Source organism: Anser brachyrhynchus, assembly GCF_964034855.1.
Source record: "Anser brachyrhynchus genome assembly, chromosome: 25".
Lineage (NCBI taxonomy): Eukaryota > Metazoa > Chordata > Aves > Anseriformes > Anatidae > Anser > Anser brachyrhynchus.
The window spans coordinates 7,545,834-7,667,729 of NC_137718.1; the positions used below are offsets into that span (position 1 = coordinate 7,545,834).

The 121,896-nt window shown below is 52.3% G+C and overlaps 7 protein-coding genes and 1 long non-coding RNA gene across 18 annotated transcripts in view; 6 read left to right on the forward strand and 2 right to left on the reverse strand.

Moving 5' to 3' along the window:
* Nucleotides 1–3,385, reverse strand: part of SRPRA (SRP receptor subunit alpha) — an 8,987-nt gene extending 5,602 nt beyond the window's left edge. Inside the window, exons 1-4 of the mRNA XM_080567552.1 lie at nt 3,173–3,385; nt 2,663–2,746; nt 1,154–1,317; nt 703–863 (exon numbers count right to left, since the gene is read on the reverse strand). Coding sequence (XP_080423678.1) covers nt 703–863; nt 1,154–1,317; nt 2,663–2,746; nt 3,173–3,298 — 535 coding nt within the window. The 5' untranslated portion in view covers nt 3,299–3,385. The remainder of the gene's footprint in view (nt 1–702; nt 864–1,153; nt 1,318–2,662; nt 2,747–3,172) is intronic.
* A 220-nt stretch (nt 3,386–3,605) lies between these two features.
* FOXRED1 (FAD dependent oxidoreductase domain containing 1) lies at nt 3,606–6,458 on the forward strand. Its single transcript, XM_080567558.1, is given in 12 exon segments — nt 3,606–3,746; nt 4,165–4,289; nt 4,291–4,392; nt 4,474–4,584; nt 4,666–4,784; nt 4,865–4,959; nt 5,058–5,159; nt 5,284–5,348; nt 5,443–5,594; nt 5,696–5,825; nt 5,912–6,016; nt 6,096–6,458. Coding segments are annotated over 12 exon segments (1,485 nt in total). The 5' UTR covers nt 3,606–3,622; the 3' UTR covers nt 6,351–6,458.
* A 1,107-nt stretch (nt 6,459–7,565) lies between these two features.
* EI24 (EI24 autophagy associated transmembrane protein) lies at nt 7,566–18,571 on the forward strand. Its single transcript, XM_080567563.1, has 11 exons — nt 7,566–7,666; nt 9,738–9,885; nt 12,533–12,678; nt 14,440–14,500; nt 15,379–15,445; nt 16,218–16,342; nt 16,723–16,842; nt 16,981–17,092; nt 17,536–17,647; nt 17,820–17,894; nt 18,204–18,571. The coding sequence occupies exons 2-11, from the start codon at nt 9,844–9,846 to the stop codon at nt 18,361–18,363; spliced, it is 1,020 nt and encodes a 339-aa protein (XP_080423689.1). The 5' UTR covers nt 7,566–7,666; nt 9,738–9,843; the 3' UTR covers nt 18,364–18,571.
* A 1,535-nt stretch (nt 18,572–20,106) lies between these two features.
* Nucleotides 20,107–29,353, forward strand: STT3A (STT3 oligosaccharyltransferase complex catalytic subunit A). 4 transcript variants are annotated; one of them, XM_080567561.1, is made up of 19 exons: nt 20,220–20,243; nt 20,859–20,946; nt 21,260–21,383; nt 21,675–21,735; nt 22,605–22,726; nt 23,158–23,303; nt 23,531–23,621; nt 24,299–24,405; nt 24,822–24,986; nt 25,781–25,961; nt 26,509–26,664; nt 26,843–26,934; nt 27,672–27,827; nt 27,959–28,147; nt 28,222–28,338; nt 28,413–28,515; nt 28,598–28,786; nt 28,865–28,980; nt 29,066–29,353. In XM_080567561.1, exons 3-19 carry the CDS (start codon nt 21,296–21,298, stop codon nt 29,102–29,104), a joined length of 2,118 nt encoding a protein of 705 aa, XP_080423687.1. In that variant the 5' UTR covers nt 20,220–20,243; nt 20,859–20,946; nt 21,260–21,295; the 3' UTR covers nt 29,105–29,353. The 4 variants fall into 4 exon arrangements, with proteins under 4 accessions (XP_080423685.1, XP_080423687.1, XP_080423688.1 ...); XM_080567559.1 differs by lacking the exon at nt 20,859–20,946 and having other exon boundaries at nt 20,107–20,243; XM_080567562.1 differs by lacking the exons at nt 20,220–20,243; nt 20,859–20,946 and adding an exon at nt 20,527–20,600.
* Nucleotides 29,354–29,512: 159 nt separating this feature from the next.
* On the forward strand, nt 29,513–34,166 carry CHEK1 (checkpoint kinase 1). 2 transcript variants are annotated; one of them, XM_080567572.1, is made up of 12 exons: nt 29,513–29,635; nt 30,070–30,293; nt 30,410–30,474; nt 30,543–30,612; nt 30,684–30,872; nt 31,638–31,784; nt 31,861–31,956; nt 32,030–32,138; nt 32,461–32,638; nt 33,377–33,508; nt 33,587–33,688; nt 33,881–34,166. In XM_080567572.1, exons 1-12 carry the CDS (start codon nt 29,565–29,567, stop codon nt 33,974–33,976), a joined length of 1,479 nt encoding a protein of 492 aa, XP_080423698.1. In that variant the 5' UTR covers nt 29,513–29,564; the 3' UTR covers nt 33,977–34,166. The 2 variants fall into 2 exon arrangements, with proteins under 2 accessions (XP_080423698.1, XP_080423699.1); XM_080567573.1 differs by having other exon boundaries at nt 31,680–31,784.
* A 5,933-nt stretch (nt 34,167–40,099) lies between these two features.
* On the forward strand, nt 40,100–45,880 carry LOC308182624. Its single transcript, XR_013941937.1, has 3 exons — nt 40,100–42,691; nt 44,806–44,912; nt 45,753–45,880. It is a non-coding gene; the product is annotated as an uncharacterized lncRNA (long non-coding RNA).
* A 6,384-nt stretch (nt 45,881–52,264) lies between these two features.
* CDON (cell adhesion associated, oncogene regulated) lies at nt 52,265–106,866 on the forward strand. 7 transcript variants are annotated; one of them, XM_080567565.1, is made up of 20 exons: nt 52,265–52,404; nt 71,355–71,491; nt 73,816–74,088; nt 76,007–76,153; nt 76,440–76,583; nt 77,152–77,439; nt 78,274–78,543; nt 79,433–79,789; nt 83,794–84,077; nt 85,926–86,100; nt 87,233–87,361; nt 89,064–89,270; nt 89,931–90,112; nt 91,505–91,610; nt 94,810–94,932; nt 96,407–96,634; nt 97,751–98,025; nt 100,435–100,514; nt 105,499–105,752; nt 106,437–106,866. In XM_080567565.1, exons 2-20 carry the CDS (start codon nt 71,416–71,418, stop codon nt 106,601–106,603), a joined length of 3,765 nt encoding a protein of 1,254 aa, XP_080423691.1. In that variant the 5' UTR covers nt 52,265–52,404; nt 71,355–71,415; the 3' UTR covers nt 106,604–106,866. The 7 variants fall into 7 exon arrangements, with proteins under 7 accessions (XP_080423691.1, XP_080423696.1, XP_080423690.1 ...); XM_080567564.1 differs by lacking the exon at nt 52,265–52,404 and adding an exon at nt 53,155–53,318; XM_080567567.1 differs by lacking the exon at nt 52,265–52,404 and adding an exon at nt 53,518–53,770.
* A 1,196-nt stretch (nt 106,867–108,062) lies between these two features.
* Nucleotides 108,063–117,674, reverse strand: VSIG10L2 (V-set and immunoglobulin domain containing 10 like 2). Its single transcript, XM_080567571.1, is given in 11 exon segments — nt 108,063–111,477; nt 111,562–111,686; nt 111,769–111,793; nt 111,873–111,995; nt 112,380–112,682; nt 112,776–113,163; nt 113,166–113,431; nt 113,672–113,953; nt 114,095–114,370; nt 114,770–115,054; nt 115,694–117,674. Coding segments are annotated over 11 exon segments (2,712 nt in total). The 5' UTR covers nt 116,253–117,674; the 3' UTR covers nt 108,063–111,397.
* Between the last annotated feature and the right edge of the window lie 4,222 nt (nt 117,675–121,896).

Sequence of the window (121,896 nt, forward strand, 5' to 3'; positions counted from 1 at the left end):
AGACTGGCAGCTGAGCAACCGGCTCTCCCGAAACATCTTTGTGCGTACGACACGCACACGTCACTCCCCACGGAAGAGCCAAGAGCGCAGGCGACCCGACAGCGCCGTTCCACCACAACGGCCTTTGCCTGTCGCTGTCCCAGCGGAGGGGCTGCATCTCACACCGCCAGCCCTCCTCAACGTGCTCCCCGCTTCCCTTCCCGAGGGCAGAGCCGAGACGCACCCAATTAAAGTCTTGCTGGCAGTTCCGCATCGCTTCCCGGAGGGCACCGAGCCGCCTCCTCCCGCGATGGGGCAGCTCAGCAAGGCCAAGCCCACGGGAATGCTCCCGCTGCACCGCGCCCGCTCTCCCGCAGAGCGGGGCAGCACGGCATCACAGAATATCCCCAGCTGGAAGGGACCCGAGCCCAGCTCCTGGGTCCGCGCGGCACCACCCAAAGCCCAGACCCTACGCCTGAGAGCGCTGTCCAAACGCCGCTTGAACTCCAGCAGGCTCAGACACGACAAGAAGTCAGGTTTGCTAAGCAGGGCTTTCCCCTCGCGAACCCGTCTCGGCTGCGAGCAGAGGCCCCCGAGCAGCGCCCCGGGGATGCGGAAGGAGCGGCGAAGCGCAGGCTGGGACACGCGTGACCTGCATTTCGCAGCCGTGGAATATTTACACCCCACAGGTACACGCACGCTTTACCTTTCCCATCAACTCACCCTCCTTTTTGGAACCTTTATTCTTCTTGGCCTTGACTTTCTCCTTTGGCTTCTCCCCTCGGGTCTCTATCATACACTTGACGGTCTTCTGAGACTTCACAGACTGCTCAAATGTCTTCATTACGGTGGGAGCTCGGACTTTGCTGCTCTCCTCCGCTTCCCTGCGGGACAGCGCGCATCAGCCCGAATTCCAGCTCTGGGCCCCCGTCCCCACGACCACCTCTGCTCTGGACGGCAACCTCAAAGGGCTCAGCCCCTCCCAGTTAGCAGGGCATTCACCAGCGGGCAGCACGAAAGCGGAACGGATCTCCCAACCCCGGGTATCGCCCGCAGAGCTGCCTTCACTTCCAGCAGGGGAAGGAGCGAAAGCCACGCGGACACAGCCCCCGCCGCGCCGAGCAGCGCGGTACCGAGCCCGGGGAAGCTTTGCAGCGGCAGGGAAGTTCGTTACCGGAGGAGACGCAAAAAGTCATCTTTAAAATCGAAGGTGCCGTTTAGGAGGCCCAGAGTGCCTTTCTGCTGGAACTCGTTGCGGTACTTGTCTCTGAACTCCTTGTGCACGTCATCTATCAGCTTGTCGACGTAGGTTAGAGTCAGGATCTTTTGAAAGCCCACCTGCGACAAAGCACAGGGAAAAGAGGTTGCCCTACGCAAGCGGCACACGCAGAAACTCCGCGAGAAATCTTAACCGCCCTTACACCCAGCTGGCGAGGAGGAGGCCACGACCTCTCCCAGATTTAGGGCACCTGGCAGGAGGTTCTTTCACTTCAGCAACCAGATGATGCAAGCTTCAGGCTACCTTTTCTAATATAACCTCTGAAGCTTTTAACGTGCCCTCGAAGAAGCAGAAGTGGCACGACGCAGAGCTTCACGCTGAAGCGCGACACCAATAAAAATGGGTTGGATGCTCCACAGCAACAGCGACTTGCACCAAAAAACCAGGAAGCCCTGTGCTTAACGCAGGCGCCCGGGGAAGGCTGTGGGGCTTCGCTGAGGCCAGGCCGAGAGCGCTTAAAGGAGAGAGCTCAGAACGTTTCCTAAAGCGCAAGAACGAACACACGTGTTTGGCTTCCCTTCAGGAGGTGCGGTCGCAGCGGGCTCCTCAGGGGGCTGTTCTGCGCTGCAGCTCCGTTAGGACCTAACGCCCCGAGGGGCTTCCACCCCAGCCGCAGCGCTTACGTCTCACTCCTACCGCAGACACTGAAATAAACCAACGAGGACCGCAGCGCCGCGTGGCTGGAGAGACAGTCGGGTTGCACCCCGCGGGCCTCACCCAGCAAACCAAACCCTACAGCACACGGCCCTCGGGCAGGACGCCGCCAGCACCCTCGGGGAAGCCTCTCTCGTCCCAAAAACCCCAGAGCCAAAAGCAACCCCACCCGGGGAGTCGAACCGCGGTGGTGCATGCCAAAAGCATCGGTTTGCTGCGGATGATTTTTCTCCAGCCCCGTGTGCACGGGCTCTGCTGTCCCAGCGGGGAGGCGTGAGCTGCCCGTGCCCCACATGTGGCCGTTCCCGCGCCCTCCACGTCCCTCTGGGTGCCCCGCAGGGCTCATGCCGCATCCCAGGGGTGCTCCCTCCAACGCCTGGCCCAGCTGCGGCACTTCCCAACGGGTAGCACCTCCTCCACAGCGCTGTGCCACCGGCAGAGCGGGAGGAACGCCAGGGATGGGACGTCCCAGGGAAAGCTTCGACTCCGAAGCGCGAGTTGCCGCCCGTGCCGGCCTGACCAAGCTTCCTTACCCAGCGAGGGCTTCAGGAGGTTTGGGGCGGGCAGCGGAAAGCCCGGCAGGAAGGCGCCAGCTGGTATTCCAGCCCTCCCGGAGCTCCTGAGCGAGCCCCGAACCTCCCCCGAGCATCCCTGTTCCCCTCCAAGCCTGAGCACGGCCCCTTCCCGGGGGTCCCTCAGCCCCCCGGGCGGCAGGGCATGCCACGGCGCGGTGCTGCGGGGGCCGCTTACCACAAACACCAGCTCAAACTGGTTGTCCAGCTTGTACTTGAGCGTGAGGGCCTCATGGGTGAAGGAGTTGCTGCCGCCTCGCTCCTGCGGGAAGGAAGCGGCCACTTGAGTGCCTGACTGCGTGCGGGGGCCACCCCCCCCGATAACCCCCTTCCCACCCCAGCACCCGCTGCCTGGGCAGGGCCCCCCACCCCACCCGGGGGGCTGCCAGGCGGGGCCGCCCTCCCGGCGAGCCCAGCACCACCCTAGGGGGGTGCCCCGCCCCGGGCAGAGCCTCCCCCCCCCGCACACCCGGCCGTGCACAGACATGGGGGGGGGCGGAGGGGACTGGGATGGGAGGGGGCAGCGCAGGGGGGGCCCAATGGGGTTGGGGGGTCCCGGGTGGGGTGGAGGGGGTCCCGGGGGGGCCCCAGGGGGGACGGGGGGTCTGGGGGGGGTCTGGAGGGGGTCCCGGGGGTCCCGCCCCCCCCCTCAGCGGCCTGCCCAGGCCCCGCCCGGCGCCCCCCGGACCTGCAGCAGCACGGAGCGGATGAGGGCGTTGACGGGGGCGGTGGCGGCGGCGGCGGGCCCGCGGACGCCCTGGAAGCACCACAGGACGAGCCCGCCCTTGCTGAAGATGGTGAAGAAGTCCAGCATGGCGGCGGCGGGGCGCCGGGCCCGGCTGCGCGCACACGTCGCACTGCCCCCCTCGGGGTACTTCCGCCGGAAGGCACCCCTCCCCTCCCCCCTCCAGCCGGCGGGGCCGCCGATTGGCTGCGGGGCGGGAGGGGAGGCGGGCGCGGGCCGCGCGGAGAGCCAATGGCGGGGCGGGGCGGGGCGCGCGGGGATTGGCGGCGGCGGCGGCGGGGCCTGGCGGGGAGGGGCGTGGCCTGGCGGGGAGGGGCGTGGCCGGGCGGGGAGGGGGCGTGGCCGGGCGGGGAGGGGGCGTGGCCGGGCGGGGAGGGGGCGTGGCCGGGCGGCATGCTGCGGGGGGGGCGCGCGCTGCGGGCGCTGCGCGCCGGGATCGGGCCCCGGGCGCGGGGGGGGGCGGCCCCCGGGCGGCCCCTGCAGGTCGCGGCCCCGCGGAGCTCCGACGTGTTCCGCGGTGAGGGGGGGGGGGAGCTGGGGTCGTGGGGAGCCGGGGGGGGGCGGCGGGGGTCGTGGGGAGCCGGGGGGGGGGCGGCGGGGGTCGCAGGGAAGCAGGGGGGACCCAAACGGGGGCGGGAGCCGGGGCGCGGGGGGGGCCCGGAGGGGCTCCAGGGGGAGTGGGGGGGGTAGGGGGGGGGGCGGGGGGGGCGCGGGGGTGCGGAGTGGGCTCGGGGAGGGGTCTGGGGGGGGCAGGGGGTACAGAAGGGACTGGGGGGGGCCCGAGGGGGAGGGGGCCGGGTGATGGGGGGGGTGACGGGGGGGTCCCAGTGGGTGCAGGGAGGGCTGGGGGGGGGGGCAGGGGGGGCTCCGAACGGGCTGGGGGCTGGGGGGGGGGCGTCCGTGCGCTGCGCCCCCACGGCCCCCGTTCCCCGCAGAGCTGGGGCCGGCGCTGTCCCGCCTGGGCCGGACGCTGCGCGGGCAGGTGCCGGGGCCGGGGGGCTGGAACCCGCCGTGGTCCCCCCACAGCTGCCCCCCCCCGGAGCAGGCGGACGTGGTGGTGGGGGGGGGGGGGCGTGCTGGGCTGGGCGGTCGCCTACTGGCTGAAGGCGCTGGAGAACCGGCGGCACGGCATGCGGGTGCTGGTGGTGGAGCGGGACCCCACGGTGAGACCCCGGCTTTCGGGAGGGCGGGGGGGGGGGCACAGGCACCCCCCTCTCACCCCCCTGTGCCCCCCCCCCCCCCAGTACTCCCGGGCCTCCACTGTCCTGTCGGTGGGGGGCATCCGGCAGCAGTTCTCCCTGCCCGAGAACATCCGCCTGTCCCTCTTCTCCGCCGCCTTCCTCCGCAACATCAACGTGAGTCTGGGGGGGGGGGAGATACGGCGGGGGGGGCTCACCCCCACACCTCGCTCACCAGGCTGTGTCCCCCCCCCCCAGGACTACCTGTGGGTGCCCAACGAGCCCCCCATTGACCTCCAGTTCCAGCCCTCGGGGTACCTCTTCCTGGCCTCCCAGCGAGGCGCTGCCACCCTGGAGGCCGGCGTGAAGCTGCAGAGGTGAGGCCTGGCCCCCCCCGACCCCCCCCCCGTGGTGTTGTCGCTCCCCCACACACACACCCGATGCCCGTTGTCCCCAGGGAGGAAGGCGCCAAGGTGGCCCTGCTGTCCCCCAGCCAGCTGAAGGCCAAGTTCCCCTGGATCAACACGGAGGACGTGGCTGTGGCGTCCTACGGTGAGGGGGGGCCGCGCTGCGTGTCAGCCGGGGGGGGGGGGGGCTTGGGGACAGCGGTGCCACCGGCTGTGTGCCCCTGTGCGTCCCCCCACCCACAGGGCTGGAGAACGAGGGCTGGTTCGACCCCTGGTCCCTCCTCAACGCCTTCCGGAGGAAAGCCATGTCCCTGGGCGTCCTCAGCTGCGTCGGGGAGGCAAAATGTGAGCCCCCGGCGCGGTGACACCGCGGTCACCGCTGCTGCCGCCGCCGCCGCCGGGCACCGGGACGCCTGTAATCTCCTTCTCCCGCACCCCCCCCAAAAAAAAAAAACCCACACATTTCCAGCGTTCACCATGCCCTCTGAGGACGAGATGCCGCTGATGGCGCAGGACCGCGTGAAATACGTCAACGTGAGCGTGCCCCCCCCCCCCCCCAGTGCCACCACCATCCCCAGCTTGGGGGCCACCCACGTCCCCCCCCCGCCATTGTCCCCGCTGTCCCCAGGTGCGCCTGCCCGACAGCCCCGAGCAGCAGCCCGTCGCCTGCGCCATCGTCGTCGCTGCCGCCGGCGCCTGGACCGGGGAGCTGCTGGAAACGGCCACCGCCGGGCTGCCGGGGGGGTCCCCACCCCCCCTCCCCATCCAGCCTCGGAAGAGGTCGGTGCCGGCCCCAACGTTGGGATTTTTCCCCCCGCCGCCCCTATTCGGGTGCTTTTGAAGCCCCGAAACGGAGAGGGGACGCGGCGCTGCGCCCGCAGGTACGTCTACGTGTGGCACTGCCCCGACGGGCCGGGCCTGGAGTGCCCCTTCCTCATCGACACCTCGGGGGCCTATTTTCGGCGCGAGGGCATCGCCGGCAACTTCCTAGGGGGCATGAGCCCCCCCGAGGTGCGTCCCGGGGCTGGGGGGGGGCAGTGTGGGTTGGTTTTTTTGGGGGGGGGGGAGGACACCCTTCTGACGTGTCACCCGTGCAGGGGGAAGAGCCGGACACGGGGGACCTGGAGGTGGACCACGGCTTCTTCCAGGAGCAGGTCTGGCCGCGGCTGGCGCACCGCGTGCCCCCCTTCCAGACGCTGAAGGTAGGGCGCCCCCCCCCCAAAATAAACTTGGGGGCGGGAGGGGGGGCGCACCCCTCTTCACGCCCCGTTTCTGACCCAGCTGAGGAGCGCCTGGGCCGGCTACTACGACTACAACGCCTTCGACCAGAACGGGGTGCTGGGCCGGCACCCCCGCCTGCAGAACGTTTTCGTGGTGGGGGGGTTCAGCGGGCACGGGCTGCAGCAGGCCCCCGCCGCCGGCCGCGCCGCCGCCGAGCTGCTCCTGCACGGCCGCTGCGGCACCATCGACGTGGAGAGGCTGGCGCCCGGCCGCCTGCTGGGCGGGGAGCCCCTGCGGGAGGCAGCCATCGTCTGAGCCGGGAGCTCCCCCCCCCAAAAAAAAGAAAAGGGGTGTCGGGAGCCCCCCCCCACCTCAAAAAGGGGCGCTGCGGGGCCCGTGGTGGAAATAAAGAGATGCACGGTGCGGCTGCGTGGGGTGACGGGGGGGGGGCTGCGTGTCCCCTGCTGAGGCCTCCCCGCTGCCCCGAACCCCGCAGCTGCCCCCCGCCCCCCCACCGCTCCCCGTTACGCTCGCGTCACCCCGATGCCTCCGTCACCTCCCAGGGCCCTGCATCGCCCCCGGCGTCCGGCCCCACTACTGCTCGTGGCCTCCCAGTGCCCCATTGCCCCCCACCCCCCTCACTGACCCCATTCGCCATACATTACCCCCCATTACCCCCATTACCCCATTGTCCCCCAATAACCCTAATTTCCCCATTCCTGTTACTATTTGCCCCTCGTTATCCGTTGCCCCTCATTACCTCATTGCTCCGTTACCCCATTTTCCCCATCCCCCTTTTGCCCTTGTTGCCCCAATGCCCCTTTACCCCATTGCTCCTTCCCCCCCCCATTATTCCCATTACCCAGTTGCCTCCCGTTCCCTATTTGCCCCCCATTATTCCCATTGGCCCCCATTATCCTGTTACCCCATTATCCCTATAGCCCCCCTTATCCCGTTACCCCATTGCCCCCCATTATCCCACTACCCCATTATCCCATTCCCCCTTTGCCCCATTCCCTCTTTAACCCCATTTCCCACTTGCCCCCCACTGCCCCCGTTATTACCCTGTTACCCCGTTACCCCCCGTTATCCCCCGTTACCCCCCGTTATCCCCCGTTACCCCCCGTTATCCCCCATTCCCCCCCGTTATCCCCCATTACCCTGTTACCCCGTTACCCCCCGTTATCCCCCGTTACCCCCCGTTATCCCCCGTTACCCCCCATTATCCCCCATTCCCCCCCGTTATCCCCCATTACCCTGTTACCCCATTACCCCCCTTATCCCCCATTACTGCCGTTATCCCCCATTACCCTGTTACCCCATTCCCCCCCGTTATCCCCCATTCCCCCCCGTTACCCCCCGTTATCCCCCATTACCCCGCATTACCCCCCGTTACCCCCCGTTACCCCCCGTTACCCCCCGTTATCCCCCATTCCCCCCCCCCCCCCCCTTTAGCCTCCCCCCGCCTCAGGCCGGGGCAGCTGCGTTGAGGACTGCGCATGCGCCGGGTGCCACCGCCCCCCTTTCCCCCCGTGCTCCCTCCGCGGCGCATGCGCACCGCTCCCCTCCCGGCCGGGGCGGCGCGAGCTGGGCCCTGCTGCCGCCGCCGCGCGGCCCGGCCCGGCCCGGCGGTGAGTGGGGGGGGCGGGGGGCCGCGAGGGGCCCTGGGGGACTCTGAGGGGCCCTGAGGCACGGAGGCGGCCCTGAGGCACGGAGGCGGCCCTGAGGCGGGTGCGAGCCCCGTGGGGGGGGTGGGGGTAACCTGGGGCCCTGTGGCCGCGGCGCTGAGGTCCCGGCCGCCCCCGGCACGGCTCCGCTGCCTCACGGGGGGAGCGCGGCCCCTGGCGGCCCCTGGCCCGAGACTGCCCCCGGGCCGCGCTCCGGGGCCGCGGGTGGCCGCGGGTGGCCGCGTGCGGCGTTGGGCAGCGGCGGGGGGTCGCGGGGGGTGGCGACCGGGGCCGTGTCCTGGGGAGAGGCCGGGTGTGGATCCTCCGGCCGTTACCGGGGGGGGGGGGGGCTCCAGCATCGGGTTTTGTCGGCCGCGAAGGTTTTTTCTCCTCGGGCCGCAGTTCGGGTGCTTCCTGCGCTCGTGCGGCGCTTTAAAAGGAGCGCAGGGCTCGGTGCGTTTTTGGCAGGCGGCTGTTGGGGCGGGTTGTGCCTTCAGCAGGGGCTCTTGGGGCTGTTCGGGAGCAGCCCTCCTCTGTCGGGTTCGCATTGTGGACCTTGAATTCTATACCCCTGAGGAAGAGGAGGCACGGAGATGTAAGGCCTTAAATTCAAGCTTGCTGTGTCGAGTTTAGCAAGGATGCTTCTGTACCTGTCCAAAGAGACGTCCGTAGTAAAAGCCTGTGTAAGAGCATGGGGGCCGTGTGTCACGAGGCACAGAAAGGATTTCCTTAGGATCCCGCCTGGGTGCTTTTAAAAATAACCAAACAGAATCCCTAAAGGAGCCGTGCACAGGGGATGCGCTTAAGGGAAAAGAGGTGCATCTGCGGTGGTGTCGCCCTTGGGTCGGCAGCCTCGTGTCACTGGGACAGAAAGCACCGCCGTGCCCCTTGTCCCGGTGAACCTACCTGACTCCTGGGGCAGCCAGCAGTGCCGCGCGTGTTTCACAACCGTCCTCAGCCCGCACGTTCCTGCTGAGATCGCTTGTTCCGCACCAAGCTGACAACCCGAACCACCTGCAGCGTAGCTGCTCTGCTGCTGGCTCTTCCTGCCGGGCCCTGATGTCTGACACCGAGAGGCACCCGTCGCCGGCTGCGGGGCCCTTGCTCCCCGTGCGGGACGCGGTTCCCCGGTGGGCTTCACCCCCGCCTGGCCGCGGCAGCTTTCCCTTCCAGCACCCCGCGGCACGGCGTGTCGTTTTGAGGCAGGTGCTGGCGCTTAGGAGCGCGGAGTCTGTGGGACGAGTCGGGTGCTGGCGCTTAGGAGCGCGGAGTCTGCGGGACGAGTCATTAACGTGCGGTGCTGTAAAACTACCAAGGCAGATCCCCTCTGCGCCGCGCGCCTCAGGGTCCTTGCCCGCTGGGACGCTGCTGAGGGCTGGAGCCGGGCGCTCAGGAGCCGGCGTTGGGGTCGGGCGTGCGCGGGGCTGCTCGGGCGGGTGTCGTGCCCGAGGTTTTGGAGCGCTGCAGCCCGCCGAGGGGAGCTGATGGAGGTGAGACGGTGGTGGTGAGGCTGCTGCTAATCTGCCGGAGAGCTGGTTCAGGAGGCTGCGGGGCGTGAGCTGCAGGCGGGGAATTTTCTTCCTGCTTCAGACAGTGGCACGCCACTCCAGCATCGGCTGCCTCTCCTGGCCACGCGCCTTAGCTTAGGCTTGTTGATCGTTGTGTAGATCGTTCTGTAGAAGCGTAAAGCAGAGCTGCTGGGGTTGTCGTGCGACTGTCCAGCCTTTGGGAGGAAACATTCAGCTCTGTGAAGTGTTTTCAACCTTCCCGTCGCTTCCTCCCGCCGGTGCTTGTGCGGTGGCCGCAGCGTGTGGCTGTTTGGCTGTGCTTTCTAGCTCAAGTGCTTTCTCAATCAGAAAACAGCAGGCGACGTGCCGACAGGAGGGTGAAACGTCCTGCTGCTGTGGCCAAATACTTCTGTCTGTTGAGGATTGCTGGGGTGTGATCTGGCTTGTAATTACCGTGCTCAGACTGACGCGTCAGCCGAGATGCGGTGTTTGTGCCTGCCACAGTCCTGTGTTTTCTCTCTCCACAGACTCCATCCGTTTTCCACCTCTCCATGATGAGAGAGGCTTGGGTTCGGCTTTTCCCCTCTCCCTGTAGCTGATAGTTTGGGAACCAGAGGTGATGCTGGAGTCAAGATGGCAGATAGTGTGAAAACCTTCCTTCATGACCTGGTCAGGGTAAGTCTGCGTACCAGGCCCCGCGCCGCAGGGACTGTTCTTGTTTGCTGTGGGGGTGGTGGGTCCGCAGCAGGGAGCGCCTTCCCTCCCCCGTACTCGAGGGGACGTTACAGAGTTTGAAAGCAAGGGGGCTCCAGCTGTATTTTAATTGAAGACATCTTCAGTAATCTGTGCAATACCCTGGAAAATGCTGTCAGAAGAATCCTACTGATGTCATTTTGGCTTCTTGGAAGCGGTTCTCTCTCCCACGTCCCAGGAAGGATTCATTTCGTGCCAGCTTTGGGACAGTGCCAGCGTCCTAAAGGAGTGCAGCGTGGGCTTGGGGACTTACTGCCACACGTAGGTGAGCACAGCGCAGCTGACCGCTCTCGATTCCCAGCACTGGTGTGCTGTGTGCTCTCCTGATGTTCTTTTTTCCATGGCATAAGTGGGTCCTACCCAAAATCACCCGGTATGTGCAGGCCGATCGGTCCGTTCCCGATTTCATAAGGAAAGATGTACGGGGTTAGTATTTTGTAAGGCAGAGGTGCTGTGGGCGAGCTTTCTGCTCGCTGCTGACAGGTAGAGCTGGTGTGGCGCTGGGGCTGCGGGATGCTTGCTCCCTGGGCTTTATTTAGCAAGTGTTTTCTAGAATAATTTCCTCCCCCGGTGACCGCTGTGCGCCTGTTACAAAGGGCAGGCCGAGCCTGGGACAGATTTCCTTCGGGCAGAAGTCACCCTGGTAGCCCCTATGAACGGGGCGGTTGCCCTACAGCAGCAAGGCTTCGCGGGAGCCCAGCGCTCCTGCCCCGTGCCGCTGCCTCTCCCGGGTGACGTGATGCCGAGGCGCAGCCGGCTTTCAGGCACCCGTCACTGAAACGAGCGAAGGCTTTCGGTGCCCTGGCCGCCGCGTGAGGCGGCAGGGCCCGTGTCGTTTTGGGGTGCTCTCGCACCGTCCGTAGGCGGCGGGGAGAGCGGCCCGCGTAACGAGCTCCTGCCTCACCGGGTACGAGCAGCGCCTTGCTCTGCAGCTTGTCAGGCGTGTGCGTGGCTCCAAGGCCTGCGCCGTCACGTCAAGGACTGCGCAGACCGAACCGGTGCGTGAGCCACCCAGGCAGTGGCGCCCTCCTGGACCCCTGGGGTCCTCACGGTCCTGGTTTTGGTGTGAGGTTTTGGTGATGGTGGCAGTGACACCTGCTGGGGCTGGAGCCAGCTGCCTGAGGAGCACCAGAAGGTAGCGAGAGGAGCCTTTTAAATGAGGAGCGAGGCAGAGACTTACTTTGGGGCGCTTCTCTACTAACAGTTTGCTTTGTTTTGCTTGCCGTGCGGCAGCAAGGCTGTGAAAGGTGCCCGCGATGTCTGTTGGGGTGGGAGCCCTGCCGACTCGTCCCCTTCCCAGCCCTCTCCGTCCCTCCAGGCAGCTCGGCCTCAAGCCACCAGCGATGTGCGCAGGGCTCAGCCGTCGCTGCAGCAGTAAGAGTCACCCGCATGTAACAGTCACAGCGGTCACCCTGCCGGCTGTGGCAAATCTGTCGTTAAAAGAAAAAGAAATGGCATTGGAAATCTTTTCAGACGCTCCCTAGAGCCTTGCACGGATGTGGCTGATGTGAGAATGTTTCTGAGACAAAGACAGATGCTTTTATTTGTAAGGGAATAAGCATCAAGCTCGTACAGTCAGGCCGCAGGGACTTTGCACATCCTAAGTATTCTGTAATTATATTTTATTGGCCTTAGAAATGCTGGCAGGGGAAGAAGTGCAGTGTGCCAGACAGGAAACAAATGGGCTGCGAAAGCTCTGACTCTGGCTTTTGCCAGGGTTATAAATAGAGGAGATTGATGAGAAATCGCACCTTTAGACCCATAAATAAATAAATAAATAAAAGGCTTTCCAGTGCTGCTCCTAAAGCTGCTGGAACGCGTGGTGATTCAGGTCACCGGGCTGTGGGGAACAGACGGAGCTGCTGGCCTGAGCCTTGGCGCTGGCTTCCCCCTCTCGCCGGGGAGCGCGACCGGCCTTCGCCCTTCTCCCATCTGAGGGCGACGGGCGATGCAAGCGGGGGGCTGCTCCCTCACCTCTCCCCCCAGATCCCTGTCCTGCTGGCCTGAGGGCTCCCCAGCCTCGGCTGGGAGTGTGGGCTGAGGGCAGTGCTGATGCAAATCCACCTCGACCCTAAGGAGGAGCTGGGAGGAGGTTTTATTCGGTCTTCTCAAGGGTGAGAGCCCAGAGTCTTCTGCGAGGAGCGGCTGGCGTAAAACGCGGCTGCTTTTGAGCTGGAGTCTGATCCGTTTATCTTTTCTCTCTCCTGCTGTTGCTGAGCACGGCTGGCATTTCTTTGAAAGAAAAGCTTTGTTTCCGGATTGCTTTATCTGGATGCGTCACAGCACTGCTGTCCTGGGAGCGTTTTCGCTTCCGTCCTTGTGCCGTGAGCCCCCTCCCTGTCCTGTAACGAGCTCTCTTCGTTAATTCTCTGTACTGGGGCTGCCAGCCCTTCCCCGACAGAGGAGCTGCTAAAGCAGCAGCCACCCGTGCAGCGCTGTGCGCATGCCTTCGGCACGCGTTTGTGTCCCTTTCCGTAACCAGGAGGTTTGGATGGCCTGGGTCAGCCACGTCCCGCTCCTGCCCCCTCTGGGGAACGGCGAGCCTGACGCGCTTTCCTCGTGTCCCCAGGGAATCAAGGACTCCATCTGGGGCATATGCACCATCTCCAAGCTGGATGCCCGGATCCAGCAGAAGAGGGAGGAGCAGAGGCGAAGGAGAGCAAACAGCGCGCTCGCCCAGCGGAGGTTTCACATGGAAGAGAGGAAGCAAGAGAAGTGAGTATGGGGCCTGATGACACAGATCGGATAATTTGCTTGTTTCCTCTTCATCTACCAGCTACTGAGGGCGGGGAGAGAGAGCAACTGCCCAGAGCTTTGAAGAGCCCCCTGAATTGCAAAACCTCTGCAAGTCGTAGTGATTTGGCAGGGCTTCTGCTTTTTTTTCTCCAAAATGCCCATCATATCCCAGTAGGCTGGCTGAAAGGGAAGTTGAGGTAAGTGGGGTTTAAGAAATAAAGCCGTTATTTTTGCCCGCACTCGTGAAGATCTCCGTGAAAGTGTCAGAACCATTGGAGACCTGCAACCCGAGCGTCAGCAAAAGCTGAACTACTGACGGCTGCAGATGGCTCGCAGCAGAAACACGATTCATAAGCCCAGTTGTACTGAGTGCAAAACCAGTAAGTGTGAAAACCATGACGAGAAATGCCCTTGTTTCTACTCCGTGTAACAAAACTTTGGAGCTCGTACCATGAGGTAAGATGGCTCCTTATGCTGTTGGAGAATTAAGATGCCGCGGGCAGTTTGCGATAGCAGGTACGTGCTCTGCGGTGTGAAGCTGTCCAAGCCAAAAGAACGTGGATTTCTAAGCCTCCTCTTTTTCCTGAACACTGACCTCTCTTGCTGCCTCTCAAAGACGGTTGCTGTTGGTGGTACTCGGAGTTGGGAAGCAGCAGCAGCCTGCTCAGAGCACGTCTCTCATCCACGTAACGCGTTCGGGGCAGATGAAGCCTCACATTTTCCCAGCCTTGCTGTGTTCTGCAGCCACCCAGAACAGTTGCATCCACTAAGGCTGGGAATGCCAGAATTATATCCGCGTGGGAGCAAACCAGCATCTATTCTTGTGGCTGACTCCCAGACTGCACTGAGATGTTTCTCGACTGGCCTGATTACAGTTGGGCTGGCATTTGTTGCAGTCGCATTTGGGTGGTAACGTGCCGTTCAAGACTTATTTACAAATTGTTTTGCCTGGCTCAGTGGTGGTTTGACCTTGTCTAAAGATGATGGAGAAGTCTCCAATGTCTGACCAGCTTACCCCTCCTACGACCGTAGAGGTTCCTGCCTTCTTGCATAGGTGCTGCCCTTGAGGATTAATATTTATTTTAGGGGGACAGAGCAGTCCTATTCTGCTGTTTTTTCTTTGTAACAATATTCCTTTGGTAGCAGAAACTGATTGGAAAACTCCTCTGTAGGGTCCTACGGAGCTGCTCTCTCTCTTGTGTATCCGTAGACATGTGTCATATGCAGAGAGAGAAGCCAAAACCACCCTCGGCTGAAGGGGCCTCTTCCAAGAACAAAAAGCACCCCAAAATCTGTAATATTTTTGCAGTAAGGGTTTGAGGAGAACAAAGCTCGAGATCTTTAATAAATGCTTAAAATTCTGTTTCTCTAACTTGACATTCCAAGGATGCGTTAAAGAAACCCCAAATAAAAGCATGGCTCCTTCTATTTCATTTACTTGGGGGATTTTATTTAATTTGGGGAATTCTTAAAGGTTGAACGTCTGCCTGGTGCAGACCTGTAGAACTGCAGCTCACACGCTGGCTGAAACCTGCTGCAAGTCTGCGCTGGGATTTCTTGCACAATTCCAGCGTTCAGATAAAATCAGGTGTGCTGCTGGCATCGAGTTGCGTATCTTAGGAATTTCTTCAGGTGTCTGCTACGTTGGTGCCCAGAATTCAGGGCCAAAGCAGCTGCCATTTGTCCGGATCCCAGGAGCTGAGTGTCTCTCTCACTTCTCTCTGTCCTATCACTCTCCAGTGAACCCCGGATTGTGAGCCGGATATTTCAGTGTTGTGCCTGGAACGGAGGCGTGTTCTGGGTAAGTGGGTATCTTTGCTATTTTCTGTGTTCACGTGCTGTGGAATCCGGCGCCCTGCTCCAGGGCTCGTAAGCTTCCAGTGGTGCCTGGCTGCCCTGCGGCTGGAAGGCCGTAGGAGAGGCTGGACCGAGAGGAGCCGTTACGCTCCCGGGTCCCGACGCTGTATTTAAAGGGGCGCAGCATAGGGCTGAAGTGGTGGGCTCTCTTGGGAAACCTGCATATTAAACCCCAGCTGCTTTTCCAGGTCCTTGAGGCTGCTTTTTCCCTGAATATTCAACTCCTCCTCTGTTGCAGCCTGGGATATTGCTTTACCAAATTGAATACTGTTATCTCGAGTCATTTCCTCAGCTGTGACCCTGCCCTGGCTGTCAGTACGTTTCAGGAGGCTAATTCTTAACGGAGCAGACACTTTGCAACCTACTCAATCACCAGCTGCATTTTTCCATTAGGCTGTGGCAGGGTATGAGGAGTCAGTGTGGAAATGTTAAAAGGAAGGCGCTCAGTCACAGATTTTGGCTGCATTTAAACAGATTCCAGTGTATCGATGGATCACTGCCCGTATAAAGGCGTGCGTGGAGCAGGCAGAGGGTCTGCCTTCAGATCAGCAGTCACAGCCTTTGCTGTCAGGATGTGTGGACATAAAGCTTTCATTTGAGGCTGAGCCATTTAGGTGCCGAGCAGGAAGCTGTCTGCCAGGCAGGCCGCGGGGCTTTGGAGTCGTGGTGGCATCAGGAGGGGCTGCAGTGCCTTTAGGTGCGTTGCTGCCATGGGCGTAGTTGGAAGTTTTGGGGTTTCGCTGCGCCGGGTGGCAGAAAAGAGCACAAGAATGAACGTGCGAAGGCTCACCGAGAACTCTTGTTGTTTCTTTCTCCCTGTAGCTTAGTCTCTTCTTGTTCTACCGAGTATTTATACCCGTACTTCAGTCAGTCACAGCACAGATCATTGGTAAGTGCCTTTTTCGGTTTGTACGTTCAGGGGTGCTCGGCAGTCCGTGGGAGTCCCAGCGCTCATCCCAAAGCGCTGAGGCTTTGTCCTGTGAGCTGCTCCTCGTGCTTGCCTCCTTGCATTGTTTCTCTCCCCGCCGGGCACCCCGCTGATGGCACGCTCCTCGGTCGGCAGGACGGGAGAGCGCAGCTTGTCTCGAGGTTGGGCCGAGCCCTCCGTTTGCCTTCCCCTGTTCCGTTTCACATCTTGGTGAAACCTGAAGTTTTACCAAGGCCAACTTGTGGGGTGGGTTCTAGGAAGGACCCTTCCTGAGGGGACTTGGGCGCGTTGGTTTTCTTGAAACAACAAGGAAATTTTTCTTCTGTCATCAACTGCAAAAATGTATGGATGAGGCTTGAAAACCACACAGAGGCTGCGCTAAGCAGGGCTGTGCTTAATTGTTCCGTAGAAAATCGGACAGATGGGTAATTCTGCTAACAGACTGGAAGGGCTGACAACAGCCTTTGAACCCTTCTTGTGCTAGGATCTAGCCCGCTGCTTTTGCCACCCAGTACCCACAGTTGTCAGTAGATGCAGAATATTTTTGCAAACAAATAAAAAGCAAGTGGGTGGAGGAAGAAATGTTTTTTTCCTTTCCTTGAGTGCTACAGTCAGGAGTACTTCACAATGGCAGAGATGGCTGTGCCAGGAAGCTTTGACAGGGACCTGTTGGGTTTGTGATTTGCAATGAGGAGGTTCCTAATGTGCCTTTCTCCCTGTCCATCTCTCAAAGGCGACCCTTCCTTACACGGTGATGTCTGGTCTTGGCTGGAGTTCATTCTCACCTCCATTTTCAGCGCCCTCTGGGTCCTTCCCCTGTTTGTGCTCAGTAAGGTTGTCAATGCCATCTGGTTTCAGGTAGGTGACGGGAACACTGACCGCGTGTCGTGCGAGCGATGGGAACGTCCTCGTTAAAGCTTGATCAGTCAGGAGTAAATCCCCAGGGCACCCTGCAGCCCCTTTTGCTGGTGGTAGGGGGACGGCGTTTTGGCTCTAGATAAAACATTGCGCGTCAGGCCCAGAAATGGCACGAGCCAGTTGTGTGGACCACCTGCCGTCTTGGCATCTCTGCACAGAAGGGGGGCAAATTCCTGGTTTGGCCGTAAGAATCTTAGAAAATCTGAAATCCCGTCCTGAAAAGGGGCCGCGGGGGAGTTCTCAGTGGGCAACCACAGCTCACCAGCGTCGTCTGTCATCTTAACTGGTTTTCACTGAAGTCCCCTTCTCTCTTTTTGCAGGACATTGCAGATCTAGCTTTTGAAGTTTCTGGCAGAAAGCCTCATCCCTTTCCCAGCGTCAGTAAAATCATTGCTGACATGTTGTTTAACCTCTTGTTGCAGGCACTGTTCCTCATCCAGGTGAGACCAGAGTAAGGAACCAGAAAACAACCCAACGCCTGCCTGGGCCGCCCCGCACCGTGCTCTGGGGCAACGGCAGGCGCACTGCTCCCCCCGGGCCCTGAGCACCCCTCGCTCACCTGCTCTTTTCTTTCCCAGGGGATGATAGTGAGCCTCTTCCCCATCGATATCATTGGCCAGCTGATCAGCCTCCTGCACATGTCGCTGCTGTATTCTCTCTACTGCTTCGAGTACCGCTGGTTTAACAAAGGTGAGTGCTGCCCCCGCTCTCGGCACCGCCTGCGAGGCCGACGGGGCCGAAAAGTTTGCTGCTAGGCGGCCGTTTCCCCGCTCGAGCGGCACGCGGGGGGGCCGCCAGCAGGACGGGTGCAGCCGCAGGAGCCCTGCGTGTGGCAAAGAAGCGAGCAAGCTGCTTTGCAGTCCCACAGCAGCTGACAGGAGTCGCTGTTGCTGGTTATTGCTGTTCTCTGTCTTGCTGCTACGGCGTGGTTTGTTTTCTCCCTGTCCGTTTGCTCTTTTGGATAACCGTTATAAGTATTTCCGTGCTCTTTGAAGTAGACTGGAAAGAAAGGCTTGCTGTTCTGTTCGTTTTCCTTTTTTTTTTTTTTTTTACAAGGGCTGAAGCGTAATGAAGGTCTTTTCCCCTCGTGATAACTCTGTGGGTTGATTTCTGTGGGATTTTGTTCTCACCAGGAATTGAAATGCACCAACGGTTATCCAACATCGAGAGAAACTGGCCCTATTACTTTGGATTTGGCTTACCACTGGCTTTTCTCACTGCAATGCAGTCGTCCTACATCATCAGGTGAGTCTATAGGAGGGCGGTTTGCTGTTGGGGAGCCGCCTGCTCCCAACCCAGAGCCCATACGCTTCTCCCCTCCTTTCCTGCATGAGAAAACTTCACCCTCATCCACAGCACCAGAGAGGTCCTCACTGAGGCCACGAGCAACCGAGCTGCCTTTTCTCTTTTCTTCCAGTGGCTGCCTCTTTTCCATTCTTTTCCCTCTGTTCATCATCAGCGCCAACGAAGCAAAGACCCCTGGCAAAACCTAGTAAGTAGCGGCCCGGGGAAGCTCCGTGCTGGTGTTAGGTCCAGGACAGACGGATGGGAAATAGGGAGCAGCGCAGGGAGAGCAGAGACTGCCCGTGCTCGGTGGGCGAAAGCATGAAGGAACGGCGGTGCTGGGCTTCCTGTACCCACCTAAAAGCTGGGTCAATTCCCCTTATCCCCAGAGGGAGGCTGGGCGGCCGCTGCCCCGAGCAGCGCGAGGGCTGGAGGGGGCTTCCCGGCGCGGGGGTGGCATCAGGGAGAGCCCGGGCTGTCGGCAGGCGGGAGGCTCACCGGCTCCGTTCCCTTTCAGCCACTTCCAGCTCCGTCTCTTCTCCCTGGTGGTTTTCCTCAGCAACAGGCTCTTCCACAAGACCGTTTACCTTCAGTCCACCCTGAGCAGCGCCTCCGCGGACCGGCTGCTGTCCTCCCAGCCATCTCCTGCCAAACACAAGCCTGCTCTGGGGCACTGAGCCGCAGCCGGCGGGGTGACGGGGCACGGCCTTCACCTCGGCTGCTAGGAAGGCCCCCGGGGCTGGCAGGACACAGCCTGCCGTGGTGCCCGCGCGTCCCCCACTGCCCAAAGCCCTGCCCGCGTGGCGGTGCGGTGTCCCCCGTGAGCATGCAGATGGGAAATGTGGGAAAAGTCTGGATTTTTAACATCTTTGTGAGTTTGGAAAAGCCGGGCTCCCTGTGCTTGTGTTCTGGCGTCGCTGCCCTCCCCGGGCAGTTCTGTGTGCGTCCTCCCAGTGCCATCTCTCCCTTCCCCTCGACGGACGGTTCGCAAGCCCCGGTGTGCCGCGTTCCCCTGGGGCACTTGAGGAATCCGGCTGGGCGGCAGCTTGTTCGCAGCCAGGCTGGCGGCTGCTGTGAGCGGGCTCCGGGGGCGGTTTTTGGGGTGAATTCGGGGGAAATTTGACTTCTGACACCGTTTCCCACAGCATTCTCCTCATGAAACTGGCTGCTCGTGGCTTGGACTGGCGTACGCTTTGTTGGGTTAAAAACTGGCTGGGTAGCGGGGCCCAGAGAGTTGTGGTGAATGGAGACAGACCCAGCTGGAGGCCGGTCATGAGTGGTGCCCCCAGGGCTCAGTGCTGGGGCCGGTCCTCTTTAATATCTTTATTGATGATCTGGATGAGGGCGTCCAGTGCACCCTCAGTAAGTTTGCAGGTGACACCAAGCTAAGTGCGTGTGTCGATCTGCTCGAGGGAAGGAAGGCTCTGCAGGAGGATCTGGATAGGCTGGAGCGATGGGCTGAGGTCAACTGTGTGAGGTTCAACAAGGCCAAGTGCCGGGTCCTGCATCCGGGGCACAACAACCCCAAGCAGCGCTACAGGCTGGGAGATGAGTGGTTGGAAAGCTGCCTGGCAGAGAAGGACCTGGGAGTACTGGCTGATAGTCAGCTGAATATGAGCCAGCAGTGTGCCCAGGTGGTCAAGAAGGCCAACAGCATCCTGGCTTGCATAAGAAGCAGCGTGGCCAGCAGGGCTAGGGAGGTGATCGTCCCCCTGTACTCGGCTCTGGTGAGGCCGCCCCTCGAGTACTGTGTTCAGCTTTGGGCCCCTCGCTACAAGAAGGACGTCGAGGTGCTCGAGCGAGTCCAGAGCAGGGCGACGAGGCCGGTGAGGGGTCTGGAGAACAAGGCTTACGGGGGGCGGCTGAGGGAGCTGGGGGTGTTCAGCCTGGAGAAGAGGAGGCTCAGGGGCGACCTCATCGCTCTCCACAGGTACCTTAAAGGAGGCTGCAGCGAGGTGGGGGCCGGTCTGTTCTCCCACGTGCCCGGTGACAGGACGAGGGGGAACGGGCTCAAGTTGCGCCAGGGGAGGTTTGGGTTGGGTATCGGGAAGAACCTCTTTACCGGAAGGGCTGTGAGGCGTTGGGACGGGCTGCCCGGGGAGGCGGCTCGGGCACCCTCCCTGCAGGTCCGTAAAGGCCGTCGGGCTGCAGGGCTCGGCCACGCGGAGCCGGGGGCGGCCCCCGGCGCCGGCTCAGAGCCGCCCGCGGCGCCCCCGGTGCCCCCCGGCCCGGCCCGGCCCCGCCTCCCCCACGTGGCGGCACCCACGTGGCGGCCGCCGCCCGCTTCCGCATCCGCCCACGTGACGCGGGGCTCCCCGAGCCGGGACGGACACGTCACTGCTCGCGCTCGCCCGCCCCCGCCGGCCCCGCGCTCCGCCAATCGGAACGGCCCGGCCGCGCCTTCGCCCTTCGCCCTCCGCCGACGCGCCCCGCCCCACGGCCAATGAGCGGCGGCGCCGTTTGAGTGGCGTCGGGGCGAGCCAATGGGGCGCGCGAGGGGGCGGGAGGGCTGCGCGGGGCGGATGGCCGGGGCGGCGGGGCCGAGCGCGGCGCCAGGGTGAGGGCCGCGGGCGGGGGGGGCCGGGGGCTGCGGGGCCCCGGGTCTGGGGGGGGGGCGAGGGCCGCCGGGGCCGGGCCCGCGGGGCCGCGGGCGGCCGCCGGCTGCGCCCCGGGCACCGGGAGGGGACGGGAGGGCGGCGTCGGGCCTGCGGTGGGCTCCGGGGCTGGGCGGCCTCGGCGGGGGGCGCGGGGCCGTCGGGGGGCTCTGGGGCGGGCCTGCCGGGCCCGGGCCGGCTGGGCGGAGGCGGCGCGTTACGGGACCGGCTGTGCTCGCGTAGGGGCAGGGAGGCGTCGCCTGTGCCGCGGTTTCGCTTCCGTAGCGCCGGGCGCCGCGGGTTGCCCCCGGCCGCAGGAGGTCAGACCAAAGCCCCGGCGCTCCTCCGGCACGGCCCGGCCCGGCCCGGCGGGCCCCCGGCACGGACGCGTTGGGCGTTGGGAGCTCGGCGGGGGCGGGCAGGGGCCGCGCAGCCCGGCTGCAGGGCAACGGCGGGCAAGCGCCGGCGCCTCGGGGTCGCTGCGGGGTTTGCGCGCCCCGCACCGCTCCGCCGGGGCCGCCCGGGCGCTGTCGGTGCCGGCGCCGAAAGCTCGCGCCTGGGTCGCGTCCCGTGCGCAGGTAGAGCAGCGCGGCCCCTGCCCCGAGGGAACGCCCGGTGCCCGGCGGGAAGCAGCGAGCTCGGCCGAGGCCCGGGGCAGCTGGCCGGGTGAGCAGCGGCTGCTCCGGGGGCTGCTGGAGCTGGGCGCGAGGGGAGCGGGCAGGATGGGGGGGGGGGGGTGAGGGGCTGCGGCTCGGCCCTGCGCGTGCCGAGGCGGCTCTGGGCTGGGAGAGGGGTGCGAGGAGGAAGGCCGGGCGTCGGGGCGGGGGACGCGGCCCGGTGAAGGCTTCTGGCGGGGTAACGGGGGCTGGCGGCCCGCGGCAGGAGCGGGGCGTTTGGGGCCGGGGGTCGTGGCGCTCCCGGGGGTGTGCTGGGGCTGCGGTCGGCTCGCCCTTTGATCGCCCCCCTTGCTCTTGTCCAGGTGTTCGCGCGTCCTCTCGCTGCCTTTAATGTGACAATGACCAAGCTGGGGTTTCTCCGGCTCTCCTACGAGAAGCAGGACACTCTGCTGAAGCTCCTCATCCTGTCGATGGCAGCGGTGCTGTGTGAGTCTGCCTCCGGGCACACGGGGTGGCTGCTGGGACTCGGGGGGGGGGGAACTGCCTCTGCTTCTCCTTCTGTTCTTTCATAGGTCACCAAGCTCCCGCCTGCCTTTAAAGTGCGATTTCAGTGAACGTTGTGATTCTTTCAGTACCTGCTCTTTGGAAACCGCGTCTTTCTAATGACCGATTTAAGACAGAAACAATTTTCATCCAGCGACAAAGCGGATAAACTTAATGCAACTCTGGCCCTGCAAATGCTGAAGATTCATTCTGTCTTTTTTTCTGTGTTTGCAGCTTTTTCCACAAGGCTTTTTTCTGTCTTAAGATTTGAAAGTGTCATCCATGAGTTTGACCCGTAAGTGTCTTCTCTCTGGTTCCGTGGGACCTGCTGGGTTTTTCTCTTATGGAGCACGTGGATGTTGAGTGCTGTTTGCTGGTGTCAGTTTGTTCCCCTTTGAGGATGGAGGATTTGTTCAGTACAAACAGCTACCTTTTAGTTTTCCAGACCCAAAATTCACTTCTCAGATCCCAGGATTCTTTCTGGAGCCTGGATCTAAGTCAGGGCAATCGCCCGACAAGGCTTTAACGCTGGGCTGGGGATGTTCTCTAGCTGAGCCTGGAGGGAGGGCTCCTAGTACCACCTGCGTTGCTGTCCCAGGGTTGTTGCCAATTAAATCAGAAGCCAGGGAGAATGCCACCTTTGCAAAATGACTTTTAAACTTGCTAGGACCAAAGGCGATACTCTGCAGCAGAGGCGAAATGGAGTAAAATTATCGTGCCCGTGCTGATGGATGGAGGATCCCCTGTGGCCCTGCTCTTTCTGATGGTGTCTCAGTATGAGTAAAACAAAGGCGTGTGGCAAAGTGCCGTTGCCTGGAGGCAGAGAGGCTTCCATCTGCGCAGAGAATGCGTGGCCGGCCCTCAGAGCGCTCTCTTACCCATAGACTTCAGAGAAGGCTGCCCAGACACGTGGCTTGCTGCAGAAACACCAGGTGCACGGGCAGCATTCACCACCAACGGCACGCGCAGCGGTTTCCTTTCCCCGTTAATTGATCAGGAGTTTCGCTTATAACCCGCTAAGTGCTGGGCACGCAGTTTGGCCTGCCACAGCTGCCCCGCTTCCTGAACGCTCCTGAAGAGCTGAGACTGTAACCTGAGGCGCCGTGAGCGGTCAGCACACCAGTGCCTGGGTGCGGAGGTGCTCAGTGCTTCTTGCTGTTACAGGTATTTTAACTACCGCACGACCCGATTCCTGGCAGAGGAGGGCTTCTATAAATTCCACAACTGGTTTGATGACCGAGCATGGTACCCCTTGGGCAGGATTATCGGTGGAACCATTTATCCAGGTAAGCCAGGAGGCTTCTGCTAAAACACACCTTGTGCAATGCAGAGTTGTCAGGGTGCAGATTTGGGAGCGGCGTTTAGAGTACGTGGAGCGGAGCGGTGCCTGCAGCTGCTCTGTGCAGAGAGCAACACGTCAGGCTCCTTCGCTCACCCGCTAGCAGCAAAATGCAATTCTGATCGCAGCGAGGCAGAGCTGCCATCGTTCGGAGGCAGTTGGGTGGCGTCACGCTCCACTTAAATGCATCTGGGTTTCATTCAGAGCGCCAGCTGGGAGAGGAGGGCGGTTTGGGGTTGCCCTTCATCAAGGTGCACCAGGCAGCAGCTCCTTTCTGCTCCGTCCCTCCAAAACTTCTGTCTGCCCTGCTCAGATGGCACCCTGGTGCCACGAGCCAGCCAGCCGTGCTCTGCTGACGGTGTCGTGTCCGTCCCGCAGGCCTGATGATCACATCGGCAGCCATCTACCACGTGCTGCACTTCTTCCACATCACCATCGACATCCGGAATGTCTGCGTGTTCCTGGCACCCCTCTTCTCCTCCTTCACCACCATAGTGACTTACCACCTCACTAAAGAACTCAAGGTACGGGGAAGGTCTGGGTGTGCCCTGGGGGCGGGCTGTGTGCCTTTTTGCTAGCTGTTGTAGAGGAGACTGTTGCTCAGAACTGACAGCTCCTGGAAAATGGAAGATCTATTTTGAAGTTTCATTCCAACGCTCAACTTCTGTTCATTCCTTCGAGGCACGTCTGTGCGTAGATAACCGGAACCGTAAAGGCTGACGGCTTTTCCTACCCTCTGTCTGTTTCCCAGGATGCCGGGGCAGGACTCCTTGCCGCTGCCATGATCGCAGTTGTGCCTGGATACATCTCTCGATCTGTGGCTGGGTCCTACGATAATGAAGGTGAGGTTGTGGCAGGGAAACCTGTAATGGCTGTTGTGTGCTGGGAGCTGCTGCTGGAGGTGCTGCAGCGTGTGACAAGGAACCGTGCCAGAGCTGTGATGTGCTAACCAAACCGCGCTGCTCTGAGCTGGGTGGCTGTTCTCGGCTGAGAAGAGGGAGAGTGTTTCCACGCCCAGTTCTGCAAATATCCTTGTTTGCAAGTCAAAAAGAGTTTTGCCACCTCCACAAACTGCTTAGCGTTAGAGCTGTTCAGCAGCTCCCCCAGGCTTTTGTCTTGGTTCTGGCAATGATTTTGGGACTGGCAGAGGCAGCAATCTTGTTGCTGCCACCTAGGGCAGAGGAAAATCCAGGTTCCGCTGCCCTAGCTGAGCTATTCGGGACCCCATGAGGAGTCAGTGTGTCCAGACGGGCTAGCTGGTATAGACAGAAGAGGCCATGTAGGCTGTTACCTAGAGTATGACACAAACATCGCTGTGTTTCAATCTGGAAATCAGATACTGAAACCATTTTCCTTGGCTCTTTGTGCAAGGTGTGCTGTTCCACGTTCTGGCGAAACAGCGAAAAGATAGATGTATTTTTTTTAATGTGATAAGAGTGTTCTGGTGTGCCCCAGGGATTAAATGACATTTCAGGGCAGATGTAAGCTTGCTTTGACCTTGCCATGTCTTTCCACCCAGGTATCGCCATATTCTGTATGCTGCTGACTTACTACATGTGGATCAAAGCTGTAAAAACGGGCTCTATCTATTGGGCAGCAATGTGTGCCCTTGCCTATTTCTACATGGTGAGTGTTCCTTTCCATGGCACCGAGGTATTTCTGACTCGGGGGTGACTGCTCTTGGTACGGTGACCGAAAGCGTACGGCGTGCAGTTCTCGTGTCTGTGCAGTCAGGGAACTAAACCTCTGTCCGGGACTGAGTGTGAAAAAGAAACGAATGCTGTCTTCGTTAATTTCCACCCACCAAAACTGAATGCCGTAACATTTTTTGTGCAAGGTTTTATTAATGGCATTGAAAAATCTGGGCTTCTGACAGCTGTGACTGTGAACAGTGTCCTCCTTGGGGAGAGCGGATCTCAGGGTTACAGCCGAGTGAAAGTCCTGCGTGTGACCCCAGGAAAATCAAACATGCTCTGTTGGAGCCCTGCCACGCAGTGTGTTCAGCCCTGGAACTTGCATTTTTTTTTTTTTTCTCTTGCCAGGTCTCCTCATGGGGCGGCTACGTCTTTCTGATTAACCTGATCCCCTTGCACGTTCTTGTGCTGATGCTGACCGGACGCTTCTCCCACAGGATCTACGTAGCCTACTGCACTGTCTACTGCTTGGGAACGATCCTCTCTATGCAGATCTCCTTTGTTGGCTTTCAGGTGGGGAACAGAAGGATTTGGAGACGCAAGGATGGTCGTAGTTCTGTGGGTTGTAGCAGAACAACTGTGAATTGGCACCTGGTTTCTCTTCTTGCCTTTGGCACGGAGTTTGTAAGTGGGTAGGACAGACTTTCGAAGTCTAGGCGCTGTTACACAGGTTTGTTGTAACAAACAGCAACATCAGCAGCAACCAGCTTTTGGTGGTGCCTGCCTGCCTTTGAAATGCAGCCTTTCTTCAGAGTGAGAAGAACGTGGCTGTACTGCTATTGTTGATTTAGGGCAGGCTGGATGACTTTAAAAGCGATAAGCTGCTGATAACCTTCCTGGCACTGGCTGTCTTTCATGAAGAAGTTTCCATTTTCAGTGCAGGGAATGCTCACGCCAGCATGCATCTTAGTACAGCAGGAAAAATGCGCGCTCTTTCTGAGCAGTCGTCTGCATTTTCAAGAGAACCAGTTTAAGGTAGTGCCTGTTGCTCACCTTTACCAGCCTGGCATGTGGAATCCAGGTCTTTTGGGCTTAAAAAATTAAACATGAGGAGAGGTTACAAGCATGAGGTTCAGCTCTCAGTTATTTTTGCTTGTGAATTCTTATCTGGGAATTACAGCTGACATAAGAAAGTGACTTGCACCAGCTGTGCCGTTCACTGTCTGCGGGAAGGGGATGGCTTCCTATGACTTAAGCAGTGATTTTGCTGAGAAGTGATTTGTTTATATATTTAAAAAAAGCTGGTATCGAGTGCAACTCAGCTGTCGTTCTGCACGGTGTCTGATTATGCTCTCCCCTGCCTGCAGCCTGTCCTCTCCTCGGAGCACATGGCTGCCCTTGGCGTCTTCGGCTTGTGTCAGATCCATGCCTTTGTAGACTACCTTCGCAGCAAGCTGAACCCGCAGCAGTTTGAAATCCTCTTCAGGAGCGTCATCTCCCTGGTTGGCTTTGTCCTCCTCACCATCGGGGCTGTGCTGATGCTGACAGGTAGCCCGAGCTCCCCGGCAAGGCCCCGCTCGTGGCGATGATGAGCGCGTTTCACTGCCGGCTTTGCCTCCTTTCGATACTTTGAAGAGTGTGCAATCTGTTGGTCGTGATTTTGCATTATTTGCTTGCACTGTGGTTTCAGTGCCTGCAAGCTCTTCCCTAACGTGGAGGATGGGACTTGCCCCAGTGTGTTCATTAGCAAGAAAATATTTAGAATGCAGCCGTAAGGTCTGGGCGCCAGGTGGTGCGAGATGCAGAGAAACCTGCCGTGACTCCGACCTCACTGGGGATGCTGAGCTGATGCTTCAGAAGCTGAATGCTGATCTGTAGTAATAGAGATGCTACAAGGTGTTGGTTGGATGAGGGAGGAGTCTTTTTAGGATAAAATTGCACTTTATTTCCTTTTTAAAAGAACAGTTCTGAGTAACGGAGGTGTTAAATGAGAATTGCTCATTCAGCTTTGCACATGCTTCCCTTGGGAGTGAACGTATGGGCATTGCTGGCTGTGCTGCGCTGGGATCGATCGTGACTTTATCCTGTTTGTTAGGGAAAATCTCTCCGTGGACGGGACGTTTCTACTCCCTGCTGGATCCTTCCTATGCAAAGAACAACATTCCCATCATCGCCTCTGTCTCGGAGCACCAGCCCACCACTTGGTCCTCCTATTACTTTGACCTACAGCTCCTCGTTTTCATGTTCCCAGGTGAGCCCAGTGCTGCTGTGGTCGGACTCTCAGGCATACCCCAGGTTTATTAAATTGCTGTACAAAGCCGTGCGGAGCAGAAGCGGGTCATGGTGTGCTGCCTGCCTCTGCCAGCTGGGTTTTGTTTCAGGCAGCAGATTGCTGAGGCGAATCTCACCTATTTGTTTTCTCTTTGCAGTTGGTCTCTATTACTGCTTCAGTAACCTCTCAGATGCCCGCATTTTTATCATCATGTACGGTGTGACCAGCATGTACTTCTCTGCCGTAATGGTGAGGGCTGTTGCCTGCGGAGTGTCGGTGTCTGCTGTCACGGGTGTGACCAGGGCACGAGCAGGATGATGAGATGGTCTTAATGGAGTTGGCTTTTTTTCTGAATTTGTTGGTAATGTCTATTCTTCCCTGAGCAGCTGAAACTTTCATGAGGCTTTTCTCCCTTCCCTAAAGCTGGTTTATGTACCCCTCTGTGCAGTGAGGGAATATGACGTTGCAAAACTTACTGTTTTGGGCATTAATGCGTGTCCTTTTGAGCACTGCGGTCTACGACCCGTTCTTGGGAGGAGCGGGTGAATGCTTTTCCTGGTCTCCCATAGCTGACTTGCAAAACCAAACAAATTCTCCAGGTGTCCAGGCAGGACTGAAGACAGACGGCTGCTTATGAGCTCATTATCACTCTTGCCAAGCCCTCAATACAAGTTGGTTTCTGTGTGTGGAGGTATCTGTTAATTCCTGGCTCCACATAATAATCCTAAAGATTGCCCATGGCTGTTAAATTGAGGTCATTTCTGCATGTTGGCTGACTTTGAGGACTTCAGAGAACCTCCCTTGCAGCAGCTCTGGTCCTCCAGTCTGTGTCCTCTAAGAAAATCACCCAAGGGTTTCTCTCAAGGCTGCTGTTACTGCTGAATTTGAGGTGCAGGATGAGGGACTGCATGTAATTTCTCTGTTCCTCTGCTTTCTGCCCAGCTTTCCTCTCCGACAGGCGCTGACTGTCCTGCTGTTGCCCGCAGGTGCGTCTGATGCTGGTGCTGGCCCCGGTGATGTGCATCCTTTCCGGCATCGGGGTTTCTCAGGTGCTGTCCACATACATGAAGAACTTGGATATCAGCCGACCAGACAAGAAGAGTAAAAAGCAGCAAGACTCCACTTACCCCATCAAAAATGAAGTGAGTGTTGCGCCAGCTCGTGATGGGGAGAACTGTGGGGGAGAGGAAAGCGGCCGCTGGTCCTGGTGGGGATGAGTGCCGGAGGCTGATGGCCTCTTCCCTGGGGTGCTGATGCCAGTTTGCTCTACAAGGTTGCCAGCGGCATGATCCTGGTCATGGCTTTCTTTCTCATCACCTACACCTTCCACTCGACCTGGGTGACCAGCGAGGCGTATTCTTCCCCGTCCATTGTGCTGTCTGCCCGCGGTGGGGACGGCAGCAGGATCATCTTCGATGACTTCAGAGAGGCTTATTACTGGCTGCGCCACAACACGCCAGAGGTAACCGCGCGTCAGCCTCGGTGGGCGGCAGCACCTGCCGAGGCACTGATGGCACGCGTGGTGTTTGGGTGCAGGACGCCAAGGTGATGTCCTGGTGGGACTACGGCTACCAGATCACCGCCATGGCCAACCGAACCATCCTGGTGGACAACAACACCTGGAACAACACGCACATCTCCCGCGTCGGTCAGGTAGGTGCTTGCCCTGTGCCTGCCCGCCGCCCCAGGGGCTCCGCATGGCGCGACAGCCGCTGCGTCCCTTCCAGGCAATGGCATCGACGGAGGAGAAAGCCTACGAGATCATGAGGGAGCTGGATGTCAGCTACGTGCTGGTGATATTCGGTGGCCTCACCGGGTACTCCTCCGACGGTAAGGTCCCGCAGCGCTCTCCCCCTCCCCAGTGTCTTGTTGGCTTCTGACCCCCAGTGCCTCGTCCCCTGTCGCCTTGCAGACATCAACAAGTTCCTGTGGATGGTGCGCATCGGGGGCAGCACGGACACGGGCAGGCACATCAAGGAGCACGACTACTACACCCCCACGGGGGAGTTCCGCGTCGACCGAGAGGGCTCCCCAGTGCTACTCAACTGCCTGATGTACAAGATGTGCTACTACCGCTTCGGGCAGGTCTACACTGAGGCCAGTAAGTCCCCGGTGCCACCGCCGTGCCCCAAAGGCCTCGGGGACGTGGTGGGACAGCGCTGCCTCTTGTCCCTTGCAGAGCGGCCGCCGGGCTACGACCGGGTGAGGAACGCTGAGATCGGGAACAAGGACTTCGAGCTGGACGTGCTGGAGGAGGCGTACACCACAGAGCACTGGCTGGTCCGAATATACAAAGTACGGCGGTGGAACGAGCCCGGGTGTGGGACAAGGTGGAATTCCACCCCGGCGCTCCCACAGCTGAGCCTTTCCTTTCTTGCAGGTGAAGGATTTGGATAACCGCGGCTTGTCCAGGACGTAGAGCCGCCGCCGGCCCAGCCGCCCACCGCACTGACCCAGCCTTTGCCTGTGAAGCAGAAATATTTTTGATTTTCTGTTTTTTTGGGGGGTTGTCTTTTTGTTTTTTTCTTTTTATACCGTTCATACGCGCAGGAGGAGCCGGGCCGGCGCTGCCCAGCGTGCCCGGCTGGGATTTTTATACTGGCACCGAATCAGGAGTAACGGCTTCGCCAGGGCTGATTAAAGGGGAATTACAGAAAAACGACCAAAACGCCTTTTTTTTTTTGCCTTTTTTTCCCAACTCCGCTGCCGGCCGGGGGCCGGGGGCCGGGGGCGGTTTTGCCGCTCTCGGGCATTTCGCGGGAAATTGGGGGGGGGGGGGCGGGGCCGGGGGCGGGGCGCGGGCGCTGCGCGCGCAGGGCGGGGCGGGGCCGGGGCGCGCCGGCGGGAACGGGGCGCGCGGCGGGGCCGGGCCGGGGCCCATGGCGGGGCCGGTGCCGTTCGTGGAGGACTGGGACCTGGTGCAGACGCTGGGCGAAGGCGCCTACGGGGAGTGAGTGCGGCCGGGCCGGGCTGGGGAGGTTCTGGCGCACCGCGTCGCGGCCCCCGCGCGCCCGCTGCGTGCCCCCGGCCAGCCCCGTGCGCGCCGGCCTCTTGCCCCGGTTGCCTGCTGCGAGGCTCTTGCGTGCCCCCTGCACGCCCCCCGCACGCCCGTTCCCTGCCTGCTGCTGAGCCGTTGCGTGCCCCCTGCGCCCCTGCTGCGTGCCCGCTGCTCGGCTGTTGCACGCCTTCTGCATGCTCGCTGCGTGCCCGTTGCATGCCAACCGCATGTCCGCTGTGTGCCTGTTGCTTGGCTGCTTGTGCGCGCGTTGCCTGTTACCTGCCTGCCACTTGTGGCTGCGTTGCACACCCACTGCACGCCCATCGTGTGCTCTCCTTGCACCCCTTGCACGCTGCTCTGCGCCCACCCCTGACTCCCACCCCTAGGGTGCAGCTGGCGGTGAACCGCCGCACTGAGGAAGCCGTGGCTGTCAAAATTGTGGACATGAAGCGGGCGGCCGACTGCCCAGAGAACATCAAGAAGGAGATCTGCATCAACAAGATGCTCAACCACGAGAACGTTGTCAAGTTCTATGGGCACCGGCGGGAGGGTGCCACGCAGTATCTCTTCCTCGAGTACTGCAGCGGCGGCGAGCTCTTTGACCGCATCGGTACGCCGCACACTCCGAAATGTACCTGCATGTTTTTAAAGCCCTGCGTTAAAAAATCTGTCCCTCGCGCAGCTGGCAACTGCAATTCCCATCCCCGCGGTGTTGCTTTCCCGCAGAGCCAGATATCGGGATGCCAGAGCCGGAGGCACAGCGCTTCTTCCAGCAGTTGATCGCCGGCGTGGTGAGTGTGGCGGCGGCAGCAGCAGCAGCAACGTCCCCGCCTCGTCTGACCCTGCTCCCCTTCCCCAGGTCTACCTGCACAGCATGGGCATCACCCACCGGGACCTGAAGCCAGAGAACCTGCTCCTGGACGAACGAGGTGCGTGCCAGGGGCAGCGTGGTGCCCGCCACTTGCCCACCTTTAACCAATTTTTTTTTCTTTTTGCCCAGACAACCTGAAAATCTCCGATTTTGGCCTGGCCACCGTCTTCAAGCACAACGGCCGCGAGCGGCTGCTCAACAAGATGTGCGGCACCCTGCCCTACGTGGCCCCTGAGCTGCTGCGGCGCCCCGAGTTCAGGGCCGAGCCCGTGGACGTGTGGGCGTGCGGCGTGGTGCTGACAGCGATGCTGGCCGGAGGTGGGCACGTGAGACCCACGGAGCACGCAGGGAGTGGTGGGAGGCAGGGGGGGCGCGGGAAGTGCAGAAGGAGACACATGAAATGCACGGGGGGGACGCGTGGTGGTGTGCGCGGTGCATAGAGGGGACGTACGGAATGCACCAAGGGGTGCACGAGATGCAGAAGGGGGATGTGTGAGACGTGTCGGGGAGGTATGGAACGCACGGGGGCATCCACGAGATGCCTAGGGTGAGACACGAGATGTGTGGGGAGATGCAAGTGGTGGGCGTACGAGGTGGAGGAAATGCAGAGGGGAAGGGGACGAAGCGCCTGGAGAGAGGTGGTCGCAGAGGGGAGCTGGGAGCTGCCCGATGCCAGTGCTGCAGCCCAGCACTGCCGTCTGCACGGGGCAGTTCTCAGCTTTTTGTGCACCTGCGGCCATACCTGGCTGGTGGGTGGCCGTGCTGCACTCACCCCAAACTCTTGTGAGAAGCAAAAGCTGCCCAGCAGCGCCCGCTGCGCGGAGCAGAGCAGCGATGCCTCGTGCAGCTGATCACTGTGGTGTCGCATCTGGTGCTGTACCAGGCTTTTGCGCACTGCAGGGCTTTTGCACACTGGAACGCCTTTCTTTACACGCTGTGCGCTTCTGCACGTCACACCCTTTTAAAAGCACACTGGAAAGCGCATTTATTAACGCTCCCTTGCAAAAGCCCTTTGTGCAAATCCCTCTTGGCTGTGGCCTTCCCTCTGCTTCTCCCCTTTGGATTCTGCCCTGCACCGGCCAGGGCCGTGCTGCCCTAACGCAGCGGGGTCTGCCCTGCCGGCAGAGCTGCCCTGGGACCAGCCCAGCGACAGCTGCCAGGAGTACAGCGACTGGAAGGAGAGGAAGACCTACCTCCCGCCCTGGAGGAAGATCGACTCGGCGCCCTTAGGTAGGCAGCCGGCAGGCAGCGGGACCCAGCACCCGGTGCCACGCAGCGTTTGCTATTTCTGCCCCGTTTCCCTCAGCTTTGCTGCACAAGATCCTGACGGAGAGCCCGACGGCGAGGATCACCATCTCCGACATCAAGAAGGACCGGTGGTACTGCAAGCCCCTGAAGAAGGGTAAGGGGCACGGGGAAAACGTGCTTTCCGCCCCAGATTGGGGCACATTACTGGATTTCTCCTCCTTTGGCAGGTGTCAAGCGGGCTCGCGTGTCCTCGGGCGGTGTCACCGACTCGCCCGGCGCCTTCTCCAAGCACGTCCGTTCCGACATGGACTTCTCACCGGTGAAGGGTGTGCTCGGGTGAGTGAGCTTGCAAACACACGTGTAGTTGCCACATGTCACCTCCTTGCAACGAGTGCACCCTTGTGCAAGCAGGAGCTTTTCTTGTGTGTATTGTAACTCTGTAAGCAGGAGGTGTGGTGGAAACCAACCTAGCGCGTGTGTGGACCCCTACTTATCCTGTTTGTGCAAGCACAATCGGAGACAGTCCCGCAAAATCCTACAATATAAATTGAACCTATTGGTGTAGTTCCCATAGTCGTGTATTATCCCCTTTGCAGTCTTGGCGTCACCGTTTGCGATAGCTACAGGCAGTAACGTGCCGTCTCTGCTTGCATTTCAGCGAGGACAAGGCGAGCTACTCCACATCGCAGCCCGAGCCTGGCACCGGCGCGGCGCTCTGGGACAGCGGGACGGGCAGCATCGACAAGCTCGTGCAGGGCATCAGCTTCTCGCAGCCCGCCTGCCCCGAGCACATGCTGGTCAACAGCCAGCTCCTCGGCACCCCGGGCTCCTCGCAGGTGCTGCCGTTGGGATGCGTCTTTGCAGTATTTATAATATCGGGATGCAAGTTTGCAATCTTTGGGATACAGCTTTGCAGGATTTATAGTACTAAGGTGCAACATTGCAGCACTGGGGATGCTGCTTTGCAATATTTATCATTTCAGGGTGCACCTTTGCAGTATTTATAATATCAGCGTGCTGCTTTGCAATACTGGGGGTGCCGCTTTTCAGTGTTTGTATTGCCAGGATGCAGCTTTGTAGTACCGGGAGGTACAGCTTTGCAGCATATATATGTATCAGTTTGCTGCATTTGTAATAATTGGGATGTAATGTTGCAGAATTTATAGTAGCGTGGAGCAAATTTGCAACACTGGGGGTGCAGGTTTGCATTATTTAAAGTGTTTGGGCTGCAACTTTGCAGTATTCAGGATTGCACTTCGCGGTATTTAGTGTGCCAGGATGCAACTCGCCACGTTTGCCATGAGGGGGTGCAGCTTGCCAACATTTCCCATATAAAGATGCAACTTCGCACTACTGGGGATGCAACTTTGCTGCGTTTGTGCACTTTTGGGGATGCGGGGAGGGGGGTGCACCAGCTTGCAGCCAGGCAGCAAGGCCGGGGTTTGGGGCGGGTGGAAGGGGGGAGCGCGGGCGCAGGGGTGCAGCTGGGCGGCGTTCCCGTGGGGACGCAGCTCGGCGGCGCTGGGGGTGCTGCCTGGCAGCCCCCGTAACGCCGGGATGCGCTGTGCCCGCAGAGCCCGTGGCAGCGGCTGGTGAAGAGGATGACGCGCTTCTTCACCAAGCTGGACGCCGACGGCTCCTACCGCAGCCTGAAGGAGGTCTGCGAGAAGATGGGCTACGGCTGGAAGAGGAGCTGCACCAACCAGGTGGGGACGGGGCCGCGGCGGGGCGGGGGCCTTTGCCAGCCCCCCCTGACGGCCCCCCCCCGTCACTGTCGCCTGCAGGTCACCATCTCCACCACGGACAGGAGGAACAACAAGCTCATCTTCAAGGTGAACCTCGTGGAAATGGAGAGCAAGATTCTGGTGGATTTCCGCCTCTCCAAGGTGGGCGCTGGTGGTGGGTGCGGGGTGGGTGCACAGCGGGTGCGTGGCAGGTGCAAGGGAAGCGCAAAGCAATGCAAGGAGGTGCACAGAGGGTGCAAGGTGTTGCACGGGGAGTGCAAGGTGGTGCACGGGGGGGTGCAGGGTGGTGCACAGTGGGTGCAAGGCACCGAGCCACCGTCTCTCCCTGCGCAGGGCGACGGGCTGGAGTTCAAGCGGCATTTCCTGAAAATCAAAGGCAAGCTCAGCGACATTGTCAGCACCCAGAAAGTGTGGCTGCCTGTGACCTGAGCCCCATCTGCCTCTTCCTCCTCCACCTCCTCCTCCTCCTCACCCAGGGGGCTCCTGCAGGGCCCCCCAGCACCCACACGCCAGGGCCCCACGCTGCGAGCATCTTGGGGACGGTGCCTGCAGGGCACAGCACGGCTCTGTGCCGGCCGCAGCTTTTAAAGGTTCAATAAAGCCTGGGGATCAAACAGCAGCTCCTCTGGCTGCGAGCGGCTGCGCTCCTTGGAAAGGATTTAGGAAAGAGTGGCCAAAATCGCAGTGCTTTTGCGTTTGGGCTGCGACGCGGTGGGCACCCAGAACGGCTCCTCTTGGCTGGGTGAGTGCAAGGGGGGGGCCAGACCCTGCCAAGGGGGCCGGATCGGTGTGGGTGCGATGGGTCCTGTCCAGCCACAGCCAGCACGGGGTGCTGGGGGGTCCCTAAAGTGCAAGGGGGGGGCTCGTCTGTACAGCCCCGCATTTGATCCATGCAAGTCCCTGGCTCTGGCAGAGCGCAGGGAAATGGGTTCAATAAAAACCAGTCATGGGATCAGTTGTTTCCCCTGTCCCTGAGAGTTGCAGCCAAAATCCTCTCTGGGGTCGCGGGCTGTTTTGCACCGCCGCTCTGCAAGCTTGGCTCTTGGTGCAGTATATTTATTCCATCTTTTTGGGGGTGGTTTGGGTGCAATATTGCCTTTTTGGGATCATTTGGAGGAATCTCAGCCCCATGCAAACAGCAGGGAGGGGGTTTCCCTGTAGTGAGGAAAGCTGCTTTTGCATGTCTTCCACCCCCCAAAAAAGCCTTTCCCTTGCAGGCTAAGCTCTCATGGGACCTGCAGGTCCCTCTCCATGTGCACTCTTCATCCAGGCACCGATCTGGCTGAAAATCACCCCAAAAAAATGCTGGGGTGGGGACGTGAAGCAGCCTGTGCTCAGGCTGGCTGGAGCTGCTCACAGCATTGCCCCATCAGCATTTTTTCAGCATCCTGTGACGCAGGGCTTTGCTTTAAATCGGCGTTTAATGCACTCAAGATGTCCGCGTACACCCACCCTCCTCATTTGGCACCAGGCGGCTTCCTGGCGGAGCACAGGCTCGTTCACTCTGAAACCTACTGATGGCGCCGTGGTGCTCAGCCAGCAGGCCTGGTCAGGGATCTTCACCGAGCAGAGTGGCCCTAAAGCAGCCTGTTAATGCACCCCCAAAGATCTTGGGGCTGGGGGCTCAGGACTGACCCCCCCCCCTTCCTGCGTTTTCTCAGGGCAGCAGCTGCCCTGTTTTCCAGCCTCCCTAATTGCTTTTCTGCAGGGTTAATGATCTGAGAGCTGCCAGGGGTCCTTGGCACTGGAGCGAGAGGAGGACTGGAGATTAACCCCTGGGGAACACCCCCCCCCGGCAAAAAAAAAAAAAAAAAAGAAAAGCATCCCCCTAAAACCCATCCCAAGATGTCTCCACACACCACAATTTATCCCCAAAACCCAGCAGCTGCCTTGGCTTCAATTACTGGGGTGGAAAAAGCCCTTTTCACTTGTTCCCCCCCCCCCTTTTTTTTTTTTAGTACTCCCTGCCCTGGCCCCAGACCTTTTTCTTTTTTTCGGTGGGAACCCCCCCTTTGGCAGAGCAATTAGCGAGGCCTTTTGGGGATTTTTAATTGCATATTTATATTGCAGCCGGGAGCGAGACCCCGGCAGCGGGCGAGGGGGAAGCAGGAAGACGCCGCCTCCGACCTTGTTTGCTTTTCAGCTGGGATTAAGCACTTTTAATTGTCCCAGAGATCACAGATTGCAGCCGGGGGGATAATTAGGCTGAATACAGGGTTTTCTGGTTCACTCCCCCCAGGCTCCCTGGTGGGCCTGGCGGGGATTTGTATTTTGGGGGAGGTGGGGGGGAGGGAGAAGCTTTGGGAGCGCCCTGGGAATAAGGTTTTTGGGGGGTTGGGACAGACACAACTCATTGCACAAGTGGGAAGTTCGTCCCCTGTGAAGGAAGAAGTTTGGCTTCTTTTGGGGAAAAAAAAATGTTTAGTCTTCTTCCCCCCCCCCCCCCCCCAACAATGCATTTTTCACCCATTACGTGCCGCTGTTTTGGCTATAAACAGGTCGTTTTGGGGGTCACAGGGCGCGTCCCGCCGCCGGAGCTGCGAGGGGCTGAGGGGCTGTGCTGCTGAGCGGGGGGCGCGCAGCGCTCGCGCCCCACCTTGCCCCTGCGCGTTCGCCAGGCCCGTCCATCCCACGAGGATTGTTTTCGGCGCCGATTGTTCCCCCAGCCCCGGGATTTTTGGCTTCGTTTTCCTGCTGTTATCCCTTCGCTTTCTCCAGCAGGCCGCGAGCCGGGAAGCGTGGCCAACGTGCGGCCACGAAGCCACGCGGGGGCTGTGGCCGCGGGCAGGTGCCTCCCCCCGCGGCGTCCCCGTGGCACGGCACCAGGGTCACCTCCCGCGGCCCAGGACGCGGTGACACCCGCTCCTTCGGCCCAGCCCCGCGCTGTTCCCCTCGTGCCGTCCTCCCGCCCTGCTCCTCGGCGCTGGCAGGGTTTTGGGGCGTCCCACGGGTCTGAGCCCCGTGCGCTGGGCGTCGCAGTGGGCGACGCAGGGGCCGAGCGCCTCGTTTCCGAGCGCGTCCCCCCGGGGGCTGCCGCGGCAAGGGGGGTGCGCAAGGCGGCTTGCCCCATGCCAGCGGCCCCCTGAAAGCGCCCATTGTGCGGGGCCGGCGGCGGTGGCTCGCTCGGGAGCAAGGGGCCGGGGACAAGGCGCTCTCAGAGAGGCACCGGAGCGTGCAAAATGCCTTAAACCAACATTAGCGCCAGCGCGGGCGGCGCGGCTCGGCGGGGGCAGCTCCCGCGGCCGCTCATCACAAATTCATGGCGCCCCAGCGCCTCTCCCTGCGGGAGCCTGCACCGGGGTGCGAACCCCGACCGCGGCCCCCGAGGCAGCGCATCCGCCACGTGCCCCTTCCTTCCTGGCTTTTTGCTTTTCCCTCGTTTTGCACAAAGACGCTGGATGAAGGCACCTTTTCCGCGCGATAAGTGGGAAGGGGGGGGGTTTCCCGCGGCCCCTCGCTGCGGTTCAGCACCTCCCCACTAATTCTGGGGAAGGAAACGTTAAACAGGCTGAAGTGCTGCTTGTTTGGGCTGGGTAAACGCCGGCTGCCACAGTTTACTTTGCCGTCAGGAGCCCCGAGTGCCTGTAAAGCAGACGGCGGCCACAGCGCATCCCGCGGCGGGGCTGCTGCGACCTCCCTGCGGGGTCCTGGCGGGGGGGATGGAGGATGCAGGATTTGGGATGTAGATGCAGGATTTAGGACGGGATGGAGGATTTAGATTGCAGATGCAGGACGCAGGATGTGGGATGGATGATGCAGGATTTAGGATGTAGATGCGAGGTCCTAGAGGTATATTACAAGATGCAGGTTAGGGGATGCAGAGGTGGGGTTTAGGGTGATAATGGAGGATTCAGGATGGAGACTTCAGGATGCGGGACTTAGGATCCAGATGTGGGAAGTAGGGTTTAGAATGTGAATGCAGGATTTAGGATGCGGACACAGGATCACAGATGTAGGATGCAGGACACGGAAACAGAATACGTGATGCGGAATGCAGAAGTGGAATTTAGGATGCAGATGTGGGACGGAGGGTTCAGGATACAGGATTTAGGATGCAGACAGGACACAGGATGTGGAAAGTAAGGTTTACATGCAGATACAGAATTTAGGATGTGGGATGGAGGATTTAGGATGCAAGTGCAGGACATAGGATAGGGGATCCTGCAGAATTGGGATTTTTGGTGCAGATGTAGGTTGGAGGAGACGGGATGAAAGGCCAGATGTAGGATTAAGGGTGCAGGTGTGAGACGGGGAATTTAGGATACAGATGTAGGCCATGGGATGCAGAAGCAGAGTTTGGGATGCAGATAGGGGATGCAGGACAGGTGACATGGGAGATAGGATGCAGATGAAGGATGCCAGGTATAAGGCACAGAACATGGGATGCAGAAGCAGGATTTAGGGTGCAGAAGCAGGGTGTGGGACACAGGATGCAGGAGCAGGAGTGGAAAGCAGGATGCAGATGCAGGATGCCAGGTGCAGGACTTAGGACAGGGGATGCAGAAGCAGGATTTAGGATTCAGATGTGGCATGTAGATGCGGGACGGGGATGCTCTGTCCCCAGGGCACCAGAGCACAGGCCCAGCCACGCCTGGGGACCTCGCAGGGCAGGAGGTGTAAATTCCCAAGGAAACACCACTGCTTTCAGGCCGTGTGCCTGGCCCGTACAGGGATTGCACCGCTCGTCCCCCATCTGGGCAGCAGAGCCTGGCCCGTGCGGCCACATCTGTCTGCCAGATGTGACGGGGCGGTGATTCGCGGGGGGGGGACGGAGCCCCTGCGGACAGGGAAACCTCCGCGCCCCACTCGTGCTGGTTCAGGAACGCGGCACTCGCACTGCGCGCCTGCTCGAGGGCTGGGATGGGGCCGCGGGAGCTGCCCTGCGTGGCCAGCCAGGGCAGGGGGCAGGACGCGGATGCGGGATTTTGGGGTGCAGGACGCGGGGTGCTGGGTACGAGACGTAGATATGGGGGCAGGTGCAGCGCGGGGAGGCAGACGCAGGACGTGGGATGAAGGGTGCAGATGCAGGATTTTCGGCTGCGGGATGGAGATGAGGGGTGCGAGTTCGGGAGGCAGGGTGCAGCCTACAGTTGTGGGATATATTTACGGGATGCAGACATGGGGTGCAGGGTGAGAGGTGGAAATGTAGGGTATAGGGTGCAGATCCAGGAGGCAAGAATAGGATGCGTGGAGCAGATTGCTCCACGGGGTGCAAACTGCGGGGTGCAGGGCGGAGGTGTGGGAGGCAGCTGCAGATGAGGATGCACAGGTTTGGGCAGGTGGGAATGTCAGAAGTATTGCCTCTCCTGTTTTTAGGGATAAATTTGGAATATTCCTGTTAACATCAGCCTTTTAGGGACTGGAAATCCAACAGGTTTGCTTCCTGCAGAAGTGCTTCTAGTTTCTGAGCTGCCCCCACCAGCTGGGTGTCTCGGGGACCGCTGGCTCTGATGAGCTGCAACATCTCCCCGGGGAGACAGGCTGCTCTCCCCTTGGCAGCAAATATTAAGCTAGGCGAAAATAAAGATGAAGCAATTCCATCCAAAACCACCCAAATCCAGCATTTTCCTTTTTAAAGCACTCTCTCCTTGCTTTCTCCTTAGCGCTCCCCACCACAGAGGTGCCCTAGGGATTGGACTGAGGCTCAGGCTATGGCTTCACACTTGCAAAACCATTGCAGGTGTCAAAAAGCACCCAGCATCGCGTCCTGCTCTACAACACAGCCCCAGCCATGTTAATAAAAGCAAAAATGCAGGGGAGCCCGTGTGGGGAAAGCAGCTCAGGAGCCTCCTGCACAAACCTGCAAGTTTTGCTGCTTGCAACCTTCTGCAAGCAGCCGAGAGGGTTTTGTGGGATAAAAGCTGCAATCCCCCAGTATCAGGGGGAGTCAGCACTGCTGTAGCACCCCACATCCATGGGCGGGAGAAGGAGGAAAGAGAAAACACTTGAAATAGGTGAAAGCCTCCCAAACATGCAGGCTGAGGTCATTTTTTGGCGAGGAAGTCGGCTCGCTCGAAGTGCCTCCAGGTCTGGTTTAATATCAGCAGAAACATTCTTGGGCAGGGTGGGGAGAAAGTGCTCTCACCCCAAAGCAGCCTGAAACGCCCCCCAAAAAAACATCCAGAGCTCCCGGCCACTTTGCAACCCCTGGCCAGTACCTGAATGCGGCATGAAGAAAGCTGAGAGCGGGGGGAAAACAGCAACAAATAGCACAAAAACAGCACAGAAACAGGCAAAATGCCCCTGGGGGGCGGGGGGGGGGGTGCTCAAGCTTTAAGTGGCTTTCAAGGGGTGTTTGGTCCCCGCTGGGACGCTCTGCCTGTGGATTTTCTGGGGATGGGGAGGAAAGCGAGGCCAAAGATTTGGCAGGGAAAATACATTTTTTCCCTATTGCCCTGCAGGGTTTTCTCTCTTTCCTTTGCTCCCTCCTCAATCTAGCATTTTCTTGCTGGTTTTACCAGGCTGTGGGGCTCAAAAATACCTCTGGTCCCCCCCCCCCGAGCTGAGGGGACCTGCAGCCAAGGACCCACATCGCAACAGCATCGTGGGGCTGAAGGGGCACAAAGCCACAAAAATAATTGCATCTGCCGTGCTCTGCTCGGAGGGCTGAGCAGCTTGGGGCCTGCCGCTGCCTTGCCGCGAGCCCTCAGCCACCCTGCAAAGCTGTTTTGGCTTTTCCAGTGATTTAGCACATTAGGAGGGTTATGGTTAGGCTGTGTTTATTTTGCTAAACCTCACAAACCCATAATAGAGCTGGGGAGGGGGAAGGAGGCGGCGGGAGATGCACTGAACGTTTAGAAAAAAAGAAAGGAAGAAAGAAAGAAAGAAAAAGGGAAAAAAAATGAAAGCGCCAGCTGAGGAGGGAAAATGAGGTTGGGATTGCATCTGCAGAGCAGCTGCGGGCAGGGATGTCCTGAAATAAAGGTGGGAAAAAATTGCGGAGGCGAATGAGAGGGGATAAGGAGCATTTTGGGGGCTTTCTGCGAGGGAGGAAGCAGTGGGGCAATGCTCTGACCAGGGAAGGGGATTTCTTCTCCGTGCTCTCACATTCCTCCCGTCAGCAGTATTTACACGACAGCACCAGGAGAAATCCCAGGTCGGGCGGACTGCAGCAAGGCGAATGCGCGCAGCCACTGCTCGCTGGGCCACTGCCCCACAGCCTATTTTGTTTGATGGCTGCAGTGCACGGGGATGTTTGCAGCCTGTTTGCACCGCGCAGAGATGTTTGCAGCGTGCAGCGATGTTTACAGCCTGCGAGGTTGTTTGCACCGTGCAGGGATGCTTGCAACACGTGGAGGTGCTTGCAGTGCTTGAGGATATTTGCAGCGTGCCGGGGACATTCGTGCATGCAGGGATGGTGGTGGTGCATGGGGATATTTGTGGCTCACTCGGATGCTTGCAGCCTGTGGGGATGCTTGCAGTGCTTGGAGGTGTTTGCAGTGCACAGGGATGTTTGCATCATCCAGGGGTGTTTGAGGCATGCAGACACATTCACAGCACTTTGCAGAACCCAGAGACACCGGCAGCAGCTTTTCAGCCTTGCCCCCACGCTGTGCCTCAGCTTTCCCCTTCCTGAGACCAAGCAGAGCACCGGGGCCATAGGAACCAGTGCCAGCTGCACCATTGCTTGCCAGCCATTTATCCCCCCACTCAATCCTCCTGCTAGCACCCCAAAAATGCCTCTTTGCAAGGAAGGTGGGTGCAAAGCCCAGCCAGCAGGTGAGGGCTGCCAGCAGCAGGGAGATGTGTGATGAAATTTGTTTTGTGAAGTGGCAAAAGGGGCACAGGGCCCGTTCTCTCTGGCCACATCCCTGGCGGGTGATGGGGCTCGGCCTCCCTTTCTCGCCTTTGCAGCGCTCGGAGGGGCTGCTGCTCACCAGATGTGATAAGAGAAGGTTTGGCTGAGGCTTGAAAAGGAAAAAAAAAAAAAAAAAAAAAGCAAAAGCAGAGCAAATTCCTTGGCAAATCAAAGTGCAGTGCGTGCGGAGCGAGCACAGAGCCTCACGTGGAGGCATCCGTCTTGATAAGGGGCGACACGGCTGCAGGGAGGAGGAGGAGGAGGAGGAGGAGGCAGTGAAACCACTCCTTGGAGCCAGCAGTTGCAGCTTGGTTTTGCAAGAAAAATGCCCATCCTAGTGCAACCCAGGGTGTGCCTCAGTTTCTCCACCCTGTACATGCATTGCGGGGGGGGGGGAGGGGGGGAAGGGTTTAAAGCTGAGCGGGTAAAACGCCTTGGAGGGGTTAAATGGGGCGATTTTCTGCCGGGTTTTATCCAAAACATATGTTTTCGCCACTATTCGAGTTATCTGGGATATTTCCTGCGTGTTTGCTCCTATGGCAACCGGCCCAGCATGAAAGACCTATTTACTGGGCCCTGGGATAAGGCACGGCCATATGTTGTCAATTTGGAAGGCGCTCCTTCCCCTCCGCCTGTCTCCAGCCCCTCCTGCGGCACAGCCCCTCGCGGGGCGCCCGGAGCCGGGGATGGGCGCCGAGGGCAAGGTGAGATGGTGGCTGGGGCTGGGGGGCAGCCGGGGAACTTGGGGGACATGGAGATGGGCTGCAACATTGGGCTGAAGTCCTTCAGGAGCTAGGGGTGGAGACGAGCAACCTGCAACATGGGTTTGAGGTCCTTCAGGAGATGGGGTTGGAGAGGAGATACCTTCAGCATCAGTCTGAGGTCCTTCAAGGAGCTAGGGATGGAGAAAAGCAACCTGCAACATGGGTTTGAGGTGCCTCAGGGGCTGGGGATGGAGAGGCAATACCTTCAACATCAGTCTGAGGTCTGTCAAGGAGATAGGGGTGGAGACAAGCAACCTACATGGTTGGCTTGAGGTCTGAGAGACCAGGCTGAAGACAGAGCTGAGGCCAAGGTATCTACAACACAGTTCTGGGGTCCAACCAGGACATGGGGTTAGAGACAGGGCTGGAGATGAGCTACCTGCAATGTCAGTGCGAGGGCCATACAGGGATGGGGCTGAAACCAGGAGCAGGAAGAAGCCCCCTGCGTAGGTCTGAGGTCCACCCAGGAACAAGGGCTTGGAGCAGGAGTGGAGACAAGCTCCCCACGTTGCTCTGAAGCTCATCCAGACGACGGAGCTCGAGACGTGACCGGGAAGAAGCTAGCTGCAGCGCCGGCCTGAGGTACATCCAGGAGACGCGGCTGGAGGCAACCCACCTGCAGCGTCCTCCTGAAGTCCGCCCCCCCCCAGCAAGGCCGGGCTCGTTGTGGGTGCAGCCCCAGTGCCCCGAGAAACCCAGCGCTGCTTTGGGGCCGTTCCTTGCTCCTTCCTGGCAGCAGCCACCTGGGGGTCTCGCTCCCCATCACCAAAACCACGGGGCCCATGGGGTCAGGATGAAGGAGATAATGTGGAAATGAGGAAACGGGAAAAAAAAAGCATCGTCACCGCATGCTGCCGTGGCCAAAATCTAAACCGGTGGGAGAAGGGATTAGGCAAGTCCCCAGGACCCGGCAAGCTGTGGTATTGGACCAGCAGTTGGCACATGGCCTCTGCCCCAGGGTGCCAACCCGCCCCTCCCCCAAGTTCTGGTGCAAGCCGAATTCCTGCAAATTCATTTCTTTTGTCTCAAAATAGCAAAAAAAAAAAAAAAAAAAAAGGAAACAGGGAAGGATTTTATGGCTGCAGTACCCAGCACCAGAGCAGCTCTGTGAGCTAAACAGCCAAAATGCAGAGAAACTGGGCAAAATGTTTTCCCATCTACTATAATAGCTGTAAAAAAATCAAGGGAAAAAAAAAAAAAAAAAAGAATATTTTCTAATACCCAAGTGCTCTTATTGCTTGCTGCAGGGAGAGCCCATTCTCTTGCTGCCTTTTGCCTTTTACCCTGCTGGGTGAAGCAGCTCAGCATCACAAAGCACAAAGCCCTGACCCCCTCCAGCGAAACCAAAGCAAAATTCACACCCGGAGGAGCTGAGGGATGTGCAGAAAAAGCCCCAAAAATGCACAGGGGTGACCCACAGCATCCGTCAGCAAGGGCAAGGTGATGGCTTTCACCCCTCGGCGGCTGCAGCCGGGCAGGGCCAGACACAGCACAGGACAGGGGATTTTGGGAATGATTCACTCCCTCATTGGTATTTCTGATGAAAAAGCACAAACAGAACATTTTTTTTCCTCCCCCATGTTCTGCAGGAGTGACCCTTTCTCGTGCAGCCTCCTTCCCACCAGCCGCTCAGCGCTGCCTTCCCATATTTCTTTTTAACACACACACACACACACACAAAAAAAAAAAAGGCTTTCAGCCAAAATAAACCTTCTCTATGAAAATGTGTGTTTGGGTCAAAAAGCCACTTTTCACTGGGAAAAAAAAAAAAGAAAAAGAAAAAAGAAAAAACAACAAGAAAACCACCTAACCCCTTAAGTGAATGGTTGGCAAAGCTCATGGGGAGCTGTGATATTTTTTGTGGAGCCAACTGATACAGTGGGGGGAAGGACGGAGGGAAAAGAGTGAATCCCCATAAAAATAGCACGGATGAGACCTAATTGTGTTAATGAGCAGAAAACCTGAGGGAGAGGAGGAGCCGCCACCTGCAGAGGGGCCGGTGACAGGCAGGAGCCCCAAGGCCAGGAGCTGGGGGCGTACTTTGTGTCCCTTCCACGCAACCAGCTCCAGCACCCTCCGACTCCCCCCCCATGCATTTGTATTTTTGGCTGCATCGAGGAGAAGAAACGGCGCAGCACCGAGGCTGGCTGGAGGAGCCTCGAGGTGCTCGCAAGCTGCACATCCCCTTTCAAGAAACCCATCTCCCCCCACAAGCTGGCTGGGGAGATGGAGGAAATTGTCTCCTTTTTCCCCATTTCCCCATCCCGGAGGAGGCGAGCTTTTGTTTGAAGACAGCTCTTCATTTCCTGCCCCGCGAGCTTCAAAGCGGTGGCGGCCAACAGGGGGGACTGCTTCCCCTGCTCCTCCCGCAGCACCGCACGTGGCCGCGGCGTCCCCGGGCAGGGGAAGGTCCATTGGAGCGAAGATGTCCCGCCAAGGCAAATGCTGGCTTCAGAAGGATTTTGTCTTTTTTTTTTTTTTTCCCTAAAAAAATGCGAAGTTTTTGCTCAATTGAGGAGGAAAGTGGGTTTTGCTTTGTTTCCATCCCAGCTCTGTTTTTACAGGAGGACCCTGGGGCAGGTGCAAAGAGACTTTCAGACGCTCGGCTTTTACCCCTGTTAGGAGCCAGCCTGTGGGAGGGCCCCCCCGGGAGGGCCCCCCCATGTACCCCCGTGTCCCCCTGTGTCCCTCCGCAGGTGGTGACCAAACCCAGTGTGTCAGGAAGGGGCTGTGGTCGGCAGGGGCCCGCATGGGACCGGGGAGCTCCCCATCACCTGGGGGGGCAGCAGCATGAGAGCTTCAGGTATGGTGAGGTGTATCTGAGCTCTTCCCTCCTCTCCTTCTCCTTCTCCTTCTCCTTCTCCTTCTCCTTCTCCTTCTCCTTCTCCTTCTCCTTCTCCTTCTCCTTCTCCTTCTCCTTCTCCTTCTCCTTCTCCTTCTCCTTCTCCTTCTCCTTCTCCTTCTCCTTCTCCTTCTCCTTCTCCTTCTCCTTCTCCTTCTCCTTCTCCTTCTCCTTCTCCTCCTCTTCCTCCTTCTCCTTCTCCTCCTCTTTCTCCTTCTCCTCCTCACCTTTTCCTTATCTTCTGTTTTTTCACCCTGACTGGTCTCTTCTCCCTCCATCTTCTCTCTTCTCATCCTGTTCTCTTTATCCCCTTAACTTGTCTTTCTCATCTCTCCATCTTCCCTTCCCCTCCTCTCTCAGGTGACGCGTGGCCCCCACATTGCTCCCTCCTGACGCCCCCCACAACCTGTCACCATCTCCCTGCCCGCTCCCATCCCCACCTCAGTCCCCCCACCCCCAACACGCTTCTACCCCGCTGCAGGGCAGGTCCATTAGCCGATGCCACCCAACCCCACCTCCAAGGATGAAGGCCGTGGGGGCTGGAGGAGCCCCGCACACAGAGGCCCCCATGCCCCAGCACCACTGGGGCTGCCCGCAATGCACTGGACTCGGGGACAGGGAAGCCCCAGTAAATCTTGTGGCGGCAGCAGCGCTCTGCCACCATCTGAGCACAGCTGTGTTTTTCTAGGCACCGGTGATGTGACTGATAGGTTTTTGCTGCTACCGCAGAAGCTGTTTGCACGTAAATATTACATTAGGCTTTTACAGACCTTTCTGTCCCTGATGTTAACCTTAATGTAGCTGAAGAGGACTTGAAAGGGCAGCGCGTCTCGGATCGGAAGCCTCACGCCAGCAGGAAAACGCTCCGTGTGTCAAGTGCTTGAAACCAGAGGGAGGTGGGAGCAATAAATCTCATGACCCCACAGACACTGCCTGTCCGCAAAACAGTCTGGCCCCAAAGCCAGGGGGCAACAGGACCTGGCTGGCACACACTTTCCCCTTCCCAGCAGGGTCCCCAAACCCTCCCTGGTAGAGCCTGATGGGGACTGGGACAAGGTACCTAGTGGGGACTGGGATGGAGCGATAGGGACTGGGACAAGGTGCCTGATGGAAAGTGGCATGGGGTGATGGGGACTGGGGTGGGGTACCTATTAGGGACTCAGATGAGTTGATGGGGACGAGGACAAGGTGATGGGGACTAGCATGAAGTGCCTAATGGGGACTGGGATGGGGCATAGGGGACTGGGAATAGGTACCCATTAGGAATTGGGTTGAGTTGATGGGAACCAGGATGGAACCAAGATCACCGAGTCCAACCTCTGACCTAACACTAACAAGTCCCCCACTAAACCATATCACTAAGCTCTACATCTAAACGTCTTTTAAAGGCCTCCAGGGATGGTGCCTGAACCACTTCCCCGGGCAGCCCGTCCCAACGCCTCACAGCCCTTCCGGTAAAGAAGTTCTTCCCGATACCCAACCCAAACCTCCCCTGGCGCAACTTGAGCCCATTCCCCTCGTCCTGGCACCAGGCACGTGGGAGAACAGACCGGCCCCCACCTCGCTGCAGCCTCCTTTAAGGTACCTGTGGAGAGCGATGAGGTCGCCCCTGAGCCTCCTCTTCTCCAGGCTGAACACCCCCAGCTCCCCCAGCCGCCCCCCGTAAGCCTTGTTCTCCAGACCCCTCACCGGCCTCGTCGCCCTGCTCTGGACTCGCTCGAGCACCTCGACGTCCTTCTTGTAGCGAGGGGCCCAAAGCTGAACACAGTACTCGAGGGGTGGCCTCACCAGAGCCGAGTACAGGGGCACAATCACCTCCCTAGCCCTGCTGGCCACGCTGCTTCTTATGCAAGCCAGGATGCTGTTGGCCTTCTTGGCCACCTGAGCACACTGCTGGCTCATATTCAGCCGACTATCAGCCAATACTCCCGGGTCCTTCTCTGCCAGGCAGCTTTCCAACCACTCATCTACACGCTATCGCACTAGGGGAACTTGGTGTGCTGACTCTAAGGAACAGTACAGAGCGTACAGCGGAGTGGAGACACCACGGATAGGTTCTGCGACGAGATGGGGACCCAATGCTCTTGTGCACACCGAGGAAGTGATGGGAGCTGGGACAAGGTGCCTGCTGGGGACAGGGTGATGGGATACAGGATGAGGGACCCACTTGGGCCCAACATGGGGTGCTGGGGACCAGCTCAGGAAAACAAGGAGCATCTCCCACCCTCAACCCCCCATGCTGACCTTGCACCCACAGCCTGCCCCTCCACCAGCTGGCCCCCCCAGTGCTCAGTGTCCCTCGTTCCCCAGCCCTGCCCGTGGCACCCCGAGGATGCTGCCGCTGCGGGGCCAGGCGGCTGTGCGGCTCCTACAGGGTGGGAGCGGCGAGGGCTGGAGCACGGGGTGCTGCCAGCTCAATGCCGGGGCCTCGCTCCCACGAGTGCATGAAAGGCTCCCTGTCCAAACGGCATTAGACGCGCTGCGAAGGCTCATTCCCAATCGGTCACGCTCCGAGGCACAGCTGCAGCCCCCGGCTGCGGGAGCCGAGGATGCTCCAGGGCTTTGTTCGAGCAGCCCCGCTCCCGGGAACCGTGACAAGATGATCAGATTACGGGGCAGCCAGAGAAAAATCACCCTCCCTGTGAGTGGAGGGGGGCACGCCTTCCCTGGCCATGCCGAACACTGAACTACCTGCTTGCTGCCAATGAGATCGGTCCTGGGGGGTAACAAAGAGCCCCCGCTAATGCTGGGGCTGCGTAACAGCACCATGCCCCTGCCTCATTAATGATGATCTCTTTGGCTGCCCCTCCTTCAACGGTCCCCTCTGCCGGGCCCATGGGGAAGGGTTGGAAGTGATCAACGTTGGACACAGGCCCGCAAGGAGGAAGGTGGCTTTTTGGGGGTCCTCAGCTGCATCCTGGGGCACAGTAGGTGCCCGCAGGCCCCATTTCTGCCCTGTGGGATGGCAAGCTGGCATGGGGAACAGTAAGAAGCGAGAGACAAACCCCAGTGGGGAGAAAGCAAAAGCAGCAGGGTGCACGGAGAGCAATGCTTGGCAAGGAGGAAAACTTGCCTTTGTGAAGTGGAAACACAGAAGTAAAATCAACAGCTTCATGCAAGCCTAGCCATCAGCAGCAACAGGGAGAGACACCAAGAAGACTTGGCTGCCCAAAGCCACCCAAAACCTGGCAAGAAACCACAGAGGTTGGTGGGTCACGGCCTTTTTGTCCCCACGAGGCTGTTTACAAAACTACTGCCAGACAAAGCCACCAGCCTCTGGCGGGATCCCAATTTACCCATTTGCATCTTTGCAGAAGGGATTAGAGGGAGCCCCGTTGTCCGGGTGTCACTCGGCGCCTTTGAAAGCAGATGACTTCATCCGCTTTCATGGCCCTGCCGCCTTCCAGTAATTAGATTTGCTCCCAATTTGGTACGACGACAGCAGTTGGCGGCAGGGGTGAGGATGTTAGCCAGATTTTGCTCCCCCTTTGCAAGCACTCAGTTATGGGACTTATGATGGTCCCGGTGTAAAAAACACCAGGTACCATAGTGGGTGCATTGCATCTGTGCAAGCAAAGCCGTGTTGGGTCCCTGCGTGGTGCTGCTGCTAGAGCCAGGCTGTCAAAGCAAAATATCATTTCTCCTGGAGCTGATTTGTCATTCATAAGGATTTTGGGTGCAAATAGCCCTTCCTAGGGATGGCTCCGGTTAGCCATCCTTTTTGGCAGCTATTGCACGCTCCTGCAAGCCTCCTGGGAGCGGTGCAAGGCAGGGCCCTGCCAAGGTTAATTCAGTTAGCACACCGCTAACGGGCGTAGCTTGTCCTAGCACCAGTCCCTAATGAGCAGCTCATTTGAATCCATGCAAAGTACCAGGGAGCATGGAGACATGCTAATTAAAGTGACTGCTGCTCTGTAATTAAGCAGCAATTCCCCCCCCAAAGAGGGCTTTATCATGCAAATAGCTCCTGCTTGGGTGATGTAAGCGCTTGCGGCAGCAGCTGGGTCTCCCTAATGGGCTCAGGGGGCATCGATGTGGCAAAGCAGAAGAAAAGGAGCAAATTTTACCATTCCCCGCCAAAATCTTCTCCTGCAGAGGCTTTGCTGTGGGACAGGGCTGCAGGGGTGACAGGGGCACACCGGCACGCGGCGAGCTCGCCCAGGCTGCTTCCCAAGCTCAGCCCCTTCACTTCCCTGTTGTTTTTCCCCCGCAAAGAGTAATTATCCCCACTGGATGTCAAGAGCCCTGTTATTTTTTGTTTTCAAATCCTGGTGCAATTGCAGCGTGACAAAGCGCATCTGGTTTTTATACGAGTGGGAAATGCTTTCTAATAATCTCCGCGACAGCTTGAATAATGGGAATCTGGAGTCATCCCAACAGGCCAGGCCATCCATGTGGCATCAGGGAGGAAAACAATGAGCGCCTCCAACCAGTGCTTGGTTAGGTTATTCCTGGTGTTTATCTTATTCCTAGTGTTTATTTTATTCCTAGACTGGGGAAGTTTTATATTAGAGCCACTGAATTTGAGGGCTGCTGGATCCTGCTATGAGAAAGGCCATCTTCCATCAAGGCTATCTTCCATCAGGGCCATCTTCTATCAAGGCAATCATCCATCAGGGTCATCTTCCATCAAGGCCATCTTCCATCAGGCACAACTTCCATCAGGGCCATTTTCCATCAAGAACATCTTCCATCAGGGACATCAATTAGAAGGGCCAAAGCCCAACTTGAATTCAATTTGGCTAGTGCAGTAAAGACAATAAAAAATATTTTATAAGTACATTAACAACAAAAGGAGGACTAAGGAGAATCTCCATTCTTTACTGGATGTGAGGGGAAACACAGTGACGAAAGATGAAGACAAGGCTGAGGTACTCAATGCCTTTTTTTGCCTCAGTCTTTATTCTCAAGGCCAGTTATTCTCAGGGTACCTCCTATACCATCTGAATGTTCATAAGTCTATGGGGCTGTACAGGATCCACTGTACAATGATTTACAATGATTTCAATGATTTACAGCAGTCCTGGCTAACTGGGGTGGTCCCAGTTGACTGGAGATTGGCCCACCTTCAAGAAGGGCTGGAAGGAGGACCCAGGGAACTACAGGCCTGTCAGTCTGACCTCAGTGCCAGGGCAGGTCACGGAGCAGATCATCTTGAGTGCCGTCACACAGCACACATGGGACAAATGAGTGGTCATAAGCATGTGCTTATGAAGGGCAGGTCCTGCCTGACTAACCTGATCTCCTTCTGTGACAAGATGACCCACCTAGTGGATGAGGGAGAGGTGTTGGATGTTGTCTGCCTGGGCTTTAGCAAAGCATTTGACACTTTCCTACGGCCTTCTCCTGGAGAAACTGGCTGCTCGTGGCTTGGACAAGTGCATGGTTAGTCAGGCTCAAAGGGTCCGTGTGAAGGGGCTTAAATCTGGTCAGTGGCTCGTCAACATGGCACTCCCCAGGGCTCAGTACTGAGGCCAGTTTGTTTTCACGTTAATCAATGATCTCGATGAGAGGCTCAAGCGTGCCCTCAGTAAGTTTGCAGACAACACCAAGTTGGGTGGGAGCACTGATCTGCTTGAGGGCCGGAGGGCGCTGTGGAGGGGTCTGGGTGGGACCTGCGTAGGCTGGATCTATGGGCCACGTCCAGTTGCATGGCCTTCAGCAAGGCCAAATGGCAGGTCCTGCGGCTGGGGCACAACAACCCTGTGCAGCAACACAGCCTGGGGGAAGAGTGGCTGGAAAGCTGCCCAGCAGAAAGGGACCTGGGGGGTGCTGGTCGAGAGCCGGCCGAACACGAGCCAGCGGTGTGCCCAGGCAGCCAAGAGGGCCAAGGGCCTGCACCTTGGCCCGCGTCAGACCTCATCACTCCCTACAACTCCCTGAAAGGAGCTTGCAGCGAGGAGGCTGCCAGTCTCTTTTCTCAGGTGACAAGTGATAGGACACAGGGAAACAGCCTCAAGTTGTGCCAGGGGAGGTTTAGGGTGGGCATTGGGAAGAATTTCTTCACAAGGAGGGTGATCAAACATTGGAACAGTCTCCCAGGGAAGTGGTGGAATCTCCACTCCCAGGGGGATTTGAGACATGTGGATGTGGCATAAGGGACACACTTTTGTGATGGGACATGGTAGGTGATACTGGTGGTTGGACTTGATGATCTTGAAGGTCTTTTTCAGCCTAAATGACTTATGACTCTATGATCTTCCATCTTCACCACCTTCCGTCAGGGCCATCTTCTATCATGTCCGTCTTCCATCACAAACACCTTCCATCAGGGCCATCTTCACCACCTGTATTTAACCCTCGCCACTCATCAAATATGTGTCAGAGATCGAGGTTGTACATCTCGGCCACCGAAGCAGTGTGGTGTCTTCCAGGCTCTTCCCAAATTCCCAGCAGAGGCTTCTCTGCAGGGCGATGCTTGAGGCTTCGGCTCTTCTGGCAGGTGCCAGCCTTTTGGTGTCCCCATATCTCCTGCTTATTCGGCTTTCCCTGACCATGCAATGCATGTGTGTAGTGATTTAACTCACCGCCTGACTCATACTTTGTTTTGGGTGCTTTCTTCACTAAAAAACATTTCCTCCTGACCTCAGCTCTCCATGGAAGGTGCCCGCACCCACTCTGTTCTGGCAGCTTGGGGACTTTGAGTGCTTTTTCTCAATTTTCCTTTCTTTTTTTTTTTTCCCTTTTGCACTTGTGGAAATAATTACGTCCTGCAGGAAACCTTTGCAGGGATAAAATTAGGGCTGGTAAACACAGGGTAGCACAGCCTGTTGGCCTCCCAGGTTTGCCCAAAACTCCACAAACTGAGGCCTTTTCACGTGAAACCCTTCCTGGGCAAAAATCCCTTCTCCAGCCCGCAACCGCCACATGCAGGCCCAACCTAAATTTAGCAGTGCAAGTCCAAAACCAGGTCATTTTGGGCAACATCCCTGCTGGCCTTGACAAACAGCCTGTTGGAAGGGGCTGGGAAAAGCAGTGAAGGGTTTGGGCGCAGCACAGGAGACGGAGCCGTAATGCCCCAGTTCAACGTTTAATTCCAAAGATTAGGTTTAATGCTGGGCAATTTAGCGAGCTGTTAATATTAAATTACACTGCAAATGATGGGAGCTTCCCGAATGCTTAATATGATCTTCTTGCGGTTTGAGTTTGGACGCGCTCCAAGCCCAGATAAGCCCACTTTTGTTGGTTTTAGTGCTGTCTGCCCAAGCAGGGCTTTTTTTTTTCGGCGTTATCTGTTGGAGGATCACGCACAGAGCATGTGTGCAGAGTGGAGGAGCATTTCCAGCCCTGCCTGGCCCCGCTCTCTGGAAAGGCTCAAGCAACTCCCCCTCTGCAGCACGACGCTCCTGCAGAGCTCCCATGCCAGAGCCTTCGTACTGCTTTTTAAGCCTCACGGTTTGCAACTCCAGCTCCTGCCTGGCTGCAAAACGTTCTGCAGTGCGAGGGCAGAGAGGTGAGTCGGGCAATGCAGGGGCTTGCAACAGGTCCCGTGGGGCCTCGTGGGTGCGTGAACGGCCTTGGCACGGGGATGACCTTTGCATGGGGGCACGGAGACGCATGGGGCATGGGTGAAGTTTGCATGGGTGAAGTTTGCGTGGTGCTCAGGCATGCATTTTTCGTGCTGCAAGCAAGTCCCCACTTGCACGGGGCACACGAAGATACAAGGGTGCACGGGTGAAGTCTGCACGGGTGCAATTTGCACAGGTACAAATGTCGCGTGCTGCTCGGTGCATGCACTCTTCATGCCGCAAGGAACCCCCCGCCGGGGGGGGGGGCACACGAAGACGCGGGCGTGCACAGGTGAAGTTTGCACGGGTGGAAGTTGCGGATCCAAGCGTTGCTCGGGAGCGCGCTCTTCACGCCGCAAGCAGGCTCCCGCTTGCACGGGGCGCACGAACGAAGCCGTGCGGTGCTGGGGACCGCGCTCCCCCCGCTGCGACCGAGCCCCCCCATTTGCGCGGGGCGCACGGGGCCGAGGTGCGCGCGGATCTCGGGAACGCGCTTCCCACGCCACGACCGCGCCGGGCTCCGGAGCGCGCTGCCAGCCCCCCCCCCCCCCCCCCCCAGCCCGGTGCGGAGCCCCCGGGGCCGCGCGCGCACCTCCCGCCCCGCCGCGGTGCGCGGCCCGCCCCCCTCCCTCCCCTCTTCGCCTTAAAGGGCCCGCAGCCCCGCCGCCCCGCTGCCGCCCGCGGGGCCCGGCGCCGCGCTTCCCCCCCACCCCCCCCGCCGGCCGTTGGTACGCTCCGCGGGGCGGGGGCGGCGCGGCCGGGGGTGGCGGCGGGCGGCGGGCGGTGCAGGACGGAGGCGCCCGGCCGGGGTCGCCCGCCCCGCCTGGAAGGCGCCGGCAGCGGGGGGCCGGGCCCGGAGGTAACGCGGCGGGAGCGGGGCGGCGGCGGCGGCACCTGAGCGGGGCTCCCGGGGGGCGGCGGGGGCGGTCCCCGAGCCCCGCGCCGCGCCCCGCCGGCGGCCCCCGGCTCCGCCGCGGCGGCGGAGGGCAGGGAGCGGGGCGCTGCCGCGGCAGGTGGCGGGCGGGCGGGCGGACCCCGCTCCGCGGCGCCCGGGAGCCGCGGGGTGCGTGTGGGGGTTGGGGACCGGGGCTCCGGTGCGCTCCCTCTGCCGGCTTGGTGCTGCCGGCTGTGTGCTTCGTGCCCCCGGGAGCGAGGGGGAGCCGGGTGAGGAGAGCCCCGGCTGCCGGCGGCGCGAGTCCCGGCAGCGCCTTCGTTATCCCGAGGTGTGCCGCGAGCCCCTAAACCGCGGCTCGTGCTTGCTTTGGCGCGGTCTTGCGCCGGAGGAGTAAGGCGGCTGTGCTGCAGCTTCAGGTGATGTCACTTGAGGATTTTAACTGTCAGAGCTTAAAAATACACTTGCTCGTTTCAAGACCGCTTCTGCAGATGTGGAAATCGTGAAGTAAAGCAGTTGATTCCCTTGCACGAGCGCATGGCTGTGCTGGCGTTCGTCATCTCGTAAATCCTCCTCTGCCTGCTGCAGAGCAGACCCCTTCTGCCTGACAGAGTGCTGGGCTGCGCCAAGCCCTCCGGAGTGAATTTGGTGGCTGCCCGAGATAAGATCCCGCTCTAGGCACCTCCCTGAGGTATAAGGGCGGCAAAGCTTCAGCCTCCAAAAAGCCTAGCTGGGAAGCACGCGGTGCCTGAGCCGTGTTCGGGATGAAGCTGTTTGCTAAAGCAGTGCCTGGTGCTGACGGCTGCGTCGCCAACTGCGCAGCGCTGGCACGGTGCGTGCCGTGGGAGGCTGTGTGCCGAGGCAGCAGCATCTGAGCGGCGTTTTGTACACGTGTGTTTGTGCGTGTCTCCTTGCTGCTGTGACGTGAGCTTTGTGAGAGACGTTTAATGTGTGGAGGTGGCGTGAGCTGTTTTTCATTCTGGATGTGAGCAGGTACTAGACTTCACCTGGCTTGCCTGTATCTTGCACCACGCCTGCTCCTCATGCTGTCTGTAAGAGTTTGTTTTGCTTGCTTCCTCTTGTAAGGTCTCTCAATCCGCACTGGGAAAGCTTTGTATCTTTAACTTTTCCATGCTTAAGATGCGAATCTTGGGTGTTGTTTTTTCTTTTAAATACAGTGCTGTGGTCCTGAGTAGCGGTCCCTGCGTGTTCCAGCTCACGTGGAGGTGGTTGTTTGCTGTGAGCTGCTGGTGCCACTTGTGCTGTGCCTTCTCGGGCATACAGACATATGCAAAACTACATTAAGATGCATTTTGTTTTGTCGCGTTTATTTGGATTGCCTCAGGTCCGTAGTACCCTGTCCTGTGACTGCTGTTAGGTCTGTGTGACAGCTGTGGATTTTGCTGCTGGTGAATGTGGTTCCAGTGGGGCTGAAAACCCTTAAATTTAGTGTGTCTCCTGAGGAAGCCTTGAGTCTGAGACTTCTCTCTCAAACCTGTGGAGATCTGGTATTTCAGATAATGTTTTATGTGGAACCACTCTGGTTGGCATGCTGTGTGCAGCTTATAAACCTGCCTAACGTCCTTTGTTAGGCAACGTGTAATTTGCGTGAGTGGGTACTGAAGACCTGACCCTTCTGTGTACAGTCAGTTTGTGTCGACTGATTTGCTTACGCTCCGTGGACTTGCGAGTGGCTCTGCTTCAGCTGAGTCATGCGGGTTTCTCACTTGCTGCATTGTTTCTCTGTCTGGTTTCTGGTTTTCCAGTGGTCCAGGGAGCTTCTGAAGTGAATCCTGTCTGTAACTGGGGTGAGGCTGATCAAAAATGATTGTTTATTCTGCTTAAAATCTTGTTAACTTTTTTAACCTTATGTTGTGAGTAGAACCTCTATTTTCCAAATGCAGAAGAGAAGTAGACTGAATTACTTCCCTCCTCCTGCAGCGTTTAATGCTGCGTAATGAAGTATCCTATTGCTTGAAATTTTGTTTTTAACAAAAAAGCCCACCATCTGTAGCACATTTTCTTTGTTTGGAGTCTTTGGTCTCTTCTTGGTCTCTTCAACTTTCTCTGATTTAACTGACAGCTTGCTCTTATTTACGCAGAAGTTTTCAGATATAGATGATGTGTCAGCCCTTCTAAGACCAAACAAGTAGAAGTACTTGGGAAACGATGCCGTTGCGTGTTTGGGAATCTAGCATTCACATCACACAGCTGACACTGATCAATTCTGCTCGTACCAAGTGTAGTTGATCAAACTTTCTCTTTAAATGGAACTTCCAGCTTTCCTAGCAATACTTGCTCTTAAAGCTGGTACGTGGGGACTGAACTGTGTTCTCTGTATGCTTCTTTGCTATTTTGGTCTGATTTGTTAATGGGTTGCTGGCACCACGTCTGTTCTTGAGGCGTATTGCTGTGGCATGCTGACGTCTCGCTCTGGGGTATTGTTGTCTTTTGCTGCCGGGACCGGAGGACTCTCAGTGCCATCTCGCTCCCTTGCTGTGCTTGCCCAGGCCCGGTGGAGTCACCTGCGTGGTTCTGCAAGATGTTCTGTAGCGTAACATCTGATGAGTCTCTGCTGTTGACTTCAAAACCCCGTCTGAACTTGTTGTATCTCATCCTTCTTGCTCCAGGGAGATACCTTCCCTCTTCCTGCTCCTACTCCTCCAGTCTCCACGGCAAATTCAGCATGAAGGCTTCTTGAGTTAACAAGAGTAGTCTCCAATTACCCTGTCTCAAGAATTTTTGGAATAGATAGTTGCCTGTGTATGTGCATACTTTGTTGTTGTTGTTCGAGTGTTCTTCCAGTAATTTTCTTGCTGGATGGCTTACTGCATCTTCCAGGGCTGAGCGTGTCATAGTTTTCCACTCAGCTTCCCCAGCTCGTCTCTGTTTCGGTGCTGGTTATCCTGTGGCGGTTATCCCTGCAGGGTAAAAAGCTTTTTTGTCCCTCTTAGGGACTGACTTGTGCATCTACGCTGCCTGTCTTTCCCATTAAGCCCCTGCTTGCCCTTCCTATATGAGAAATACCTGCTGTCTTTTAGCAGCGGGGAAAATAATCACACAAGGTGGGTTGCTTTCCAATCCCCCTTCCTATGAAGCTGCCTGAGCTCCTCTGGCCAGGTTGAGGCCTCTTTTCCCCCTCTGTGGCTCCTCGGGCACAGCCTCGCGCAGTGGGATGCTGCAGGTGCCTGCCTCCCCCGGCGGGGTCTGGCTGCGGGGGCTGACTGCAGCTTGCCTGCCGGGAGCGAGCCCTGAACTGACCACTTCGGGGACCTGCCCTGCAGCTAGGGAGCTGCCAGATCCTTCAGGCTGATTGCTGGGGAGGCCCGGGGGGGGCTGCAGTGGCGGGGGGGTTGGCCCCTTCTGGCAGCAGCCGGTTTTTAAATTGGCTTAGCTGTCTCATAAAGCCGTGCTCTCACGGCCTAGCTGGATGCTGTAGCTGCAGCTGAGCGAAGGGCTGGTTGCCTTGCTGAGGGGGAGGGCTTGCTGTTCCCCCATCTCCTGCCCCTTGCTAGAAATGTCCCATATAAACTTGTTCAGCTCACTAAAATGGCGGGGGGGGGAAAAAATCCACCAAAAACCAGAGCAAGATAAGCCAGCTCAATTGGAATATTTTCTTCTTATCCACCTTGGCAGCTGGGGGCAATGCCAAAAGCAGCAGGAGGGACCGAGGGACTGGCGGCGGGGGGAGCAGAGCGTGCCGGGGGCATGAGACCATCCCTTCTGGCAGCGGCGGGCCTTCAGTTCGGCTCAGCTGTAATGTGAAACCGCACCCCCGGCCTCACCTGTCTGTCTGATCATGCCTTTGATTTATATGCTAGATTTTGCTGTTTAGTTTTCCCCGCAGACTTTAACCATTGTATCTGATAATGAACCAAGTGGTTGAGCCTTATTTGTTTAATTCAAAGACAAGTTAATAGTTCCTACCTTGGAGTTGTGCGAAGTCTGCCTGCCTTGCAGACCTCGGTTTTCCTTACGCTGAACCTGCAAAAAATGCCCCAGGAGAGGGGGGGTGGTGGCGGGGAAGCACTTGTGCCGCGAGCAGCCTGCTGTTGGAAGATGGGCTCTGTGACGGTGTAAGGCATGCTCCTACAGCTCGCTGTGGCATCCTGGCGGTGCTCACAAAGATGCCGCCCAGTTCCCCTGTGGGATGGGGGCACTCCAGGGGCTCAGCCAGGCTGAGGGCAGCGCAGTGAGCTCACCAGGGGAAACGCCATGGGTTTCGGCTGGCTGCAGCAGCGGTGCTGGGTGTCCTTGGTGCCTTCTGGCTTGCAAGGCTGAGCTGCTGTGTGCTCAGCTGGCAGGCGTGCTGACTGGGTTGGCCTGGTACGATCATCCTGCGGCAGGCTGCGGCGTTGAATTTGTGTGTTACTAGCTAAATATACACCCAGTAACTGTGTCTGGCCTTGGTGCATCAGCTCAGGCAAAAGGAGTCTGTGCTGCCCCTCCGTGGGAAGGGGCCGGGCACCGCTGGCTTGCGTTGTGGGGGTGGAATATGTGTTTTGTGGGTTGAGTTCCCTGCCCAATGGGTTGGCAGCTGCAGTGAGGTGTGGGGCTTCTCTCCAACCCCTGTCCTCCCTCGTGGAGGTAGTTCCTGGATGCCCCCCATTCTTCTGTGTCGTCTACTGAATCGCTGGAGGATGGCTGGGTACTGGAGGTTGCATTCCTACCGCAGCGTCTTCGGTTCTCGTGTGGATGCCCTGTGTTGGACGGCAACCTGCTCTGGTGGAGGTGTAGCTGGAGATGCTCCGGTTCTTGGAAGGGAATGGTACTTGAGGTTTTCCTGTCACAGTTCTCACCCAGTAAAATAAACCATTCATTTGGCTAAAAGGCCTCACTCTAGAGAATCTTAAGAGGAGTGATTTCTTCTTTTGATGCACCAGTTTAGAAGGTGACCCCATGCGACTGCTCCTCTTGTGGGGATGAGTCCAGTGTGGGGAGCTGCAGCTGAGGGCAGTCAACGTAACGCCTTCTGAAGCAAACCAAAGGTGACTTTTCTGGGTTCAGATTCCCCAGCTACTTCCAGATTGACCCAAGCTAGGTTTTCCCCAGTAAAGTTACTGTCATTAAGTGGTATTTTTTCAGGTTTTGTTTCCTTTTTTTTTTTCCTTCCTGTTTGCGAAGAGCTGATAGATCAGCCCAAATAAGGGTATGGAAGAGGCTGGAGATTTTCAGGAAGATCCACAGACAGTCAGTGCATGACTTGTTGCCTTTATCTCTGAGATCAGGAGATTCTTTTGCAGTGATGGATTAATCCACTCTTGAGTGAATAATATAACCAAGAACAAGTAGGAGCCAGCGCTCCAAACAGATGATGCGTTTAATACGTGTGTGCCTCTCCTCCCCCACTGAAAAGCTTCTTTCTTCACGGTTTCATCCGGCAGGCCCGCTGAAATCCTAGAGCGGCCTGCCCGCGCCCCGGCCCCCTGCCGCGGGGGATGAGGATGGGGCCGTGTCAGGTGTCTCCGCTCCAGGTGGGCGAGGAGGGGATGCGCTCGGCTTTGGGAGGTGCGCGCGGCCCGCTTTGCCCCCCGCCTCTCCTCGTTACCCCACTAGAGGTGCGGGGGCTGGTGCTGGGCCTGCCAGAGCAGCCCGTTGGGCCCTGAAGGCAGCGCTCCTCGGTGCGAGGAGCCTGCCGTGTCCCTCTGTGCCCCACTGCAGCGCAGGGAAAGGGCTGCCTCGGCCCACGACCAGATCTCATGGAAGTGGGTGGGCAGGGGCTCATGCTTCGCTGCCCGTGAAGCGACTCGTGGGGTCACAGCGCAAGGCAGCGCGCCTGGTGCTGGGGAAGAGTTTTAGGTGCCAGGTTTGCCTGCCCTTCTGACGCTTCCCCCACAGACCTGCCGCCGCTCAAGCCAGCGCGAGGAGCCACTGCCTGCTTTCAGCCCCTGGGCTGCTTTGGAGCCGCTTTGGTGTGGTGGATCTCAAGGGGCCCAGTGGCATGGGCACCATTTGGCTGCTCCAGGGCCATTCCCCAGGACCTCCTTGGGTGGACGTGGGCTCAGGACTCAAAGGGCCTGTGGTGTTTGATGGCTACGGTTGACTGGGTGCCCTCTGCTCAGCACCACGGTCTGCATGCTGGCAAATGCTCTTGTCGTGCAAGGTCAAGTCAGTGAAAGCCGTCAACGTTGGATTGCCTTGGTTTTGTGAAAGCTGGTGTTCCTCCGCTGGGGATGCGGTGGCATTGGAAGTGCTAGTGACAGCTTCCAGCTGTAGTTTTTCCCCAGGCTATATTTGCTGTGTGGGTAAAGATAAGATCTTTAAAACAGCATTTACCCGTCTGGGGAATGGGTTCTGGTTGTGTCGGCAGTACGTGATTCCTGGTAGCTGAAGAGGTTTGCTGCATAATGTTCCAACTCCATGTAGATTAAATATATTGCAGAGTCAAACTGAACAATAGCATGTGTTTTTTTCTTGTCCCTCCACTTCCCTCTCCAAAAAAGTTTCCAAATTGCAGGTACGTGTGCATATACTGAAGTGTAGGCCCAGATTTTCATAAAGTTTGCTGAAGGCTGTTACTTCTGAGGATCTGTTTTGTTTGCAATAGCTTCAGGAAATCTTTGTTTCTCAACAGCCTTTTCAAAATGTGTGTTTCGGTGTAGCGCTCAGATGCTCCTTGCCTAAATGTTTTCCTGTGACAGTGTATTGCAGCTTGGAGATTTGAGTCTCCTCTAATAAAATGCAAGCTAAGGAGGAAAACCCTGAGGGTTTTTTGGAACAGAAGATGTTTTCTGTTCTTGCCACTAATCTTTGTTGCAGAACAAAATAGGAATGTATACTTTAAGTCTTCGTAAGGGTGTAGAAGGAAGCTGGCAACGGATGTAATCAGAAATGTTATCAAAACTTTCTAAATATGTTGAAATTTCAGGCCTAATGATGTAATTTTAATTTCAGATATTCAGACTGAGGCATTTTTTTGGGTGCAGACTGCACTTTCAGATCACTGTGCAAGTCAGGATCAACCAGAGAAGAGTCTAGGACCAGGTAATAGATGGTGGGTACTGAAGTAGGTGGGTCTGCAGTTGTGTCACTTGAGTCTCTGCAGCACTGGAAGTCATCACAGAAACAGATCTCGAATTTGGTGGTAGCAATAAAATGGAGTGTAGTTTTCTGGATTATGTACTTTTGAACTGAGCACTTGAAAAAATGGTCTTATTCTTAAGTTAGCATTTTTTCTAATTAGTGCATTTGTCATTGCTTATGCTTTTTGCTTATGGAAGCTGCTACGCTTGGACAACCTGTATGTTTTGAGTTTGCCTGAAACAGCTCTTACTGATTACAGTAACGCAAAACGAAGTGCTGTGGCAAAGACCCTAATTAGCCTGACCGGTGCAATGGGAGACCAAAACTTCTCAGCTTTGCTCTTGTAGGTTAGAAAAAGAGAACTGTGAGTAACCTTCAGCCTTTCAACCCTTTTTCCTCGAGTGGATAGGTTGCAGGTTGAGGACGTAAAAGAAGTTGAAGTCCTTCTCTGAGCCAAAGGTGTGAAGCTGTTTATTTTCACTCTGGAAATGTATATATTGCATGAGGCAGATGCTAGCCTGCTTAACCTAAGCATTCACTACTTATCTGGGGTCTGGCAAGTGTACAAGTGGTGTCCGTTCTAATCCCCGAATATTAAAAAGTCCAGGCACCTTTCTCTGGCTGTGTCTGAGATTGCTTTAAAAACACAAAGAGGAGCCAGCAAAAAAGAGCATTTGCTTCCATTGCCAAGTTTAAATGAAGACTAATGCCGTGGTGCTTCTTAATCTTGTTTTTCTTGCTATCTGATGGATGCTAACGTGGGATGGAATAGGTCCTGGCAGCAGTTATCTTCGCAGGGGCCCTGTGTTGCTGAGCTCAGCATTACATTTTTGGGTGAGCTGACGTGCTGTGAAGCCTTGACCCTTTTCTGTGTCTTGATGCCTTGGTAATTGTGTCCCTCTTCCTTTGGGCACGTCTTCCAGAAGCTTGGGCCTGCCCTTGAATGTCTGAAGTGAAACCCTGCTCAGCAAAGTCAGAGCGTAGGATGTGTCTGTGCGAGTGAAAACACAGCTCGGTCAGGTTAACCCGATAGAAAGTTCTCCCTGATACCTGCAATGAAACCCAGCTACTTTCCTATCAGTTAACTCGCTCGTGTTTGAACTGGTTATGCTGGTAACAGCTGCCGTTGCCATGATTCACAGGCGGCGGGAGGAGACGTGGGGCTCTGACTCAGCCCCTGGCAGGCTTGCAGCAACACTCGGGTGTTTCTCCAGGTGGGCAGTGGGGATGTGGCCCCGGCCGGCGGTGTCGGTGCTGGTGCTGCCCCGCGCGGGGCAGTAGGACGATGGGAGCTGAACCCTCAGGCCACAGTGTTTCACCACCAGCCACTGCTGGAGGACAGTGCTGGAGGATGGTGCCAGCCTCCCGTTTTTTGCAACAAAAAGGTGACCCAACCAAAGTGATTTTTCAGTTCTATTTTTTTGCCGGGCATTGCATTGAGACAGTTTCTATCCAGGCCCCAAGCTGGTGGGGCTGCTTTGTCCATTGTCAGGGTACCTCCCCTCTAGATTAAGAAGGGCAGAAGCAAGTTTTTGGCCAAGAGTTTGGACTTCAATTTTGAAACCAGGTTTGATCTGTGAGCGTGGGGGAAGGGAGGGGAGGAGGGCAGTAAAAAAAAAAAAACGACTTACCCAGTTAGCTTACAGTAAGGCCGAAAGATGAATTGTTAGAAGGCTTTTTTAATCAGGGGAAGAAAGACTGACTCTTTCCTGCTTTCTCCCTCAGCTGTCACTGGTTAGCCGGTTTGCTCTTTAATAAGCATTGTTCTGTGTGCCTACCCTGGAGACCTGGTTCTGCAGCAGTGCATGTTGGCGTGGTGTACTACAGCAACTATGGACTAGTACGGACTGCTGTAAAAAGGGAGAACAACCATTTCAAGCGGAGTGTAGCACTTCTTTTTAGGAAAGAGTCAAAAACAGTTGGTTGCTCTGTTTTTAATGTATAATTTCAGCTCTCCACAAGCAGTGAATTCTAAAGGGTGACTAACAACTGTGCTGTAATGCACAGGCTTTGCTCTCTTGTTTCCAGCGCACCTCCCATATCCTGCAGCCATGAGTTCACAGGCTCCTAATTGCCTATGATGTAAGACAGCAGTAGATGGGGCTGCTATAAATTCTGGCTGCAGGTGTGGATTTAATAGTTGTGCTTCCCTTTAAGGGAACTCGGAGAGCATGGATCCCTGCAAGTTACAACAGATGGAGTTGGACTGGGGGGCAAGGCATCTACAAGAGCCATTTGCCTGCATTTTTTAGAGATGCTGCTTGCTGGAGGCTGTTGAGGTATCTGTGTTCATCCGGAGTCACCTCAGCAGTGAGCTTGCTGTCCTCTAGTACAGCTCAGCCACGGCTGCTCTTCTTTTCAGGGAACCTTCTCACATCTCAGAACTGAGCAGGCACCAGTGCAGTGCAGGAGCTGGACCTTCAGACAGCACGCGTGGACACAAGCTCCTTTGTCTGCGAATCTGAGAGGTTTTTGTTGATGAGCAGAGCAAGCCTGTGGTTCTAGTCCTTTTTGAAATTGTGCTCAATTCTGGTTATAGGAATCAGAGTTTACAAACAAGGGTGGTTGTCCTTCATGTGCATGTGTAACTCTGGTAATTAGGATTGCAAGTCCCCTAGCTCACTGAAAATGGGTATGTCTCGCATGGAGTTGGATTTTGGATGTTTTCCCTTAATTTTGGTCTACATTCTTGCAGTTCAGGGTCTATTAAAGATACTGGGAAAGGTGCCTGGTAGGTTGACGTGAATCTTTTTGCTGTTTGGGTGCAAAGTTCCCTTTTGTGGACGTTGGTTCCTACCCCTTCCTTTGTGCTTGTGCTCTGAGACTGCGTGGTGAGCTGAAACCACTCCCTGATCCAGGTGAAAACTAAACCTCGTTTTTCTTTGGCTGAGGTTCCAGCTGGATCTGCCAGCAGGTCTGACTCACTGGCCATGCAGTCGTGGGTGCAGATAGGAGGACGCAAGCCGGGTCCTGAAGGAAGGTGTTGCTGCCCTCCTCAGCAGTAGCTGAATTCTGATTGGCTTAAACTGGTTGTGAAATCTTGTTCTTGGTAAAATTATTTGGTTGAATAATGTAAAAAACAATGCTGTGCTCCAAGGATCAGGTCAGCCCTGCAGGAAGAAGGGTGGAAAGGATTGATGAGGGGAGCACTCAGGAATACCTCGTATGTGACTGGAGGTGAGCAGAATTGTCCTTGGAGGTCATAAGGTGCTGCGAGAGAACCAGTACAGGTGTTGAGCTGAAGATACGGGGAAGAAGAAAAATGAGAATAGGGTGAGATCTCAGGGGTCTTAAAGAGCAAAGGGCAAGAATTTTGTATTTATTTGGTCTACGGTTACTTTGATAGAACTGTTAGGCTAATGATACCTTTCGATCCCTTGGGGTCTAAAAGCCCTTATTTAGGCATTTAAACATAATTGCAGCACAGCAGAACTGTATATTAGGCTAATGCTCTGTTCTTTTTCTTCCCCGGAGGCTAGAAGAGTCAGAAACCATACCCACTTCATTAGTGTGGCAGCAGGGGGACTGTGTCAGCTTTTTTTGAAGTTTAATAATAAAATTAACCTAATTGTTATGCCAGTTTGTGGGCAAGAAAGTGTGACTTGGGTGCATTTTCCTGATGCCTCTCTTGCTGTGACCAGTGCTGCTATCACTGGGTGCAAATTCCGAGTGTCTGTGATCAGGATGTGCCTGTGGCGGATACGGAGTTGGAATTTTTTTTAGCTGTGTTCTCTTACGGGGAAGAGAGCAGCGTGCTGCAGAAGCACAGTACACAAACTGTTAAATTTTCTTCACTCTGCTCACAAATCCATTTCTTCAGTCAACGCCAAAGCATGCGTTCTTCTATCAAGACCATATGTACGCCAAGACTGAGGTTTTAAAGTCAAGGTGTTTTTGAAATATTGGAGTGCAAATTAAGTATCTGAGTAATCTTAACTGTCTTCTCAGAAAAATTCACTATCAGCCTCACATATAACTCAAAGGATTAATGGAAAGCTAAACTTTGATCAGAGTCCAACAGCTGATACCAACCATGAGACTTTCCAGGCCTGAAAGCAAAATAGAAAAATCCAGTGAACAACTCAGCAGAAGATCTGCTTCTCTGTTTTTGAGGCAGTCCAACTTTTTGCTCATGTTTTTAGACTGATACTTCTTGTTTTTCTCAGTTACTTAATGTCTTCGTGTCTCCTTTGTCCTATGACACCAAACCTTACCTTTAGAAGAGTTTGAGTGAATTCACATGCTGCATGTTCAGAATTCATCTCCTTTGCTCAGTGCCAGTCAAGTTTCTCCTGCCATCTGCTGCCCTTTATCCTGAGCAAACATTGTCTTAATGGCAACAAAAATGTGCCATTTGAAATTGTTGCACAGCTGATAATACACTTCAGCCCTAAAAATGCTGTCAGGTTTTGTCACTAGCTGAAGGCCACTGTCTCGCACCGCGGGTTGAATCGTGGAGCAAATACGAAGCTGCCATCACGTGCAAGCTAGAGAGCTTTTGTGCACACTCGTGCAAGACTAAATATAAAAATGCATGTTACTTATCAAGAGTGAAAATACTAATTGACTCATTAAGCATGAATGCTTACAGAAAACATTTGAGCATGGGCTTAGCACTGATTCATTTGGACACTAAGCATGGGGATGGGCAGAAGTTTGGAGATGTTAATGGAATTCAAGGTAAGGAGTGAAAAGGTTGTGCGATTTTGTTCTGCAGCTTCTTTAAGTTGTTACGATAACAGTCTAGAAAGGTTACTACCAGTTTAAAGCATAATAAATAAATATGAACACAACTTCAAAGGGTGCTGTTTCTTGTAATTTTAAATACATTTCCATTTGGTTTGTTTCTGTAGATGCCTTTGAGTACGTTTCATTGTGTTCTCTGATCTCTGTATCTTTCACACTTGCTTTATAGGGTCACTGTCAGCAAACTGTTTTTGTGGGGTTTTCCTTTTCAGATTTTTCAAGTGTGTTTTAGGATAGAGAAAATATTGGGTTTTCAGGACTGCTGGGCAGAGTTCAGTTTGTTTTGTAAAGTTATATAAAAGCACCCAAAAATCCCTTTGAAGTACGTAATTTTATTACTTACACTCTTGAAATGCTGTCTTTCATGATGCCATAATTCTAGTACAAATGCCTAGTTATGGTATTTTAAAAAAGGAAGGAAAAAAAAGACCCCAACACTTATGTAAATGCCTGATTCCTTATCTACATTGCTCGGCTTCCTGTAATTTAGTAACACAGAATCTGCAGTTTCAGTGCTTGAGGTGGAGAGTGTAAAACGGGAGCACTTGAATTTTTTTAATTTTTTTTTTTACACAAGCTGTGACTACAGCACAACTTTTCTCGGTGCTCGGGTCCTCTCTTCTGAGTGTAATTAGGAACACATTGATTCTTATTGCAGCTGGCAGCTGCTCACTATTGCCTTTTTCAGCTTCTGACCCCCATAGTCCCGGTGACCTTTCCTGGGGTTAGTCGTGGGCCCTTTGCATTGTGATGGGCTAGAAGTGGCTCATGTGGAGTTGATTATTTCCTTGCTTGTCTGGCCTTTTTGGTGCCATAACTCCAAGTCACTTCCATTTTCTTCCCCTGCTTTTGGCTGACCACAGTGAAAGGAAATGCTTTTGCTGGCGACAGGATCAGTTTGCATGCTTGACTGACTCGATTGAGACCCTGAAAAGGGGGGAGGGGGAGGGTAATGAACACTGTAGGTGCTGCATTTGCTTTTTAAAGGCTGATGCTAATGATGGAGTGATCATTAAGCATTCATAAAAATGGTGCTTCAGCAGCAGCCTGGGTTGCCTTCGAGCGACCTCAGACCCGAGCATGCCGGCATAAAAATCCATCTGCCGCATCCTCGGTGCGCGGCGGCTCCAGGAGAGGTGCAGGCCACAAACGTGCGAAATAACTGCGGGCGCCTTGGCGTCGCTTGCTCGTGGCTGCTTCAAGGATTTCCCAGCCACCAAAAGACCCAGCAATAAACCTCAGAGGTTAGTCTGCAAAGCTGATGGGCGGATTGTCAGTTGCTACTGGGCTCCCAACCATTCCTCTGAGCACAAAAAGCTAATGAAGTATATGTGCCAGCTGTTACACTCATTTTGCCAGACCCCAGGAGGACAGCATGAAGACAGTCAGTGATCAAAGGCTTTAGAGATCACTGAGGAGCCCGGGCTGCAGGAATGTCTGATTGCTTTCTCTTGGAATGCCACAGGCTTCAATACCATTTTTTTTAAGGTGTCTTGGTGTGAGATTTAATGATTTAACTCAGCTTGCTTGTACTAAAGGCATAGTATTTTAGTTAATTCTGAGGTTTTTTTTGCCCCAAATTTAGATTCTTTGAAAACCTGCAATTGTTTTGTCAGTACAGCGGAAATCTGGGAAAGTGAGTTAAAATTACTCTTTTCTTGGTAATTCTACAATTTAATAAATAAACCAGGAAAAAATAAAAGTATTCTCAGCATTTGCTATTTGTTTAGATTGCATACAGTACTACAGAGTGAGGTTGGATTAACTGATTTTGTGTTGCAGCTTAACAGAAATATGTAGTCTTTGGAATCTAAAGCTGTTTTGCTGCAAGTCAAGGCTGCTGTCATGCCGGCAGCTTGCAGGCAGTGCTGCCCCTGAAGCAGCCGCTCTGTCAAGCAAACATCACTTTTTCCTAGGTCTTCTTGGAGAAGGCTGTCAGCTTCTGGAGGTGGAGTGGGTAACCTGAATAACTCCCTCTGTTCCTGAGCATGCAGTTTCCTTCCTCCTCTCCTGCTTTGCGCTGGCTCTGGTGTTCACAGGGCCCTGCACCGAATGTGTAGGGTGTGTTTGGCTGGCAAAAAAAACCCTTTCTTCTTTTAGCTTCAGTTTGGCCTGGCATGCTGGAACGTGGCTCAAGGTCAGAGGAGTCTGGGGGGAGTACTGGGGTGGGAATACTGCAGCGGCTGGATTGACAGGGGGCTGCAGCTAAATGGCGCTGGCGGCTGCTTGCTCTTGGGCACGGCAGGAAGGTGATTCAGGGAGCTGTAAAAAACGGGTATGGAATAATGTTCGTTTTAGTAGTGACTCTGCCCTTGGCAGAAAGGGTGGAGGTGAGTTTATGGGTGGGGAAAGGAGCAGGAGGGCAGGTTCTCCCGTGTCCTGAAGGAGACAGGATCCTCTCAGCCCAGGTGCCACACGAATGTGTGGTAAACAGCAGCACTTGCCCTTTTTTGGAGTGTCACACTTGGTTTTGGGGCAAACATGGGGAGGAATGAGTTAGTTTGGAAGGTGGTAGGTTAAGACAGCTGCACTGAAGACATCAGCTTTACATCAAAGACCACTGGTGTCTGGAGGGATGTTGAGAAGTGCAAAGAGAGGAAGAGGGCTACTGCCAGGGATGTGCTGTCCTGCCACGTGGATCTGAGGCAACAGCGAGGAGCCTGCCTGGCTGCTCTGAGGCCTGGATCTCCTCATCTTGGCCCAGGGTTGCTCCTATCCCTCCTAATTATCTCTTCAGGCCTTGAAATCCTGGTGATTGCCTGCAAGTTGCCCAATGGAGGCAGCCGTGGAGCTGTGAGGAGGCCTGTGCTGAGGCCCGTCTGCCAGCCCAGCAGTGGGGACCTTGTGGGGACCCTGAACCTGCTGATTAAAATGTCACCTTCCAGGCCGTTGTGCTGTTTCACATTAGCTCTGATGACTTCTTTGCTTGCCAGTAGGTGGCATCCCGAAGGTCTTGGGCACGAAGCTGCCAGCTGATGGATGGGCACATGCCTGTCTGTTGGATGAGGATTCCCTTTTATGAAGTGTCTGTGACAAATGAGACACACAACTAGAATTATCTTGTCCTCAGAAGTATTCCATTGTAATGATTTAAGTCCCAGAAGGTATTGGGTGCACGTTTACAACCCTGTGCATGCAGTGTGCTCCAGAGAAAAATATCCATCGGAGTGGTCGGGACTCTGCCGTCTCGTGACATGAGCCCTTTGTCTTCCTTGTTTCCGTTGACCTGAGATATGCAAGAGCAGCAGTTACATCATAGTTGATAAGGAGGTCAAGTACTGGAGGAAAATAATTGGAAAGTGACTTTAGATGAAGATGTCTGAGTGGAGGTAGGAAAAGTATGTGCTTTTGCCATGCTGTGGCTTTCTGGTGCGTGTCCCTGATGGTCTAGAGAAACTGCCATTGGAAGTGGAAAGGGCTTTTTTTGATCCATGAAAATGGTGGCCACCTCAATTCAATTCTGTTATTTTTATGAATAATTCCTGTTAGTACTATTTTATTTTACAAGGGTCTTAAATAGCCCCATCTTCTCAGTGACACCTCTTCCTTCAAAATAACTATTTGATTTACCAGTGATGGAAATTGATTATCTCAAGTGAGGAACAGCAAACGGAGGGTCACACTGATGTTCCTGGGTGAACTCAACCCGGATACTGAGATACTAAAGTGGAGTCACATCCAGCCAAAGTGCTCCTTTTTCTGTTCCAGGTAGATCCCCAATGACCCATGCTTGCTGTCAAATGTCATAGGCAAAATGAAAGTTCAGGATTATTGAAATGATGGCAAAGAGGAAGAGTCCTGTTCTTCCATCGCTTAGGCCTTTTAACACTTGGATACATATTAATAGAATATTAGAGGCAAGTCTTCTTCACTGAGTGTCTAAAGACCCCCAAAACTGTGAGCTGTGGTCTTTCCTCTTTTCTACATAGAGAGGGCCTTCTATAGTGACATGAGGTAAAGCACCTGCAGAAGAAAAAAAATATTTTTTGGTTTTGTGGGATCCCACCTTCTCTGAGTGTTTGCATATTTACCGGTGGATAGGAGGTCTTTGCAGTCCTCTCAAAAGCGGATGGCAGAAAAACTTTATTCTGATGCCTGGGCATTGTCGCTGAACAATGCTACACCAGTTAAAGTTAATATTTTTCTTTTTTCTCCAGTCAAAGAGCATTGGTATTCGTGGCTTTCTTTGCATACTCACTGTTTTACAGTTGGTCTTACCACTCCACAAGCCTATGAAAGCCAAACTGGTAGGTCAAAAGAGGAGTAGCTGTTGATACTGGCAGCTAGGAACATGTAAAGAGAAAGATAAACAAAGGGAAATCAGAGCCTGGATAAAGTAGATCTCCAAAGATAAAGTTTAGTTAAAGATAATGAGCTGGCCTTGTTTAAAAAGACAGCTGCAAAATAACCCAGTAGCTCCATGTGCTGGGGTTAAAGTTGACCTAGAATATACGTTTCATTGCTTTTCATAAATAAATAGTCAAGGGAAGATTTGGCAAAAAGCAACATTGCCCCCCACCCTCTTCAGAAAAGTGTTTGATGTTAACAAGTTCTCTGCATGTTTACTTTGTCCTCTGTGCTCGCTGGTGGAGCGGCTCTGCTGCCCTTGAACCGAGTGAGAACTCAAATAAACCAAAATGCTTTCTGCACAGCCAGTCTTCCTTGCCATCTGTGTCTTACCAAAACAGTCCCGACTCCTTCAGGAACCAGCAAACTGTTGCAGCGTGGTCTGCAGGATTACTGGATCTTCTGAACAGCTGAAATAAATTTGCTGGATCAGATAAAACTGCCCAGAAACAGGAGCAGAACTCGTCAGATTTTCTCTCAGCCTTCTAAAACTGTCATTATAAACTTGAAGTGCAATTTGCAGGGAGAAGTAGTTGTAAGCAAATAGTTCTATAAAATCTGAAGTGATACTTTTATTGTTATTGGAGTCTTTTCCTGATGCTTATTTTGCATATACTTTTTACAGTGACATTCTGATGATAAAATACTGTAATTTTAAATAAACTGTGGGAATAATTTTGCTGTTGATATCTGGATCCAGCTTCTTGGAACCAAATGGCTCCGCAAGCACTCAATAAACTGAGAGTGCTGCTTAGGACTTACTCCTATCAAACATATGCATTGTTGCACTTGTTTCTGTGCGCTGCCAGTAAAACTCATGGTTATTGTATTTGTGTTAGATATGTGTTTATATACATATCTGATATATGAGATGTTTAAAATATATGTTGAATGTTATCAGCAGCAAAATTGTATGACCTGTTTCGGGCAGACTGATAAATGAAGTAACTATGCTAAATGAACTAAAATCTTATTAATCATTATAATACAAAAGGCAAATAAAAAACTTAAGTGAGTGATAGCTGCAGGGTTTTGTGTTTGTTTTTTTTTTAACCTTTTTTTGGAGAAGAGATGGGGACTCTTGAGTGTCAGAAACAGTGCTTGAGACTTACCTCGTGCAAGGGGGGCTGCTGGTTTCACAACTTGGTCCCTATGTTAAGGTGCTCAAAGGGAGGTCTTCTGCAGTGCGACTGCCAGGCGTGATACAGCTGGGGAAAGGACTGTCCTCTTGTAGAAGCAGCTGTGTAGATAAAGCGTGCATAATGAGCACCCCAGCAGTATATATGAGAAAGCAGTTTCAGTTCTGGAATATAAATGAGAACAAGATCGACATCGGTAATGTTTTTTCAGTAGGATTTGCCACAGTTTGCCTGTAAATCAGCTGAGCGACAGTGCACGTAAGCAGCGTGGTTCTTGACCGACGTGACGAGGAAAGCAGATGACAGATCTCACTAAGCAGGTTTAGCGCAACCACAAGCAGTAGCTGCATCGCAGAATATAGATTCACAAAGACTTGTAAAACAAGTGTAGCCTAGTGATAGATGACCAAATGATTATTGTTTGCAAACAATATTATCTCAAATAGATAAGCTGTTTACTTTGGACTTCAGTTCCTCTGGTTGGAAAGTAGTCTAATTTATCAAGGCTGTACGGTTCAGCGCGTATGCCTCACATCCCAGCTGTGGAAAAATCTTATATTAAGAATAGTACTTGGAAACGTAGTTAAGTTCAACTTCTAACTCATTTTTACAGATGGTTTCTATATTGTGAAGAATATTGGCTGTTTCCTGGTCGTGCTTTTTTTTAAACCCCAAACACTTTGTTGTAAGAGAGTTAAAAGAATAACTCCTGAAATTTACAGTAGACATCTGTTTGTTTGTTTTGTAGCTGTTTCAGTGCCTCATCTTAATCTGGAGCTTTGTGCTTTCAACTTCTGCAATCAGGCGCTATGCATCCAGATCCCGGACATTTACAGGCACCACTCTTTGTTGCCGTCACAGTTCTCATCTCTGCCACGAGTTCAGGTAAGGCCTTCTTGCCCTAACCAAAATGTGTTTGCAGGCTGAGCGTGTACTTCTGAACGAGCAGTGATTTAGAGTGCATTTCAACTTTAATGCCAATTTTAATGCGTGTTAATGATAGCCTGATTTTAAGGATGCATGGAGCGCTTACACTCTGAAGCTCAAATGTCTTACGCTGGATATATGACTTGTTTTTGAAAACTTGGCTCAAAACAAATGCTGGAATTTAGAAGGCTCTCAGTTATGTAGGTTTGTTCTTTGGGATCTCCATGGACTAGCTGGACTCTGATTTTGCTGCGTACCGTGCGTCTTGTGTTCCCATGGGATTGGGAGGGGATTGAAATTTGCAAGGGAAAGGGGGAATGAGATCTTTGAAACACGAACATTGATGCGTGGCTGTAGCTGGAACAGCTCTTGCGTTAAAAAAAGAAGAGGGATGGTTTTAATTGACACATCTGCTCTGCGTAGTCAGCTTGTCTTAATGTAACCACACAAAAAAGAAGCTTTTACTACTTTTAGCACTTCATAGCCAATCGTTATAAGCAAATGGGATAAATTTTATTTTTCAAGCAGTCATAGGAGATAAATTCCAGCTGCAGGGTCACTGCTACCAATTTTGACTTTTACATTGAATGTAAAGTATTGGTGTTACAAGCAAGGGCAGGGACAAAGATGAGGGAAGATGAAAGTAACAGTGCAATTTCAGAGCTATTGGTGGCTCGTGAACTAAAAAGGCCAATGCTTTTCTCTTATCCCTGGAAATTCAAACTGAACTAATAGGAAAAACAGTTTTCTAATTAAAAGCTAAAAATGTACATCTGGAGTCCTGTGAAATGCTTGGATACCATTTTTATGGATTTCATATTTTTTTAAGTGAAGCCACACTTTAATTTCCAGTTTTATTTTGTTTATGCAGATAGTTTAGTTTATGGTTCTGTTAAAAATGCACAGTTTCTCATCTGAAATTCATCTGTATAGACAGAGCTTGGACAGACTGACTTTGGAAGAAAAGCATGAACTGAGAGCCCCACCTACAAGAAAACTGTCTCTTATTTGGATGTCATTTAATCTTGTCTTGACCTGTACTATCTGGACTTTTTTAGCTTACTCACAACTTAAAATTGTTTTCCCTTGCTGTTCTGTCTCTTTGCAAACACTTTTTCTCCCATGTTTCTAACCAAATAGGAGTTATTGGTGTTAATTGTCTTTCTCTTGATCTGTTTGTACAAGATCTTTAGCAGAAAATTCCACAGAAAACAAATGGAAATAATTCCCAATGTTTCATTGGCCGGGATTGGAAAAAATTTCCTCCAACAAGCAAGAATTTTCTTCTGGCAAATAAATGGATTCTCATAACCAAGTTTTGTAGAACTGAACCTTTTATTTATTAGCAGCTTTTCCTGTTTCTGTTCGTCTTGACTCAGTAAAGATAATGGGCGCCCAATTCATCATTCTCATCCTGATGAAGTCCATGTATTTGGAATTATCAAGAGCCTTTGCTGTTCATCCAGCTTTTTTATCCTGCTATTTTTAATTAGTTCTGCAGACTCAGAGGCAGTTCTGCATAAATACCTGGCAGGCTGCTACCATTTCTAAAATTTTACAAGTCACGTCCGGGCCCGCTTCATATGGGACAGATCAGCTACAGCTGTGTGTTACTAGACTCTGTCTGTTCAGGTGACGGGTGCTGTTTCACTCTGATTAAAACCAGTGTGATTGCAGTTATTGCTTTCCCCTTTTTTCTGGCTCTCGCAAACATGGTCTCATCGTGCTTTTATCAAGTGATATCGGTCATATCTGGATGCAAGGGTTAGATTTACTTTTTGGGTGTGATGTACACACTCACATTGTCTGTAGTTGGGGATGTATCTTGCCCTTCCTTTAAGCAGAACCTACCTTCATTTAATCATTGTTACTGTCTTCATGGGGTTTGAATCTTGTCCAGAAGTTTTCCCTGGCATTTGAGAGTGGGAATTTGTAATGAGTTCCTCTTGCAAAAGAAAAGGTGATACCTATTTGAGTATCACTAACAATTTGGTGTTTAGAGACACTGCATTTGTCAGTGTGTGATATGAGTAGTCTTTTTAGGAATATTTATGCCTCTTGAGAAACTTTCTTCTGAAGCAACCGGTCCCTTCCAGCACTAACGAAAGAAGTCTGGTTTGTGACCAGTGGCACAAACCTTACAAAAGAGGATTGCTATATTACAGGCTATGGTTAGTCTCCAATATGAGTCAATATATCCTTAATCTCATTGCATGTGCTCACGCAAAACACATTAATAAATGCTGTTCACTAACTTAATATTGTTGTTTCTTTCATTTTAGGTTTAATTCCCCATTTTACTTCTGAGCCCCTGTCTACTGTCCAGAAGTCTGGTGCGCCCATACAACTACACTGCTCTGCTGAGCCCTCCACAGCTTGCATTTCTTGGCTGTTTAATGGAGAGCCTTTGGACAGCAGGGTGGGAGAAGTGGAAATCCAGTCAGGATCTTTGACAATCGTCTCTCTAAGCCTGTCAACGTCTGGTCACTATCAGTGCATTGCCAACAGCAGCGTGGGCGCTGTTGTGAGTAGGGCTGCAGCGATATCAATAGGCAGTAAGTTAATTTTTGTTTGCGTTCCTCACTCTGTGCAAATTGCATAGATCTCATCTAGTTGACTTGTAGAAAAAGCCTAGTTTCAAATCCCCGCCCCGCCAGCACTTAGTATATGATCAGTTATGTTTTTCACCGATATTCTTCTATGTCACATGAGACCTGTCACACAGAATCACAGAACGTTAGGGATTGGAAGGGTCCTTGAAAGATCATCTAGTCCAATCCCCCTGCCGGAGCAGGAACACCTAAATCATGTCACACAGGAACGCGTCCAGGCGGGTTTTGAAAGTCTCCAGATAAGGAGACTATACAACCCCACTGGGCAGCCTGTTCCAGTGTCACCCTCACTGTGAAAAAAGTTTCTTCTCATATTTAAGTGGAACCTCTTATGTTCCTGCACACATCCATTGCCCTTTGTCTTATCGTTAGGTGTCATTGAGAAGAGCCTGGCTCCGTCCTCCTGACACTCACCCTTTACATATTTGTCAGGTGATGCACATGTGGAACAGCTCCCCTGGAGAGCTTGTGGATATTCATCCTTGGAGACTTTTAAAGACTCCGCTAGAAAAGCCACAGCTGATTGATTTAGCATTGGCGATAGCTCCTTTTTAGCTGAACTCTGGGCTAGAGACCTTAAGAGAGCTTTCCAGCAAATGCAAATATTATTCAATGAAATAACATTCAGTTCAACGAATGACCTAAAATGCAACGTTCCTGAGAACTTTTCTTCAAAAAGGATCTTCAGAAACGATCAAAAAGCAGCAAGTGAGCTGCCATGCCATTGCAGAAGCATGCTTGAGAGTCAGTAAGAAAGGAGAGGAGAAATGAGTCAGAATTGTTGCCTGGGAAATGAAAGGAATTTGTGCACCTTCCATCTACCGCATTTCATTGGTGAAAACCACCTAGATGTTCTTCGGGGGGGAGGAACTGTCTTCTGCCATTCTAGGTGGAATTTCCCATCTCTGTAGCATTGATTCTTCTAATCAGTCTTTGGTGCTTGATCTGTAAATTACTTGATTTAAAAGTGTTTAGAGGAAGTGCAATGCTTTCCATGTGGAAAGGACGATGTAGTGCTGAGAGTGGGAATGTAGTATTCCTCCATGAGGATGATTTGTCTGCTTAAGATTGCAGTGCTGCCTGAATTGGGCCTTTGTCAAGCAGGATTTGAGTGATTTTTCTGTAAGGGTATCTCATCTATGGAGCATGTCCAAAATTCCCCTGGGAGGAAAATTTCTTGTAAGTGTTTTGGTAGAGTACTGACCCATAGTAAGACCCTCTCAAGAGAGCTGTAAGGGTAGCTAGCATAGAAAAACTTCTCAACCTAGAAGACGCTTTGAACATGAAGGGAGTAGAAGAGCAGCCTTCATACTTTTATCCTCCTTTTGAGATTTTAGTAGCAAATTTGAAGGTGCTGTTGATTGTTGAGGCTTTCTGCTTGCCTCATTGCTCACGGCAGTGAGTGGAAGATGCTGCTGTACTCCGTGTTGTGTTAAGAGAGACAGAAAGACAATTTAATGTTTCTTATGAGAAGGCTTCCTCGTGTTAGTTCAAATTGTCTTCTGTATTGCCTTCAGAGCCCTTCAGAGCCCAAGATTAACACCACAGTCTTCTCTTACCGATTTTTCTGCTTTCTTTTCCCGGAGGAGTTGAGGGAACATAGGAACTATTTTGTCTCTTCACTATTCCTGTTGAAATGCTAGTCCTTCGTGGGGTAAGAAAGCGTGTCTACACCAGAAGGCTTATGGTATTACAGACTACAGAAAGGACCATGCCTGTTGATATGAACGTCTAAATGCTGGGCCAGGAAAGATAATCAGCTTGATACCAGCTATATTTTTTAAATGTAAATAATGTGATTACTTCCCTTCACCTTGCTCAAGCCTTTGCTGCTCTTAACCTTTTACCAATTCCCTTCTAGGTCTAGCTAATTTTGATACTTCAGTGAAACCTGTCATTGTAGCGGAGGAAGGCGGTACAGCTTTCATTGGCTGCAAGGTGCCAGAAAGTAACCCTAAAGCACAAGTCCGCTTTCGAGTGCGGGGAAAATGGCTGGAACAATCAACAGGTGAGAAGTTTTATGCCATTAACCAGCAATATAAATATCCAACAAACTCTTTCTTGGAATTTTATCTGAAGTAACTTAAAACCTTCCAGAAACTTGCACAACTTTATGCACAAATGACTTAATCTAAATCTAGCTTTGTAAATTAATATCCTTTTCATAGCAGAATGATCTCTTTGTGATCCTAAATTTAGAACAGATTGATTTTTATGACAGGTTATTTAAAAGAAGCAATTCTTTATTTGAAACTAAGTTAAATATAATCATTTTTCCTTCCCTACTTGTTTAGATAACTACCTAATTCTTCCATCTGGAAACCTGCAGATTTTGAATGTATCTTTAGAAGACAAGGGATCCTACAAATGTGCTGCGTACAACCCAGTCACTCATGATCTCAAAGTAGAACCTGCTGGACATAAGCTTATAGTCACACGTAAGTATTTGATTTGATTTTGCAGAATTAATACATCTCAAACTGAATAAATCATACATTTGGCTAGGTCTTAAATTCTTACCACTACGACAATCAAATGTTTGTCCTCTGCTGTATATGAAGAGGTCAGTAAATATCTGCTGAATGTTGTTTCTCATTTTCTGTGGTTAAATCTGAGTCAAAAGAAAAAAACACACAAAGAAAAAGATTTTGGCATGGATGTATCAGCCTAAATATCCACTGGTCTCAAATGCCATGTTATAAAAAATTTGTCCTGCGTTATTTGCACATTAAGTTCTTACTTCTCTTTGCCTCAGAGGAGCAATGTGGCTGCTTCTCAAATCCCAAGAGGACAGAGCACTTAGCAGTATTCCCTTTTCAAGGGATAATTCTGCAGTTGCCAAACTGATTTTTGAGCAAGATTTCTGGAAGAATTATAGTGTTGTGCTTAGTCACAAGGGGAAATACCTGTGTTTAAAAAGACGTGGTAAAGCTTCAGGACTGGAGCACAGAATTGGAAAATTTAAAAACTAGGTTAGTGATAAGTTTTTGTCTCCTTTTTTTCCAGGCTCTTCCTCAGAAGGCTTCCACATACTTCATCCCCTGGTCTCCCAGACCCTGGCAGTGCCCCAGCACAGCTCTTTGACGCTAGAATGTGTTGTCAGTGGCCTGCCTCCAGCCTCCGTCCACTGGGTGAAAGATGGCCAGGATGCACTGGGCAGAGGCAGGTGGAAACTGCTGCACTCCCATCTTGTATCAGACAGGCTTGAGGCATCGGACTCTGGAAATTACTCCTGTGTAGTGGGAAATGAATTTGGAGTAGTGAAATATATTAACTATTCACTTACTATACTCGGTAAGAAATAAAGAAATTTTCATGTCCAGGCAACAAATATTTTGGTTGTATACTTGCTATTTTTGATATCAGATTACAAGTAGCTTAGTATTCTTTCTCAACATCAGCATAGTAAAATAAAGGTATGTTCATTATGAGCATATCTCATCATCTCTCCCAAATTAAAATTCATGACTATCTCTTCTCAAATCCTTTGCAGTCTGAAATAATTTAACAATAAAGGACAACAAACTCTGAGGCAAGAAATGATCTATTTATTTTTCTGCGGAGTGCCAAGTATATACGGGATATTGTGTCAATAATGTGGCAGAGATGTTTTTCTTCTGAGGTTGTGTATAAGCAAAAAGCTGGCAAGTAGAGGTGGTATGTTTGGATGAGGACAAAAACTAAAACTAAAGAAATTTATTTGGCCAGCTTGGTGTGTCTGCAAGTTGTTCCTAATCTCCCTTTTCCTTTGTAGTAGATTTTCCTGTGTTTGAGTTTTTTGTCTCCATGACTGTTTTTGTTTGATTTTTGAAATGTGTACGTTAGAGGAACTTGGAAAATAGGTTGACACAAAATACACCTTTCCTAATGAGGATGTTACTAAAGATTTTTTTGAAAATACAAGTGTTTTATTAACAATATTGATGCAAACATCACTGGAATAGAGGGAAAAGACCATTAAAATAAGCAAGCGTGCGGGGAAAAACAGCTTAGCTTATGCGTAGAACTAGAAGTATGTGGTGCTTACTTAGCCTTTGTATGGGATAAGTTTGTTTAACATTTCACAGTATTATTTTCCAGGATTTAGGCTCAGACCGACATACAGTGTAAAATTATTTTTCTTTTTAGAGCCAGTCTCAATTTCCAAGGGACTGCAAGATGAAACTGTGGCTGCTGGAGCAACTGTGCATTTCTGGTGTGATGTCCATGGAAGCCCTGCTCCGACCCTCACCTGGCTGCACAATGCAGCTCCCCTCGATCGTTCTCCACGGCACCTGCTGTTGGGAAACGGCCTGCAGATCCATGGTGTCGTTGCGGAGGATTCTGGCTTGTACCAGTGTGTAGCAAACAATGGGATTGGATTTGTGCAGTCCACTGGGAGACTTCATGTACAGCCAGGTAGGAGCACTTGCAGGCCTCCAAGAACTCAAATTAAGCATTTCTACTTGAAGCTTTATTTTTTTCCCCCCAACTTGATTATGTATCTATTTGCTTCTGACCTTTATATGTGGCAAATCTTACAAATAAGGTGCTCTCAGTTGAATTTTAAAAGCGGTAGGTGTTTCTGTATTGTGGTTACCTGATAATTAAAGTGTAGATTACCAGCTGCAATTAAATCAGTTGGTTGAACTTGATACAAGTTATTCTTAAATGGAATCAGGGTACTGTTGTGCTGGATGAACTGGTATTCTTAGCAGTATTGGCTGCGGAGTAATGCCTTTTTCATACCCTCAGTTTACAAAATGATTTTCAGATCTGGAGTTAATGCACACTCGCTTGTATCAGACTAGCAGGTACCTGCAGTGCTTTTGGTCACTTTTCAGTCTAAGATACTTTGCGATATTGGAGAACTTGATTTCTGCTATTACGCAGACATGGGCAAGATCTTTACTGTTCCTGTTTTCTCGCCATTTTGTGTAGCTTTTGACATATTTTGTAACTAAATTCAAACTGATGTGAGATGTGCTGGTTGAACAGATATTGTTACCTGTTTGCCTGTGGAGTGGACTAAGTCAGGCATGTCTGTGTTCCTCCTTGACAGTCAACCCTTTCATGTATAGAAAAGGTAATGTGTTTTCAGTGTGGCTTTCTATAAGTCTTCTCTAAGCATAAATTTCATCTGATCTCTTCAGTCTGGAAAGGAAGTCTAGAGATGCCATCTAGACAAGAAATAACAGTTGAAATGATTAACAAGAAGCGTGCATGACTTCTTTTTTTAATTGCATTGACTCAGTTTGACATTAAACATGTTCCTTAACCACACTTACTTTTTGGCTTTTTTCCCTAGGCAGCGGCTCAAGGCCAGTTATAGTCTCTCCGCCTGCAAGCGTCAGTGTGACAGAAGGTGGGGACGTTACACTGTCCTGCAACGCCACTGGTCTACCCATTCCTGTGATCCGTTGGTATGACAGCAGAGGCCTCATTACCAGCCACCCCTCCCAGGTGCTTCATCCAAACCCGCAGGAACCTTCTCAAGCAATGCCGGGCAGCACCGTTGCAGAGCCCACCACCTATTTCACCGCATCTCAAGCAGGGTCGAGCTCCTTGCGCATTCGGAACGTGACTCCAGGCCATGTGGGGGAGTATACCTGCGAAGCCATCAACGAGCATGGCTCTGCCATGTCGGAAGCCTTCCTCACAGTTGGTAAGCCTGAAGTGCAAAGCTGATACGGAATCCAGTGCCATAACATGGAGCATAGAGGTAGTCAGCATACGGATTTAGGTGAGAAATGCATCTAAATAAGAATTAAAAGAAAGGTAGGTAGTGGAGGTACCCTGGGGAAACGCAGCAGAGGGGTCCAAGCTGCCTTCGTGGTCCTCTTTCTCCCTTCCCTCTTTTGTCAACTGATAGGCAGAGAGGAAATGGCTGGGTGTATTGCATGGTGCTTAGCATTCTAATATGTGATTAAGAAACTTCCCAAGGTGGGTGCTGTGCTGCTAGGAAAAGAGAATTCTTATATTAAAGGCGAGATAGGGAAAGAAAGTCTTTTTTTTGACATTGAAATGTTATATTAGTACAATTTTAAGTTCCCTTCATAAATTCCATCCACAAGAACTAAGGTACAAGTTTTAATTACATGAAGTGACTTAGTTTTTCAGTTCCTACAGCATCTTGTCTCTGGACGTTTGGCTGAATGTCAGTGCGTTTTAAGATTCTCTGTATATGTGGTCCCATACTTAAAGTTCTTTGTTATCACCAATTAAACTCATTTATATGATTTGAAAAGATGCTGAAAGGTTCTCTTAGAGGAAGGGGAAAAAAAAATAATGAAAATGATCCCATCATATAGTTTTATTTATAAGTTATTGCTGGACCTTGCTAAGTGGAAACAAAGCTAAATATCGTCCCAGAATTCAATCTGTATCAAACAGAAAAATCCCACTGCTTTGCCTCAGAATTTTATGGCAGTAAGTTCAAGTTTAATGTTTTGTTTATTAACTTTTATCGGTTTCTAATATGCTGCTGATTATGATGTAGAGGGTGGTTAAGGCATTTGGTTTTGATATAAAACTTAAGTAGTTTCTGGGAGCTGTTAGGGTTTTTAAACAGTTCCCATCCATGCCAGGAGACATGCTCAAACATTTAGAAGTTCTAATGAAGAGTTTGTGCCAGGTAGTCAGTCGTTCAGGTGCTTCAGAAAGGCTTAAGCTGTGATTCCGGTGCATTTCATTGGTGGTAGGATCAACCTAGGAAGCTCTCTGCCTCAGCAGCTTGTCTCTGCAATTTGCCTTGCTCAAGCACAGAGTAAGAGATTATTTGGCTGAAAAATGTATTTTTTTTCTTTCTGCTGGATCTGTTCCATGACCTGATCCATTGCATGGTCTTAAAAGCAGGCAGGGCAACTTAAGCCGCCATCATAGTGAGAAACCACCAAAATGTAAAACGATAGCCTTAGCATCCTATAGGCATAACATTTATTTTAAATCTTTTTTAGACAGTTGTGGCGTTTGCATGCATGGCAGTATCTTTCCTTAGCTACTAATTACACTGTTAATTCTTCAAAATAACTTTTGTCTAATGGAAATTAAGGAGAAAAATACACTCCAGGAAATCCAAGCGGGCAGGCAGGCAGGTTAGTATAAAACCCAAGAAAGAGTAGCGTTTGCTAGAGTTAGGTTGATGTTATATTGGAAAGCAGGCTCAAGCTGTCTTTTATAGAGGCCAGACATGTCTGAGAAGTTTTAGGGTAATTTGAAAGGCTTGCCAGGCTGGGGTGACTTCACTGATGTGCTATGTTCAGATTTTCAGAGCACTTTCCCAGCCTTTGCTAAGGTACTTAGCAAGCTCATAGAAGGGGGGATCCTTTGGTTGTTTAAGAAGCGGGGAAGAAATGCCTGGGAATGTGATCTGTTTGCACAGCAGAGACAGCACTGATGACAAAATACAAAGGTTGCTCTGCTGCCATACAAATAAAAGGAATGCCAACAGGTTGAAAACTGCTTGTACATCTGCAGCACTGTTTAAAGAAGGGTGTAGAATAAGTAGAAAAGATGCTGTAAAACCTGGCAGGGGGATTCGTAGGGGTATGGAACAGTTTCTGCAGGAGGAGAGAGTGAAACGATGAGGGCTCTGTCTTCAAAGTGAGGCACCCAAAGGGGAAACGTGATAGTGAGCTATAAAACATGGGGTATTACAGAGCATACAAGTAAAAGCTGTGAATACATTCTCCTGATGCTCCAACTTGGGATGCTCAGTGCTTCCCCGTTTGCAAGGGAGTATTTTTTCACAGCACCCTGTTAAACTAGAAATATTGTTACTGAAGCATTACAAAAGGCTGGAGACAAACGGGCTTAAAACCTTCCCTAAATTCTACTTCTGGTCACTGCTGGAGACGGGATCTTGGGGCACTTCGTCCTTTGGTCTGACCCAGCTGAGTCCCGCTTCTGTTCTGAGGTGGGGCTAGGCAGATGAGGAAGAGGAGAAAGCGTGAAGAAGTGAAGGGGGAAGGGGTGATGCTCTTGCAGCAGCTGGAGAGAGTTACATGATGACGCAGCAGCCAACGGAAGTCTGAAGTACTGGTTTGTATGGGTAGCAATCATACCAGAAACCCAGTAAAAAGAGCTCGGCTCTGAATTGCTTAATGGAAATTGTTACCCAGGGTTGTTTTTCCAAAAGCAAAATACAAATTATTTGCCAGTTGTTGACGACTCCCCTCTCGGAGCAATAAACACAGCAACAACTGCGGGTCTCCTGTCACCAGCCTAAACCACAACTAATTCTCCATGCACAACAGTCCATTTCCCCATGCCAGCAGGCATCGAACCGTGTTGTGCCCACCCACAAATCCTCTGAGTCCGTCACAATGCACTGGGCCTTCTGGCTCCTCGAGCGAGTACAGCATTTGTTTCCAATATTAATGTGCGGCAGTGCATCACTTTCCCACTGCTTACTGACAGTAGTAGATATCCTTTCACTTTGAGGTCGTCCTAGGGTTTCTGACATTTTAAGCAAACTACGTCTGGCTTTGGGAGCTTCTCCTTGTGTTGTTCCCTTCTCCTGCCTCTGAATTTTGTAGCATTCCTAAACAAATAGGAAGAAACAAACAACACATGCTTGCAGAGTGTCTTCAATTTGAAAAGAGAACTTTCCTTCCCTTCCCAGCTTTTTAAAAAGTGGCCAAAAATAGCAGCCACACTTGCTGCTGGTATTTTAATGGAGGTTTGGAGGAATCTGAGTCAGCCAGGCTAACACTGCCGAGGCTTTACATTACCAAGGAATTTGTTTGTTTTGTAAACCAAGTTCCCTTCATTCCCTTCCCCTTCCAGACCCCTGCACGTAACATAAACCTACACAAATCTGAAAGAAAGGACAGGGCTAAGAACATCTGGCAGTCCTGACATAGCAGCATGCAACCTTTAAGGGCTGCGCTGGTTCCCAAACGCTCTCATCTGAAGCACTGACGTTTTCTTGTCCTGGATAATCTCAGAAGTCCAACCTGCCACCCCTTTCCCGGATGGAATGCTGACAAGCCCTGCATCAGTCGAACAGTATTTTTCTGTCTCATGGTCTCTTTCGTACTACTGATACTATTTTTTTTATTTCAAACCGGGCAAAGTAAATAGGCTGGAGGAGGCTGGAGCAGGATTTCTAGAAATGCGTTGGTATTAAATTGCATGTTAGATCTGCCTGTAAACTGAGTTTGTTCTCGGCATAAATTTTCAAATGAAATAGTCGGGTCGTGCGGCTTTCAAAGCTGATCGAAATTACAGCTAAAACCTCAGAAACTGAGGTAGGAGAATGTCCTCTTGTGTGCACGCCAATTCAGGGCATGAAAAGTTCCTTGTACAACTGCAATTAATTTAAAATTACTCCGTTTGTGTCACAAGTGTAGCTCTGTGTTTTTACTTCTAACATACATTGCTGCTACTTAATTTCTTGGAGATGGTAACCAAACCGTGCCCATGGACATTGCGTTTCAGGTTTTCTCTTTGCTACTGTGAAATGCCACCCAAAAAAAAAAAAAAAGAGCAGAAAGCCGGCATGCAAAGGTTCAGCTGGGCACTGCGGTCAGGCCTGCGTGGGGATCCCTTGAGCTGGCTTTGCAGCAGGGTTTGTTTGGAAATGACGTTCTTAAATGATTTAGTGTCCCCTCCGTGTGGGGCGAATATACGTCATCTCAAAGATGTAACCAGACTCCTCCTTTACAGTTCCCTTAGAAACTGGCACGAAAGCAGAAGAAATGGCTCCTGTGGAGACTGTCAAAAGCGATGGTGACTTTGGTGTGGAAACAGCGTTTTCAAGCCTGCCTCCAACAAAGCTGCATTTCGAGGCAGTTGCGACAGAAAAGCCCTTGAATAGCATCTCCGCCCCAGAAGCCCCCATCATCCTCAGTCCCCCGCAGACGCTCAAGCCGGACACATACACCCTGGTGTGGCGTTCGGGACGGGATGGCGGCTTGCCCATCAATGCCTATTTTGTTAAATACCGCAAGGTAATATTTCATCGCAGCGCTGAAGCAGTGCACCACAGCAGATGGATTTCATTGTTTTAGGTTTCTCAAGGAACCAATAATTGTTGCATTGCTGGTGTTAACAAGAATGTGGTGTCAGGCCAGAGAGAATATAGAACGTAGTTGAACCACAGCTTTATTGTGGCCACACAGGCAGCTTATTTTAGGGATGACTGAAGTTGGTCACAAGTATGCTGTTCTATCAAGATTTAAATGAGATTTATTTGGCGGAGCCCAAGCTTTTATTTCCTTTACGGTATCATTATGGTCTATGGGGAATTGGGCTCCAGGGCGTGTTATACACAACTTCAGTGATGTTAAAAATGCATTCACGTGAGCAAGCCTGAATCTGGTTTGCTGTGGGTACACTTGAGATCAGAAGGGAAGATGAGTATTAGACTAATCTGTCAAAGAATTTGCTACGTTGCATCCCAAAGAGACTATTTTAAACTGAAATTACCAAATATGAAAGGGAACTAATATTCCTTAAGCAGATACCTGTCATGTCCTTAAAAATGGTGTGTCAGCAGTGAGCTGTTCTGACAAAAATCAGAACTAAGCAATGCCTATGCCCGTTTTTCCAAGTGAAGTTTTCTGTATGGCAAAGCTATTTGTTTTATTTTTCATAAGCTTTTTAATCCTCTACATCCTGATCTTGTCTTAGCCTGGAGGGAATGCTTAGATTTTTGACCTGTTAGTTCCTGAAAACCTAATGCCGAAGTCTGTTAATACAATTTCTTATTCAAAGGTAGCTGGTTCACGTAAGCACTGAAAGCTTTGAATACTTATTTGACCTTTCTGATGCTTACCCTTCACTCATAACAATCCTTTCCACATTAAATGTGCTCACTCATGCATTTCTCAGTAGGGAGCTTACCATGTTTTTTATGGCAGTGTTTTCTTTGTCATAAATGTCATAAATTATTTTATTAATTTCTCTCTTTTGAAGGAAAAAAAAAAAAACCAAAACCTAGGGGGAATTAAAACTTTGAAAGAGGGGTCTCTACAGAGGGGAATACTTGAACAAAGACCGCTGGCATAACCTTTGATAATCCGTGGCATTTAGATCTGCCTTCCATGTTATATTAAAATCTTACATTGTTTAGTAGTTTATTTTTGCTAGAATCTTTGTCTTTTTCTTTGGGATTTGGGGGTAATGTTTTGCTGCAAAGGTCAAGCATTAAGACACTACCCTCAGTCTCTTTTCTTTCTTAAATGGTGATTTCACTGTTAAATTAAAAGCGTTGTTTTTTGGAAAAATGCATTAGTAAAAACCAAACCTTTGGTCTCTCTGATAACTTTTCTTTTCCAGCCTCTAGAAGTAACTAAGACATACTTTTGTTGCCCATTTTAGCCAGTAAATAATTTGAAATGCTTAAGTGCAGGAAAAGCTGGGATAGTTCAGGGAAACATATCTTTCTCATTAGGGCGTTAGGTCCAGCCTTTAATGACACACACGCACACCCCAACATCCCCAAGCTAAAGGCTGATTGAAGTATTTAAAATAACTTGGACTCTCGCTAGTTTTAGATGAAAGATAAAACGATCCGTTTTTCCAAAAACAAGCATGTGTGTGTGGAGAGGGAACGCAAGAGCAGCCTATGGAAGGAGCACTGTGAAGACAGTTGCAGAAATGCTGATTTGTGGCCCAAGTACTTGCAGATGGCACCACCCAACAAATGTACCATAGTTAGATCTAGGAAAACATGAGGAAATCTGGCAAGTTGCAGAGGTCCTCTGGATATTTGTGTGCTAAAGTAATTAGGGATTTGAGCACTACATTGAGTTTGATGTAATTCACTGCTGATGTTGTGTTGCTGTCCCGCGCAGCTGGACGACAGCGTCAGTGCAGCGGGGAGCTGGCACACGGTGCGTGTCCCTGGCAGCGAGAACGAGCTCCGGCTCACCGAGCTGGAGCCTTCAAGCCTGTATGAAGTTTTAATGGTGGCAAGGAGCGCTGCTGGCGAAGGCCAGCCTGCTATGCTGACATTTCGCACCAGCAAAGGTAGGTGCAGCACAATGCTCCCTGTGTCCTAGGCTTTTAAGAGGACATTTATTTAAATTACGTCAGCTGTATGTTGTCTGCTGCGCCGTATATGAAATGCTCTGCAATACAGTTGCTGAAGAACAGCCTCTAATAGCTAAAATAGCTGTAGGGCAAACTTTCCTGAGCGTTACTAGGTCTGTTGGTAAGTAAAGGCCATTAAATGTATGATAGTATTATTTTTGATGTGATTGTGGAGATTTTTATACTGAAATTTTTCTGTTGCTTAAAGGAGCTTAATTGTGGTCAGGAATCAGCCTGTCTTTGGTTCAGGTTTCTCCACAGAGTATCAACAGAAACTGTTTGAATTGCACAGCCATCTTTAAGTTTTCATATCTTAAAAACAGTACTGCTTCTGGTTTGATTTGCAGAAGCTTCAGTAAAAATATCTCAGTGGTTTTGACCAGGAGCCAGCTGTTTTGATTGTTGTGTGCAGACAACAAGCAAAAGTGTTTTCAGTCGAAGTATTTTTTTTCTTTCAAGCTTGGAAGCTGCTGGCTGTACTCTTAAGCATACAAAAAAAAAGATATTTTTCATACTTCTGTACAAGAACAGGATAGTTCAAAATTTTGTTAAAAATGTAGTATTGTGAAATCTGTGAAGTCATGATAAGTACTTACGTACTTATGGCTGTATTGACACAGACCAAAAGTCCCTTCAAGCCAGTATCCTGTGTCCAGCTGTAACCAAACACAGTTTCCATAGTATTTTTATTGAACTTCTTTCTCTAGACGTGAATTTTAGTGTACTCTTTTTTCTGCCTGTTGTGATTTTGTGATGAGAGAGCTTCAAAACCCAGGCAGCAGTCAGCAAGCACCACCACAAAGCAAAGTGCAGTACTGAAGACGTTAGCACAGTCACATATGAGCCCAGGGACTCTTGCACTGTGGATGGAAGAGGCTTCCTCTCTTGCTCCCCTGAAGAAACTCCCTAATTGCTGTCTTGACTGTGTACATTGTGATTTGGAGCCAGGGCTTTAGTCCTCTGCACTGTAGCACGTGATTTTGCAGAGCGAGCGTGTTGCAAGAAGCAATGAACAGCACTTTCTCATCCAATCCCTGAGTTGATTGACTGTATGTCAAACGTTTCTTAGAAAGAACATCATCCTCGAAAAACACTCAGGCTCCATCTCCACCAGTAGGCATTCCTAAACATCCCGTCATTCATGAAGGGACAAATAATTTTGGTGTCGTCCTTCCAGATCTGTCTCGACATAGCGGAGGTAGGTATATGGGTTGCTTGTAATCCACGTGCTAGAAGTTAGTGTGAACTGAGATGCATCTAAGTTAACTTGTGAAGTGTTTATTACTGTTCTAGATGCTTCTATTACCTTCTTTATTTCCTATTTATTCCTTAAGCCTCTTTGAGAGAGTTATTTTTTTGTCTTGTGGGACTTCAGTGAGTGAGATCAGATAGCAGCAACTTCAAGCTGTCAGATTTTCTGTTTATTGCATTTCCAGAGGAAGAGATGGTAGTTCATGCTTTTGGGATTAACTGAAAGGTTAGCTTATTCCAGTTTATGAGCTAGCATTTTATGTAGCTGCCTTGATACCTCATGTTTCCACAGCTACTTTAAGTCACCAAGTAGTAGCGCACTTCTTACAGACTGCAGCTTCCGTGGGGAGGTATTTGAAGCTATGAATTTAGCAAATGCATGTCCTAATCTAGTGAATGTAGGATTTGAAAGGATATCGTGCAGGAATCACCTGCATGTTTGGTTCTCAAAAAATTAGATAAAAGTAGTCTTTCATGTGTATCGTTCTTGCTGCTAATTTTTAAACCTGCAGTTGCTTTTTGTTAAATACTCTGCTTTTCTCTTCCACTGTAAAAGATGCAGAGGGAGAGAGGAAATGGGAGATGTTCATGTCAAAGTTTTAAGTTCTCTGAGTGGATTATCTCTGTCCTGAATGTTTTCCTGTGGCTTCTCAAGGCTACGCTCATTTCTTATTGCAAGAAAATAAAAACCACTTCCAGTTAGGTGTGATTTTTTTGTTGTTGTTTTAAAGCTTGGTTTCCCATGAAAACAATGGTTATAGTCCTTTTTTTTTATTATCACCCCAGCCTTTGAACTCATTGACCTGATTTGGTAAATTTATTTGGGCTGAGACCTCAAAGGTGATACGATGTCTAAAGTTTGTGTAGAACCAAAGTTGAGTAGAGAGGTTTGTTAATAATGCAGGTGAGGGGAGCTGAGCACTGCATACTCATGACATTGCTAAGTATCAGAGGGGCCAGACAAAGACGATTTACGTGTGTCCAGCTGCAAATGCTCAGCCTGTTTAATGCCCCCAAAGCTGTCAGCTTTCTGTTCCTTGTTTGGTTCCTCCTCTCATCAGTGGCAGGCTCCATGTTAATGAATGTAAGATAGTTCAGTGAAGTCTTACAGCTCTCAGAATGGTTAAAACCAGATTTACTAACACCCCCTCTTTCCATTCTCTCTGTTCCACTGCTGTCTGTAACTTCAAGTGAGTTCAGTAAGTATATTATTTGTTGCATGCTTTGTTTGCTCTTTGTTCTTATTTCTTCCAAATTATGGTTTTGGCAATGTAGTGCTCATTAGTGCAGATGGGTTGAAGTCTCATCTGGGTCTGGGGCAATTTCAGGGTTTTAAAAATGATAACCATTTTTTTCTGCATTCACTTAGTGTGTGTTTTCATTTCCATGTAGAGATGGGTTGGGGTAGCGTAACACCATACCTGTTTGATTATTACATTGTAAAGTAGTTAATTCCTCCATTTTCTCAACTCTTGCTCTTCAAGCATATTTTCCAGAAGAGTAAGGGGGATAGTTATTATAGGAGGATTTAAGATTCTCTGTGTTAATACACAAAGTCTAATTTAATCATAAATTAGTCTAATCAGTTGTTGTAGAAAATGAAGTTTCAGCTGCCTCTAATGCTCTTTTAACTGAATTTCTTATTTCAGTTCCAGAAGCTCCTGATCGACCCACAATCTCCACAGCATCAGAGTCATCTGTCTATGTCACATGGATACCGCGAGCAAACGGTGGCTCCCCCATTACTGCCTTTAAAGTAGAGTATAAACGCTTGGGACGAAACAGTGACTGGCTAATTGCAGCTGATAACATTTCTCCTTCCAAGCTGTCTGTGGAAGTTCGTAACTTGGAGCCAGGTATTAAAAACGTTTTTTCCTCTTAAGCAGTTAATGCTGCTGTGTTTGCTCAGATGAGTACTCCTGCTGAAAGAAGACTTGAACTCTTTGTCTCTTCGTTTTAACTTCTGTGGGATAGGAGTTCATCATATGAATTCAAGTTGATTTCTGGCTTTCCCAGTGGAAAAAAAATCCACACCATAAGTTAATACTTTTCCAAGTGGAGGGGAGGTTTGTGTATTATTGCTATTTTTAACTTAATTGTCCTAGAAAGCACTCAGAAAGTAAAAAGAGAAAAAATGCATTAAGGGAAAGTCGTCTGTACTAGTTTTTGGTTTCTCCCATTGTCCAGTCCTTTCCTAACGTTTTAGGAGTATGAGTAGGGGGAATGGATGATGATAGGTATCCTTTGAAGCATCTTCTCAGTGTCCAGCAGTTAGGGGCTTCCTGAGCTTATGGCTGCCTCTGTGTCTTTGGATTTTTCTTGAGTGAATTTCCCTAATCACTTTTGTAAGCTGTTTATATTTCTGATGGCCACATTAGTCTGTGGCAATGAGTCCTACACTTTTTTTCCTAATTGGATGTTGTGCAAAAACTACTTCCTAATCTGTTTAGTCTCTCCTTGAATCCTGTTTCTAGTACTTGTTTTGCTATAACTCTTTCACTTTTTTCCCTTAAAAGGAGAAATGTATAAGTTCCGTGTGATTGCTGTGAACAACTATGGGGAGAGCCCACGAAGTGCAGCGTCTCGCCCTTACCAAGTAGCTGGTTTCACCAACCGGTTTTCCAACCGCCCCATCACGGGACCTCACATAGCTTATACGGAAGCCATCAGTGACACTCAGATCATGTTAAAATGGACAGTGAGTATCATCGGCTCCTGGTCTTCTCACAGTTGTGGGCCAGTTTTTACTGCTTTGGCTAATTAGAAGCTCTTAAAAGTCAAGGATTAAGAGCTGATTGTGGAATAGTGAGTGATGCTTTCTTTTTCCCCTGATAGTCAGAGGTGATCTTGTTTCTAGAAGAGGGCAAATGTACTTCATTCTTGTATGGCAGAATAGGATAACTTACCAGGCCGTGTGCCTCTTGCACCCTTTGCTCCCCATTTCCAAGCCCTTTTTCCTCTGTGGAGGCAGCCCTGTCAGTTGTTTGCTCCCTTTTGCGGTGTCTCCCAGCCTCCCTCCACACCACTCTCCTCTCCCCACTCCCTGGGGATGCCACACACGGCCTTTGAGGTGATGGGCTCGTCTGAGTGCTCCTTGGGTTATGACAGATACACCAAGTGGCAGCTTCAGTGAAAGGCTGCAGCCGCCTTAGTCCACCAGGGTTTTGCACTGACATACCAGAAGGCACCAACCACTCTGTCCAAACCACTGCTAATGCCGTCAGTTGTGAGCAATTGGCTTCATTTGCTGCAATTCCTGCCGCTTGTGTCAGTCCAGGCAGAGATGGCTCAAACTGGTGCTGCATTTAGAAACCTGATGTCTTCCCTTGCATCTAATAGAGGTTTCATGTTAGAGAAACACTTTCCTTTCCCCGGTACCTTGTCTTTTGTAAACAAGTACTTTAAAGTCCTTATTGAAAGCCATAGAAATTCTTTGCTCTTGTTTTGAAATCTAACCCCCTAGTATACTTTGGAGGATTTAATGTGTGGAGTTTGCAATGTTAGTTCGCTCTACTAGCTTAGTCTTAAGAGATGTTAAGGATAATAAACTTGAAATAACCTCTAGTTCCTCAGGAGGCTACATAATTTAAAGTTATAGTAAAATATTCTGAACTGAATTTTAGAGTGACTTTAATTCTTGCTGTACTAAAAATGGTCTTAACTTCTCCATTCCATTAATCACTCGAATTTTCAGGTTGTTGATGATCAGACCCCCTACTTGAATGTCTGTAACGTGATGTGGGAGGAAGGTGTCATCCCCAGCTCAAGCTCTGTCCCAGTACTACCCTTCCTCTTTTGGCTGGTCTGAGGAGTTGAGAGGCAGAGAACTCTTCTTCCTGCAGCTCTGCAGGAGACTTTCACCCTCTTCAGCATTGTGTCAGTCATACCGATGTCTGCACATCCGCAGCAATTGATAGCCCTTTTTTGTGTTGTGGTTTCCATGCAAACCTTCTTCTATACCTTGTTTGCACAGCCTTATTAAAAGAAAAAATAGATATTTCAAGGTGATAAGAGACTCAGTGATGCCAATTCAGTAGGACTGAATTAAATTTTTTCTTCCCTAATGCTGTCTTCTGGAATTCTCTTTTAGTATATTACATCAAGCAACAACAACACACCCATCCAAGGATTTTATATCTATTATCGGCCTACGGACAGTGACAATGATAGTGACTACAAGAGGGATATTGTAGAAGGTACAGTGCACTGTTTGCTTGCTTCGTAACACTACTTGATGGGGAAGAACATCATGTAGCCATGTTGGCTGTGTTTATATGAAATCTAAACTGCTTTTCCCAAACTGAGTCTTTATAATATATTTCACAGAAGTAGCTATCTCAACTACATAACATCAAGCTCTGCCCACACATGAACTTGTTTTTTTCCTTCTGAAGCCTCATCTACATTGAAACTTGAGAATTAAATATGTTTTTAAGTTTGTCTTGTTAGACTGCTGCAAATCCTTGATGTAGCTCTATTTAAACTGGTTTAGTTTAAAGTAATTTAGTAAAGGGAAACCATCACAGATGAGATTTAACCCAGAATTAAGTGTATCTGTTACAGACTGTATTATAACTAGATGGATTTTAAGATGATTTACATCAGCATGGGTTTTCTAAACTAGGCAGTACTTCGTGTGTGATTTCCCTTCTCTCCTTTTACCTTGCTTAGTTGCTTCTCCTGCTATAAGGAAGCTGCTTTTAGCCTCAGGTGTAGTAGTGTGCTGCAAATGCAGGTATGTTCGTGCTTCATTCTGCCTGTTAATCAGTTTTTTTTCTCTGTGCATATTAGATCATCATTTTCCTGGAAGAAGTTATTAGATAATGTCTATATTAGTCCAGAAGTGGAAAAGCCTTTTAAAAATATTTTACTTAATGTCCTTATTACTTGGGCTGAGTAAACGCAGTGATCTCATTCTGTCCCGATGACGTTAATTATTTTTTCCCCTCATTTATTTCCGTTACAAGGGGAATGGGCCTTTATTTTGAACGTTTTTCCCAGCTAGACAATACTCTGCATAGTACTTTGATGCGTGACATAAGCTTTTGCACTCTCTAAAGCTATTAAAGATCCAGAGTTTCTGCTCAGAGGTTTGCTTTAAAGAAGCTTATGCAGACTGCAGCTTCATCTGCAAATGTATTTTAGCCTTCGCTAGGCAGAACTTGTGTGTTTATAAATCTTATACACTAAGCAGTTAGTTGTTTAAGTGGGCTCCACTGTGCTGTGAAATTAGCTTGTTTCTGATTTTTTCTCCCCGAGTGTGTGTGTGTGTATTGAACTCTTTGTGGCAGTCTGAAACCATTAGCAGCTGCTCTGCTCTGCCAAACCCTGGAACAAAAACTCATTTGGTGGAAATATTTAAACAAGAACTTTTCTTTACTGTGCTCCCCTAAATTAGCTTTTCAGGGGGAAGAAAAAAGAGCTATTTTCAATTAAAGTGTGATTGGAAGCACTTGAAGTGAAATATGTATAGAAACGTGACTTAAGACGTTTTTGTGTAGATCACTTGTTCTTAATTTTTTTTCCCTCTGTTTCCTTTGAATTCATCTGTCTGTTTTTGACAGGGAATTTTATCTTGAAATGACTGCGTGTGTAGTGGAAAAAGTGTTGTGATGCCTGTGTTAGCTAAGTACTTGCCGTAGGCTTTCCTTACCGTTTCCTGTTAAGTCTTGTCTTTCGAGACATTCAAAATGCTGCAGAAAACTTTCTACTAATGAATGCTGCTACAGGCCAAATCAGATTTTACTTAAAAAAAAAAAAAAAAAAAAAAAATCTCAGCTCAGATGGCTCCTTGCTATCTTTCAGCAGTTTTAAGCAAAAGCAAAGAAAAATCTACCCTATCCTGCATCTACATTCTGTGTTTCTCTGTTTCTCGAGGGTCCTGGAGATTGAATTTAAAATGTAAATGCAGTCTGATCTCAGTTGTTTAAATGTTTTTCCTTGCTAATGGTGCACGAAGAGGACAGTTAAAGTGCCTGTACTGATTCCAGTTCCACTAATGGTTTGAAGCGGAAACCTAAAACCTGGTGTAGTAATTACGGAAAGGAATGCTTGGGGAGGGGGGCGGGTGGGAAGAACTGTGGATCTTGGGAAAACGTGCGCCTTAGGGAACAGGCCGGTTCCAGCCTCAGCCAGGACTCGCGTGGTCGCTCGGGATGCCCGCAGTGCACAAGGCAGAGCCTGGAGCGCGTGGCGCATCCCTTCCCGAAGCTCCCGAGCCCTGCAATGCTGCCTGCTGCCCTTTCCAGGGGGGCTTTTGCGGCTGGGCACGGGTACCTGTGCCCCGGCGTGGGTCTGGGAGAGTTCGAGTGGAGTCGCGGTGACAGCCCCTGCCAGCCAAACAGGCTTTATTTTTTATTAATGCTTAAATCAGTAGGTGGTATGACAGTTTCTTAGAAACAGTGGAAACAGTTCAAGGTGGTATTTTCCAAGAGGGATTAGGAGTGCTCAAACAGTTAATTAAACTCACTAAAAAAAAGGATCCCTGTTTATTAAAATTTGTCACAAGCCCGTGAAAGTAAAAACTGAGAGTGATTTATATTGAAGTGCTCAGTACTTCAGGAGGGTGTCTAAATGAAATGCTGGCCGGGAGCCAGAGATGACAAAACCGTCCTATTAGAGAAGATTGCTTGGCTTGGAATCTGTCTCTGCAGGGGCAGGCAGCGCGAGAGACAGCCTTACTGTCTAATTTTGTTTCCTAGTATGTTTAATAAAATGTATGTTCAATTATTTGCGGTTTCTGCTAGTTGAGTAACCCAGATGTATCCTTACTGTGAAAACAGGCTGCTTCAGTTGGTACTGTGCATTTCCAGAGATCCCACAGGACAGCAAACTGGGAGAGGGTCTTATTGCCGTGAAGTCTCTCCTGTCTGCAGCTAATCGGTTTTCTGTTTGCCTTGCCAGTTTCACCTTCTTCTTTGCCTGGCATATGGTGAATAACTAGCATAACCCATCTTCAAATAAGTAGTGAAGGAAAGCTTATTCTATAAAAAAAGAGTTGTTTGTAAAATGCTGTGGGACACTTCAGGGTAGAACAGAAGCAGTTCCATATTAAAGATGCCCAGAACTGCTGCTGATTTCAAATGTAAAGATGATGCTGGAAACTTAGATGTCTTTTTGAGTTCGGGGACTTCCAGTCTTTGTGAAGAAAGACACTTGGGGGGAAAAAAAAAAAAAAGAAAAAAAAAAAAACTCCACCACATCATTCATCAAAAGGTTTTTTAATATATTTCACAAGATGCTTAGGCTTTCAAAAAAGTCCATAAATTGTTAATAAAACTTCTGTGCCAGCCACAAAAGCTGCAATACCCTGTCTTTTATAAAGAGACTGCAACATACTCATACCTAACTCTGACTCATACGAGTAAATGAAATGCAGTTGATTATTTTTCATAGGTACAAAGCAATGGCACTTGATAAATCACCTGCAGCCAGAAACATCTTATGACATAAAAATGCAGTGCTATAATGAAGGTGGTGAAAGCGAGTACAGCAACGTGATGATCTGTGAAACTAAAGGTGAGCACGTAGCTAGTGCGTCTGCTTGTCTGTGAGATCGTGTGAAAGGTGGTGTTCTGTGCCATCAAATATCTGTTGTGTTGAATTTTTTGCAGCATAAAAGTTAGCTGTAATGAAGACTGTAATTTTCTGGAATGTTTTGTGGGATTGTTTTGTCTTCGATAGCTAGGACTGTTTTGAGCATGTGGAAACTGATATGTTGCACTCCCAAGAAAGGCTCTTAGCAAAACTCTAGATTTGCCTGGCTAACGTAATAGTACTGTTGTTCTGGGTTGTTTTTTTGCTATGATGATAGCCTCTCCTTAGGAGACAACCATGCTCTCGGAGATGACAGAATTGATTTGTACGTCTGTTTTATGTCTTCAGGGCTCTGTGACACATTGTATAAGTGCAGACCACAGCAACTGATGGTTATGTTGGCTGCCTCCATCACTAATCCTGCATGCCTCTGGCACAAAGTTTGTACTGTTCTCTGGAAGTGTCAGATATGGCAGTCACATTTATTTTGCGAAGAATTCCTGTCTCCTTTAATCTCTAAAACCAAGTAAGGCTGTAAAGGGGAAATGCAGACAGTAAACTTCAAATGCAGAGCTATGAAAAAATGTTGTTTTTTTAAAAATTTTTTTAAAACTCTCTAGGAGCGGAAGCATCAAAATTTAGTTAAGTTAGTAGCAAAGCCCTTGAAAGAAAGGTTAGGAGCTGCAGGGTTTCAGGCTGTGTGCACAGTTGGTTTTCCTCCTGCAAGGAGTATAACCTTCCTCCCTAATTTTAAAATTGGCAAGATGTAATCTGTTGTTCATAGCGCTTCTTCCTTAAAATACATCTCTTCCAGGCTCACAGGGATTCTGCTTATCTAACACATCTGTACGGAGGTGCTTGTGTCTCTCTGTTGACCAGCTTCACTCTTAAGCCAGGCACCTCTTTAAGCCTACTTTTTAGTGTCAAGTGGAGTGAATCTGAGCTATGGTGTGCTGAAAATTAATGTAAACTTAATTTCTGTGTTAGACTAGCTTTCTGTGATTTCTGTTCAGCTCTTAGCATCTTAAATAGTATGGTTTAGAAAATGGGGTTAGCAGGGTTCACATCAGATAAAAGTAGGTCATCTGGCAGTGGTTATACGATAGAAATGCGCGTTGTGGTTTTTCCTGACCTCAGAAGTGGAAAGATTTGCGCTCTTTCAAGTTGGGAGTTAGTGCAGTTCTGGCCTTGCATACGTCGAGTTGCTCGTTAAAGTTTCAAGTGACCTCAATGAGAGGGTTAGCAGGCTGGATAATAACCGTTTTCCAAGGCAAATGGTTATTACCCAATAGTAGTTGGCCTTCTCATTATAGTTTTTAATATTGACTTGGAAGCTTTCTCTTTGAGGTATTAGCATTCAAACTCCTGCAGTAATTATTTTCATTTCATAATGAAAAAATACATTTAGAAGACTCGTTTAGTGAACGTACCCATGCTTGTCTCTTCTTTGACCTAGTGAAACGCATGCCAGGAGCATCTGAATATCCAATAAAAGACCTGAGCACACCACCAAATTCCCCTGACCGGGTTGGGGGAAGCAGCGGTGGGCCTTCTAACGGCCCCGTTCGGAGCAGTGACATGCTGTATTTGATCGTGGGCTGTGTCCTTGGAGTGATGGTCCTTATTCTGATTGTTTTCATTGCCATGTGCCTGTGGAAAAACCGTCAACAAAACACCATGCAGAGTGAGTTATGTTTGGTTTCCTTTCATCTCAGTGTTCAAGACAAAAATATTATCAGAGTAAAATTAGTAGCATTCATATTACAATTTTATGAACAGGGATCCTCATGTTCAGAGCCAACTGGCATTTATTTAGGGACTTGTGCTTTCTGGATGTGCCTCAAGTGAATATTTGAGAGCAGCCATGTCTTTGTTTCCTTGCACTGATGCTCACTGTCCTGTTGCATTGCTGTAAGGTTGTGCTGCAGTTTTATCTAAAGAGTGGCGTGTGAAATGCCAGTGCACAGAGTTCTTCAGCTTCTGTTTGTCCTTAAGAACCTGCATGGATTTCTGTTTGTTCGCAGTGACAGAACTTGTATGTAGTCCTAAGTAGTTAAAATGAAGAGACTTAAATGCCACATCTGTCTATCTCCCTGTCCTGTGTGTATCTGGAAAGTGAAGGAACTTAATGCACTAGAAGGACAAGTCCTGTGTACTGCTTAGTCCCTTCACAGTAAAAGTGGGTTCAATGTATTGGTCTTCCAGAAAGGTGTTAATAGGGAAAACCTGCCAGTTTGCAAGTAGGAGCCTTGGGCAGATGCACTGGAGCTTAAGCAGCCTTTGCAAGGTGCTCTATGACCACTAAACGATTCTGAGCTAACAGAGGTTCTTTATCGTCTTTTCTGTTCCTAATGCATAAATCAGCCTGCCGTGTTCTTTCCATAGCTTGTGCTTATTTTTAAATGTCCTTACTCTCTGACAATGAGAAATTAAGCAAAACTTGCAAGATAAGATAGTGTCTTCAATTGCAGCCCAAAAATATTTTCTGGAAGTAGTTCATAACAGATAGCAGAAGGATCTATTGATCATACAGATGGTCCGTTTTTAGAATGTTCTTTGCTGGGACTGGCTGACTGAGCCCTTTCAGACCAATGTTCCTGGTCTGTTCTCCAGGATATGGCTGCTTTCCATTTCTACATTTGTATACTAAGCACTTAGATAGTGCAGTTAATTTACAAAAGCTGCAGAAAGAGAAAATGAGATTCTTTTGTTTCTTAGAGACGCTTGTTAAACTTTTAATTTGGCAATAAATATGCTCTCTGTAGCAGAACTGCCGTAATAATGCCTGGGTCTTTTGCAGAATATGACCCTCCTGGCTATCTGTACCAAGGGGCAGATATCAACGGGCAAAGGATTGAGTACACAACCTTACCTGGCACAAGTCGTGTCAACGGCAGCATCCATGGGAACTTTATAAGCAACGGCGGCCTCAGCAATGGATGTCCGCACATCCATCATAAAGTTGCTAATGGAGTTAATGGGATTGTGAACGGAGGAGCTGGACTTTACCCAGGGCACACCAACTCCCTGTCCAGGACACGCGTGGACTACAAACACACCCACCACCTTGTGAATGTAAGCTCTTACATGGAGTGAAAGGCTCAGCCTAGACCTTGGGATTTACTCAGTTTGTAGAAGCAGGCTTAGTTTGGGTGGGGAAATACTCATCCATTGATAACAGCCAGTTCCACTAAATGACTTTTCCCAAAGGAAGCAACTGGGCTGATATTTCTGATACAAACATCATGGTTTTCATTTGAGAATATCAGATGACAAGCAAGAATTCCTCTTACTCTGGGAAATCTGCCTCTATCCTCCTCCTAACAGCATGTAAGCTCTGAGAATACTTTTGTACTGGGTTGAGATACTTTACTTGTACATATGGTATTTCTCAATCTTCAAGTTAAATAGATTTAATTATAGCTGCTTATTCTGCAGCTTTATGGATCACCCGTTTTTCCCCCACCTGTTTCAGATCTGTAACTCTAAGCAATGCTATTAATTATGGAAAAGCACGAATGTAGCAGGAGCTTCCATAAAATAAAATGTCCCATACATCTTGAAATGCAGCAATGTAATAAGACTGCTTTTTTTTTAAGTCCCTTGTTTGTGACTTTTGAGACAGGCCCCCTTTAAAAAAAAAAAAAATAAATAAAAACTTAAAATAAAATTAAAAACTAATTTAAGTCTGTGATCCAGCCTTTGTATGCTGTGGAAAAATACTTCATTTGCTGAAATGTGTCCTGTTTCCAAGAGAGAATAATGATTTCATTATTGTCTATGGAAACAGATGGCTTGCATTCAAACTTACTAAACTTACTCAAAACTGTGAACATTGCCCAGGAAAACTGAAAGAAAAAGTTCAAAAGTCTGAGAAACAGCATGCTGGTTTTGGAGTAAAAAAAAAGAGGCTATTGTTTGTGTTAGTAATTGAACACAAGTACTTCGTTTTATTGAACAACAACTTAGCACTTGCACAGTAGTTGCCACTTCAGATAAGTCTGGTTTTGAGGCTAGACCAGTTGGTTCTTCACCTGATTTTGTCTTTGGTTTGCTCATGTAACAAATAGGACTGCTTTTTGGTTGCTTTAAAGAGCAACCGAGGCCAGACCATGTTTTTTTGACCTGTCCACCCCCCAGCGGGTGAACTCTCAAAAGTTTCAAACTGCACAAGCCCTCAGGAAGGGAAGATTTTGTAGCATTTGAAAGCCAGCCCATAAGAAAGCTTGCCACACAGCGCTGGGGACTTTGCATTGCTGCTTTGTCCTTCCTAATTTTTTTCTCGGAGGCACGGAAATAGGGGTCTTGTGCAGAGCGCTTGGTAACAAAGGGCTCTGAACTTGGAGCTCCTCTGCCAAACCCTGTGCCACGAGATACAAACACGAAATGTCACAGTATGCCGTCTTGTGAGCAGTGACTGGGTTGGTTTTTTTGGTTTTCCCCTCCATGTTGTGCAGAGTTGAGTACGGCGATCCATTCCCACACAGAAGAGCTCGGACTGGCACGCTGATGAGGCACAGCAGAGGAACAGGATGTTCTCATTCTCATTAGGACTCTCTTTATTGTTTCATTGATTGGGCTGAATGAGGAAGAGAAAAACTGGCCAGGGTGGAAATCAAGACTAATTAGGCATTTCCTCAGTGATCCATATCTGACCAAGCAGCCTCAAGAACTTAAGGCTAGCCCTGTTTTTGCGTAAGCTGCCCTTACCCTTACGTGCTGTTTAAGATCTCCAAAGTCAAGTGAGCTTTCCCAGACTTGCTCCCCTCCCAAAATACGCTGTGGTAGCCTGGCTCCACGGCACCATTTTCAAATGGCTCTCACATCGGTGTCCGCCTAGGCTTTAACAATGAGGTATGTGTTAATCTGGGCATTTTACTTGCTTGTAATGGCCCCTCTAGCCAAAACTAACAACACAAAATCCCTCTCACCCAGAGTCATTGCTGGCTAAGGAATTACCCCATCTGTAAAAATATTAAATGTTTCAAAAATCAGTGTAGCGAAGTAAACTGATCTAATCGGAGTAATTACAGGAAAGTGGGATGGGTTTATGTTGTGACATCAGCCCTGCAAATTTAGTACTCTCTCTCCCCAAATGGGCACAGTTTGCTAATGAAAAGCAATTTGCTTTCATGTCTGTCATCAGTGTTAAAAATAAACATATTTACAGTGTGTTTATTAAATTAAACCTGAGCATATTAAGCTGAAAACAGACCAGGGAAATTACCGCATACTTGTCTAAGCTACAGTTATTTACTTTTCTCTGACACACATGCTGGCAAAAGCTCTCCGCTTGACTTTGTATAATAGCTCAGTGTTGCCATGCCATATTACGGGACATGGATCTGAAGATTGATAAGGTGATTAGGGTTTGGAAATGAAGTGTCTTGGGGCACCAGCTGACACTGAACTGCCTTCTCCTTTCTCCGTGACTGTCTCTTGTATGCTTTCACAGCCACTGATTGTTGAATCTTCCTGCTTCAGGGCGGTGGGATGTACACGGCAGTGCCGCAGGCTGACCCCTCCGAGTGCATCAGCTGCCGAAACTGTCGGAACAATAACAGGTAACGTAAAACCTGCACCTACGGTCAGGGCCTTCGCCAGAAGCCCTTCCTTTATAGGCTGTGTGGGGCAAACAAAAGCAGAGAGTGAGTGTCTCAGAGCAGTGCCAATAACCTGTGGGGTGGAATAATTGAGTTATTGAATCTCCAGAACTCACCTTGATCGATCTCTTCATTTGATGGTCTCTAGAATGTGAGGCAGGTTGGGCACTGTGTTTTTTTTAAACCTTTTTTTTTCTTCAGCTTCAATAGAGGACCATTCCACGTAGAATAATACAAAGGAGAGTTTCTCAAACAGGATTTAATCAGGTCTTCTGTATTTTGCATTTCCTGTCATTCTCTTAAAAATGCCAACAAACTAGAATGGCAGCTTTGCTTTCAAAACACAATTCTTTGTGAAACCTGGTACTTGAGATTCTTCAGGCCTTCAGCAGCAGTTTGGTCAGCCTTTGTTAGTGCAGGATATATTTTTGCACGAGAAAGAAGATTCTTGTATAGAATAAGGGAACATCTGTCTTCTGTGTTGTAGTAAGGAATCTAGATTTTTATTAGTTTTTTAATGAATATCCTTCCAGGCTTCTGACTAAATCTCTGGTTATTGTAATGACTAAAAATAGGGCTGAAAGTCAGACATATTGGACCAGTTTGGCTGGTAAACTTGGGGTCTTTTAAATCATACTTTGAATTTTCTCTTATTAAAATCGGCAGCTGCCCTCCAGTTTACATCTGAAGAAGCTGAGTCGGAATTAATCCGTTACAGAAGACGGAAAAGTTATTCATTTTCATGGTTTTAGTTTTTAATATTTAGCTTAAAATAGGATTAAAATCTTTCATCCCCATAGTGCGAAGGGGACAAGGGGTGTTACTTGCAGGTGGAGCTGGGCTTGTGTTGTTAGGACCGATGTCGCAGATGGTCGCAGGGGAAAAGAGAGCTACCGTTCCATTATGAGCCAATTGTCTGTTTTCAAGGCAGTGTGTGTAACAGCAGTCATCAAGATGTGTACAACTGGCCGTAATTTGGAACACATTGTATGTGTTATGCTGTAATTAATAGCTTGTTTTCCAGTTTTAAGCATATTTAATTTTTTAATTGCACTTTTTTCTTAAGAGAAAGGGGAGAATGTGTTCCATCCTGTGCGACTGATGTTCTTCCCAGATGGGTCATTAGCAGTGGCTGAACTTTGAATTTTCACCTCCCTGTTCTATATTTGACTGCTTGATTCGGAAACAAGTTGTCCCTTGGAGCTGCCTACCCCAGAGGGGAGCCTGAACCGCTGCTTGGCAGGGGAGCTGCGCAGCCGCTCGCTGGGAGCTGGGACCTCTCCATCCCCTTGTTTGTGCTCGGGGAACGGAAGGAGGACATGGGAGAAGGGAGCGGGGAGGACTGAGGACACGGCTCAGTGTTACCCCAGGGGCTTCTGAGCTGCATTTATGGCTTGGGTGAGGAGGAGGAGAAAGGCCCAGTGGTTGGCACAGCCTAGTATGTGGGTTTCAGCAAGGTTTTGGGGCCCATGCCCCATCTCTGCTCAGGGCTGTCCCCTCTGTTTGCGCCGAGTTCTCCACACACAGAGAGGACCCGTGCCTTGTCCTGTCCTTGAATTACTGCACAAAAAGCAGACAGTTCCTTGGCTGAGGTGGAGACACCTCTAACAGGAGGATCTCAGTAAAACATGAGCGTGCCAGGTGAGTGGTGCGCCGCTAGAACACTCCACTGTCACTTCCAGAAGTAGCCTATTTCCACTTAATACCTGGTGTTATTGCTGATTTGGACTAAATCTGGCAATTTTTTGAATTGTGAACATGCACAAATGAATCTTGATGATTTAGTGTATCTAATAGCTGGCTACCATGGCTATTTGCAGCAAGAGCCATCTTGAAGCAGGTTTTACCACTGTGGTAATGAAATCCCTTGGTCTTCTGTTTAAATTAGCACTTTATGCTTTTGTTACCGCTCATGGAGGCTTGCCAGAGGTAGAAGCTGCTGAAATGTGGATACCCATTTTGCTGTTGTGGACAAAGCCAGTAAGACAAGTGTGATTTATGCTTATTACATTAGGATTCAAAACTGATTTCTGTTCTTCGGTGCTTTTGCACTAAAATTTTCTAGATTGTTGTGGTTGCGGAGGAATTTACATTTTTGTAGTTCTCTCTTCTTTGCAAGCTCACTTTGGCACATTGCTGTGTCCTGATCAGAAGTCAGAATACATGTTCCAAATGTCCAGCTCTTTAAACCTAAATTAGGCTGGTGCGGATTTCTAAGTCAGATTATGGTTTGTAGGATATTGGCACTGAGAACTGATGCAAAATGTGTTTTCTGCAGCAGAGATTTTCCATTCCTATTCACACATACTCTGCTCTGGATACGCCCATGGCTAGTTTCCGTCAGAATGTGGTTTTTTAAGCTTGAAAAGCTGAACTGCTGTCTTGAAACTTCACTCAAGCCAGTAGAGTAATACAAAGAACTGCACTGACCTCTGTATCTTTAAAAAGAAAGTCCTATAAACATGCAAAACCAAACATTTTAAATGGGTTTCTCTAAGAATTTTTTAAATAATGAGTGAGTGTAGTCAAAACCTCTGCGGAAAGAAATGCAAACTAATAAATGGATTTGTTTGAAGACCAGATGTGTTTCATGTGGATTCTTCAGTGGCTTTTGTGGTATTTTGGTACTTGGAATAATGACTCGGAGGCCGCTGTGTGAGCGGAAGGACAAAATAGGAGAGCTGCCGCGTGCCGAAGCGAGGCGCAGCCCTGTCCCCGCGCTGCTCTGGAGGCAGCGGGTTCCTGGGCCCTGCCGCAGCCCCTGGGGGTCTCTGCAGAGCCCCGTGGCCGTCTCCCAGCCCCGTCCCATGCTGTCACTTGTCCCAGCTCGTCCGTGAGGGGGGAACGCTGTCCACTTCTTGTCTAGAAAGTTTGTTTGCGTTCCGCAGATACTGGATGTTTTGTTGATCCTCAGTTCTGGCCCTGTCAATTGCGGTTCTCAGGTGGAAGTATAACGTGAGGCTCTGGCCACGCGTATAGCAGAAGTCCCTCAAGTGTGGTGTTTTTACTCATCACCGTCACCTTAGTGGAATAAAAGCACGCCGTGGGAGTTGGCAGGACCTTTCTGTAACAGCCAGGCTTAGCGTCTCCCAGTTTTAAATCCGTTTGAGTTCAGTACTTTGGTGCTGAGGGATCAGCTGCTATCCAGGTAAGGTCTGATTGCCGACACCCTGTCACTGGTAATGTCAAAGTAATGTTTCCCCTCCTTCAGCAGCGTAAAGATCAGCTCTGCCCACTTTTGGGCCGGAGTCACTCTAAAGAAACACTTTATATCGGATGAGCTAGCACCTGAACAGCCAGATCCTGGATATCAGTTCTTCTGTGGAACAAGGCTTACGAATACATTAGCACTCCAGCTGTTTTTATTCAATACAGGCATGACAGGTAGTCCAGCTCCGAGCTCATAGTTCAAACTGCACAACTATATCATAAGTATGTACAACCACGTTATTTTGGCTAGAGGTGATTGCTGGAACAAGCTTATTTAGGGAAAAAAAAAATAAAAGTACTTGATGATTTCTGGATGGGTTCATTTCCAGAAGTTCCCCTGTAGCTTGTTACACGCCGTAGGTTTTTCTGCTGTGCGTCGGTTAAATGCATCTGATCCCATGTAGAGCTGCGCACAGCCGTGGGTGCCAGCTCCGAATGCCAGCACTTAGGTGGTGTAGTAAGTGGTAATAAACAACTGCGTGCAGTGAGATGGATGGGGCTTGTCATCGTGAGCAGAACGGGCGACAGTTATATTTAGGTTTGGCAGCAAAAGAATGCTCTGAGTTGTATCCATTTGGCATATCAGCATATAATTTGTGTGTAAAATTTGAAGCCTGTTTAACCTTCTCTTGAGTGCTTCAGAGTATCATTCCCTAGCGCTAGTTTTGAACATACTCCCCTTTCTAGTGGTCTCGCTAATGCCAGAAAACAGCATTGCTGAGTCGTTTTCCATCCGTATCTCCATGCTGAGGAGGCTGATGTCATGGTTCAGATGGGAGTGGGCAGTATTGTTTGTTTTTTTCCCTCGCTGGTCACTGTGAAACAAGCGGTTAAAGGACACAGTGGTAGCATTAGGTTATCATTGTGGGATACTTGCTTTCACTTCATCTGCTTATCCATCTCTGTTCTGCGCCTCAAAACCAGGAGCGTTTTGGGGGTGGTTTCCTAGTTTACGGCAGCTGTACAAATCAACCTTTTACTTTTGTGGTAATTATGATTTTGTATTAAACCACAGCGAAGTGTGATTTTTTGGGTTTCCTTTTGTAGTAATTACTTATATAAATGTTTGGTGAGTCTATGTTGTTAGTGGAGCTCTAAACACGAGGCATTTTCCCTGCTTACTGCAATGGTATGAATGTCTGTTAAGGTCTCTAGCTCCTTTTTGTTTAAAGGTTAAATACCTTGGCTGTAACAATTGATTTAGCAGTTTAACTCCAGTTTCACAGCCTTACACATGTATTGTAGGGCCACAATCTGAGTCGCACCACACAGGGGTTTTATGTTTATAGTGTTGAATATATTTTTCTAATTTGCATTCACTCCAATAGCACTTAGTATTTATTTTCCAAGGTACTTAAGCTTGCTGCTTGGGTTTCAAACTTGAGCTCTTTTTCTTGGCAGTGAAAACCTGCTTTATGGGGCTGCCTTGATGAAGAAATGGACTTGCAAGTCAGGTCATCAGGTCACAACAGATGGGGGAAGTAACTGAGCAAATGTTTACAATGTTTTCAGCTGTCTGTTGGGAGAAAAAATGCTTGATCTTTTTCTTAATGTCAGGATTGATCCAAAAATATATTCAAAACTTACTTGGCAAGATTCTTACTGTTGCTATAGTAAATAAGTCATGGTAAAGTACTTAAAAATTGCAGTTTCTCAAGATAAGTCAAGTAGTGGAAAGAAAAAACGTGCGGGTGATCAGGGCTCTGAGTAACTCCATTTTGGCTTATGTTTTCAGGTGTTTCACCAAAACCAATGGCACTTTCAGCAGCAACACGCTACCTGTCATGCCCATCGTAGCACCTTACCAGCAGGACAGTCTGGAGATGAAACCTCTGAATCATGTCATGGTGGCCATGTGCTTAGCTTCCAGCGTCCCTGAGTGCAGCGCACAGCTGGAGGAGGACAGCAAAGAGAAGGCAGAGCAGCCCTCTGCCCAGCATCCCTGCTGTCGAGAAAGCATCAATCAGCTCTCCATGGAGTACACAGATGGTAAGTCATTTTGGAGAGGATACCGCCGGGCTTTGAAGCCAGGTAGGTTCTGCAGAGAAGCGGTAATTTATTGCGGAGGAACTAGTAATTAGGCCCACAAAAGACCTGTCCTTTGGAAGAAGTATTAAGTGTTCCACCTTTCCCGTTGCAGAAAATAGAAGTGGCAATGCTCAGGTGCCTGTGGCTGCCATGCCCTTCATGATTGATGCCTCTAATGGAGCTCATTTAGCAGGCATGCTCCAGATAATGAGGCTGTGACTGATTTATGCTGGCTTGTAGTTGCCTGTGGTACAGCATACTCGTCGTCTCCCAGACCAGACCTAGACGGCTGAAATGCTGCCTAATGGAGTTTTTCCTAATGAGCAAGCATCCGTGATGGCTTAGATTCCCGTAGGTGAGAACAGGCACAGAAATGTAGATGGAGATTGGGCTGCATAATCCTGACCTAATTAATGTAACCTATTAGATATCAGTCCATCAGTGTGCTTGGATAGAGCTGATGCTCTAAACCGTTGCCTAATGCTGCATGTAGGCTTTGTGCCTGCTTAGATGAGAATAAATCTGTGCTGAGTGCTTTGCCAGGATCTGTTAATCTGAATTTTTAATGTGCTTGTGAGTCTGTTGAGTTTAAAGAGGAGATAATCTGTTTAAAAACAAACAAAAAACCCTACACTTGCTTTGCAGGTGACAACTGTTTGCACTCAGAAACATCGAATCACGTTTTGAGCTGGAGTCCCCTTATTCTTCAGCCTGTTTCAAAGGACTGTAAGGAAAAGCCAGGATGGAGCTCATCCGGTGTCACATTAAATGGTTCTGGGGACCTCCGACAGCTCCAGCTTCAGGAGACCTGAGGAAGTGACCGCTTTCCCCACTTAACGCCAGTAACTGCACAGCAGAGTCGCTGAAAGGGACTAATGGAGGGATGTTAATTATAACAGAGAGAGTCACTATTTATTTTTTGTAGTAGTGTCATATGAATGAATGTATCTTGTTTTTAAATGGTTGCCTTTTTATATTATTTATGCATTGAAATCCCTTTTTTTTCCCATGCACCATGAAACTAGCCTGGTTATGTGTATAAAAAAGATTTGTAATAATATAAAGAACGACAATGGGAAGTGTGTAGTGTGTCTTCCATGGAATATGACCAGCGAGAGAAGCACTTCCAAGGAGACAAAAAGCGTCTGATACGCGGAGTTAGCAGTGTGGAGCACACCTGAGCAGTTCTGATGTTAGGACCACCTTCACAGGGGCTGCCACATTCCTGGCAACTTAACATCACAGTGCTTGAACATGTATTTCCATGTCCTCTTTCAGCTTCTCTGGGAAGAACTCATGGAACAAGGGTGAATAAGGGACTGTGGGTAAGAAAATGAATAGCTGAGTAGTTACAATATGGCTTCAGAGGCAGAGCTCAGAGATGTTCTGGCAACTGTTTGCACCTGTAGGTCTTTGCCACTATTTCAGTGATTCTTTCCTTTTCAGAAGTGTGTGCAAAAGCCCAGCCTGTTTGAACAGTTGTACTAGCAGATTGCTCTTTTCTTTTTACAAGTGCTTTGGTAATCCAAGCAGTCATCAGAACCTGGGCAGGAGGAGGGACTGTCGGGGTGCTTTGGAACACTCCTGGTCTGCTGGTCTCCCTGCTCTCCAGCAAGTGCTCGGGGCAGGCTGCAGCCTGCAGCCTTTCTTCTGGCAGCAGCCTGGGTGTGGGCATCTGCTCTCTTCTGCTCCAGGTGATGTCTGTAGAGCTGGATGGCAAGGTGGTTTGGTGAAGTGACCCAGCCTAAAGTAAGTCTCACAATCACCTTCACCCACTGTGTCCCACAGAGCAGGAGGGATGGCGATAAGCAGGAGGTGCTTAAGAGGGCTGCTGCCAAAAGTGATCTAGCTGAGCTGACCTTTACAGCTCATTAGTAAATAATTACTGCTAAGTCAGGTGGCTTAATTTCCAGTGGCTATGGTGTGGAGCTGTTAAACTTGCAGCAGAACCTCCTCTGAGTTTCCCTGACCGCGTGCTCCTCCCACACTGTGTCATCCACTGCAGTGCAGCTCCTGAGCCTGGTGAGTCCTCCGCGAGCTGTTAGAAAATCAAACCCAGAACATCGTGTTTGTGATGCTTTATTCCTGCTGCCCTGCTCACTTGCAGAAGACAAAAACTCAGTTTGACTGCATTTAAACTCCTTGGTTTGGAGTGGAAAAAAGGGGATACTACTAATTGCTTGACTAGCTGCCTTTGCCTCCTAGGTAAAATGAGCCTTGTCAAAGTGCTCCAGCCTGGCCATGCACGCGGCTCTGAGAAACCTGCCTGCCTTTTCAGAAACAGCACATGCGGCATGATGTAGGTGTTGCAATGTTAACTGCAGGGTTGTTTTTTTTTTTCTTTCAAATTTAATCAAAGTAAATAAAACAAACTTGTGCCTGTAAAGCACTCTCTCCAGAAATCAGCACGCATAACCCCAGCCATGAGGCACATAAATTACAATTACAGCTGCCCCAAGGCGACACATGTGCAGCCTTCTTTTAATGGAGCAAGTATTTTTCTAGTGAGCGCCAGCAACAGCCCTGGAGCTGGGAAGGGAGGAAGCGAAGCCGGTCTGGCTGGAGCTGCAAACCCCTCGGGGAGCGCCTGCAAAGGCGCTACAGGTGCAGTGTGCCGTGCTCAGAAACTGTGCCCGGCCCAAAAAGTCTCCTTTCCCCACTGAACGCCAAGTGGTGCGTGTGCATGCAGCATGAAGAGATATATATAATGTGTTATATACTTTATAAATAGAGCCCTTAATAAGAATTTACTAGGTCTGAGCTGGGTTACTATGCAAGACTATTCCAGTAGTTGATGCTTTATTTTTGCTTGTGTCCAGAGCCTGGTGCCAATGCTGTACCGTGTACGCGACTCCACTCTGCTCGTCCATGCGCGACCGTGGCTTTGATTTTCATGGTTGCAAGACTGAGTGCATGCCAGAGGGAGGCAAGAGCATCTGAATGAACACGGCTTGAGTGCAATGTCCTGTCCTGATTTCCTGGAAATGTGCTGGTCTGCTTTTTTGATGCTGAAGTGTAGGATGCCGGTGTGAGATTGGTGGGCGGGATCAATGTGAGAGCACAGAGAGGAGCCCAAGGCCGCGGGTTGCAAGCCACCGCGAGTGTCAGATTTGGGACGGGTTCTGTTCAGGGATGAAACTGTTCTAATCTGCCTTGTTAGCAGAATCTCTTTGTGGACTGCTTTATTTATATCAAGTTACACTGTTTTAAGTGTTTTTTTTTCCTTTTATTGTATTTTATTTATAAAAATATATAACTTTTACCTTTATTGTGGGGGTTTGGTGTGTGTGCTCCCAGCTAGAGGTGCTTAATTCTGAACCTTCCCACCGTGGGCCTGGGGCCACAAAATCCTTAGGCTCGGACTGCTTTCTGCCCCAGCGACGCTGCGCAGCCCCACTCCTCGCTCTGTTTAAGGCCTTCTCTCCTAAACCTGCCCTTCTGCATCACTCCTAGGAGCACAGCTTTGTCCTTGCTGTGTTTCCTATCGCAGACCCTGATGCAAGGCTTCCCCAGTATTTGCCTCCTTGGAGCTTTGGCAGACGAGTAGTTAGGAGCTTGGTTTGAACTCCAGGTTCATTGTTTCCCCAAGCACTGAGTTTAGCCACGTTTTTAAGCAACCCTCGTGTTCCTCAGCCCCTGTGCCTGCTCCTCATCCTCGGGGTTTTAAACCGTGGGGCACTGTGTCCTCCAGGCAGTTACGAGTGAGATCCTCACCTAACATTATACCTACAGCCACCATCTGATTACCTCCCTAGTGGTTTGTGCCCTAGTTGGCAATTGTTACCTAATAGGGGTCTGCATATTTAAAAGAAAAAAAAAGGGGGCAAAAAAACAACTCTCCCTGATTCTCCAGGTATCTCTGAACATGTCACCTGGCTGCAGTTCTACCCAAGGAGAATAGTTCTGGAGTTACACTGGTGTCACCTCTGGCAGCGATGAATTCAAGATGCATGTTTGTTGTCATATGGCGAATGAGCTATGTTGTTCTAAGAAGCTGTAATATTCCTTTGGAAATTGTACATATTTCGAAATGATGTAGTTTTTGCAAGTGTTTTTTTTTTTCGGTTTGTTTTTTTGGTGGTTTGAGAAATATTAAAGGGAATGCTGCTGCTTTATGGAGAGTGGCAGGAGTGGTGATTGGTGCCGTCCGGGGTCTCAAGCAGACGGATCGACAGACACTGTGCGGGCACAGAAGCCAGGTTGGTTCTCATTACTCAATACTTAGTGGACATGTTATTAACAAAACGCAGGAGAAATTACCAGGAACTCTCCTTTTTTTTTGCGTAAACCTAAAGACAAAGGTTGAGCAGAGCCGAGGGGCTGCTTTCCTTACACCCTGCCTTCCTCTGTGTTTGCACCGAAAAGGGGAAAAAAAATCATTAATGGCAATCTTTGACGTCCTGCATTTTGGCCTGAAAAACGTGGACTTTCAGGGTAAAGATGAGCACCAGCTCCTTACCCCACTGAAGGTTTGTGGCTGTGCTCTCTTTACACTGCATAAACCTCAGAAATTCAGTGTGGTCCCAAAACCTCCTGCCAAACCCCCCACTGCGGGAGGCCCTGGCTTGCGGGGGGCTGGGAGCGGCACTTTGGTGCTTGGCTCTCCCCTCGGTGAGGATGAGTTGGCACCTAAATCTTTTCTTTAGCCCCAGCAGTAACAGCAGAGCTGGAGGCCAGCGCTGGTGCCAGAGGGCGCAGGGCTGGGAGCCCCCTGCGTGCGAGCAGGCTCATCCCAGCACTGGGGCTGTGCTGCCTTCCGACCAGCGGGTAAATCCCCAAGCCAGCTTCCTCTGCTAGAGCTTCCCCCTCTTTAGCAGCCCCAAAAATGCTTCAGGACCTTGGATCTATTGTGGTTTTGTCAACCCTCAGCACTATCCAGAAGAGAAAAGCCTTCCCTTCCCTTCCCTTCCCTGGCCCCTCCTGCCCCACGGGAAAAATTATGGATCTTCCCCACCATCTTCTTAAACATTGTAAAGAAGCAAAACCAGGCCCTGGCTCACTTGTTTGTACGTTGGCAGTTCATGTCGAAGCATATTAAAGCAGCACAAAGAATTTCCTCTGTGGCTCCTCGCCAGCAGCCCTCTGCACTGCAACCCAATCTGTCTCCGCCAGCCGAAATTTTTATGACAGTCCGCGTTACGGGAGGAGGGAGCGCGTGTCCGGGCGGGACACAAAGGAACGTTTTCTGTGTGCAAAGCAGCGCCCGACCGCTGGGTGCTTCTGAGAAAAGCACGAGGGCTGAGAGCCCGACTCCTTAGCCGCAGCCCTGCTCACGCCACCCCTGCTTCTCATCACCAGCCCCCTCCCCGTCCATCCTCAGGTTTTTCCAAAACAAATCCCCTCCATGCTTGCTGTGGGGGCTGCCTGGCACCGACCCGTGCACCCTTCCAGCTTTATTGATGCAATGAAATGAGCGAGGTACAGCCCGGGCAGCGTGCGAGGAGGGGGCTGAGCCCCTGCGGCTCTCACTTGGGGTCTGGCCCCGGAGATGCTGCAGGGACCGGGGCGGTCACTGGTGCTTTTGCCAGACCTGAGCTCGTCCCCAGCATCAAACCGAAGGAAAGGAAGCAACGGGGAGAAGCCCCTGGGGTGAGGTCAGGCCAGGCTCACGGCGTGGCCATCGCCACGATGGGGACACCAACCGGCAGGTCGGCAGCGGCGGCATCTGGCAGGGCTGAGAGTGGCTCTGCAAGGGTGGGACAGGGGAGCCTTGGTGACAGCCCCCTCGGCTGGTGGCTGCACTCTCATCTGGCCCCGTGGGCACCGGTACCTGCTGTGGCTGTTGTGCTGGGGCCACCCGCATCTCCCTGTCCCCGTTCTGCTCTGTCCTCCCTGCTTGTGGCCGCTGGAGCATCCTCGGTCGTGCTGGGGAGCTCTGGGGCTTCAGGGCTGGCCCTGGGGAGCACGGGGCTCTCACCTGTGGCCAGGTGCGCACGGAGAGGGCTGGGCACCAGCGCGTGGGGGTTGGGGCACTCACGTGTGGAAGAGTAGGTCGTGCAGCCCTGGGAACAGACGAGGTGAGGGTGTCGGGGGTCCTTCCACTGCCCCGGCTGCCCTGCCGAGCCTCCCCCCGGCACTCACGTGGCAGGTTGTCCCGGTGGCGGGCGACGCAGCGCACGGCCAGCAGAGACACCGCAGTGGCCACCAGCATCCCCGCCACCGCCGCCCCTGTCACTGCGGGGAGTGCCTCGAAGGGAGGCTCGGCTGGAAGAGAGCGGCTACCTGTCAGCCCATCCCTGCCAGGGGCAATTAAGATAACGAGGCGAGGGGCAGCAGGGACAGTGCACGGGCGCAAGATGTGCAGGGGGACACGAGTGAGCAAGGTGGGCACCAGGCACCCCAGCGCAAGGACTGGCAGAGCCTAGAAAGTGGAGAGAGACAGAAGCCTGCACCTGTTTACTCTGAAACCTACTGATGGCTGCTCACACTTGGATGCAAATGCTGCCTTTCTCCATTCAATCCCTGCTCTCCCGGTAGGGAGACAGCCCCTGGGATGTTTTTCCAGCCCCTACTGATGCCTTACACCAAGTGACCGCTCCAGAGGGGATGCTGGAGGAGGTTGGATGCACTGGCCCCTTCCCACTTCACCTGGCGTCTGCACCTCGGAGGGGTGCCCGGCCGTGCGGTGGTTGACAGCCAGGACGCGGAAGGCATAGACCACAGTGGGGTCCAGCCCCCCCAGGCGCCGGTCGCGGGAGTGGGGCTCGATGTCACCTGCGGCTGTTTCCCAGGGGCCGGGCGCCCGGCGCTGGGGCTTCTTTGCCTGCCGCCGCTGCACCACAAAGCCGGTGAGGTTGCCCGTGCCCTGCGTCCGCCACTCCAGCCGCACCTCGGTTCGCGCCCGCGTGTACCGCAGCTTGCTGATGGTGACGTTGGGGGGGGCCGGGTACCCTGCAGCAAAATGGCACCCAGCAGGGATGGGCTCGTCCCCAGTCCACCCTGGGGACCCCTCCGGTGCCACCCCCTCCCCCCACACACACTCACGGTCTACACGGAGGTGGACGGGGAGGCTGGTGGTGCCCACGGCGTTGGCTGCGGTGCAGCGGTAGGTCCCACCATCCCCCGGCCACTCGGCATCCCGGACAGTGAGGTTGGCCCACGCTTCGTCCTGCTCCAGCCGGTACTTAGCCATGCCCAGTGGCACCTCCTGCTCCCGGGGATCGTACCAGACCATTTCGGCACCCAGGTGGGTGACACCGCACCACCGGCACGCCAGCCGTGCCTCACCACCCTCCAGCACCGCCACCTCGCTCTGCTCCACCTCCAGCTTGGGGACGTCTGCGCAGCGAGAGGGCACGGAGCCACCGGGGCTGTGCAAGTTGCCGGCGTGGCGTGCTGCAGCGCTGCTGGGGACAGCGCGTGGGGACATCCCGGCTTACCAAGCCGGAGGTGACACTCAGCAGCAGCCGCCCGCAGCGGGTGGGTGGCCACGCAGATGAAGTCCTGGCCCCCCAGGCTGGCATCGGCGCTCAGCACAAGGACAGCGGCCGAGGGCATGGGGACACCCAGCGCCTGACCCCGGCTGTCCCACCAGCGCAGGGTGGCCGGCGGCGTGCCCCCCTCCCAGCGGCACTGCAGCATCACGAACTCGTCGTGCTTGGTGGCCACAGCCGTGCAGGCAGGGCTGCCAGCCGGGACCCCTGGGAGACAGAGAGGCATTGGGGGGAGGGGGCGGCACTGGGCGAGCCCCCCACCCAGCTTCATCCCTTTCGGGAGCGAGCGAGGGGCAGCCACCATGGCACTGCTTCGGGGATTGCCCAGCTGTGGGGCACGTGTGCCCTGTGGCACGGCTGCGGCGCTTGGGTTGAAGTGGGGGGGGGAGGGCAAGGGACATGTTTTAGGGGGGGGTGTCGGGGCGCTGGGGACCAGTCTGCACTCACACAAAGTGGTCCTGCACATGGCCGCCTCCCGCAGCGTGGGGTGGGTGGCCAGGCAGGCGAAGGAGCTGCCGTTCCTTGTGGTCACCCCTGGACGGATGTTGGTGGCCATGGAAAAGCTTGGCCCTGCCGCCCCCTCTTCCTCCTCCTCCTCTTCCTCCTCCCCGAGGCCCACCCAGCGCAGCCGGGCTGGGGGGAAGCCCCCCGGCCAGCGGCACCGCAGGGCCACGTCCCGCAGGTCGGCGGTGGCCAAGGCAGAGCAGCTGGGGCTCCCGGCCGGTGGATCTGCACAGCGCGGGGGGGGGCATCATGGCCGGTGTCCCCCCCCCCCACTTTTATCTCCCCAACCTGCCCCTCGCACCCACGTCCTCGCCGGGCACCGCCTCTTCTCCACGCTGGTCCAGGGCTGCCCCCGGAGGTACTTACAGTAGACGGTGAGGATGATGGTGGCCTGGGTGCGGGTTTGGAGGTGCGTGTTTTCGGCCAGGCAGGTGTAGGTGCCTGCCTGTCCCCGGGCAATGGCGGCGATGACAAAGGTCTGCCCGGTGTGGACCTGGGAGCCGTTGTGGAGCCAGATGTAGCGGCTGGGGGGGTTGGATGGTGCCAGGCAGCTCAGCACCACGTCCTCCCGCTCGCCCGCGGAGAAGCCTCCCTGCTCGGGGGAGAAGGGCTCCACGCTGATGGCTGGCTCGTCGGGGCCATCTGTGGGGACACGGGGCCCTTAGCTGTGGGGACGGTGCCGCTGGGGGGGTGCAGCCCCACCTGGGGCACCCTCCTGCTGCTGGGGGAGCCTCCTTAGAGATGGTGCCGTGTGGTGGCTGCGAGCACGCACGGTGCCCATGGCTGTCCTGTGGTGCGTGGTGACCATGTGGTGGCTGCGGACACAGCTTGGTGCCATGGTGGCCACGGGTGTGCGTTGGTGGTACGGTGGCCAGGGAGGCATCACAGTGGCGGGGTGCACGGTGGCCTTGGAGGCACCACGGTGGCTATGGATGCATCACAGCGGCATCTCCAGCCCTGGGGCTGCCCCTACGGCCGGTGACCAAGCCCCCCACCTCGGGGCCCCCTGGGGAAGCGGGGCCGAGCCGATGTCACACTCACAGACAATGTCAAGGTAGACGGGCTCACTGGTGCGGTTGTTGACCTCGTTGCGGGCCGTGCAGACGTACCAGCCGGTGTGGCTGCGGTTGGCAGGTGCCAGGCGCAGCTCTGCCCCAGAGTCCCCCAGCCCCATGGGTGCTGCCAGGGCCCCCCCCCGGGGCTCCCGGTGCTGCCAGGAGAAGCTGAGCGGCGCCGTCCCCTCCCTCACGGCGCATATCAGGGCCACCTCTGTCCCCTCCGCTGCCGCCGCCGCCGTCGGCCGCACAAAAGGCCTGGAGACAGGCACTGGGGGTACCCAGTCATGAGCAGCCCCAAGGCCACCAGCCCCTTGCTCCTGATCCCACCCAGAGCCCCCACATCCCCCCTTTCCCAACCAGAGGTGGCCTTTCTGACTCGGATGATCCACAACCAGCAGTGAGGGGATAGAGTGGCTGGTGAGGATGAGTATGGGTTGGTGAGCCCACCTGTTAGCTAGCAGGATGCCAGGTTGGCCAGGAGAAGGAGATGGGAGGTGGCTACTGGCGTGCTGTGTGGCCTGGTGGTCAAGGTGATGGGATAGCTAGTGGGGTGCTACATTGGCTCGTAGGGTGCTTCACTGGTTAGCGAGCTCCTATGCTGGGTAGTGGGGTGCTATGCTGGCTAGTGGGGTGCTATGCTGGCTAGTGGGGTGCTATGCTGGCTAGCAGGTTGCTATGCTGATTACTGGGGCACAGTCCTGGCTACTGGGGCGCTATGCTGGCTAGTGGGGTGCTATGCTGGCTGTTAGGACATGATACCCTCATGCACAGCTACACGGCCTCCACTGTGTGCTGCGGTGACCAGCGGGCACCACGCGGTCTGGCTGCTGGCCGAGGGGACGATCTGCCAGCCCAGTGTGGGGGGCAACACGTGCAAGGGGCTCGTCTGGGCCAGGGGGCGACTTACCCAGGACCCGCAGCAGCACGGCGGCGTATCCCACACGGAGCCTCCCGGGCTCTGGGAAGAGCCCCTGGCAGAAGAAGCGCCCGGCGGCGGCGGCGCGCAGCTCCCGCAGCTCCAGCGTGCCGTTGCACAGGCTGGCCTGACCCAGCGCCCCCGCGCCAGGGGCCACCACCACCTCCAGGCCCGAGCCCACCGCCACTGCCCGCGGCGGCCCGGTGCTCCCCGCCGCCGTGAAGCTCCAGAAGACCACCGCCGGCACCGCGGGCCCGCAGCTCAGCTCCACTGCCCGGCCCCGCACCCCCGTCACCGTCCGCTCCTCGTAGGACGCAGAACCAGCGTCCAGTGGCTGAGCTGGGCGAGAGGCGCAGCGAGTTGGCCGGGTCTCTGCGGCACCCCCAGCCCGACCCCCCCGGGGACCCCCAGCCACCCACCTGCCACCAGCGCCGGCAGCAGGCAGAGCAGCCAGGAGCCCCCCATGCCTGGCCCCGAGCCCCCCGTGCCGGGCTGTGCTCCCCACCCCGACCTCCTCTTGGGTTTCCCCAGCCCGGCCCTGATTAATCATCAGTTATTAATGAGCCTAGTTATTAATAAGCCACCAGCAGAAACCCAACGCCGCTGCAATCTGGCCACCCCCGTGCCAGGGACGAGGACGGGCACACTCGTGGCAGGAGTGGCGGCGTTGCCTCCTGCCCCCACAGCAGGGGTGTCCCCAGTAGTGGCCACCCCCCCGAGCCCCCTCTCAATTTCTAGCTACAGGAAGGGAAAACGAGCTGTGACACCCCCCCTCGTGCAAAAAAACATCGGTTTTGATCCTCCAGCAGATGCGACGCTGAGAGCGGGGTTTGATATTTCATCTCCAGCTCCTTGCCGAGCCCCGGCCATGAAACATTCATGGGGGGCGGCACGGTAATGGGACACCGGGGGGGCTCGGTGAGGCTGCCCCCTACAGCGGGAGGATGTTGGGGTGCGGGTGGCACGGAGGGGGGATGCCACATCCCACCGCGCCCTGTCCCCACGCGGCAGCTGCCATGCCCCTCAGAAGGGTTCCCGATTACTCTCCCACAATCAATTACTAATTAAATTAGCCCCCCCATCTTTTTCATCTTTCCTGCTGGTTTCCCCACTGCGGCACTGTGCATAGCTGGGGGATGTGGGGGCAGGGAGCGTGGGGCGCGGATCCAGCTGCAAGATAACACAGGAGAGCGCTGGGGGTGAGGGGGAATGGGCTAAAAATCACGGTTTTCCCAGCAGCATGGGGCGGTGGCGGCGGTGTCCTCCCGGTGCCCCTCGCTGCGGGGCAGTCCCCGGCCGAACCCCAGCGCCGCGTGGCGGGGAGCAGGGCCAAAGCAAGGCGCCGGCCGCTACCTGCCATCTCTCACCCCCCGTGTGCCCCCCACGCCCCCCCGGCCTGTTCTTCAACCAGAATCCATCGCTCGTTGCCCAGGATCGCCCCGCCGATGCTGCACACGAGGCTGCCCCCAGGCACCCCCCTCCCAGCCACCGCCAAGCAAGACGCCGGCCCCAAATCCTCAGCTGCGCCTCCTTTCCCCCCCCCACCCCCCCAAAACCCGGGGGCTGGGGCCAGGGGCCCACGTTTCCTCTCCCTCCTCCTTCCTCTGCGGGTGCTCGGCGGGCACCCAGCGCCCGGGACCGCCCCCGGCTCCCGGCCGTGCTCCTGGGGCCAGGGGCCCAGGCGGGGCGCGAAGCGGGGTCCCCGCAGCCCTCGACGAAGCCGTCGGCGCCGCGGCCTCCAAAGGGAAAGTGCCGGAAAGGGAAAGAGGTGACAAATCTCCGGGGGCTCTGGCGCAGCGGCAGCAACAACCCCCCGGCCATTACAAATGCATTTACCGTTCCGTTTTACCGCCGCTGGCTGCCAAACCAGCCCGACCCCGCGGGACGAGCCGAGCCCCGGAGCCGCGGAGCCGCGGAGCCGCCCGCCGAGGCAGCCCCGAACGCTCCGCCGGGGCCCGCCGGGCTTCGGGGCAGCGGCACCGCCGCGAGGCTCCGCCGCCCCCCGCCGCCCCCCGCCCGGCCTCGCAGCCCGCTCGGCTCCGGGCCCGGCTCCCGGCACGTGGGGGGCCTGAGGGGGCGGGGCTGTGGGCGGGGCCTGAGGGGGCGGGGCCTGAGGGGGCGGGGCTGGGGGCGGGGCCTGAGGGCCGGGGCCTGAGGGGGCGGGGCCTGAGGGGGCGGGGCCTGAGGGCCGGGCCGGGGGGGGGGCCTGAGGGCCGGGCCGTCCCGCTCGCCCCGCCCACGCCGCCGCCGCGCGCGTCGGGCCCCGGGCGGCTTCTGCGCGGGCGCGGCGGGAGGAGGGGAGGGGCGGCACCGGGCGGCGCCCCCTGGCGGCGGCGCGGGGCGGGGCCTCCTCCCGCCCCTCCCGGCGGGGCCGCCGCCGGTTCGAGCCCCGGGGCGGCCCGCTCGGGGCCGTTCCGGGAGGGCCGGGCCAGCGGCCCCCGGCTCCGGCCCCGGCCCGCGGCCGCCGAGCGGCTTCGAGGGGAGCCCGGCCTCCGGCCTCGCCTCTCCCCCGGAGAGCTCCGCCGCCGGGGGGGCCGAGGAGGACGAGGGGGCCGAGGCGGGGAGCGGGCGAGGAGGCGAGGAGCCCCCTCGGAGCACCCCATCGCCCGCCCGGGAGCGGGCTCCGAGTGCCCCCCGTAACGGGGACGCCTCCCTCGGGACCCAGCCCGAGCGATCGCCTCAGCCCCCGCTGGGAAACGTCCTAACCCAAAACGAGGAGCCACGATTGGAAAACCTGAATTTCCCTACCAGGTGGTCTCGCAGGGCAGAAAATAATCTCCCACGCTGCCACCGAGGCACCTGCATAATGAGAACTTGCTAAAACGCAAGGGATCTGCGGTTGTCAGCAGCTTTCACCAGAGGTTTCTCCCTTAAATCTTAACTTCAGGAGTCGTCTGAGTGCGCCCTGCCCCTCCAGCACAACTGAAAGCGAGAAAAGCTCTGTAGGGGCACGCGCCTTCGGATGATACTTCATGCTGTATGGTCAGGCCCCTGCATCCCTGGAGGCTGTCAAAATTGCCTGCTGTTCACACAAAGGGGCAAGGGACATTGCTCCTCTTCCACTCGTCCCCCATAGAGAGCAGGGACTACAGAAAACATGCAATCAGTTTTGCTGATGTATGAATATTTCACATATCAGTAAGACAAAAACGATCCAGTTCAAAACTGACCTAGCGGCATTCCCAAACCAACTTCCAAATTGTGTCGCTATCCCAATATGTCTGTGTTCCATCCGGTTTGTCCAATTTTGTGAAAGGTTTTTGACTTTAATAATGGGAATGTCGGTGGAGATATGACCAGATTGATCAGCGTAAGTGCAACAGGTGGTATTTACCAATATGCACGTGCCACCTTCAGAAGCTAATGGCACATCCAATACCACCTCATTTTGGAATGCAGCCTTGGCCAATTCCTGATACTTCTTACAAGGCCAAAATTGCATCAACGCTGGCACTGCCCATAGATTCTATAGTCTGGGCTACATTTGTGATGGTGGCTACAAGTTTGATTATGCCAAGATTCAGGAACAGGATTTGAGACACTTTACATCTGGGTTTTGATCTTCCCACCAGAGGGTTAGGAGATGGAATATCTCCATGTAAGTCACGGGCAGGCTCTACCAGCAGAGTACGTTGTACTTCTGAGTGTGTCAGTAACCCTCCCAGGGTTCAGGTGGCTGTGCTGTATAATGACAGGCCCTAACAAGCACAATGCAGTGCAATCCTCTATGATTAATAAATCCTGGGGAACGTGCAATATCGTTCAACAGGGTGTGGCAGGGATGGCAGTTTTCAGGTGAGAAATCCTTAATTCTATTGTAAGGAAACGAGTAACCTACAGTGTAACTTGTACTGTAACTTGCACTGTAGAGGAGAATTAAATGTGTGTTCCCATCTGGACCTGGCTTGGTGACATGACCCTTGTGGTGACATGCACGCTACTGGGGTTCCACACATACTGGAACGTTGCTTCACACCCGTGTTCCTTTCCTACCTCCTCTCTTCTTCCTGAAATTCCCAGTTCACTGGGGATGCAAACATGCAGAGTCGGGGACCCGCAGCGGTTCAGAGCTTTTCAGGAAGCCCATCCATTGACTAGCTGAGCTCTCCCCAGGAAGCCTTGGCAGGTGCTTCTAGGGGGACAGCTAACAGAGGTAATCCTGTCGCTCCCTGAGAGGGTAAGTGGGTACATACCCAGCATTTGGTAAGGTTAGAAGAATTGGCCTAAGTTTGGGATGATTCCATACATGAAATTTCCTATCAGTCTGCTTTTGTTCTAGGAAACAGCGGAAAGATATATATAACCGTAAAATCCATTACTTCCTCAATTCCGCTGTCTCCCAGGTAATCAAACAGCCTAAAAATCTGTATGTATAAATGTATGAAAAGAGACATGAAGAAGCTGCCAGAAAAACCTGAAAACCCTCCAGTTTTCTGTAGGTACATGGTTATACTCCAACTAGGCACTAATGCAATTCGTTCACACTGTTCTCCATGAAGTCCTGTTTCCTGCACAAATCTAGTACCTTACTAGCTAGAAGAAATCAAAGGAGTGTTAGTAACAAGCTGCAGAGAGAAGATATTTTTGTATACTGTTAAAGAATTTGGTATCCCTTTTTGTCCCGTGGAACCTGTGAAATCTGTAGAACTCGTTCTTCTTTTCCTAAACAATCTCAGAAGCAAACTGGGAAACTCAAGATCTGTGGCACTGATCTAGAAGCACCGGAGGATGCATAGCTGCTTGTATAAGGAGTTCATCTTTGCATATATAAGGAGTACAAGCTGCCACCAAATTGAAGTGTATCTGTTTAATGAGGTCTAGCTCTTGTGTTCAGAATCTTGACATTTAATGCAATAAAGGAGTTTTTGAATTAGGTTTATAGAAGTCAACTTGGCAGGACTTTAAGCAAACTTGCATAAGGTCTGTGATAAAATCTAGCATAATGTATTTCTGGTTTTTACCAAATACAAAGCAATAATAATGATTATTTGACCTGGTTCTTTTGTCCTGTTTTCTCTTGTAGCTTGAGTGCTGTGGTACTTCAGAACATTTTGATTCACTGTTTGTGGGCGCCTGTCGAGTAGAGAGGTTGCTTGAGTTGTTTATTTCAGCGTAAGACATGACTTACCAAGAACAAGAAACATGTCTCCGAATAAACCCTTCCAGCACATGGGAAATTCCTGCAGCGCATAACTTAGGAACCTATCTGTACAACCAGCTGTGGAAAATGAACGTGCTGTTATTGTCAAAAGAACAAGCGGGATCAGCAGAAAATGGGGAGTCTGAATTAGCACATGACACGTGCAGTCCTTGTGTCCTTACACTCAGTGGCAACGATGGACAAAGTACACCCAAAAAAACGCTGGCGAGCTCTGCTCTGGTGGCTCCTACCACCGAAGCTCCTTCCCGGTGCTGCAGTGGAGCTTTTGCCCCCTCTTTTGGTTAGGGAGAAGTAGGACGAGGGGAGGGAGCAGGTCTGAAGGTTTAGTAAGAAATCTACCTTTTGGAAAGGGAGGGAGCAGGTACTGCACCAGAGGCCTGTTTAGGAGAGTCTGCCATGACAGAACCAGTTCTCTGAGTCAGATTCCCCTGATGAAAATCACTGCAAAGGTGCCAGGATGGTACAGATACGGGACAGACATCTTATGTAGTTCTTAACTGTCCTCCTTCTGTAGATTTTACAACTGTTTGTGCTCTTACTTCACGTTCCAAGAAAGCCTGTGTGGGTTTCTCAAGGAAACGGAGGCTGTTATGATGCAGAGATTTCAATAAATTACTTGAATTTTCACATCATTGGTGCTCTTCCTCTCACTGGATGATTTTGTGCATTCGGTATATGACTGAGTCAGGTATGGCCATCTGTATTCAGACTTCATCTTTAGTCCTGTCCATGCAATTCTGTCTGCTAACACTCGGACTATATGGCAGTAACCGGAGCAGTATGCAGGCTTTATTGTTTGCTTTTATTCTGCTAAGTGTGTTTGAGCTTCATCTATTGCCTTCATCTTGTGGTGTGGTTGTAGCCTAGTCCCAGATGCAGGAAAAAATGAACGTAGGCTAAGATTAAAGGGACATAATGGTGTGGCTGCTCGGCATGACCCTTCAAGAAGTAGTACTGTACTGATTTTCTGGTTTAACTGATTCATTCTTGCCAGGGTATTCCCTTAACCCTCAGTGCAGCCTTTCCTTCTGGA

What these genes read in the sequence shown, in the direction of transcription:
- EI24 (XM_080567563.1), top strand. Translation starts at nt 9,844, where the DNA reads ATGGCAGATAGTGTGAAAACCTTCCTTCATGACCTGGTCAGG. An exon ending in TCCTTCATGACCTGGTCAGG is followed by an intron (nt 9,886 to 12,532) that starts GTAAGTCTGCGT and finishes TCGTGTCCCCAG; the next exon opens with GGAATCAAGGACTCCATCTG. An exon ending in CAGTCGTCCTACATCATCAG is followed by an intron (nt 17,648 to 17,819) that starts GTGAGTCTATAG and finishes CTTTTCTTCCAG; the next exon opens with TGGCTGCCTCTTTTCCATTC.
- STT3A (XM_080567559.1), top strand. Translation starts at nt 21,296, where the DNA reads ATGACCAAGCTGGGGTTTCTCCGGCTCTCCTACGAGAAGCAGGACACT. An exon ending in ACCTCACTAAAGAACTCAAG is followed by an intron (nt 23,304 to 23,530) that starts GTACGGGGAAGG and finishes TCTGTTTCCCAG; the next exon opens with GATGCCGGGGCAGGACTCCT. An exon ending in CCCTTGCCTATTTCTACATG is followed by an intron (nt 24,406 to 24,821) that starts GTGAGTGTTCCT and finishes TTCTCTTGCCAG; the next exon opens with GTCTCCTCATGGGGCGGCTA.
- CHEK1 (XM_080567572.1), top strand. Translation starts at nt 29,565, where the DNA reads ATGGCGGGGCCGGTGCCGTTCGTGGAGGACTGGGACCTGGTGCAGACG. An exon ending in GACAGCGATGCTGGCCGGAG is followed by an intron (nt 30,873 to 31,637) that starts GTGGGCACGTGA and finishes TGCACCGGCCAG; the next exon opens with GGCCGTGCTGCCCTAACGCA. An exon ending in TGGATTTCCGCCTCTCCAAG is followed by an intron (nt 33,689 to 33,880) that starts GTGGGCGCTGGT and finishes CTCCCTGCGCAG; the next exon opens with GGCGACGGGCTGGAGTTCAA.
- CDON (XM_080567565.1), top strand. Translation starts at nt 71,416, where the DNA reads ATGCATCCAGATCCCGGACATTTACAGGCACCACTCTTTGTTGCCGTC. An exon ending in TGCAGCGATATCAATAGGCA is followed by an intron (nt 74,089 to 76,006) that starts GTAAGTTAATTT and finishes ATTCCCTTCTAG; the next exon opens with GTCTAGCTAATTTTGATACT. An exon ending in GAGACTTCATGTACAGCCAG is followed by an intron (nt 78,544 to 79,432) that starts GTAGGAGCACTT and finishes TTTTTTCCCTAG; the next exon opens with GCAGCGGCTCAAGGCCAGTT.